The sequence below is a fragment of the Chenopodium quinoa genome, unplaced genomic scaffold, assembly GCF_001683475.1.
Source record: "Chenopodium quinoa cultivar QQ74 unplaced genomic scaffold, ASM168347v1, whole genome shotgun sequence".
In the NCBI taxonomy this organism is placed as follows: domain Eukaryota; kingdom Viridiplantae; phylum Streptophyta; class Magnoliopsida; order Caryophyllales; family Amaranthaceae; genus Chenopodium; species Chenopodium quinoa.
Genome location: NW_018744239.1, coordinates 8944147 through 9088325, shown reverse-complemented (window position 1 = coordinate 9088325; position 144179 = coordinate 8944147). Strand labels below are relative to the sequence as shown.

At 39.1% G+C, this 144179-nt stretch overlaps 6 protein-coding genes, 3 long non-coding RNA genes, 11 other non-coding genes and 2 pseudogenes across 22 annotated transcripts; 10 read left to right on the top strand and 12 right to left on the bottom strand.

The window, feature by feature from the left end:
* Positions 1-8460: 8460 nt before the first annotated feature.
* Positions 8461-18599, top strand: LOC110694463 (ATP phosphoribosyltransferase 1, chloroplastic-like). Its single transcript, XM_021871636.1, has 11 exons — positions 8461-8883; positions 8982-9041; positions 12869-12982; positions 13902-13967; positions 14049-14156; positions 14397-14480; positions 15758-15859; positions 15946-16059; positions 16135-16215; positions 16518-16637; positions 18128-18599. The coding sequence occupies exons 1-11, from the start codon at positions 8596-8598 to the stop codon at positions 18221-18223; spliced, it is 1233 nt and encodes a 410-aa protein (XP_021727328.1). The 5' UTR covers positions 8461-8595; the 3' UTR covers positions 18224-18599.
* A 736-nt stretch (positions 18600-19335) lies between these two features.
* Positions 19336-20991, bottom strand: LOC110694465. The gene is made up of 2 exons (XR_002505871.1): positions 20573-20991; positions 19336-19600 (listed from the first exon to the last, which is right to left on the bottom strand). It is a non-coding gene; the product is annotated as an uncharacterized LOC110694465 (long non-coding RNA).
* A 16314-nt stretch (positions 20992-37305) lies between these two features.
* Positions 37306-38179, top strand: LOC110694366. The gene is made up of 2 exons (XM_021871538.1): positions 37306-37795; positions 37857-38179. The coding sequence occupies exons 1-2, from the start codon at positions 37306-37308 to the stop codon at positions 38177-38179; spliced, it is 813 nt and encodes a 270-aa protein (XP_021727230.1).
* Positions 38180-52446: 14267 nt separating this feature from the next.
* LOC110694365 lies at positions 52447-54009 on the bottom strand (annotated as a pseudogene).
* A 12645-nt stretch (positions 54010-66654) lies between these two features.
* On the top strand, positions 66655-67527 carry LOC110694364. Its single transcript, XM_021871537.1, has 2 exons — positions 66655-66924; positions 67078-67527. Exons 1-2 carry the CDS (start codon positions 66655-66657, stop codon positions 67525-67527), a joined length of 720 nt encoding a protein of 239 aa, XP_021727229.1.
* A 3977-nt stretch (positions 67528-71504) lies between these two features.
* Positions 71505-73344, bottom strand: LOC110694363 (annotated as a pseudogene).
* A 6773-nt stretch (positions 73345-80117) lies between these two features.
* On the top strand, positions 80118-80891 carry LOC110694362. The gene has a single exon (XM_021871535.1). It carries the CDS (start codon positions 80118-80120, stop codon positions 80889-80891), a length of 774 nt encoding a protein of 257 aa, XP_021727227.1.
* A 13323-nt stretch (positions 80892-94214) lies between these two features.
* LOC110694462 lies at positions 94215-98383 on the top strand. 3 transcript variants are annotated; one of them, XR_002505869.1, is made up of 4 exons: positions 94215-94566; positions 96887-97046; positions 97155-97242; positions 97383-97828. It is a non-coding gene; the product is annotated as an uncharacterized LOC110694462 (long non-coding RNA). The 3 variants fall into 3 exon arrangements; XR_002505870.1 differs by lacking the exon at positions 97383-97828 and adding an exon at positions 98106-98383 and having other exon boundaries at positions 94217-94566; positions 96913-97046; XR_002505868.1 differs by having other exon boundaries at positions 94218-94566; positions 96913-97046.
* A 6651-nt stretch (positions 98384-105034) lies between these two features.
* On the bottom strand, positions 105035-105108 carry TRNAD-GUC. Its single transcript has one exon. It is a non-coding gene; the product is annotated as a tRNA-Asp (tRNA).
* Positions 105109-105558: 450 nt separating this feature from the next.
* Positions 105559-105642, bottom strand: TRNAY-GUA. Its single transcript has one exon. It is a non-coding gene; the product is annotated as a tRNA-Tyr (tRNA).
* A 630-nt stretch (positions 105643-106272) lies between these two features.
* Positions 106273-106344, top strand: TRNAT-GGU. Its single transcript has one exon. It is a non-coding gene; the product is annotated as a tRNA-Thr (tRNA).
* Positions 106345-107276: 932 nt separating this feature from the next.
* LOC110694360 lies at positions 107277-107978 on the top strand. The gene is made up of 2 exons (XM_021871534.1): positions 107277-107426; positions 107514-107978. Exons 1-2 carry the CDS (start codon positions 107277-107279, stop codon positions 107976-107978), a joined length of 615 nt encoding a protein of 204 aa, XP_021727226.1.
* A 2685-nt stretch (positions 107979-110663) lies between these two features.
* Positions 110664-110737, bottom strand: TRNAD-GUC. Its single transcript has one exon. It is a non-coding gene; the product is annotated as a tRNA-Asp (tRNA).
* Positions 110738-111186: 449 nt separating this feature from the next.
* On the bottom strand, positions 111187-111270 carry TRNAY-GUA. The gene has a single exon. It is a non-coding gene; the product is annotated as a tRNA-Tyr (tRNA).
* A 630-nt stretch (positions 111271-111900) lies between these two features.
* TRNAT-GGU lies at positions 111901-111972 on the top strand. Its single transcript has one exon. It is a non-coding gene; the product is annotated as a tRNA-Thr (tRNA).
* Positions 111973-116285: 4313 nt separating this feature from the next.
* On the bottom strand, positions 116286-116359 carry TRNAD-GUC. Its single transcript has one exon. It is a non-coding gene; the product is annotated as a tRNA-Asp (tRNA).
* A 450-nt stretch (positions 116360-116809) lies between these two features.
* Positions 116810-116893, bottom strand: TRNAY-GUA. Its single transcript has one exon. It is a non-coding gene; the product is annotated as a tRNA-Tyr (tRNA).
* A 630-nt stretch (positions 116894-117523) lies between these two features.
* Positions 117524-117595, top strand: TRNAT-GGU. The gene has a single exon. It is a non-coding gene; the product is annotated as a tRNA-Thr (tRNA).
* A 3525-nt stretch (positions 117596-121120) lies between these two features.
* TRNAF-GAA lies at positions 121121-121193 on the bottom strand. The gene has a single exon. It is a non-coding gene; the product is annotated as a tRNA-Phe (tRNA).
* Positions 121194-122974: 1781 nt separating this feature from the next.
* On the top strand, positions 122975-123047 carry TRNAT-UGU. Its single transcript has one exon. It is a non-coding gene; the product is annotated as a tRNA-Thr (tRNA).
* A 6118-nt stretch (positions 123048-129165) lies between these two features.
* Positions 129166-132785, bottom strand: LOC110694359 (protein BCCIP homolog). Its single transcript, XM_021871532.1, has 7 exons — positions 132771-132785; positions 132133-132158; positions 130877-131043; positions 130697-130758; positions 130366-130527; positions 130102-130210; positions 129166-129233 (listed from the first exon to the last, which is right to left on the bottom strand). Exons 1-7 carry the CDS (start codon positions 132783-132785, stop codon positions 129166-129168), a joined length of 609 nt encoding a protein of 202 aa, XP_021727224.1.
* A 1586-nt stretch (positions 132786-134371) lies between these two features.
* LOC110694461 lies at positions 134372-135544 on the bottom strand. Its single transcript, XR_002505867.1, has 3 exons — positions 135148-135544; positions 134976-135036; positions 134372-134791 (listed from the first exon to the last, which is right to left on the bottom strand). It is a non-coding gene; the product is annotated as an uncharacterized LOC110694461 (long non-coding RNA).
* Between the last annotated feature and the right edge of the window lie 8635 nt (positions 135545-144179).

Below are 144179 nucleotides of genomic sequence, written 5' to 3'. Positions count from 1 at the left end.
ACAATACTTTTCCTTGTTCCGGTTTTTGGCCGGACCTTTCATCGTCGAGGGCTTTTTAAGCACCACCCGGTCTTTGATTTCCATGAGGATGGTGTAGCAGTCTTTGTTAAACTTGTACTTGGGAATGTACAGTTTAAAATCTTTCTTTTTCTTCTTTGGACAGTTGATCAGAGTCATCAACCGCCCAAACTTCTTTTCTCTTTTTGCTCTCTTTAGCTTTTTAGCCGGCTGATCTTATCGACTCCCTTTTTTGTTTGTCAGACTTCTTTGAGTTCGACTGCTTACTAGGGAGCAGAGCTCAGTCGCCTAGACATAAGCGTCTGCCTCCATCAGCGCTTCTTGAAGAATAAAGATTCTCTTCCGGACGAGATCAAACTTAAAAGTCGACCCGTCTTTCAGACCCTTGAAGAAGTATGTGAAAGCAACATCGTCAGACAACTCTTGGATCTGGATTCTCATCAGATTGAACCGACTGACGTATAAGCGGAGCCCCTCCCTGTCTCCTTGTTGTACCGGGCTCAAGTCGATGCTTGTCTTCTTGGCGGGTAGGTTTATGGAGAAGTTAGAGGCAAACAGGAACGCAAGCGTTCTAAAATTGTTTTTGCACCCAGACGACAATATACCGAACCACTGTTGGGTAATGCCCTTCAGTGTAGCTTGGAAGCATCTACACCAGGTAGCATCATCCAGCCCTTGTTAGTACATGAGGTTGGTGTAGGCCATCTGGTGGTCTTCTGGGCTGGTGGTGCCATCATAGCTATTTGGCATTGTCAGCTTTGAAGCCGTGTTAGACAGTTGGTTGTTCCTCCTGTGCTCGATGAGATGTCAAGCATCAGTGTAAGTCTTTTAGCTACCATCCGGCTATATATGCCGGATGGGCTTTCTCTGGTTCGGTCCTAAGAGACGGAACTTAGTTTAGTCAATTAAGGGTCGGTCCCCCTCCTTCTGCTTGGGATGCAGAGTGGGCTGCCTGTCCTTAACCGGCTTTGTCTTCCTAGAGTGAGAAGGTTTCTTGGACGACTGTCCTTACTTGGACCAGCCGCCTAGGTCTTGATGAAATCTCTCTTCTCACCTTTGAAGTTCGTCATAAATTTGACAAACTCATCACAAGTGATGTAAGCAGTCTGTCCCGTAGCTTGAGGCTAGCCGACTGTATTGCTCGGACCGGCTTGGTTTTCACCCCGTTCTCTATTATCCTTGGAACTGATGCGTCTAGAAATGAGGGATCAATCTTTGGTTGTATGAATTTTGACCTTTGGATCAAACTCTGTATCTTGGTCCAAATGCACCTCTGCTGAGGGGCGTTTCTCCTCAGGAGGCAGTATAGTTTCTAGAGAAACCATCTTAGAGGTATTCTCCCCACAGACGGCACCAAATGTTTTGGGGTTTTTTGCGAGATATCCTACGGGATAGTTACTTCACCAAGACTGATTCCTCTTCGGTTGTACCTACAGTCAAAAAGCTCCGGGGATTCGGAGTTCCGCTTCCGACGATCTAGTTAGTAAAGTGTCAAAGTAGAGTAAAAGTGCGGAAAGTAAAGTAGATCTTCTCAGATCCCGAGATCAGGTGATTTCTCTGTTGTAAGAGAATTTTAAATAATGTAATCAATGAACGTGCCCCCAAAATAGGGTAAATGTCTCTATTTATAGGGCATTGGGAATTAACGTTCCTTTTCCAGGTTATCGACCTAGGTTAATGGGTTGCGCCGTTTTTACGGCGCCTCTAGATTTGGGCCTTTGAAGGCCGCTATTTTCCCTAATGATAGGGGATTCCACGTGTCATCTGATGATTAGTCCTCTTAGGACCTCTCTAGGGTGACACGTGTCACCTTCTGCTTGGGCCATGTGGCCTGGGTATTTTTACCCAAATCAATACTTATATTAATTTTTACCTGTCAGTGTTAACAATTTTTACTCTTACAACATCACCCACTCTTAATACATCCCTGACATCTTGAACATAATCCCATGAAACTTCCGAAACATGTACTAAGCCAGTAAGATGGTATTTGCTTGCATAAAATAAGTTGTATACATCAGGATGCCAAAAAATACCATAAAAAAGACAATCACAGTAACAAAAAGGTTCAAGCATATATATACCATCAGGGAAGCGCAGATTGAGTAAGGCTCCATAGTCCTCAACTACACCAACTCTTGCCTCGGAGATATCCCCTTCTTTGATTTTCTCATAGTACCAAATTGTGTCTTAATACTATAGTTGATAGAAATGCAAACCTTGACATGGATTTTGTTGAAATATGGAAGTGCAAGAGTATTGACTTCCTTAAAATAAGGTATATTAATGATAATACCTAACACAATTCTAACTTCAAAATAGTGTATATGGCTGAATATCAATATCCAAATGGAATAACCAAAGCAACACATTGCTATTAGAAGCTAAAAGAGATGCCTGAAGCCTAAGTGCATTTTACTCTAGATTATCCTTAGCCCTACAGTATCTTTTATTGCATTCAATCCAAGACGACAAATATTGCATTCAAAAAGCTATCCTGAGTTTATATTGTGCTTCATTGTCAGGAAAGTTTGGTCCCCTTTTGTCCTTCCATTATGTGTCTATTTTACACTCAGTTCTCTTTTACCCTCCATCTTTCCATAATATGAGCATTTATTTCCTTGCATATGATCATTTCAACTAGCAAGAAAAAAAAAAGTCAAAAAAAAAAAAAATCATTGTTGAACTAAGCACAAGGTATACCAATGATTTGAGGAGACCTTTGTAGTATAGACATACTATTTATCTTAACCTTTCAAACACATATCATCTTTTTTCTAAGCCACTTTGAGACTCGTCTAATGATTGGCGTTTCATTTTTTCAACCCACATTTACCTAACCTTGGATGGTAAGTGTTTAGGGTAAAAATACCCAGGGCCACATGGCCCAATGAGATGGAGACACGTGTCACCTCAGGAGAGGTTCACAGAGAACCAATCCCCCGCTGACACGTGGCATCTCCAGTCATTGGAAAAACGGTGGCCTTCATGGCCCAATTCCCGAGATAGCCCACCATTCCTAGGTTTTCGTAACCTAGGATAGCAGCACGTATTTCGAGACCCTATAAATAGGGAGATGTTCCCATCATGGGACACATTCAGAAATATTCACAAAAAACAGAGCAATCATTAACTGCAGATATTCTCTCGAAATCTGAGAAGATACTTTACTTTTTGCACTTTTTACAGACTCCATACACGTTCTAACTTGATCGTTGGAGGCGGAACTCCACCCAACCGGAGTCTCCGTTGTTTTGCAAGTACAGGTGTCCAGAATCCAGTCTTGGTGTTGTAACTCTCCTGAGGGAAATAGAAAACCCCAAAACAGGAAGGTTTGCAATCAGTGTAATATACAAAAAAAACAAGTAAGAAAAACAATGTAAAAGGGCAAGTGTTCCAATGTCTTTGATATGAACACATCTCGAATTGTGTCTCTCATCGAGTGCTTGGTACCGTGCTTGAGAAACATAAATTCTAAGTGAGTGATGGATCGCATGATTCGGGATTTTTTGCATTGATAAAAAAGAGTTGTGCAAAAGAAATTTCAAAGCAAACTAAACAAAAGCAAAGTTCAAAAAATTGATAATAAAGCTTGCAAAGTTCAAAATTCAAAAATACAATTACACATCTTCGGGGGATTATCTCGGGTCTTAAGCCTTTTATCCCTTCTTCTTTAACCTTAAGCCTAAACTCGTAACAACCCTCAAAAGACCTCTTTGAGGTGTACATACACTTGTGCGAGGTTCTATTAGAGCTACGTTCGACCTGATTCCTATAGGATACGTAGGCAACCTCACATCGAGGTACGACCATAATCATAATCAATATCATATTCATATTCATTACATTCATGATCATATTCAACGATTTTCCCATGCTCATCCCTATTCATTTAGATCTAGACTTGGGGGCTTGAACCCACATTATTAGCTTACCTAGCCTAAAAAGTCATCATCTTGTGACTTTTCTCAAGTCATTTATTCCATAGCCATAGCCCTTGTAGTCTAACCTTAGTATCAATCTCACACACATCACACATACATATATAGCTAAATCATCCTTCCTTTAGGAACCTTTTTTTTAATGAAATCTTGATTCAATACTAGGCATGCCTCATCATCTTTCGAGTCACACATCAGCAAAGTCTTCGTCCTCACATGATGAGAAACATGTACAATTCGATTCAACTCACTCAGCTCACTCATGCTCGGCTCATGTCTCTTTCATTTTCTTTTCTCTTAAAAAATATAAAACTTTTCTTTCATTTTCATTTTCATTTTCTTTTCTTTTTGGGGAAGCTTAAAAACTTTTCCTCTTCATTCATTTTCTTTTTTGGGAAGTCAAAAACTTTTCCCGATTTTTTATCATCTTTTCTTTTTAGAAAATCCAAAAGTTTTTCTAATACTTTTTCTGTTTTCACATCTTTCTTTTGCGGAAGAGAGTCGGTACCCTTTACTTGTTACAAAAATGACGGGAAATTTTTTGCATTTTTGTTTGTTTTTTGTTCTTGCTTGCGCACACACACATACACTTTCACATATCACAAGTCATACACAGTCTAAACACGCTACACACACAGTCATACACAAGTTAGTCGTAAGTCAGTCATGTCAAGTACATCCAGGTCGAGTTGGTCAGTTGAGTCTTGAGTCAACCATAATCCATATGAGTCCCTCAACAAAACTCTCCTTTTTTAGGTCTCGAGTACATCAATCATTGTCTATACAGTCAGACACGCTTGACTTCAAGGCATTGTCATTGTCATCACTTTCATCATCATTATTATCTTAATCGTCACTTTCCTCATCATCTTTATCTTTATCATCACTTTCATCATCATCACCAATGCCTATACAGTCAAACGCACATGACTTGAAGATATCGAGCAACACCTATACAGTCAGATACATATGACTTGAAGGTGTCACCACCAATATCATCATCATTTCAATATATGTACAGAAGATGCACATGACTTGAAGGTATCGAGCAATGCCTATACACTTATACAGTCAGACACATATGACTTGAAGGTTCCATCATCATCACCCACAACTTCTGTTCAGAGACAATCAAACACTCTAGTAATTAATGTCCTGCGGGCGTAGTGAATTACTCCCTCCGTTTTTTTTATTTGCATCACTTTTCTTTTATGGATGTTTTTTTTTAAATGCATCACTTCTATATTTAGTAACTTTATACTATATTTTATCATTTTTTCTCCCCTTACTTTAAACCCCACTCAAATTATTTTATCATTTCTCTCTTTTCCATGATCCCCACATAAATAATAAAAATATATATATCCTCTCTCACATACTTTCTCTTTCATGGTTCCCATCTTACTTTTACTATAATAATTTATTCACCCACTCACAATATTATATTATTTTCCTAAAACTTTGTGCATTCCCAAGTGATGCAAATAAAAAAAATAATTTGAGGGAGTACTACTCATCTCCTAGTAATGTCCTATAGGCGTAGTGAATTGTCAGTCGTCATTTTAGGCGATGTCCTACAGGCGTAGTGAATCGTCTTTGTTGCGAGCTTCTCAAGGCACAAAGGTTCGTGATTTATCTCTTCGACAATGTCTTACAGGCGTATGAATTGTCAATCATCCGACATGTCCTACGGGCGTAGCGAGTCGTCAATCTGTTTTTGCGACAACGTCTGATGGGTGTAATGAGTTTCCATTCTTCGGGTGATGTCCTGCGGGTGTAGTGAATCGTTCATCATCTTTCCCGATAATGTCCTACGGGCGTAGTGAATTGTCATCCATTCATCCGGGGGCGTCCTACGAGCGTAGTGAGTCGTCAACCATTTTTTCGGTAACATTTTATGGGTGCAACGAGTTGCCAATCATTTATGCATCCGACAACGTCCTGCAGGCGCAACGAATTGTCAACAATTTTTCGACAATATCCTACTCAATCATTCATCCGACGATGTCCTATAGGCGTAGCGAATCGTCACTCTTCATCATTCATTTATCCATATTTAGTGAGTTGCTCGGGGCGTAGGAGCTCACGACAGATTTCTCGAGGCGTAGAAAACTACCAACGTATTTGGTGCCGACGCACTGGTGTCAAATACGCATTTATATCCCTTTACTCTTTTATCCGTGGAACTAACTCTGTTCAGCAGGTATCGGTGTATATAGAGTGTTTAAAATCGCAAAAAATTTTAAATCATTCTCCATCCCTATCGACTACTTTGACTTTCGTTTTCAAGACTTATGTCTCTACAAACTCAGTCAAAGTGGGGGCTTCTGTAGAAATCTAAATATATCTCCCCGACCGAAACCCAATGATGAGTAAAACCTTTTATCACTATTTGGTTCGAGTAGAGTATTGAAGAAAGGAATATTTTATTCTTGCTTAAAAATAAAATGTTCCCTCATTTTGACACATCATATTCTCTTTCTTCCACATCATTTCCCACTATCTCCTTCATCTTCCTCTTCCTATTTCTTATATTTTTTCACATATCAAAGAGGATTTTGTCTCCCTTCCTGTCTCCTTCTTTCCATACATGAGGATCCTTTTCCATTCTCTCTCCTACTTACATGTACCCCACATTTGTTTTCTCTCCTATTAATATATTTAATTATTAATTAAGTATTTAGAAGATGTTGATTAAGTTATTATTATTTTAACTAATAAAAAAAGTAATTAACATTTATAAAAAAACGTGAACAATTTTTAAGCACATTAGTACGTTAATAATAATTTTAAATACTAATACATCACTTAACATAAGTAACTAAGATCAAATACATGTATTAAAATACATGAATTAAAAACATGAAATACACAAAATAAAATAAGCAACACAAAGTAAAATACATAATTAAAAAAAAAGTGAAATACTAATCCGCAACTGAGTTCTTAGACCTTGCCCATAAATGGTCCACCAAGTCGTTCTTCAATTCTACATGGACTTGTCTATCACGAACCTCCCCTCTTGAAGTTATCAATCTATCTCCCATAATTTTTTGGATCATAATGACCCGAAGAAATGGTGAATGTTGAATCATTTCTGGTGGATGACGACCCCGTAAAAATTAATAGCCTTACTTACCAATTCCGCTTAGTGGGAATAAATTCAATGATGAATGATCATGCTTTTGAATAAGCTTTCTAAAAAAACTCAATTAATTCTTTTCATTAAATAATTTGGCAACCCAGGTTATGCGTTTAAAGCACATGTCGACATGTCGTGCATCTGAAGCACGATCACATATATATTTGACACCCGATGTCGTGTGTGTGATAGTTTTGCTTTGGTTTTGCCCCAAGGATTTCAGAAAGAAAGGGTTCCAGAAGGTTTTGTGAAGATATTTTGGTGTTTGGAGGTTTACGGAAAGGTGAGGGAGGTTTGGGGTTTGACTTTTAGGGGTTGTAGATGTGACTTCGACTTTAAATTTAAGTAGTATTTTGGATTTTTCAAGGCTAGGCAGAGGGTTTTGACGGTCGAAAAAATGCATTGAACTTAGCAACATTGTGATTCACCTTTTGAGTCGACCCAATTGTGTATAGAATTGTTTCGTCATCCGGTGCCAAAATGGAGGATACACTTTTTTTTGGTGTCTACACATTGCAAATCTTTAATCTCAAGAAGTGGGTAAATCATCACTTTATCTCATTGTGATTGTGAAGCAAATAAGATCACAGCTTGGCTAGTAAATTGTTGTGTACAACAATTGTCAATAATGGAGGTTACTAAAAGTGCAACTGGTATTCAAGAAGAAGGGAGGTTGAATTGAGTACAGTAACGAGTGGTGAACTTATAAATTTTTTCTCTAATCAAAAGAGATTTAGTAGAACCTGGTTCCTGCACATCGGAACAATAGAATAATAAAAGTGATAAGAACATTGAGATTTACCAAGCTTTGGTTCAACTTAGAGCATATGTCCTCCCTACCCTAATTATTCTTAATAATTACATTTGAAAACACAAAAGCAATTATAAAGGATCATTTACCTACTTGAGCTAAACAATCCCCACACCTAGCACTAGGTGTCAAAACGTACTTGATCTAATCAAGAAGGCTAACATTTTTCAAGAATCCAAATTAGTTGTTACCGCACATTAAAAACAGTTGACAAACCAAAACAAGCAGCAACCACATAACATGTTTGTCATCACTTCAAAGCCTAAGAAACCCAACAACTACACAACATCCTAGGATTGACAATTGTCACTTCTTGTCGAACTTTAATTTTTGTTATCAATCTTATTGTATCGAGTCTTTGCCCCTCTTTTCCCCTATAAAAAAAACCTTACAATTATGAATATTTTTATTACTAACTTTTAATTATATTATTTAATCGGAATCCGAAGACTTACCTCCATTACCAACTTTAATTAATTATTAATAATTATTAAAGTATTCATAGAAAGACAAAAGCATATTCCATAGTAATTGTCCCTTGGTAAACATAATAAGCCACACCATACACCCACACACACAACAAAATCTCACATCTCCATCCTCTCTTCTTCACATCTCTCACCCACCCTTTTCTATCTCCCTGTTTTAGCAACAGTCACAGCAGCAACACCAGCACTTCAACAATGGCGGCCGCAACGACAAATGCAACGATGCTTCAACAATCATTCCTTCAACAATGTCCGTCTCTCTCCGCATTTCCTCATTCTCCGCCATCAATTTCCTTACCTCCTCCTTCTTCCTCTTCTCGCTTTTGTGTGAAATTCTCTGTAAACGCTTGCTGTCAAACATCTCCTTCGCCGCTGAATGTCGTTAATGGAAACGCTGATTTACGGCCTACTGCGCGTGCCGAAATTCGGCTTGGTCTTCCTAGTAAAGGTCGTATGGCCTCTGACACTCTTGAACTTCTTAAGGTTTGTGTTAATTTTTCTGTGATTTTTGTAAAATTTGTTGTGAAAATTATTTATTTCTGATTGTTTATTTGTTTGTTGATTGGAAATTTGGAATTCAGGATTGTCAGTTGTCTGTGAGGCAAGTGAATCCACGGCAATATGTTGCTCAAATTCCTCAGGTTTGTATGTTTCTTATAATTTCCTTTTTTTCGTTTATTCTGTTTGTCATTACTAAAGGCGTGCCGTGGTTCGAGTTAATTACTTATTTGATTTCATTAGTTCATGTTTTGCTGGACAATTTTTGAGCTTCGGTTCAAGATATACTATTTACTGTGTTTTATTTGATTACATTAGTTCATGTTATGCTGGAAAAATTTTGAGCTTCGGTTCAAGATATATACTGTTGTCTCGATTTTTCGAGGAAATGACATTGAATGTTAGATTGTAGCTATTGATGGCTTTGAGTTTGAGATACTAGGTGCATTGTGTTTTGGGTTTGAACTTTTGGTTTTAATTTTTTATATATTAGGTGCTGGAATACACTTTTTTTTGGTTTGTTTTTCTTTTGCTATGTGAATTTGAATCTACCTCTATTCATTAACTAACTTTGACCTCATTTTCATCAAGATATAAGAACAAATATTATTGTGTAAATCATTGTTGGAATCGTCTCAATGTATACTTTCACAATATCAACTTTTTATAATTTATTGTAAATAGATTAATAGAGATGTTAATAGTCAATGTTGTGGATTGACAACTAACAAGTGTACAACTCCATTGCTGTAATCACTTCATATTCAAGAATAGTGGATATCTTTTTGTTGGGTTTTTTGGTTGCTAATGCTTGTACAATGTTGGTGTTGGACTTGTTTTTGGCTTTTGATATGGTTATCCTTGCTTCCAAGTCAACAAGGGTGACATTATGCTATGCCATTATGCTCTTTTGATCACATGACTGCTTAAGTAAATGATGATAAGTTTGATTTCCTTGGGTTTTTCTAAAGGTGACTCAAACATTATGGGCATCCTATAACTTTCCAATTTACTAACAATTATATGTACCGTCGCTTGTCAACATCAGAAATGCCTTGTTCTATATAAGTATACAAGGAAAAATTAAAACATTTTACTTAATTTTTAAGTGGCCCTGCTGATATATTGCTTTCAATGGATGATAAGTGTGGTAGAATTAGCAGATAACTGGAAGGTCTGAATACCTATTGGAGTTTTTAGGATCTTAATGCATACACCCGAAACCTTATTGATTGAGAAAGCAAATTCTTGGGACTGATTTTTAGTCTTGAATTACGATATGGAAGAAGAAGTAACTTTCTTGGTTAAGTAAATAACACCTGTTTCTTAATTGCTTATAATAGGCATATGTTGGGTTTCTATGATACTTTATATGAAATCTGAACAATTTTTCCTACAAGTTTATAAATCTGTAGGCTGGGTAGATAGAGTGTAGAACAAACTTGATTTATTTCCAGAGTAATTCATAGTTGTAGATCTTGTGTTTGTGTTGCACAAGATTATTTGTTTCATCACTATTTGTTGTGTTTAGAAATTAGAACTACAATGAGGCTTGTGATGTGCAGATGAAAGGACAAGATTGTGTGCATAAGTATTTAAGTGCGCTATTGGAACATTAAATGAAGGCTTATATATTGAAGTCTTGATGAAAGGTCTGTTGAGTTCAAAGTGATGAAAGTGGGGCTCACTGCCGGTTATGAGTAAGATAAAGACAAGGTGTTTTAGCTTGAAGCTTACCTAAAAGTCAAAGGCATTAGAACGTTTAAGTGTTAAAGGGTGGTATTGGTCAATTTTTCCCTTTTGAAAAATATAAGAATGCAACAACATTTTAAGTATTTCGAAACTGCAATTTTGATGGATGAGGACCGTAAATGAAGCCTTTTCTTAGTTTTTGTCTCCACGTCGAGTTAGCTGCACCTGGACTAAATAAATCATTGAGTTAATGATTAATGACACAAGCAGGCCATCAAAGCAAATCCACAAAGGAGTTTTAGAGAAAAGAGTGTTGTGAAGTTCATAGTGAGATTCCATATTAAGCATAGAAAAAGCCAGTGAGGGTTTAGAACTACTTTACTATATGTAATGAAGTTATAACATAAGCCTTAAATTCAGAATGCATGATCTAATGCCTATGACCTTGAAAAGGAAAGATAAATGTTGAAGACTGTATTTGAGGAGAAATCATAGACCTCGCAAGAATGGACTAAAACCACCTATAGGGCAATGAAGCCAAAATAGTGTAGGCAATATACACCATAGCTGTGACCATGATCAAAACTGTCTATGATTAAGTTCAAAACTTTGTTCAGCTAGAATTCATGCTGGTGCAATTGTTTTCTTTTAACATTGTGGTGGTCTTAATTATGGGTACATCTTAATAATGGTTCTAATTTTCACATCCTCCTTTGATGCAATATGATTAAGATGAAAATATTGAAGGCCAAACCATATGTGGAATTGTGGATTAGCCTTTACTTCTCCAATTTAACTTTTGAGTCTTGATTTCGTCTTGAAAGTCGCATAACAGAAGACAAACTCTTTTTGAGTGACTTATTCCTCCATACAAGATTCGAGGTGGTCAACTCCAAAGATGTACCTTTTGAGCCCTTATTCAACCCTAAGAAATTGTCGCACATGAGTAACTAAAGCTTAAATATATTCACCAAATTTAGGATAAACAACTACTTCTTTCATTCAATTTTAGTTGCAACACTTTGACTTTCACGCTTACCAATGCCTAATTTTTATCTTCCGTATCTTTAATTGTGAGTTTGTGATGAGTGAAAAATATAAAAATTAGATATTGTGAAAATATAAATTGAAAAGAATCTAACAAGATTCCGCATATATTTTGCCTAACATATAAATCAATAAAGTAGGTCAATTTTAAGGATTTGAATAGTGTTAATTTTCAACTGTTGGAATTAAAAGTGAACGGAGGAAGTATGTCCGTGTATAAGTGTATCCTATCAAGATGGAGTTTCAAGAGGTATGTACTTAACTTTATCCTTAAAAGCCAAAACTATTATAGATTGGTTTCGAAAGAAAAAAATCAGAAATTAAACTTGAGGATATATGCGTTAGAGACAGAATATTTTTGCATGAAACTCCTATTTATGAAAATGAATTGATTAAAATTTCTATAAGAATGATTAAAAGTTGCAAAAATGATACGGAAGTTCCACCGTTTATTGAAACCAAATCAATCTTTTTAAAGCTATCACACCAAGTTTAACCCTTTCAAAGGCATTAACTCATAAGGATGAATTCTATAAGGTTTTTGGCGTAAGATATGTAATTAGAGTCATTAGACTGAAATTCACAGTATAATCAAGAAAATTATATCTTTATGCTCAAAGCTTAATGCTCAATCGATAAATTGAGTATTTATGACATAATATTCATTACATATGTAGACATGCTATTAAGAAGCCTTCATTTGAGTAGTTTTTTTGTGCATAGCTCCCTCTTTAGGCTTTGAGTGTTGCCAATTGTCATTATAATGGTCGTTTTGGTTAGCTCGAAAAAGCCAATTTTGAGCAGTTTCTAAGATTACCAATCAAGTATTCATGTGTATCATTTTAATTTGATGCACCCTTTAATTGAACTTTATAAAACTTTAGAACCTTGAAATATAAGTTTTAACTTATGGTATTCTAGAGTAAACAATCAAGAATTGGATTTAACACGAGAGACAGTTCAATATAAATTAGATAGGAGATAAAGTTTGAGGCTCAATAAGAAACCTCACTAATTACTTATATTAACGCGCAAAGTGCTCACACCCCTCTCTCAACAACAAGCTCATAGAAAAAAATGGGGGGAATTTGAAAGTCAGTAACTTTTGTTTTCTTTTGTTACCTATTATTCTTTTTATAAATTTGTCTTCTCTTACTTTATTTTTTTGTTATTCTTCTGAAATATAATGGAACCAAGTTAACTATGCTCATGATATTATCTGCCTTTTTAGATTTCAGATTTGGAAGTGTGGTTTCAGCGGCCTAAAGACATTGTGAGGAAGTTGCTATCTGGAGATCTGGATCTTGGTATTGTAGGATTTGATACACTTAGTGAGTATGGACAGGTGATTTTCACTACTTTGAAACGGAATCAGATTTGATGCTTCTACCAGATTGATTCTACGTTGCGTTTTGGACATGCGTTTAAATTTTTTGTCAGGCTAGAATTGTTTATGAATTGTTACAATTGGATTCTGTGGAGTAAATTATAAAACATATCAAGTTCATACTAATATCTTTCTGGTGATAAGCTCTGTTGTATGACTCGTGGCTAAGTTCCCTAAATCCCATGCCAATTATCACATGTCGTGCAGAAGATCTACTGGAAGTATGTGCATCAAAATTGTACGAAGTATGATTTAAAGATGAAATATAATCAAGCATAACAAAAATTCCATTATTATCTGGATGGTTTGCCAAAATTCTTTTATGGGATTCCAATGTGGATAATCTTAATGTCAAATTATGAACTTCAAAAGGTAAACTCATGAAAGTGCTAAGGTGGTTGCTTTAGAATAACCACAATGTCCATGTGTAGATGCTAGATGTTACTAGTAAAATTGCTCTATAGTATGAAGTAAATTACAGTCACTGTTGCATTTGCAATTTGCATCATTGAGCACTTAGGTTTTCTGATGCAAATGAAGAGCAATCCCCAACAAAAGAAATTTAAATTTTAAACAACTAATGCACCAAGCCACATATATATATCTGCCAATCAGGAGGTGGACAGAACGGCTAGCTCTATTTCTTTCTGATGTTCAGCATTTAATTTCAGATTCATGGAGTGGACTGCAAAAACAACAAACCATTTGTTGTTGTACATTCTTGAAGGACTTATTTGTATTAGTTTGCTGTTCAAAACAAGGTCTTTATATCTATATATATGTGTACATCTTATGTGCTTCTCTGTTGTTGTACCTTTTATCGCCATAGTTTCTTGAAGGACTTAGTATAATTCTTTTGTTCAAAACAATGCTGCAGGACAGTGAAGATCTTGTTATTGTTCACAATGCTCTGGATTATGGGCAATGCCACTTATCAATTGCAGTAGGTTTCATTGGTTTAATTTTCTAATTCTGATTACATGAGGAATTAGATGATCTTAATTTGATACTGTCTTTGTTCCAGATTCCTAAATACGGCATATTTGAAAACATAAATTCCTTGAAGGAGCTTGCAGAAATGCCTCAATGGACAGCTGACAAACCTCTGCGAGTCGCCACTGGTTTTACTTATGTAAGAAAATTGTTGTTGTTGGTTATAAATTTCATTGGTTTTTTGTGATCCTGTTGGAATAAGTAGATACACCTGTCATGTTGACATAGGACAAAAATAAAGGGGGGGGGGGGGAGGGGGGATGGCTTCAGGATGTGTCTTGGGACTATCATATAATTTGTGTTGCAACTATATGGTTTTAGTTAGAGTGAATTTGATATTTATGTCACTGAAAATTTCCTTGTTATGTTCAATATACAGCTTGGTCCAAAGTTCATGAAGGAAAATGGGTTGGAGCATGTTACTTTTTCAACTGCAGATGGAGCACTTGAGGCAGCCCCTGCTGTAAGATTGTTATTTGATATGCGAATGGTTTTCTTTGTAATGTTATTTTTTACTCTAATGGCACGTTTGGTATGCAGGTATAAATTGTGAGAATGGTAATGTATTTGTATGTAATTTTGCTAGGAAATCCTATGGTCATTACCATGTCAATGAAACTCTACCTACAAATATGTGTATTTGTACACAAAATTTCATTACCACATAATACCACCTCTAAATTGATAATGGATGGGAATGGAAATTTGTGCAGAAAATGTGGTATTTGAAGAGGGGCTAGAATTACCAATGGGCATTGGCATGGAATCTTCATTACAAAATTTACTTATAAAATCATTACCATGGTGACCGTTTATTACCAACAACCAAATGGGCCGAAGTAATGGATCTGGGAAGTGGGAACAATAGATCTTTACATGTTAATATGGACAAGTTCAAACCCTTATTTTCTATTGATGGACTATGTAATGTGTACAAATATTATGACTGCTGTTGTGATGTGCTCTAAATCTCTGTGTTCTCTGGAGCTGGAAAAGATCTAATACTGTTAACATATGGTAGCTTTGACATGTATACATGATTATGGGTCTTCTGTTGAAGTAATAATCCAGCATTTATAGAATGCGGTGCCATATGGCTTCTGGGTATCCAGCACTTTTATTTTAATATAATTTTCCTTTCTATACAAATTTTGAGCATTCCAGCTATCTTCAGGATCCCCATCATTTTCTAGGTCATAGTAGTATACTAGTATTAACATTTTGTACATCATAAAAAAATATGCTCACATGCCTTTGGCAGTTATTTACTTGTGATATCTGTCATCTCTTTAAAAAAAATTATGATATGCTTGATGTCAAACTCATTTAACAGTCTCCCTGTAACTGTAGGACTAAGGCTCTATTAGCCTATTATGACAGAACTAATCGAGTAGCTTTTTGAACTGTAAATGTATTTTGAGATACATGAAAGCTATATCAGCTATTACATTTTGGATCGAGACTCAATTTGAAACAAGCAATCTGTTTCAGGGGTAAAGCTGTTTAGCCAGCCTCTTTATAGACATTAGAATTATGTCATATTGACGTGTAACATGTAAAGTGGCAATTTACAAATTGTACCAAAAGAATTTACTAAAGTCCCAAAAGAATTTACTAAAGTCAATACACAATGCATACTTGTTATGAGCTTTATACTACTCATATGTATATTTTAAGTTCCCTAAAGCTGCTTGACTTTTGTGATTTGCTCAAGGCATAACATCCTTCCTTGACTATCAGATGGGGATAGCTGACGCAATATTGGACCTTGTAAGTAGTGGGACAACCTTAAAAGAGAATAATTTGAAAGAAATTGAAGGTGGGGTTGTGTTGCAGAGCCAGGTACTGTCTTGTATTTGTGAAGATATTCACTGTTTTATATATATTTCCTTGCTTCCAAAGATCTCACATTGACACACAAAATTCAGGCTGTGCTTGTTGCAAGCAGGAAATCCTTGGTTAATCGTAAAGGTGTTCTTGACACAACTCATGAGATATTAGAGAGGTTTGAGGCACACCTAAGGGCAGAAGGTCAATTTACGGTGTGCATGCTGTCCCTCTATTCCTGTCTCACAATTATTTTTTCTTTTCTTTTTATTGCTAATACTTTTTAACAGGTTGTTGCAAACATGAGGGGCAGTAGTGCACAGGAAGTAGCTGAGAGAATACTTAGCCAATCATCTTTATCTGGACTGCAGGTGATGTTTTTATTCTTGACTATGGGCCAGTTTCTATAAACAGAGAAACTGAGAATATGTCTCCCTCTTTAAATTGTCATCACATAGTTCTCCATCACCCATTTTATATAATTAAGAATATGATTTTCGTACAATAATTTGACCATCTTTATAGATTCTCCATCACCCATTTTATATAGTGACTTTTTGTGAAGTCCAATCATTTATCATTTATTTCCTGAAAGATGTGGCAATCAAATTTTAGCACCGGTGAAATAGCTTGTAATACCATACTTCTCAGTACTGTTTATACTTTCATGCAGGGGCCCACTATTAGTCCTGTTTTTTGCAAAAAGGATGGGAAGGTGTCAGCAGATTATTATGCTATATGTATCTGTGTACCAAAAAAGGACCTCTATACATCTGTTAAGCAACTTAGAACTGTAAGTATTTTTCTTTCACCCTTTGATATTGATGCTATGATTCATATTGCTTGCCAAACTCTGATTCTTCCCAAATGGATGTATAGTTGTGATATGTGTAAATGATTCTGGCAAGAACCATATTGATATCTCCTACTTGGTGATATGTGAGATTAATAAAGATGACAATGAACGAGAATAAGACCCAATGATATGTAGGAGGAAGAGAACGAATCTACTATTGTAATGGAGAACACTAATGAAAGAATTGTGATCACTTTCCACACTTACAAGGACTTGAATACTGCTCCCAGTAGAGTAACTCTTTTAAATTTAACTCATTTAAGGCTTATTGGAAACATTCAAACCCAACCGAGACATCTTTTTAATGAGCGTTGAATCTGTATTTATGGGGTTGCAAACACCAAACTGTACTGTAGATTAACTAAAATTAGTGAACTGAACAACTTTCCTAGATTCAACTAGATACACCTTTCCTTTCAAAATTTTCTAAATACAAACAATTAATATGTAGGAAATAATTAGAAGGCCTAGAATTAGGAATCTCATTACAATAAGGCTTTAAAAGAATAACTTCAAGATCTTTAGCAGATTTCTCTTATCCTTTGATTCGTACATCATCTTAATCATCTTTGCAACACGGATCATTTGGGGACCACTTTCGATTCTAAATCAACTATGTAAATTTGTGAGCCGGAATAACTATTTGAGACACGATCTTATCAAACTCTGCCTTGGCTCGATTCATGGTTGGAGTTGAAATTTTTGTGTCTACACTGTGTTTGTTGATATTTGACTGACATTTTGGATAACTTTGCCCTCATATTTCTTCTATCTTTCGGACATTTGGATTAAATGTTGATGGAAGTTTATTACTCCATATTATATTTTGAGGCTTACTTAGAGTGGATCGAGTTACTTAATATATTACTGTTCTATGCACTTCTTAAATTATGCTATTCTTAGTAATCTTTTTTTTTTTTTTTTTTTTTTTTTTTTTTTTTTTTTTTTGAAAGATGCTATTCTTAGTAATCTAGTTCCAGTCTATTTAGTTATTAAAATCTGTGAGCTGTGGTACTAGACTCTGTTCCTCTATACTTTTTTTTTTTCTTTTTCTTTTTTCCTAAATTAGGGATATATGCATCTCACATGCTGTCCAAGATAACTGTTTTCTTTAATAATTGATTAGATAACATGTGTTTGAACACCTTGCCTGTATTACAATTTCATATAGCCCACACTTCTCCATTTTGTTTTAGGATTAAATTGCTCAATGAGTTGGAAAAGCATCAGGGTGCAATTATACCGCAAAATCCTTTGATTGCTTTTGGATTTTATTGAATTTGAATCAAATCAAACAATCACTTATAACTGTAAATTTTAGTTCATTTTGAACTTCAATGCCAAATTACCTCAGGCTGCCATTGTTATCTTTCTTCAATTGATATCCTCACAACTATTGTTTAATACTCAACAATTGTCTGATGTAGATTGGTGGCAGTGGAGTCCTCGTCTCACCTCTCACCTATATATTTGACGAAGAAACTCCAAGATGGTGTGAGTTGCTCACCAAACTTGGCCTCTGAAGATTGTCGAATATCTTAGTCGTTTCTTGTATGCTCTTCACTCTTCAGACGACACATGGAGTAACTTACATATACAGTTTCGACAGAAGTATCTGAAAGCATTCAGTAAATTTTGTATGTCATGTTTATTAGAAATTATGTATCCACTATTGTCTTGTCCAACCTTCAACAGAGTAGATGAAAGGAAAGTGCTAATTACTTTGTTGTAGTGAGTGTCTCTTCTCAATTAATGTTGGATAGAATAAGAGATACTTGCATAGATGGTACCAGGGATTATGCATGTATTTTTTTTTTTTTTGGGAACAAATGCTCAATGTACTATATAACTATGTAAGTACTTTCTTTTTTATTGGTTACAAGCTTTACTTGTACTGAATTATTTCATCGTTCTTTGTACTTTATCAGTGTGTTTGGAATGAGTTGTGGATGGGTATTTGGATAAATATGATTTTTGTAAGAACGAGAAGCAGTTTAAGCTCGGTTTACTAGCAATTTCCATTTCCTGGTAAGCTGATGACATAGTTGCAGGAATCAGAGAGCAGCTTTGTTATGAGAGCAATCATATTATCAGCAACTTGCTACTAAAGTGTAAGAGTGTACATTAGAACTACTTCGTCACACTGGCCCTATTGATAGATTTGTTCTTTATATCCCTTCTTGGTTTCCATTGAAAGCAGAACATTAGACACTGGTACATTTTTCATTGCTTGGTTTGTGAAGAAGGGTAAAAAAAAGCATTTTCCTTTCGAAAATAAGGAATGCCGCATTATATTCTCTACCCTATTATCCCTATATTCTCCTCCCATCCATGATCAATCTTCTCCTCATAGTCCCATTTTCATGTTCCTCTAATTTATCTTCTAAGAAAAATAGAAACAAACAAAAGAAAACTATGTCTACAAATGTGTTTTCCCTTGAAAATTGTTTAAATGGAGCCGAAAGATTTAGCACTTTGGAGATATTTGTAGCCTGTTGATCCAAACCCAAGATTAGACCTGTTCAACGGGTCGGGCAAGCCAAGCATAATACAAAATGGGCCGAACTTGTCCATGGGCCATTAAGCCCAGCCCGGCCCGATCTATTTAAAATGTAAAAACAAACTACAACAACCATGAAATAAACACAATATAAGAGAATTATAAAGAACCTTAGCCAACAAACAAGATGAAGGCTGCAAGAAGTTCAAAACATTCTCAAAAGTGCAAGTCTGCAATTTACATCATTTGCACTAACTTTCCTAGGCATTACAGAACTAATCCTCATATACAAATTTCTTTTCAACTGTTTCAACACCACATCAGGGAGTTGAATTTGCTGTTGCAATACATATCATCCACCACCATTCTTCTTGCCTTTTAATGGCCTCTCGTACAGAAACTGAAATGCAAAGCAGACATCCAATGACTATCATTAGTCCTTTTCAAACTTCTACTGAGATCATGAAATTACCCGTTTTAACGTTGTTTTAACTGTTGAACCAAAATCAGATATACAACATATTTTCTGAATATACGACACTGAAAACTTAAAGGCAACATTTTGGAACACTGATGTTTTAACCCATTCTGATGTTATTGAAAGACGCACTAACCAATAAGGATCAGAATATCCCCTGATGTATAGTACTTATAATATCTAATTGTTGTATCTTCATTTACTACAGGTCATATCAGTAGTAAAGACAATAACCAAAACCAAAGAAAATAGAAGTAGATCAAATAATATAACCAAATCAACAATTTGAACTACATCTGAACAACAACAATAAATGTGAACCAAGCTTATCTATCATACATTCTCATATCCGAAAGCAAAGCCTCCATAGCTTCAAATTTCCCATGTGAACCAAGCTTATGTATCATACATTTATATGTCAGCAAATTATGCTTGAACCCCTCCTCTTTTTTAACTGATTTAAACGTTTCGAGCGCCTTCAAAGGATCTTTCTGATGTTTTATAACAGCTGCTACATGTTTTGCTAGTAAGGGTCTACTCATTACAAAGAAAATCACCCAAATCCCAAATCCCAAATTCTCAAGCTATACCCTTTTTAACCATTCAAAACCAATACCATGAAACTGGGCAAAACAGAACCACTGTCATTTCATCGAACAGGTGGTGGTCATAATTCCAAATAAGAAAAAAAGCAACAGAAGTCTAAATTAGCAATACCCATAAGTTATTTCTTCTTGATTAGACATTAAATTGAACGTATATAAATTGATTTTCGTAAAATATGGAGTTTTCGAGTTTAAAAATGATAAACAGGCAGGTGAAAATTCCAAATTGAATCAGAAATTTAGAATGTACCAAATTCGTGTAAGCAAACTGAATTAAGAACAAACTTACCGATGATGGAGTGAGAATTCTCACCAATCGACAAAATTGAAGGCGAAAGTGTCTCTTGACTTGTGAGATTTTGCAGTTGCGAGCAAGAAGAAGGGTGATAAATTGAAGATTGAGAGGAGCAGCAACAATATTGACGTGAGTAGATTTTTTTTAGGATTTAGAATTTGGAAATTTTTTTTTCTAGGGTTCACAATTTGAGGGAAATTGAGAATTTTTATTTTAAGGAATCATAATTTGATGTTAGGAATTTTTACAAATAGAAAAATTAGGATAAAAAAAGGCCTTATGAGTTATCCAATTTCAGTCCTTTTTAACTTAGACTCAACCTTTAGAAGCCCATTATTTAACCCATTAAAAGCCCGCCCTATTTTAGTATTGGAGGGATAAAATCCTTTTATAAAAGGGCTGAGTCAGGACTTTAAATGGGCCCCTAAACCATTGAACAGGTCTACCCAAGATATACAACCCATTTACCATCTGTTCGGGTTTTGTATCCTTCCATTACAATCAGGATTTGTACCTTTACAGCATTTCTGGTCTCATTAGTCAGGACAGTTTCTACCGCTATCAGCATATACACCATATAAGGAAATGGGACAGTACATAAATATCTGGTCTCATTAGAGTTGTTGCAAGCCAGCCTTAAGCGCATAATTATGTACATTACAAAGTACTATAATTTTTCAGAGATGTCCAAATGTGACAGTAAAAATTATCTATTGAAGACCTTACTTAATCTTAATTATTATCTCAGTGAGGCTCGACGATAACACATTGCTTTCATTGCAAATTTGAATATTTCTTCAGCTCCTCCCATACATGCACTAAGCTCAATAATCATTTCTAAATAGGCTAGAATATATTTTAATAGCTGTAACTTGCTGCTCGACCCTGAGATACCAAGGAGTTGACCATATCTAAGGTATTTTCTTTAGCCTAAAGATGATACAGAGGCAAATCAGATAAGTCGTCGAAGAATAAAATAATCAATCATAACAATGAAATTGATAACAGAGTGAACAGATCATATGAGTAGAAAATTCCTTAAACTTACTTTAATGGGTAGTCTCTCCAACTGTGGGGAGCTTCCAAACAAGTGTAGAACAAAAGAAATGTTGTAATGATTATATAGTTCCGTATCTATCAAATTCAAAATACGCAATGAAAGGAATAGTGTCCTTCGAACAAGTGTATTATTCCGGTAGAAGGTTCGAAATTAATTAGAAAGCTAATTATTCAGTGAGGTCAAGTGATCGGAATGCCTTCCGATTAGTAATATTAATGAATGATTCATATTACATCTTAATCTTTACTGAACCCTTCGGGTCACACATGTAACCGAACTGAAGAGACGAATTAATCCGAAAGATTAAATGACTCGATAGAGATTTTAAGAACTAAGACGTCGGATTCCGAGCTTAGAGCGTCAAAACCGAGCGTCGTAAGTCGAGTCGAATTCAAAAATAGACGAGACAGAAAAATCATCCAAACGACAAGTCAACGCTAAGCCGTAGCCTTGCATTGGCCTAGCCATGCGAGGGCTAGACTACCAATAGCCAATTGCCGCAAGGCATGGCTAGGCTAGCAGGCCTTGCCGCAAGCCAGCCCTTGGCTGATAGCGCGCAAGGGCCAGCAAGGCCAAGCATGCATGGCGCGACAGCAAGGCCATTAAGCAATGCATGCGTGGTGTGCCAGCAAGGCTAGCAGCCAGCCGAGGCTTGCTAGGCTTCGCTGAAGGATAGCAGCGCCCACCACATAGCGCAGCAGCCCGCATTGCGTGCGAGGCTTGCTGGCTGGGCTGTGCGTGTGTGTAGGCTAGCTGGCAGGCCTAGCCGAGCACTAGGCAGCCAGCAAGACGCGCCTTGGTGCCCAAGGCTGGGCGCCAGCTGGCGACACATGGCTATGTGAGGCGGTTTGCCTTGGGGAGCAAGGGAAGGTGGTCCTTCCTTGTGGTCCTCACCGAACCCCTTGCTCTCCTTGCGCCAATTGTCGTTTGGTGATTGTTTTGGCATTTTAATTTAATTTGGAATTAAATTAAAATTTATTTTTGCTTTTTACCAACTTCCCATATTGAAAGATGATGGGAATTCTTGGGGAGACTTCCCTATAAATACCCATCATGGGGTATTGGGATTTTCATTTGAGTTGGTGAACTTTAAGAGATCTCCATAAGAGAGAAAACCTTTGTTTGTAAACTCTAAGTTGTTTTGATCTAGCTTCGACTAAGCTTCGCGGTAGGGACCGGTTACGGTTCGGTAGCAAGGGTGTGGGCCGTTGGAGGTTCTCGCACTTGCGGAACTTGAAGCTTTCAAGTTCGAGCTCAACGGTTGAGCGAAGCACGCTACGAGGGTGAGCATTCTTTTTCTCTCTTCTTTCTCTTCTCTTATGTTTATGTTTATTTTGCATGCTTTTATTTATGTTGTAATTATTATGCATGCGATCCGGTTATTAGGTTTTGTTTCCGCGCGGTGTTGGACACCGTAAAACCCAACAGCAGTATAAGAGCCTCTTGCATTTAATTTTTACAACTAAAAATTAATTTAAGTGATTTAAAATGGATTTAATTTTCTGGTTTTTCTTCGTAATTAGATTAGGAGCTCGTTTATAATTAGATTAAAATCATTTTTTTGCTATTTTTGGCTTACGAACTCTGATTTTGACTTAAAACTAGTGAATTTTGGGTGGAATCTGTTGGGTTTCGTAGCGTCCAACGCTACGCGGAAGAGAAACCCGCCCAAGACCTGCCCACTAATTAAAGCAACTAAACATGCAATCACATAATTAATAACATAAGAGAGAGAAAGAGAAAAGACATTCTTACCCTTGACGCGTGCTTCGCTTGATTCACGAGATCTTACTTCAAAGCTCGAGCCACGCAAGTGCGTAGGCCTCCGACGGCTTGCACCCTCGACCCGACCCGAACGGTCTTAATCCCGAAGGTTAGTCGGGACTTGACCAAATAAAACTAGAGTATTACGAACTTAAAGGTTTTCTCACTAATGATGAGATGCTTTATTGAGTTCAACTCAAGTGATTTTTCCCAAACCCAAAACTTGGGTATTTATAGGGAATGGAGACTTGATCTCCCTTCTCCCATCAATGTGGGAGATTTGCATTTTCCTTTATTTTAATTTAATCAAAAACAAAATAAAAATGCAAGATCAATTAACAAGCTCCAAGTGTCACATGGAGGGAGAGAGTAGGTGAGGACCATTCAAGGGGGGGGGGACCAAATCCCCTTGCTCACCAAGCAAGCCCTTGAAATCGGTCCCCACACAAAACCGCACACCACCTCGCCACTTGGCTGGATGGCAGCCTGCCTTGGCTGCCAGCTGGCGCCTAGCACCAAGGTTCTGCAGCCCAGCCAGCCAGCACGCATCACATGCGCAACCAGCCAGCATGTAGCCAGCCAGCACACGCATGCGTTGTTGTTGTTGCTGTTGCTTGGTGCGTGCTACTGTGCGAGTGGCGGGGTTCTTGGTTCTGCTCTCTAGCAAGCACACACAACTACACTCATGCACACACAGCACCCTGCTGCGATGCGTGTGCTGTGCGAGTACGCTGCTTGGTGCGAGGCTGCGAAGAGCTGGGCGCTAGGCCCTAGCATGCTGGCAAGCACGCATAGCATGCATACGCAAGGCACCATGCTTGCGATGCTTGCATGCTAAGTGCAGCCTAGCTGCGACTATGCGTGTGGCTGGGTGCGAGGCCCACCACGCTAGCATGCATGCGGTTGGTGCCCTCGCCTAGTGATGCGCATGGCATCTTAAGCTAGCCTAGCTCTCGCATTGCTAGGCAAATGCGAGGCTATGGCTTAACTTTAACTTGTCGCTTGCTTGATATCTCGTCTCGTCGAATTCCAAACTCGACTCGACTTGCGACACTCGGTTTCGACGGTTCAAGCTCGACATCAGACGTCTTTGCCTGTAATACTCTAATGACTCATCTAATCCTTCGGATTGATTCGTCGTCTCGGATCGGTTATTCGATTGGGTTTCGACCCAAAGGGTTCAGTCAAGATTAAGCCGTAATATTAATTATACATTAATATTACTGATCAGAAGCGGCCTCCACCTAGGCATTCCGATCACTTGACCTCACTGAAGAATTAGCTTTCTAATAATTTCGAACCCTCTATCGGAATAATACACTTGTTGGAAGCACACCATTCCTTTCAGAATCGACGTTCTAAATCATTCTTTATCTACAACTTGTTTAAAATGGCCTTCCAGAAACCAAAATCCACCCAGAAGGTGGTTTTTCATTTTTGACGAAATTTTTTAAATCTTTAAACCTTGATTAATTATGGCATGCAATTGTTGGATTATGTGTTTGATTATACCATTAATATTCTGCAATTTTATTTCTCATTAAGCATGTTTATGAAGTCATAATTGATGCTTAATTTGGTTAGCTCTTATTTTCACATAAACTTGCAATTTCACATTTTTGCAAATTAATTGCTTGGAGTGTGAATGTTTATGGTGAAAATGTATTTTTGAAGCCCCTAAAATGTTAAAGATTCAATCTTTAATTGTTTATTTGGTTGGATCTTAACTTTCTAAAATCCACAATGAACAAATTTTTGGTCTTAATCATTTTTGAGTTAATTAGAATCTTAAAATGTTCATACTTGTGCTTGAAAAATTATTGTTCTTCATATTGAAAGATTACAATATTCAAATATGCACAAGTTAGTGTTGGATAAAATTTTTCATTAGATGAATGATTATTTATTCAACTATTTTTGTCAAATCTCATTATTAATTTATGTTGGTTAAATTAATTGTGAGAATAGCCCTCAGTTTTTGTAGCATCAAGTTAAGCCAAAAATAATTTTAAGAATGGTTCTTGAATTAATTTTGGTTTGTGCACTAAAAATTGAATTTAATTAAGTTGGACTTATTTTATTTTCAATATTGCTTAAATTAGTTCTAAAATAAATTTTGAATTAATTTTAAAGTCATACATAGAAAAAGGGGAATAAAATTTCGAGGCATAAGCACGTGAAATGAGACACCAAGCCTCGAGCACCACCCTTGGCTAGCCTGCATGTTGCTACCGAGGGAGTGCATTGTGCAGGTGTGTGTGTGTGTGCGCTATGTATGTGAGTAGCTGGTACGGTGATGCGGTTAGATGTGCGTGGGTGTGGCAGCCAGCCCGCAAGAGCTGTTGGCAGCGAACCTTGCAAGCACTAGCAGGCCAACCACGCACTGCCAGCGCTAGCAGCATGCGAGCATGCGTAACATGTCGCGAGGCTGCTGGTGCCAGCAGGCGCACCATGCGCTGCCAGCTAAGCATGTCAGCACCCACACGCAGCCTTGATCTTGGTGCCTAGCCCGCCTAGCCCTATGGCTTGGATGCTAGGCACTCGACCATTGAAAGGCTATTAATTTTGCATTTTTGCGGTTTTTGTTTTAATTAAAACGAGGCTAAGCCTCGATTTTTTCCTGGCATTTGCAAAATATTTTGGCAAATTTTTGGGTTAACCGGCTTAATTTATTTTAATTGGATTAATTTTAATTAAGTAGGATGTGGAACTTAGTGGGAGCTTCATTAATCGTTTTGAGCAATTATTATCGCGTTAATTCACATAATTGGAAAACAACTTTGACTAGTTTTAATTAGGCGCGTTAATTGGATTAACCACCTAAGTTAGTAACTAGTTTTGCGCTCGTTTTGAATTGTTGCTTGAATTATTTGTAAAATGCATGGGCCATTCATGTTAGTGAATGGATGAATGGAATAGATATTCTAATGCAGGTTTTACAAAATGGCAACTTGTGGGGCCCGACTAGGATAGTAAATACGGACTGCGTTCCATTTTGTATTTTTGTAAATCTGAATACGGACTGCGTGCCGTTAAGTATTTTTGTACTTAAATTATTTAGATTAGTCCTAGCTTTTCTAGTAGTTGTATTATTAGTGGTGATGTCTCGAAGATGGCGTTTCTAAGAAGACGAAGCCAAGAAGATGCAACGAAGGCCCTTGAAGGTTTGAAGACTCAAGTTTCAAGGGGTCATGCTAGTTGCCAAAGTACATCTTTATTTATGCCCTATATATATATTGCTTATATATATAATTGCGATGTTAGATGTAAGGTTTAGGATTTTGAATGTTGAATGATTAGTTTGGTTCACTTAAATCAACCAACATAGAAACCCTAAGTCCCAAAGAATATTAAGCTAAATCTGCCATTCCAAAACGACACTTACGAAATTAATGAGAATAGTAAGGGACTATGCCAAAGCAAGGCATTATTACTTTCCTAGGGAAGTAAGGTATGTTGGTGCGCTTGCCAAAGCAAGGCATCATATACACATTAGTTTTGGTTAAACTCAACGATATCAATAAAGAGTCCTTAGATGTCTTGGCAATGGAGATAAACGTCAAGAAAGCATTAGATGCGACGTTTCATCGAACCAAGAGTAGCTTAGAGCTATTAGCAATTGGATTGCTTACCTTAAAATATTAAGTATTAAGACAAGCCAAAGCATGCTTAATCACTTTTTGATTTTTGGGGTCCTGTAATCGTTTTATTCTCGCCTAAAGGGACAATTTTAAATGTGTGGATAAAACACTTAATAAGATTGAAAATATGCATGTATGCTTTAAATTTCAAACTTATTGGTTTTATGAATGGTTTTTCATTGCAAATTCTTTCAATTGTAGAAACATGTCTGCAACTAACACCACCAACAGCCAGTTTTCACTCCGTTCTATTCTTGATAAAGAGAAGTTGAATGGGACAAACTTCCTTGATTAGCAAAGGAACTTGCGTATAGTTCTCATGAAAGAGCAAAAGGAATACGTCCTTGAGAGGAAATGCCCGACGCTCCTAATGAGGAGGTCACTCAAGCTGTCCTAAATCGATGGCACGCTGCCAATCGGGATGTCAAATGCATCATGTTGGTCACAATGTCTCCGAATCTCCAAAAGACCTTCTTTGGAAAGGAGACGACTTTAGAGATCATTTTTGAACTTCAGAACATGTTCCAAGAGCAGGCCCGAACTGAGTGGTTTGAGACCCATAGGTAGATCCTTAAGAGCAAGCTCAAGAAAGGAGAGTCGGTCAGCCCACATGTACTTAAAATGATTGGATTATTTGAGAACATGGAAAGGTTCGACGCTGGGTATTCAACCGAGATGTCAATTGACATTATTCTCCACTCGCTACACAAAGGCTATGATCATTTTAAGATGAACTATAATATGCATAGCATGGATAAAACTCTCACTGAGCTTCATGGAATGTTGAAGCAAGCCGAGCAAACGCTAAGGATGAGGGGAAGTATGATATGCTTATGGTCAAGAAGGGCGAACCATCAAGTGCTTGGGCAAGAAGAAAGGCTTTAAGGGGAAGGGTAAGAAGACTTTTCTGCCTAAGTCAAAAGCTACCAAGGGCAACAAGGAAAAGAAGGTAGCCTCTTCTTAATCCGATTCCAAATGTTTCTACTATAAGAAGAAGGGACATTGGAAACGGGATTGCCTCAATTTTAAGGAGGATAAGAAGAATGGCATTGTTGCTTCTGGATCAGGAATATATGTTATATACCTTAACTTTACTAGCAAAGATTCATGGGTATTTGATACCGAATGTGGCTCACACCTTTGTTCCAATGCTCAGGGACTAAGGAAAAGTAGAAGGCTAGTGAAGGGAGAAGTGAAACTCCGGGTTGGAAATGGAGCAAGGATTGCGACCGTATCTGTTGGGACACTTAGTTTGTCTTTTCCCTCTAGGCTTGTTTTAGAACTTGAAGATTGTTATCATGTTCCAAACATTACCAAAAACATTATTTCAATTTCGGCGTTGGACGCCCAGGGTTTTTAATTTTGGATAAAAGACAAAGTTGTTCATTTTATCTTGATAATGTTTTATATGGTACGACACATTCAGAAAATGGTCTTTATGTGCTTTGACTAGACAAACAGGTTTATAATGTTAATGATACCACCAAAAGAGCTAAGACCATTGAGTCGAATAAAACCTACTTGTGACATTGTCGGCTTGGCCATATTAACATCAAACGCATCAAGAAACTTCTTCATGAAGGGATTCTTTATTCATTCGACTTAGAGTGGTTTGAAAACTGCGAAGGATGCTTACTAGGCAAGATGATAAAGCAACCATTCTCCAAGTTGGGAGAAAGGGCTAGCGACTTATTGGATCTTGTACACACGAATGCATGTGGACCAATGAGCACAACCGTAAGAAATGGTTATCGCTATTTTATCACTTTCACGGACGACTTTAGTAGATATGGCTATGTCTATTTATGTCGCACAAATCTGAATCTTTTGAGAAATTCAAAGAATTTCAGAGTGAAGTGGAAAATCACCTTGGCAAGAAAATCAAGGCTCTTCGATCGGATCGAGGTGGCCAGTATTTGAGTTACGAATTCGACGATCATCTGAAAGAACATGGAATTCTCTCAGAACTGACACTTGTCAGAACTCCACAATGGATTGGAGTGTCCGAGAGGAGAAATCGAACACTGTTAGACATGGTTCGATCAATGATAGGTCTCAGCGATCTTCCTATCTCTTTCTAGGGATACGCACTTCTAACCGCGACACTTACATTGAACCGCGCTCTGTAAAAAAGACTCCATATGAATTATGGATGCCTTTTCTTAAGATTTGGAGTTGCGAAGCATATGTCAAAAGACTCATATCTGACAAGCTTGCACCAAAATCTAATAAGTGTTTCTTTGTGGGATATCCAAAAGAAACAAAGAGGTATTACTTCTACAACCTATCTGAGAACAAAATATTTGTTGCTCGAGATGGTGTCTTTTTGGAAAAGGAGTATCTTTCCAAAATGACAAGTGGGAGGAAAATCGAACTTGATGAAGTTCGAGAAGGTGAGCAACAAAGTCAAACTGACAATCAAAATGCTTTGGAAGCAACTGTTGAAAATGGTCAAAGTCATGATGACAAAGAAAATGCTCAACCTATTACCTTGCGTAAGTTGCAAAGGCCAAGATCTCAACCAGATAGATACCTCGGTGTTGTCTTAACCGAGAATCAAGACATCCTAGTTATGGATGAAGATGAGCCAGCGACATACATAAAGCCTATGACGAGCCTCGACTCTGAAAATTGGCAAGAAGCCAAGAAATCCGAGATGAACTCCATGTTTGAAAAACAAGTTTGGGACTTGGTTGATTTACCCGAAGGTTACACACCTATCGGTTGAAAATTGATTTTTAAGTTGAAATCCGACAAATATGGAAATGTATATGTATACAAAGCTAGATTGGTAGCCAAAGGTTACAGGAAAATTCACGGCATTGATTATGATGAAACCTTTTCTCCAGTCGCCATGCTTAAGTCCGTCTGGATTATCCTAGCAATTGTCGTATATTATGATTATGAGATATGGAAAATGGACGTTAAAACCGCCTTCCTTAATGAGATTTTGGAAGAAACTGTGTACATGACACAGCCGGAAGGTTTTGTAAATCCAAACAATGCTGGGAAGGTATGCAAGCTTAAGAAGTCCATTTATGGACTAAAGCAGGTAAGCAGAAGTTGGAATCTGCGATTCAATGAAGCCATTAGTGAGTTCGGTTTTATCAAGGATCCAGATGAGTCTTGTGTTTACAAGAAGGTCAGTGGGAGTGACATCACATTCCTTGTCTTAAATGTCGATGCCATATTGCTCATTGGAAACATCATTCCAATGTTGGAGTCTGTAAAGGCTTGGCTTGGAAAGTATTTTTCAATGAAGGACTTGGGAGAGACACAGAACATATTGGGCATCAAGATCTATAGGGATAGATCTAAAAGGATGATTGGATTGAGCCAAAGTACTTATATCGATAAGGTATTGGCACGATTCAATATGGAGGAAGCCAAAAGAGGCCACCTACCCTTGTCACATGGCATAAATCCAAGACACCTAATGAGCGAGAGAGGATGAGTCAGATTCCATATGCTTCGTTTATTGGATCGATCATGTATGCCATGTGAAAGGAATGGTGTCCTTCCAACAAGTGTATTATTCCGGTAGAGGGTTCAGAATTATTAGAAAGCTAATTCTTCAGTAAGGTCAAGTGATCGGTATGCCTAGGTGGAGGCCGCTTCCGATCAGTAATATTAATGTACAATTAATATTACAGCTTAATCTTGACTGAACCCTTCGGGTCAAACCCAATCGAACAACCAATCCGAGACGACGAATCAATCCGAAGGATTTGATGAGTCGTTAGAGTTTTACGAACAAAGACGTCGGATATCGAGCTTAGAGCGTCGAGACCGAGCGTTGCAAGTCGAGTCGAATTTAGAATTCGACGAGACGTGAAATCAATCAAGTTACAAATTCGAGCCTAGCCGTAGCCTCGCATTGGCCTAGCCATGTGAGTTCTAGGCTAAGCAAGGTCCCTCGCAATGCTAGCTGCAAGCCTAGCATGCTAGGCGTGCTAGGGCCATTTGTGCTAGCTAGCCATCGCAACCACGCACCAAGCTTGAGTGTCGTATAGCGCAACACACAGCATCGGAAGCAATGCGTGTGTGGAAGGTTGTGCGTGCTAGCTGGCCAAGCAAGCATCGCAAGGCTAGGCCTTGCTAGCATGCTAGGCGCTGGCGCATTGCTAGCAACAGCATCGCATAGCACCACGCACCAGCTAGCAGCGTGCTAGGCATGCTTGGCTGTGCGTGTGCTTCACATAGCAGCGCCCAGCATTGACGCACCAAGTAGAAGCCTAGCTAGCAGCGCATAGGCATCAGCCTAGCATGCGTGGCTCGCTAGCAGCACGGATGCACTAGCTGGCTGCGCATGCATTGTGGCTGGCTGTGCGTGTGTGCTGGCTGGCTGGCCAGGCTGCGTAGCCTTGGTGCTAGGCGCCAGCTGGCAGCATTGGCAGCCAAGGCAGGCTGCCAGCCAGCCACTTGGCTTGGTGGTCCGGTTTTGCTAGTGGGGACCAAAGCTTGGTCTTTGCCTTGGGGAGCAAGGTGGGTTGGTCCCCTCCCTTGGTGGTCCTCACCTTCTCCCTCTCCTCCTATTGCCACTTGTAACTTGGTGATTGAATTGCAATTTTATTTTGTTTTGATTAAAATAAAATGGGGAAAATTGCAAATCTCCCACATTGATTGAGAATGGGAAATCAAGGTTCATTTCCCTATAAATACCCAAGTTTTGGGATTTGGAAAGAACACTTGAGTGGAACTAAAAAGGCATCTCCTTAAAAAAGTGAGAAAACCTTAAGTTTGTAAAACTCTAGTTTTTATTAGTTTAGTCCTAACTAACCTTCGGGACTAGGACCGTTCCGGTCGGGTTCGTGGGTATGAGCCGTTGGAGACCTTCGCATTTGCGGGGTTCAAGTTTTGAAGTAAGAGCTCGGGATCGAGCGAAGCACGCGCCAAGGGTATGAACGTCTTTTACTTCTCTATCTCTTAATTGTTGTTTAATTGTGATGGCATGCTTAGTTGCCTTAATTAGTGGGCGGGTCTTGGGCGGGTTTCTCTTCCGCGTAGAGTCGGACTCTACGAAACCGAACACCATGATATGTACTAAGCCAGTTGTATCGTATGCCTTGAGTGCTACAAGCCGATACCAATCTGACCTAGGAGAGGCGCATTGGACTGCGACCAAGAATATCCTAAAGTACCTGAAAAAGAACAAGGACAAATTTCTGGTCTATGGTCGGAGTAAGGATTTGGTTGTTGAAGGTTACACCAACGCAAGCTTCCAGACTAACAAAGATGACTTCAAATCACAATCAGGATACGTGTTCTGTCTTAATGGAGGAGCGTTCAGTTGGAAGAGTGCTAAGTAAAGCACGATTGCAAATTCTACAACTGAAGCCGAATACTTGGAAGCTTCAGAAGCAGCTAAGGAGGTAATTTGGATTCGTAAGTTTGTTGGTGAACTTGGTGTTGTCCCTTAATAAAGGGACCAATAGAACTCTACTGTGATAATATTGGGGCTATTGCTTAGGCCAGAGAGCCAAGGGAGCAACAAAAAGTCAAACATGTCATGAAGAGATTTCACATGATAAGGGAATGGAAGTCCGAGGGTGAAATCAGAATTTGCAAGATTGGAATGGACGACAATGTAGCTGATCCACTCACTAAACCTTTGGCTTAAGTAAAACACAACAAGCATGTTGAGGAAATGGGAATCAGGCATATTGGAGTTTGGCTTTGATTTCCCTATTTGTGTGTTTTAATTAAGTTGTGGAGATCTTGATTTAAAACACTATGTTAAACCATTCATTTATGGAGTAATTTAATTTTTCTGTAAATTATTATTCCATTTCTATTTAATTGTGGTTTAGAATTAAATAATGAGTCCATTCAAAAGGGTATCAAGACCATGTCTTGGATAACGAAACACCGATTAAGTGAACGTTGAATATCATATCGAAATTAACCCTAATCGAGGTCATTTGAAAGTTGGACAACTAATGACTGCATGAGATTAGTGTGTAGTATGATTTATAGCACCGTTTCTTGTGCTATAAGGACAAATTGTCATAAATCATTTGCATATGTATCAGTTTGGAACTATACTGGATCGACCTATGAGAATACTTTAAAAGATTTAACAATCATCATAAGTATATTACTCATTATGGCTATCGAAAACTCGTTCCTCGACCATGTGTATTGTTAGTTATCTTGTTTGAGTACTAGTCCGCTTTGATGTTGTCAAATGTCTGCCGTATAAGGGCCTCTTAGTAAGGGAAGCTTACAATGCAAGACTGGGAATGTCCCCCAATTAACAGTAGGGAACATGTCTTTGTTGTTTAAAAGGCCTCTCGAAGAGCGAGACTGTGAAAATGCATGGTCGTGCTCAGATGGATTTTAGAAATCATCTGCTTCTTGACAGTCGAACTCGAAAATCGAGAAACACTTTTGGACGTAATAATGATGATGAAAAATCTTACCTTATAGTTCACGAAGAGATAACAATTGATAGGAAACAGGCTATACACATACGGAAAACTTGTCCTTCGAGATTAAAAGGAATAGTGTCCTTCGAACAAGTGTATTATTCCAATAGAGGGTTCATAATTAATTAGAAATCTAATTATTCAGTGAGGTCAAGTGATCAGAATGCCTAGCTGGAGGCAACTTCCGATCAGTAATATTAATGAATAATTAATATTACAGCTTAATTTTGATTGAACCCTTCGGGTCACACCCAATCGTGTAACCGAACCAAGGAGACGAATTAATCCAAAGGATTAAATGAGTTGATAGAGATTTTACCAACTAAGACGTCGGATTTTGAGCTTAGAGCATCGACACCAAGCGTCGAATTTAGTAATAGACGAGACAGAAAAATCATCCAAACGACAAGTGAACTTTAAGCCGTAGCCTCGCATTGGCTTAGCCATGCAAGGGCTAGGCTAGTAATAGCCACCTGCCGTAAGGCATGGCTTGGCTAGCAGGCCTTGCCGCAAGCCAGCCCTTGGCTGCTAGCGTGCAACGACCATCAAGGCCAAGCATGCATGGCGCGGCAGCAAGGCCATCTAGCAATGCATGCGTGGTGCGCCAGTAATGCTAGCAGCCAGCCGAGGCTTGCTGGGCCTTGCTGAAGGATAGCAGTGCCCAACAAAAAGTGCAGAAGCCCGCATTGCGTGCGAGGCTTGCTAGCTGGGCTGTGCATGTGTGTGGGCTGGCTAGCAGGCCTAGCCGAGCACCAGGAAGCCAGTAAGGTGTGCCTTGGTGCCTAAGGCTGGGCGCCAGCTGGCGACACATGGCTATGTGAGGTGGTTTGTCTTAGGGAGCAAGGAAAGGTGGTCTTTCCTTGTGGTCCTCACCTAACCCCTTGTTCTCCTTGCGCCAATTGTCGTTTGGTGATTGTTTTAGCATTTTAATTTAATTTGGAATTAAATTTAAACTTATTTTTTCTTTTTACCAACTATCTTATATTGAAAGATGGTGGGAATTCTTGGGGAGACTTCCCTATAAATACCCATCATGGGGTATTGGGATTTTCGCTTGAGTTAGTGAACTTTAAGGGATCTCCATACGAGAGAAAACCTTTGTTTGTTAACTCTAAGTTGTTTTGGTTTAGCCTCGACTAAGCTTCGAGGTAGGGATCGGTTATGGTTCGGTAGCGAGGGTGTGAGCCGTTAGAGGTTCTCGCACTTGTGGATCTTGAAGCTTTTAAGTCCGAGCTCAACGGTTGAGAGAAGCACACTACGAGGGTGAGCATTCTTTCTCTCCCTTCTCTTATGTTTATGTTTATTTTGCATGCTTTTATTTATGTTGTAATTATGATGTATGCGATCTGGTTATCGGGTTTTGTTTTTGCGCGGTGTCAGACACCGCAAAACCTAACACGCAACTATCCCAATTCTTTAGAACTATTTCAGTAGACTCATGTTCAATTAATGTTTGCAAATCCAATAGTAATGAGTGAAGAAATCAGAAATGCTTAGCTGCTAGCCTGCTAGATGTTGAAATTTTAAATTCAGTTTACTTACTCACCTAAACGAGTCCTTTAGAACGAGACTCTTAATGTTGCTAAAGCAACTGAGTGTTTATTTAAGCCATAACCTAAGTAAACATCCAGGGCTAGTGTTTTGATGACCGTCGTACCTTCCAAGCATAGACTACAAAGGTAGCCTGTCAGAAACAAGCTCTTAAGTTTTGGAGTGTAAACTGTCAAATATTTCGCTTCAAAAACCATTAGATGGAGGCTCTCTAGTTTTGGACATCTTGAAATAAGATTTGATCCAACTTTTGTGTCTATATTACAGTAATAAGTTTCAAACTTAAGATAAATAAAGTATGGAAAGCCTGTAAAAGATACAGGAAGAGAGACAAGTTTGCATCGAATTAGAGTCAAATGTGTCAAGCTCAAACAAGCAAACAAACATGTAGGAAAATTCTTTTCGAGGAAGATAAACTCCAGAGTGAACTCTTTGACATCATTAGCATAAACATTCTGTATCCACTTGTATGTTTCTCCTGGGAACTAAGAGGGAACATAAAACATAAACTTAGATATCGGTCCAATGCGACTAAGATGTATATTGTTGACAGCATCTAAGTAAGTCGATGAAATGACTGCAGGATCATTTCTTCCCTTTTGAATACTATAAAAGAATGGCACACTAAGTATAAGATGTGGAATGGAGGCCAATTTAAACCTCCAATGTTGCGACAACACGCTTTTCTTAGCGGCTTCTTGCAGTGGTAAACATTGTAAGATCTTATGTGTTAAATCTAGTGGCAAGTTACTGATTCGATCAGCTTCCATTCCACAGCTTTGTTCCTTTATAGAAGCTTAAATGGCAGAGAAACTATGAATTGATTTAGGAAGTGATGAAGAATGAGTAGTAGTGATTTGGAGAAAAATACCCAATCCGTGTGGCCTAATCAGAAGAGGACACGTGTCACCCTAAGAGAGGTCCAAAAAGGACCAATCACATGCTGACACGTGGCACTCCCAATCATCAGGGAAAAGGCGGCTTTCCTATCGAGCACCTTGATAGATTCCTTGAGCTTTGTGCCATGATCCAAACCAATCAAGTTTCTCAAGAATACATCTGTATGCACTTATTTCGACAATCTATTTCGGGTAGGGCAAAGAAGTGGCTTAAAGAAGTCAAGCCAAACTCTCTTACAACATGGAGAGAGATAGTCAAGGCATTCTTAAAGAGGTTCATTTCCGAAGAAAAGACCGCCAAAATGAGAAGGAAGATTGCATCATTTGAACAAGAAGCGGATGAGAGTCTTAGTGAAGCTTGGGAGAGATTCAAAGAGTTGGTGCAAGCATGTCCTCACCATGATTACAATCAAAGCTTGCTCATGCGACTCTTCTATGATGGATTGGAACCTATGTCTAGAGCTAACTTGGATGCGGGGGCGAGTGGCCAATTGATTAAGGTCCCCCAAAATCAAGTTGAATCAACAATTGAAGAGCTAGTGAAGAACTACTCTTGGGGTGGTAGAAGGAGGAATGCACCAAAAAAGGGTGGAAAGTATGAATTGGAGAAGGTTGATCAATTGCAGCATCAAATTAAGCTTTTGTCAAAAGGGATTGCAAAGTTGAATACGAGTGTCAATAGTGGGCAAGGTCCTCTCAAGTCAAATCTTTCTCTTGTCAAAATTGTGGTGGAACAAACCACGATACATCTTTTTGTGGAGGTTTAAACCCCGAGCATGTGGCGGCATATAACAGAAGGCAAGATGGATATAAGGGAAGTGGCGGTGGAGTAGCTTAGAGGCAACCACCACCCGGATTTGCAAATCAACCTCAACAATGGAACCAACAAGCTAAACAATCATACAACTCCAACCCTCCATACCAAAACCCACCTCCATTTCAAAATCAAAACCCAAGAGGAAACTACCCAAGAAACAACCAACACAATAATCAAAACCAATACAACAATCAAAATCAAGCGTCTCAAAGGAGCCAAGAGCAAGCATCTCAACCCAATTCGACACAAACCCAGATTCTTCAACAACTTCAAGCCATGAATCAACAAATGCAAGAGGTCAAGGCTCATAACAAGATGGTTGATTCACAATTAGCTCAATTGGCCGAGAGAGTCCCTTTCAACTCACCTTCTACTCTACCCGGACAATCACAAACTAACCCTTCCAACATCATGAAACCCGACTCTTGCAAGGCAATCACATTGAGATTGAGCACATCCTATGAGGGTCCTTGGAAGGGGGATAGTGAGGAAAAGAAGGAAGGAGAAGAGAGTGTGGGTGAAGACAAGGAAGTTGAGGAAGAGAAGGTTGTTGAGAAATAAAAAATTATGGAGAAGAAGAAGCTTAGAGGTGAGAAAATAACTTCAACTCCTAGTGAGGCTAGGAATCTTGATGGGCCGGTTCCATTTCCCTGTCGACTTGCGGAGAGGAAATTGAATGACAAGTTTGCAAAGTTCCTTAGTGTGATGAAGAATTTTCACATCAACCTACCTTTCATCGAAGTTGTCACACAAATGCCTTCATACTCCAAGTTCCTCAAGGATATTCTCACCAACAAGAGGAAGCTCAATAATGAGCTCATCAATCTCCCCCATCAAGTGAGTGCACTTGTTCAACATAAGATGCCTAAGAAGCAAAAGGATCCGGGAAGTTTCACTTTGCCGGTAAAGATTGGGAACATGGAAGTTAGGGGCGCCTTAGCCAATCTTGGAGCAAGTGTTAGTTTGATTCCTGTATCCATTGCCCAAAATCTTGTTGAAATGATACCTACAAGGAAGACTATCCAATTGGCCGACCGTTCGGTGAAGTTACCTTGTGGTGAGCTTGAAGACGTTCTCATTCAAGTTGGGCATATTTATGTACCCTTGCGATTTTGTAGTGATGGATATGGAAGAAGATGTCGATACTCCTTTGATTTTGGGTCGTGAAGCTCTTAAGACTTTGGGGGCGGTGATCAATTGCAAGAACAACACCATTACATGTGAGGTTGCTGATGAAAAGATTGTGTTTGAGTTCTCTAAGTTGCTCAAGACCCCCATGGTTGAAAAATGCTATAGGGCTGATGTTGTGAATGAGGAGTTAAATTGCTTGGGAAGGGTTATGATGAAGCCTCAAGATCCAATGGTTGAAGCTCTTACATGCAAGGAAGTATCACTCTCAAGAAGCAAAGGATTTTGTCATCGCCATGGAAGAAGACTATGAACAACAAGAAGATAAAGAAGAGCTTGAACTAGAGGTGGAAATGGAGGAGAGTTCCAAGCCTCCTCCCAAGGTAGAACTCAAACCCCTTCCCCCCTCTTTGAAATATGCTTATCTTGGATATGAAGGGGAATACCCTATTATCGTTAATGCTACCCTTAATGGTCTTGATGTGGAAAAATTGCTTGTTGTGTTGAGAAAATATAGAAATGTGATAGGGTATAGCATTGATGATATCAAGGGTATTATCCCTTCTTTGTGCATGGATCGTATTCATCTAGAGGATGATCAATCCACCTCGATTGAACCTAAAAGGAGGTTGAACCCCAACCTCCAAGAGCTTGTCAAGAAGGAAATCTTGAATTGCGTGAAGCGGGCATAATATATGCTATCTCCGATAGTAAGTGGGTTAGCCCGTTTCACATGGTTCCAAAGAAAGGTGGAATGACCATTGTCAAGGGAGAAGGAGGAAAGGAAATCTCCATTTGGATGGTGACCAGGTGGAGAATGTGTATTGATTATAGGAAGTTAGACAAAAACACAAAGAAAGGCCATTTTCCTCTCCCCTTCATGGACCAAGTGTTGGAGAGACTTTCTCACCATGCTTTCTTTTGTTTCTTGGATGGATATTCTGGATTTTTACAAATCCCTATCCACTTAAATGACCAAGAGAAAACTACTTTCACATGTCCATATGGAACATTTGCGTACCGAAGAATGCCATTTGGGTTATGCAATGCTCCTTCAACATTCTAACGATGCATGACTTCCATTTTTTCGGAAATGCTTGAAAATGAGATTGAAGTTTTTATGGACGATTTTAGTGTTGGTGGCTCGTCTTTTCACACTTGTCTTTATAATCTTGAAAAAGTTTTGGAAAAGTGTCAAGAGACGATTTAGTTTTAAATTAGGAGAAATTTCACTTTATGGTTGAGGAGGGAATTTTCCTAGGCCATAAAGTGTCAAAGAAAGGCATTGAGGTTGACTCGGCCAAAGTTTCGGTGATTGCAAAGTTGCCCACTCCTACTTCTGTTACGGGAGTAAGATCTTTTCTAGGGCATGCCATTTTTTACCGGAGGTTTATCAAAAAAATTTCATCAATCGCCAAACCATTGACCGAATTACTCAAGAAAGATGTTGTGTTTAGCTTTGATGAGGCTTCTCTTGAGGCATTTCAAAAACTCCGGATTGGAGCTTGCCTTTTGCGCTAATGTGCGATCCGAGTGATTTTGCAGTAGGTGGGGTGCTTGGGCAAAAGAAAGAAGGAAGATCTCATGTCATCTACTATGCAAGTAGAACACTTGATGAAGCTCAAAAAATTACACAACGACGGAGAAGGAAATGCTTTTGGTTGTGTTTGCCATAAACAAATTAGGTCCTATCTTACTTGCTCCAAGGTTATTGTGTACACGGATCACATAGCGGTTCACTATCTTATGACCAAAAAGGAAGCAAAGCCACGCCTCATCCGTTAGGTTCTTTCGCTTCAAGATTTAGACATGGAGATGAGAGATAAAAAGGGAACGGAGAACTATGTGGCGGATCATTTGTCTAGGCTTCCTTTTGAGAACAAGGAGGATGTACCAATCAATGAAGAAGTAGGATTTGAAACTCTCATGGCTTTGGCTTCAACATCTAGCCCATGGTATGCGAATATAGCTAATTATCTTGCTTGCGGGGTCATTCCCCTGGAGTTTTCTTCTCAACAAAAGAAGAGGTTTTTCAAGGAGGTACTTTTGGAATGACCTCTACTTTTTTAAACAGTGTGGAGATGGCCTTTACCGAAAATGTGTTCCGAACCATGAAATCGAAGGAGTTCTTGAGCATTGCCACTCGTTGCCATGTGGAGGACATGGGGGAGTTGATAAGACGGTGGCAAAGATTTCTCAATCTCTCCTATGGTGGCCGACGATGCATAAGGATGCCCAAAGGTTTGTTTCAAGATGCGACAAGTGCCAAAAAAGTGGTGGCATAACCAAAAGAGATGAAATGCCTCAACAAAACATTTTGGAAGTTGAGCCTTTTGATGTTCGGGGCGTCGACTTTATGGGGCCTTCTGTCTCTGTATTTGGGAATTTATACATCTTGGTAGCTTTGTTGTAGAGATTCTTATGAATCATATCATCAGAAATTCAGAAGTCATAACTCAAAAGTCATACCCATACCAATCCAAGAAAGCCAATTGAAAGTGGCGGTATATTCTATTTCTATTAAATAAACTCACATGAAACAATTAACTTTGTATATTCTCGATACAAAATACTCATTTAATCTCACAATTTACACAATCACACCATATATATTTTTTTCATGGTATTTAAAACATGTTTTAACCATTGATTTATTTAATCACGTTTTAACCAAATGAATTATTTTCAATGAAAAATGATTTTTCTTTGTTCGACTCTTTATAAGAAAAGTGATAGAGAGAACGAATAGAAGAAGCGGTAATGGAGGACAATAGGAATAGAGGAGAGAAAAAGGAAGATAAGGAGTCTGGAGGAGAGAACGGCTTCTGATTAGGGGATTTTTCCCCACCAATCACCATCTGACAAGTGGACCAACCAGGTTCCGCCATGTGCCCTCCACATGGGCCAATAGGAGCCTGCCACGTGTCAAGCAATGATCTGTCCACCATGGGCCAATTACGACACGACACGTGTCCACCCCATGACACATGGGACAACCGGCCACCAAGGCCCAATCCTTGGGGAAAGCCCAGTCAGCCTTAGGTTTAACCTAAACCTAGGTATTGGCACGCTTCCCAAGGTTATAAATACCTTCATTAATCCTCATTTAACGGGGATTACACACATTAAACACTATCACTTAGAGAGACTCATTTACGCTTTTCCGCATTAATTACTCCTTAAACAAGTACTAACTTGACCGTTGGAGGCGAAACTCCAATCACTCGGAGTCTCCGTTTGTTTTGCAGGTACAGGCGTCCGGTTCCAGTCTCAGAATTGTAACTCTCCCGCAGGACATCAAAAACCCCGAAACATTTTGGCGCCGTCTGTGGGGAGAGTACTTTTGAAATGGCATCTACGTCTGTACCGACTCCAGAAGAGAGGCGTCCCCTGGACGACCCTCAAGTTCATTCAGATCATGATACCGAAAATGAGGTTGAAGTTGAAGCACGCATAGCCTCAGACGGGACCTTAAGGGCCCGACGTACCCGTCACACCGAACGGAGAGAACGGGTAGATCATCAAACTGGACTCAGTGATCTAGTCGGCACACCGCCTGATCAGCAACAGGCGGCTGAAGGATCTGCTCCCATTACAGGAAACAAACTCATGACCTTCATGAGGGGCTTCAAGGGGGAGATCCAGGAACTGATCAACAAGAAGATGCCTGCTCTGTCTAAGGAGCAGTCGGCTAAAAAGCCTTCCCATTTAGGAAGAAGGAAACCTGTTCAAGGACGAGAGGCGACCCCGCATCCCAACTCTAGGAAGTGGGAGCCGCCTGTGCTTGACTTCACGAAGTACCGTTTTCCTACACCAGGGAAGAGGAAGCCCGTTCATCATATACAGGCGGACGGGTCAAAGAAAACATACTCAGACGCTCTGCTACTGCTAGAGCAGAAGAAGAACGACCGACTGTCAGAGTCAGCCTCCACTTCAGATTTCCAAGATAGTTTGCACAATACCTCTATGAGGTATACTCAGTTAAATCATGAGATTCAGACAGATGGCACCTCCCGTCGGTCAGGATTTCATAACGACCAAGTGGTACCAAACTTACCATTTGTACCGCAACAACAATATTTTCTGCAGCCACCTCTATTTGGAGGACATGCGGCAAAAAATGTCCAGCCTTTGGACTGGCAACTACGGTTGCTGAGACTTGGAGGACAGCCGTCGGCTTTCTCCAAGGAGATTACTGAAGCCGCTCAGCCAGCCAAAGTTAAAAATGTGTTAGTAGGCGCCTATAACGGCACCACTAACCCTGAAGACCATCTGATGGCGTTCACCAACCTAATGTATCTCCAAGGGTTGGATGATCCCACTTGGTGCAAGTGTTTCCCAGCGACTCTCAAAGGAATCGCGCAGCAATGGTTCAGCAACCTACCGACTGGTTGTGTGAACAACTTCAGGACGCTTGCTTACTTATTCACCTCTAACTTCGCCATGAACATTCCTGCAAAGAAGACGACTCTTGATTTAGGGACGATTCAGCAGGGCGAGAAGGAGGGGCTCCGTTCATACATCAGGCGGTTCAACCTGATGAGGATACAGATTCAAGGGCTACCGGATGAGGTGGCCTATACTGACTTTTTCAGAGGTCTCAAGGTCGGGTCGACCTTCAAGTTTGACTTGGTTCGAAAGAGGGTTGCGACTCTTCAAGAAGCCTTAATTGAAGCAGAAGCCTATATACAGGCGACTGATCTCTGTAGTACTGGAAAGCAGTTGGACGGAAGGAGGTCCGACAAAAAAGAAGGCCGACCAAAGCAGTCGGCCAATAAAGATGATAAAAAGAGAAAGAGGTCTCGGCGGTCGATTCCTCTAAACAGCCGGCCCAGAAGAAGAAGAAAGAGTTCAAACCATACTCTCCAAAGTATGCGTTCAGCAAGGATAGTCAAGCTATCCTCAAAGAAATCAAGGGTCGGATCTTAATCGAGAAGCCGGCCCCCATGAAGGGTTCTGCGAGCAATCGGAACCAAGATAAATTCTGCCATTATCATGAAGACGTTGGTCATGAAACCAACGAATGCATAAGTCTCATGCGATATCTAGACCGCCTGGCTGAACAAGGCGACCTTGAATCTTATGTCAAGAAGTCTAAGGGGAATACTTCCTTAAAAAATAAGCAGTCGGCCAAAAAGAATCAACAAGCCGATAGTTCCGATACAGATGATGCAGTCGTCTACACAATTTCAGGCGGCTTCTCAGGAGGCGACCCTACTATCAGGGGCAATAAAGACAATATCAGGCGGCTTTATGTCAATTCCGTTCACCAAGAACGACCCTCCAAAAATTCATTCCCTGAAATTGTCATCATAGAAGAAGATTTAGGAGGGGTTAAGGGGCCGCATGATGACCCCATTGTTATTGAATGCAAAGTGGCCAACCAAAGAGTTGGCCGAATCCTCATAGATACCGGCAGTTCCTCCGACCTTATCAGTAGCACGTGTCTGTCAAAGCTCAAATACAAGACTGATTTCATACATCTGGTATCCCACCCTCTAGTAGGGTTTGGAGGAGGAGTCGTCCACCCTGTAGGGCGAGTGGATTTACCCATCCGCCTGGGTGAAAAGGGGGAGGGTCGTCACATGGTGGTCTGGTTCCTGGTAGTTGAGGAACTCTCGGCCTACAACATGATTCTGGGACGACCAACCCTAAATAATTCAAAAGCTGTTATTATTCCATCTCTTATGTTGCTCAAATTTGAGAAGGATGATGGAACAGTCGGCTCCCTAAGGGGAGATCAGAAGATGGCCCGAGAGTGCTATCTCTCGGATATCAAACCCACTGTCATGGCCTCTGGGTCAAATGGTGAAAAATCGGATCTTGACGTTGTCAAGGAGGATGCGCCTGCTCAAGAAGCAGGCGGCAAGAAAAGAAAAGCTGCCCAGTTGGGGGCCACACGAAAAGAAAAAAGATAGCAATCACTGGCAGAGGAGCGCTCAGACGAATTCCGCCCTCAGCGGCTGGTGAGCATACGGACCTGGTCCTGGGCGACTCGCGCCCTGACCGAACAATCAAGGTTGGGACGACTGCTCTTAGAGTTCTGGGTGAAGGTTTTCACCAACTTTTGAAAGAATACAAAGACATCTTTGCATTCAAAGTCCATGAAATTCCAGGCATCAGTCCTGACCTGGCGGTACATAAACTGGCCACGGATCTAAAAAAGAAGCCGGTAAGGCAGAAGAAGCGGAACCATGGTGAATAGAAGAGTCAGGCGGCAGCCGCCGAAGTTAAGAAGCTACTTGACGCGGGGTTCATTCGGCAATGTTACTTCCCAGACTGGGTTGCAAATGTTGTGCTTGTTAAAAAGCCGAATGGTACCTGGCGAATGTGTGTAGACTACACGGACCTAAACAAGGCGTGCCCCAGGGACAGTTATCCTCTGCCCAAAATTGACAATCTGGTCGACTCAACAGCCGACCATGCTTTGATGAGTTTCATGGATGCCTACTCTGGCTTCCATCAGATTCCTTTGTGGAAAAAAGATCAGGAGAAGACGGCCTTCGTCACAGATCAAGGTCTATATTGCTACACGGTCATGCCGTTTGGTCTGAAAAATGCCCCGGCCACCTTCCAAAGAATGATAAATACCATCTTCTTTGACTAGATTAGGAGGAACGTCGAGGCATACATTGATGATATGATTGTTAAGTCTAAGCTTCAAAAGATCATCTGTCGGACCTCCGAGAAACTTTCGCCACACTCAGGCGGCACCATGTCATGCTCAATCCCAAGAAATGTGTATTTGGGGTTGAGTCTAGGAAATTTCTCGGATTCCTCATCAATCAGAGAGGAATAGAGGCGAACCCTGAGAAAGTGCAGGCGGTCATCGACATGCAGTCGCCTCGCACCGTCCGAGAGGTTCAGAAGTTAACAGGTTATCTGGCGGCTTTGGGAAGATTTCTAAGCCGATCAGGCGACAAGTGCCTTTACTTTTTCCAAGCTATAAAGAAGAAGACAAGGTTTGAATGGGGGCCGAATGCTGAGGCAGCCTTCCAAAAATTAAAAGTTCACTTACATTCCTTGCCGAGGTTGGTCAGTCCTTTGCCCAAAGAAGTGCTTTACATATACCTGGTTGTCTCTGATCATGCTCTAAGCGCTATCCTTCTTGCTGAAAGAGATGGCTACCAGCTCCCGGTCTACTTTGTCAGTCATGTACTGAAAAATGCTGAGTTAAGATATCCTTTAGTGGAAAAATTCGGTCTTGCTCTCTTCATGGCTGTCAAAAAATTGAAGCCCTATTTCTTGGCACGTGCGGTTGTTGTGTATACAGATTAACCAATCAAGCGGCCACTGACAACCATGGAATCGTCAGGCCGGATGATCAAATGGGCAATAGAAATTCAGAGCCTCAAAGTCACATTCGAGCCTAGGAAAGCAGTGAAGGGGCAAGCCTTTGCTGATTTTATTGTAGAGATGATTCGTCCCCCTGATTCTCAAGTTCCAGACCAAGTCTGGAAGGTATATGTGGACGGGAGCTCCACCTCAAATGGTTGCGGAGCAGGTGTCATATGTCAGTCGCCAGAGGGCGATAGGTATGAGTATGCTCTATGCTTCAATTTTCTGGCCTCGAACAACGAGGCAGAATATGAAGCTTTAATAGCCGGAATCTGCATGTGAAAAGAGGCTGGGGCAAGAAAGATAGACGCCTGTTCTGATTCACAATTGATAGTGAGTCAGTACAATGGTGAATACGAAGCGACCCATCCGGCAATGATCAAGTATTTACAGGCGGTACGACAAGCAGTTGGATCCCTTGAAGATTTTCATCTGACTCAAGTACCAAGATCTGAAAATAACCAGGCGGATGCTCTTTCAAAGTTAGCATCCTCGGCCTCCTGTGATACTCCTCGAACTATTTTTTGGGAGGTTATGGAAAGAAGAAGCATTGAGGAAGATCCTATTGGAATTTTAGATAGAAGTTCAACCTGGATGGATCAAACAGGGCATATCTGACAGACGACACCTTGCCGGATGACCATCACCAGGCGGCCACATTGAAAAAACGAGCGTCCAATTTTGAAATTATAAGGGGAGAGCTTCACAAGAGAGGGTACCTCCAACCCTTCTTGAAGTGTTATACTCCAGAAAAAGGACGAGAGATCCTAGAAGATCTTCACTTTGGTTACTGCGCTTCCCATGTAGGCGGCAGGTCGCTTGCCCAACAGACAAGGCGGCAGGGTTACTTTTGGCCTACTTTAGAAGCAGATGCAATGGAGATGGTGAAAAAATGTGACAAGTGTCAAAAGTTTGGCAAGCTAATTCACCGTCCGGCTACTGATCTCACTGCTATCCATAGCCCACTGCCGTTTGCTAAGTGGGGCATGGATATTCTGGGTCCCTATAAGCCTGCTACAGGCGGCAGGAGGTACATACTTGTGGCAGTCGATTACTTTACTAAGTGGGTAGAGGCAGAGGCTGTCAAGGGAATCAAGACGAAAGATGTGATTTCATTCATCTGGAAAAATATCATCACTCGGTTTGGGGTTCCCATGTCTATAGTTTTTGACAATGGTCCCCAATTTGAGACGCCTGTTCTCAAAAGCTGGTTGGGAGACCAAGGTATTTCACATTACTTTGCATCAGTCGGCCGTCCTCAAGCAAACGGCCAAGTAGAAGCTTTCAATAAGATCATCTCAGAAGGTCTCAAAAAGAAAATTGAACGAGAAGGCGGCCTATGGGCAGATGAACTACCACATGTTCTCTGGGCCATTAGGACGACTGAAAAAGGGTCAACGGGAGAGACTCCATTTCTCCTAACCTATGGTGCGGAAGCTGTTCTCCCAATTGAACACTACGAGCCGACTCTTCGAGTAATGTTATACGACGAAGAGGCGAACTGGGAGTCCATGCGCCTGGACCTGGACTCACTCCCAAAAAGGAGGGGCAATGCAGTCTTGCGCCATGAAATTTACCGCCTGAGAATGACCAGATCATATAACAAAAAAGTACACAGGCGTCAACTCAAAGTGGGGGACTTTGTACTAAGAAAGATGGAAGCAGTCGGTAGGGCAAATGAGTCCGGCAAATTAACACCCAACTGGGAAGGGCCCTACCGAATCTATGAAGAAGTCCGGGACGGCACCTATCGTCTGGAAACACCAGACGGGCAGCCCTTGCCTCGAATCTGGAATGTAGATAATCTCAAAAAGTATTATTTTTTAATAATGTAAATAGCCGAGAGCTACCTAATTAAATTCCACTTGTTCACTTTATTTGTTTTTTACAAAGAGGGGCATGCCTACTGGTAAAACAGTCGGCTACTCTCCAAGTTTTTTATTTACGAGTTTAATTAAGAGGGGCATGCCGCTTGTTCTATACAACCGGCTACTCTCCCATACATAGTTCACCAAGAACTATCTAAGGCCTATGGCCGAAATGATCAGAACAGGCGCCAGGCCAACTGATCCAACTTTTAAATTAATTCGCCCTGTCTCAACCTCATAGCAGGCGTCCGGTGGCATCCATCCGGATGAAATTCGTCGCAGAGAGCAGCTCCCTTTTGGGTGGAACATTGTTCTATTAATTAATTACACGACACCTATACTACTCTAAGACAAGGATAACTCTCACTGGTCCAACAAGTGTTTGCAGTTAGCATCCGTGTCAGATAACCGATTGTACTACTTGGGATAAGTACAGCCGGTACCTTTTGAGTTAATAGCCAACAAACATTGGCGAATATAGGGGAAGAATCGTCTCCCGCCGCTTGATACCTCTACTACTCAAACAATAGTGGCGGCGACTAAGCAACGTTCATGTTACTTATAGTCACTCCTTAAAACTTAGTTTGAAACTAAGAAAGGTGTTCATATATCGCCTGTTCTTACTAAGTTATCACACCTTGAGTAAAAACCCAACAAAATTTGGTAAGGGGACCAGTCGGCCTATGCCGCTTAGTGCCTCTATTACTTAAACAATAACCATGGCAAGTGGGTAATCACTCTCCTACTTAGCAAATTTCAAAAAATATGACGGAACCGCCTGCCTAAAGGGGAACCCGTCACCATGATACGTTAGAGACCGGTTGGATAAATGTCCGACTGATCGCCTAGCTTGGAAATAGACAATCAGTCGTCCAGGGGCATAGGCAGTCCCTACAATCAGTTGGCCACACAAACCAGTCGGTATGGCATGCAAGTGGATATCAGATTTTCGACACTTAGCAAAAATAAGAGCACAATTCGAAATTTGAAAGCTAAGGCGACCTAAAAAGATGGTCGTCGAAATTCTATTAACAGCCGGCCATAAATACCGGAACACATATTCAAGATCCCGGCCCCTTGTCCGGGTAAAGGTACAAAAATAAGCTGGCCATAAAAGACCGGCAAAATATTCAGACCCCGACCCCTTGGTCGGGTAAAATAGAAACAGACGGCACGCAGGCCGAAGAAAAAAGAAGACATAAGCTTAAGATGGGGGCAGATCTTCAACAACAACTGCCGCCTAATCAGCAAGAGACGCCTGCTTCAGAGAAGCATTCTTGCTGGTCTCGGCATCAGCTGCACCCTTTTTCGGCACCAGGGCCACTACCGGCTCCTTCTCCTCCTCCAGCGCATCATTCTCAGCAGCCGCCAGCAGGACTTCTTGGTTATACATTTCAGAGCATCGGCGAAATTGTTTTTTCCAAGAAGCAAAGTCGGCGTTTGGAAAGAGGCCAGTCCAGGTCATGCGCTGGATTTGGGCCGAGTCCTCCATCATGTCTCGAACCAAATCCTTCTTCTCTTGATCAGCCTTGGCCGAGAGCTCTTCAGTGAGGCTCTTCTCTTGGTTTACCAGGCGTTCCTTGACACGCTCCAAGGATTTCTCCAAGGTGTCGTAGTGGAGCATCTTTTGCCTAAGAGGCTTCAGCTCGGCTTTAAGGTTCTGGATGGTCGCCTCCAACTCATTGTTTCTCTTCTTGGCCGCCTCCAACTCATTGTTTCTCTTCTTGGCCGCCTCCAACTCAGTCTTAATAGCAGAAGTGGCCCGCGCCTGATAATAAAGAATATCAGTTGTCAAAATTTCATTTTGGGCAATTTGAAACATTGCCTTATCACATTCAGAGGCGGCCATGGCTTTAGCAGCCTTTACCTCTTTGTTCTTCGCACTAATGGGTTTGCGAAGGCCGTTTACTCGGAGCAGGGACTGAATAAAAGAAAACAGGCGTCAGATTTCAAACAAAAAACAGGCGTCCTGGAATTAAACAACAAAAATACGCTAAGTATACCTCAGCAAGGAGTCCTGCAATTCCATCTAGGTCCAGGGTGCCGACACCCCGAACCGCGTCTCTCTCTGCTGGAGGGACGACTTTGATCATGGACTTGGCCACTTCGACCAGGTCCGGTTCTTGAGGGTCGGCTGCATCAAGAGAGAACAAGAATTTTAGACAAGGCGAAAGAAAAGTAGGTCAAAGTCTAGAAGAGCATTTTCATACTTCTAGGCGGCCTGCTGGGAGTTTGAGAAGGAGTGGCTGGATGTTTGTCAGCGGCCGCTTGTTTCCTGGCAGAACCAGGCGAACTCGCCACAGTCATCTTCCGGGCTTTGGAGTCCGGTTGTTGGGAGGAGGAAATTCTTGGTGTGCCCGCCTGCACAAAAAAAAAAAAAAAAAAAAAAAAAAAAAAAAAAAAAAAAAAAAAAACTACAAATTGTTAGTATGTGTACAAACACAACTTTTAACAAAAAAGGGAAAGGCGAAAGCTGGGAACTTACTAAGGGCGTCTCCTTGTCGGGAGAGTCAGCTGGAGAATGTTGCTGCATGATGGAGGCTCGCAACATAGCAGCCGCTGTTTTGGAGGCGGTAATTTTTCTCATGGCTTCCGCTGCATAATTGAAGGCTAAAGTTAGGGAAGTTCACAAAATAATTTCCACAAAAGCATGTATTCGACAGGCCGGCTACCTCTTGAGCACCGACTGCTGAGGCCACAAGTGGCCAGGAAGTACTCGTCATAGAGCCATTTGTAGCTCGGGACACGGTGCAGGGGTACTTGCTCTCGTACCCCTGTAGTAGAGTCTACCCTGGTCTCTACTTTAAAGAGTCCACGGTCCAGGATCTCTTTTTTAGCTTTGAGGGGAACAGGCGGCATGCTACGACCGCCTGCAAGAAGAGGCGGGTCTCGGTTCCACCTATTAAAGCGTTGGTTCAGCCCCTTGTCTGAACTCTCAATGATGAGGAAGGTGATTCTCCAATCCTTCCATTTGTTTTCTTTACCTCTTGTCATGAGGTAGCCTCTGTGGCTCGTCAATTGGTACCAGTCGGTACCGCCTGCCTTAGGGGTCCGGCTGAGATAGTTCATATGGGCGAATGCCTCGAAATTTGGCTCCACCCCATACATTTCACACCCGGCTACATAGCTAAAAACACTGAACCAGGAATTTGGGGCTAACAGCCATAACCCCAACTCATACCCGTCAAGGATTCGTTGAACAACCGGATGTAAAGGAAAACGCAGCCCAGCCCTAATGGCCGCCGCATCGCAGCCAAAGCAGGCGCTATCATAACTGGTCCCAGCCGGCCAGACGGCTGTGTCTTCCGGATCTGGCATAAAAACCAAAAAGTCAGGGCCCATTACATGGTCTGCTACAAAGCTGCCCACTTTCTCTTGCATGGCCTTGATTCGACCTTTTAGAACGGTGCAGTAGTAAGGGGTGTTTTGCTTTCTTTGAGTGGCGGATGGCTCCGCCCAATTGTCCCCCTTCTCTACTGAATGGGAAAGTCTCGCCTCTTGTAGGCGGTTGTGCCCCTCCTCTAAGTCGAGAGAAAGGTGACCAGAAGAGCTGGAGTCGGACTCGTCTTCCGAAGAGTTCGACTCCTCCCCTCTCCCCGAGGGGCCCGCCTCCTCTCCTTCAGCAGGATCCAGAGAATATGTGGACATGTCTACTGTAAAATGGGAAAGGACCACCTTGATCCCTCCCTCAGAGCTGTCGGTAGTCGAGCCGCCTTGGTTCACTTCAACATCTTGCGTTTGATCAGATGTTTCACTAATCGGCACCTGGAAGGAGGAGCCGTCCGAATTTGTGATCCTAGCAGTTCTTTTTGTTCAGGCTATTATGTTCTGCATAGACACAGAGACAGTCGGACTTTGTATAAAGGGAAAAGATTGGTTCGAAAAGGGGCAGGCGGCACTCCTAGTCCTAGACTCAGCCGTCCCCGGTGACCGGCTGATCACTAACCTAGGTCGTGCCGTGTGCTTCTGTGGTGCCATTTCAAAAAGAAAAAATAAAGAAAAGTAAAAGAATGAGAGAACAGACGGTTACCTGAATGAGTGAGAAGTTGACGAAGTTCAGGAAAGTCTGAGTATCAGCCGACTTGTCAGAGCAGGGGGTAGGCTGGAAATGTCCGAAATGTCAGAACAGGTTCAGAGGTCCGAGTGTTCTTTTATAAAAGTTCTCAAGTGTGAAAATATCTGAAGTCAACATGCCCTTATATAGCCAAATGAGAAGACGAAGAGTCACTTCCCAAATTCAAAATTTGAGCGAGAAAAAACCCTCGGCCTTTCACCAGATGACACCTGTAGCAAGCCGTCGCCTGTTACAAGCCGACACCTGTCACAGGTGACATGCGACCAGTCACGTGCCACCTGTGAGGGGAAAATGATTAGGGGATTTTTCCCCACCAATCACCATCTGACAAGTGGACTAACCAGGTTCCGCCATGTGCCCTCCACATGGGCCAATAGGAGCCTGCCACGTGTCAAGCAATGATTTGTCCACCATGGGCCAATTACGACACGACACGTGTCCACCCCATGACACATGGGACAACCGGCCACCAAGGCCCAATCCTTGGGGAAAGCCCAATCAGCCTTAGGTTTAACCTAAACCTAGGTATTGGCACGCTTCCCAAGGTTATAAATACCTTCATTAATCCTCATTAAATGGGGATTACGCACATTAAACACTCTCACCTAGAGAGAATCATTTACGCTTTTCCGCATTAATTACTCCTTAAACAAGTACTAACTTGACCATTGGAGGCGGAACTCCAATCACTCGGAGTCTCCGTTTGTTTTGCAGGTACAGACGTCCGGTTCCAGTCTCAGAATTGTAACTCTCCCGCAGGACATCAAAAACCCCGAAACAGCTTCCATTTCTTACAAAAGAAAAATGTTCTCCACTAGATTAAACAGTTTTTTTATTTATTATTTTTTTTTTCTTTTATTGTGTTCTCATTTCCATATAGAAAAATCGTTCATCCATTCTTACAAATCTTACCAATAAACCATATAAGTTCTCTCACTACAAGCTACGATCACAAAATAGATGTGTATTTTGGTGAAAGGTTATCAAAAATTTTCAACTGAAGGATACTACAAGAAAAGAGACTGGAGGGAAAGAAATCAAGAGTCTTCAATTAGTGATTGCAATTTTTCTTGAGAAAACACCTTCCAAGACTAATAATTGACAATGATATAACTTCTAGTAGGCTAAATAACTAAAAGCATGCACGGGTGAATAAGAAAAAGAAGGAATGTATCACGATATCCCTATATAACTATAGTATCTAGATCAACTAAGGCATACAAGAATAAGTAGGAAAATGAAGAATATAAAGGTGAATGCCAAGACAGAAAGGAAGTTCCAAACTAACCTCTTGGCTTGCTAGAGGCTGAATGATATGTGCAAGGGGAAAGTAAACGACCACGAACAAAGTTGAAATCCCATACTGAAATCATCAATATCAAGTGGAGAGATTTGATATATTTTAATTAAAACAAAGACTTGGGAGAGAAAAAAACCTCGAAGAAAAGTTCATCTTCTGGTTTTACATATATAAAATCCTCATCATTGCTGCTAGAAGGTCCCTTCCTCTTTTGTCCTATCTTCTGCTACAGGCAGAACACCAGGAGAATGCAAAAGATAAATGTACATGAAAGCCGTACATTAAAATTGTTTGCTGAGAAGTTACCAAGAGGACAAAGAAGAAAACAGAATTGAATTACCTCATATATTTTAGTGACCAGTAGATAATGTTGGAAGCGAAATGATTCACGGAGATCTTTTGTTGGCTTCAGCAAATGCAAAACAAAATGATCAGTTTATTTAGATCACTACCAGTTAAATCACGTAGAAACACAAGCTTCTATGGATAAGATTAACTTCATCTAACCTCATCTTCAGTAGCCCACAAAATATCATCAAAAAGGGCATTGTAAAGATGTGGCAAAAGCTGGGGAGGAAGATTCATAACACGCTGGGAAACCACTAGACCAACATGGTCAGCTTGGTCTTCTGGAAGTCTTATTAGCTCACTAACTACATTCTTTTCCTCGCATACTTTAAGCAAGTAGTCTCTTATTTTAGTGATACACTTATTATCCTGGCATCACAAGAACCCAGAATCATTAACTTAATTGATTGATCGAGTATAATCAATATAGAGCAATTTGACAGATCAAGCAATTTAAAGGGTCCTTAATGAAATTCTAAAGGGACAAGCCACACTGGCAATTGAAAATGAGACATCTATTGTACCTTATATATTCCTATGTTCAAAGCTGTAAGAAGTGCAAACAATCCCTCATCTTCATCATCTTCTATCTTGACCATTGAGCCCGCTGTTGTTTGTGCTAATATTAAGTTTACAAAACCACTCAAGTCCCACACCTTATCATCAAGATAGCTCTGTAGCAACATCTTTACTCCATGAAAGTCATCAGGCTTGGGGTCAAAAAGGCAAAATCTGCCTGAATTAATTCCTTTAAGAAGAAATCAAAACGGAGAAAATAATTAGGGCAAATAAAGACAACTGGAATGGAAACATTCAGCTAGAATGGACATTCACAACAACCAACAACAATTAAATGCTTACTTCATGCGCTTCTTCTTCAAAAGATTCAGATTCTGAACTTTTCTCCTTCAAATTGTGCTTCCTACTAGATCTATTGGCTGAAAATATAACAGAAAAGATTTCCAAAAGTCATGTTAGATCAGCACATGAATTGCTAATCATAAATAGAGAACACAGGGCACCTATATAGCACAATGTTTATAATAGAAAAAAACACCTATTAGTTTTGAGGAAGATGTTCTGTCAGATTTTGAATTAGAAACTTTGTGCTTTGATGAGCAAGCTGTGGCAGCTCTAGTTACTGAACGAGCAAATGGTGAAAACGCAAAAGGTCGTGGCACTAGCTGGCCACTTCTTCGTGGTGTTCGAGGCATCCCTTTATATCTGCACATAAGCAAATTTTTGTATAAATCCATCTTAAAACATCATACTTTTTTCACCCTTCTTTTCTCTTTCTGAAATCCAAATGAAAGAGGAGAAAAGAATCAGGTAAAGAGCATCAAAGCACTCCAGCAGTAATAATTTCAGCTAATTAATAAGTTTAATTGGTACAAAGAGAAAGTAGTATGTAACAAACACAACTGATAGGCGTGTCGCGTACCTAACAAAAATATCCTAACAATTCCTCCTAACTATGTAGTCGGGTAAGTAAAGGTCGAATCCCAAGAGACTAAGGTCTACCTAATTAAATAGACTCGAGAAATCACTAAGCAAGTAACCAAATCAAGAATGAAGAACACTAATAACTGAAATACTAAAGAACACAATTAATTAAGAATGAGATAATCCACTAGGCGAAAAAACGAATTCCCCACCGGTTCAAACCCCCCCTTTCCCACCGGTTTTGAACCGGGTTGTATTTTGGGGGTGCTAAAACCCCATAGATTTCGCACCGGTTCAAAACCGGTGGGAAAAAGGACTTTTTGCACCGTTTTGTCTTAGAACCGGTGCCAAAAGTCTCCAAAATATTTTAAATTTTTTTTTGCACCGGTTCTTTACCAAAACCGGTGCCAAAAGTGCATTGTACTTGGTGAATGAACCGGATGCAGTATCAAATGCCATTTCCCCACCCAAGGTGGTGTCCTTATTGCCGATGGCAGCATTGATGTCCATTGTAGGGGAAGGATTCAAGCTAACTCTAGAGTTAACTGTAGCATGATAATTCCGAAAGTGCACATCTAACTGTATCAATACAAATAAACATCAGGCATAAATCAAAAGAATCTAAAAATTCTCTATTTTTATAAGTTGATCCATTAGCTACCAAATCTTGTAAATATCTGAAACTCATTTCTAACTCTTGTAGATACGGGCTGGTTTGTAACTTGTGAGTGCTCAATGTTAACTATTACAGGCCTCTAGACTCAACAATCCTGAATAATACCATACATTGATGCTAGTAGTATATAACGATTCAGGCAAGATACAGAAATTAGAACTGAAATGTGACCCTTAATAGGAACACCCATTAACACTAGAACTTAGCATACATGCCAGGCATGTTAACTATTAAAGGCCACTAGACTTCACAATCCTGAATAATCCCATACATTGATGCTATTAGTATATAACAATTCTAACAAGATACAGAAATTAGAGCTGACATGTTACCCTTAATGGGAGCAGCCATCAACACTAGAGCTGAGCATACATGCCAGACAGAATAGTGGTCACAGGATCCTACTACCTGTAATGCCAACAATTTAAAGCAAGAAAAGAGATCCTGGCACCTTAAGCTGGCTATAGAAAAAAAAAATACTTAAGTTGTGCATATTTGCTAATTTAGTCATAAAGAAATTCTACATAAGAAATAACCCCTTTACTGGACATCCTAGAATATTAAGCGACTATGACTGAGTAATTAACATACCTTTATATTGAATCCTGCTTTTGCACTGGTCTCCAGGAAAATTACCCCTGCATCACGAGCCTTATTAAGTCATTAGCATACAAAGCACTTACTAGAAACATCATAGACGATAACAGCAACTGAAGAATCTCTGATGTATCTAGCATGGGAATAAGACTCCGAAATCTTTCCTGTCCAGCAGTATCCCTGGAATTAGCAGTTAAAGGTTCAGAACATGGGACAGAATCATATAAATCAAGTCTACAAGACAACAAGTTATATTGGTAAATCATTAAATCGTCATGAGATGGAAAATCTAGAGATAAATTTTTCTGCTATTATAAGCAATGAGTTCAGGGCGCTTAAGAAATTTGTTTGTTACTGCTTTAACATGAATATACCAATTCAAGTTTGAGTTCAACTGCTCAAGTACTCAACTTGAGTAATGATCTCGTAATGTTAAAGCAAAGAAAATGAACCTTGAAGTAGTATAGCCATAGAATTACAATTATATATTGGACTTCTCACTAACTTTGTAAGACTTAATCTTATAATTACTCATATATCATGAAAACTCAGTTTATGTTGCTTTATGTATTATAAAGGAACTAGTTCAAAAGCTTCTCAAGCCAAACACAAGTAGCTCATTAACAGGCTCGCTAGGCTGACTATCATAGGTTGATTTTGGATTTGTAACTTCTTGTATCAACTAACATCTGGATATTTCTGCTAGCAAAATAAAATCTATTGTAACCCATATAAGACTAAAAACAGGGGAACAAAATTTTAATCTCTGAAACTACCCCACAGGATAATAAGAAGATTAATCAAATACGGAGTTTCATTTATATAACAAACTCAAAAGTGATTTTCCATATATTCATGTTAGATATCCTATAGAATCGGGAAAGTGTTCAGACTATTGTACCTTATTATGTTCTGTTTTCTTATTCATCTTCGCTGTCATACTAACAAAGCGATTGAAGTCCACTACAAGGGGAAATATCTTCCTTCTTCACAGGTTCTTTGTTGCCGTCTGAATTCTGAGCTGGTTTCCGGATCACCATGTATCTGAGTACTGACGCCAGAGGCCGCAAGTTAGGTTGCTTACCATGAATACCATCTGAAGTTTTGATTTTGCTCAAGTTTTCTTCATTTAATTACACATTGTCAACACATCTCTTGGTTCAGAAAGTTTCTGTTTCTTATAGGAACAGGATGGTGGACAAGATTTGGATGTTATATTCTTGTTAAAAGATCTGTAATAAAAACAATTGATTAAAGTGTGATTTTAACTTGTTATTTAAGCACACTCATCAAGTTAATACAAATTGGGAGTAGTTACTGTAATGCTTGTGTTCATTTAAGCATCGAAATATATACAATGTTCTTGGAAAATATAAGCTGTCTGAATTTGTAAATAAGATATATTTCTTGTTCAAACAGTTTATGCCGTGCACACATGATTCAACTAATTTGTTTATGAAATTGAAACTGACAAGGCGGTAATTAGGAGTCATTAAACACTTAGTTGTGCTCATGCTTGGGCAGCTCGACTTAGCTTGCACCAATTCACATTCGAGCTCATGCGTACCTCAGCTTGACAAATGAATTCCCACTGTTATGTGAGAACTAGCTTCTTGCAACACCTATCAACTAAGCTATAGTAATTCAGTAATATTTTTGAACTTTTCACCAACTTCAGTTTCTTATAAGTATTTTAGTAATCTAATATTAACTCATATGTCATGATAACTCAGCTTATACGAAGTATTTCTTAATGTATACGGAGTACTACATAGAACTTGCTCACGACTCGCAAGCTTTTCAAGCCGAACACAAGTAGCTTGATAACAGACTACTAGACTTCGCTGACTATCATATATGTTGGTATTGGATTTGTTATGTCTACCTAAGAATAGGAGAAAAAAATTTCAATCTCTGAATCTACCCCACATGACGATAAAGAAGAATAATCAAATACTTCTTCAATTATATACCAACAACAACAACAATCCAACAACACCTCAAAACCAATTCGAACAAGTAAACAACAGCCCAACACCAATTCAAATAACAACAAGTAAACAACATCCCCACCCGTACACCAATTCAAACAACAAGTAAACAACATCCGAACACCAATTCTAACAACAAGTAAACAATACCCCAACAATAACAACTCGAACATCAGCTCCCAAAACTGATTTCATCCTAATTTCATCGAATTATCACTAAAAAACTGATTTCATCCAATCTCAATTACATAAAATTACAAATAAATAAAATTTAAATTCAAACTAAAAATTAAATTGCTTACTCATTTGATTTGAATTCAAAAATCCCTAAAATCCAACAAATTAACTTCGATAATACAACAATGAAATCCCAAAATCTAAAAGAAATTCAATTATCTAATTAAAATTCACAAACCCTAAAATCAAATAAATTAATTAAATAATTCCCCACCCAGCTCGACAGCCACTCCCCAGCCTAGCCCAGCCCCGACAGCCACCCCCTCCCCCTACACCACCACCGAAACCACCCTCCTTCCAAAGCCACATGAGTGCAATAGAACCCCCGCCCCCGCCCCAGCCCCTGAAACCCCTACCCCTAAAACCATTCCCCTACCCCTAGAATTTGTGAATTGGTGTTTTTCCTATAAAATAAAATAAATAAACTATAATTCACAAATTAGCAACCAAAATTGACTCAATTATCAAACTAGACTCCAAAAATTACGTTAAATTTTTCGACTTTCTATAACCAATAGTTCAATTATCCAACTTCGAATAACCCTAAATTGAGTATATACTGACAATTAAATACACGATTAACACTAGATTGTCAAAATTAATATTAGATGATTAAAGAAAAATAAGTTGTAGGGTTTCGTAGTGACCCAACACTACGCGGAAAGAAACCCACCAAGACCCGCCCCTTAATTAAAACAATTAACAAGCATATTAAACTTAATTAAACAAGATTAAGAACAAGAATTATACCTTTGACGCATGCTTCGCTCCCAAAGAGCTCTTATTTCAAAATCCCGAAAAGACGAGATCTCCGACGGATCGTACCCTCGACCCGACCTGAGCGTCCTAAGTCTTGAAGGTTAGTCAAGACCCGGACAAAATAACTATGAGTTTTGCGAATCAAAGGTTTACTCTTATTTAGAGTTGTCTTTTTAATTCCACTCAAGGTTGTTCATTTCCCAATACCCAAGCATGGTATTTACAGGGAAATGAACCCTTGGTTTTTCATCCTCCACCAATGTGGGAGTGTTGAAAATCAATCATTTATTTAATTTCCAAATTAAATAAATAATCAAGTTAATCATATTGCGACAAGTGGCATGTTCTCATGCAAAGGAGTGGTGGCCAAGGTTAGGTGGGGGACCATATGCCTTGCTCCCCAAGGCCGTGGTTTGGTCCCCACAACCTTGCACAAAACTGGGTTAAGGGAGGGCTAGTTGGCTGCCAGCTAGCAGTGCCTTGCTGCCCAGCACCCAGCCAGCCAGTGCGTGCTGCTGTTGGGCTGGTGCTGGTGCTTGTGTGCTGGCGCTGGGCGCTGCTAGCACATAGTGATGGCACTGTCCCTAGCAGCCCACGCACACCTCCTTTGCGCGTCATTGCTAGCACAGCCAGCATACGTACTGCTAGCGAGCCACGCATGCTGGCCCTTCCCTCGCATCATCCTACGCACCACGCACCATGCACCACGCAACGCTCGCACACACATCAGCCAGTGCCTAGCACTGCTATGCTTGGTGCGAGGCACGCACACACATAGGTGCGCTGTGCTTGGTGCGTGGCCTGCGATGGTGCCCATGCACGCAAGGCCAGCGTTGCTTGCTAGCTCGTGTTGCTTGTACTGCCATGCGAAGGCACGCACACAAGCACACAGGTGCGTGCTGCTGGGCGATGGTGCACACGCACATGCACACACGCATGTGCCTAGCACTGCGATGGTGCCGTGCGTGGTGCTATGCTGCTGCGATAGCCTGCCATATGCACCCAGGCACCCAGGCTAGCACGCTGCTAGCTGCGATGGGCTGCCTGGTGCTTGTGGCGCTTGCGATGGCTTGCCATGCGCACCCAGGCACCCAGGCTAGCACGCTGCTAGCTGCGATGGGCTGCCTGGGGCTTGTGGTGCTCTGCGATAGGCTGTCATGCGCATGCCTAGGCTGCGATGATGCGCCTTGAGCTTGCGATGGTGCGCCTAGCCATGCTAGGTGCATGCTAGCTTGAACTAGCCTAACATCCACATGGTTAGACCATTGTGGTGCTACGGCTACACTCGTACTTGTCGCTTGTGATTTTGCGACGCTCGGTTTCGACGCCCTAGGCTCGATTTCCGACGTCTGTATTCGTAAAACTCTGCTTACTCATTAAATCCTTTTGGATTAATTCGTCGTCTTGGATCGGTGGTTCGATTGGGTTTGACCCGAAGGGTTCAGTTAAGATTAAGCTGTAACATCAATTGCACATTGATATTACTGATCGGAAGCGGCCTCCACCTAGGCATTCCGATCACTTGACCTTACTGAAGAATTAGCTCCGTAATAATTCTGAACCCTCTATTGGAAGAATACACTTGTTGGAAGGACACCATTCTTTTCACAAGCATCTAACCTTGGAAACTGCTTCAATGGAGGAGAGAAAGCTCAGAAGCCCCTTCAATGGAGAATTTTGAGTAATGCTTAAATCGAGGAGAGAGAGAGGAAGGAGTACAGCGAGAAAGATATAAAGGAGTACAAAGAGAGGAAGGAGTACAGCGTGATTCGTTTTAATGGAGGAGAGAGAGGAGAGCATATGAGGAGAGAGGAGAGAGAACGGAAATGAAAAAAGAACGGGAAAGAGAATGAAACAGGGAAAGAAGAAGAAGGGCAGGCCGATTTTTTTTTAAATTTCGCACCGGTTTGAACCGGTGCTAAATCACTATTTCGCACCGGTTTGGTCTGAACCGGTGCGAAATCCCTTTCTCCCTTTTTTATTTTTTATTTTTTTCTTTTTTAATTCGCATCGGTTCAAACCGGTGCGAAAAAGATGATTTTGCACCGGTTTCTTAGGAACCAATGCGAAAAGTCATTTTCTCAATCCCGCTCATTTCTTTTCCCACCGGTTTTCAAGAACCGGTGCGAAGAGTACGGTGCCTATTTCATTTTTTCTACTAGTGATCAATGAATTAAAGCATCCAAGATCAAGCATTACCACGAATATAATCAATGCATAAATAATTCTATCCCCAATAACAATTCAATCGACAAGAGGAAAAGCATTCCCTAATCAATACCAAAGGTCTCTCCCGAGTTATCAATGGCTTCCCAAATCAACTATCAAGCCTATTTCCATGGAATCAAGAAAATAAGGGACATTAAACACAATACTTAACTTCCTAATCATTCAATCATCTACTTCCGTGATGACCTTCAAACCTTAATTGAAATACCCAAATCCTGTTAATATTCAACTTCCGTTGCAATAAAAACAAAGGGATGATAACAATACCAATTATTCCTAATCTAGTATTGGCATAAACACAATCAATCAAGCATGTCAATTGGAAATATTATTGGAGAATTTAAAGATTAAATCTAAGCATTAATCATATCCGGGCTTTGCAAGATCCCGGATTATGAATTTACTCACACATAATAGCAAAACAAATAACAAGATTTAACGGAGAAGACATAATCAATAAGCAATACTAATTGAAAGAGAAGTGAGATAGGTGAATACCAAAATTTCTTCAATGGAAAGAACTCAAATTGTTGATGAACAATAATCAACTAAGAGAAGAATTAAAATGCTAAAAGAAAAGTAAAACTAGGGTTCTTAGAGAAAACTAATACTAGAGGATATAATGAAGTGTATTCTAATTGTGATTACAAAGGGTATTTATACCTCCAAAAAGATAGCATTGTGAAAATAAGCAAATCGTCTTCCGCGAAACAGTGCCCGGTCCAACCAGGCAAGGGATGCCTGATCGGGCGGCTGGAATACGACTTCTTTAGTTCTTCGTTATTCTTCTTCCTCCCTGCGCCCGGTCCCACCGGGAAGGCCACGCCCGATTGGGCGCATAAGGCGGCCTCCAAATTAATTGCTACCTTCTTGTTTTATTGCTTGACTTCTAACTCTTCAGTGCTCGGTCCCACTAGGCAAGCCATGCCCAACCGGGCATGCAGGGGTTGCAGTGTATACTCTGTATCTAGCTCATCCTTCTTTGCCCTGTCTGACCGGGCAAGCCATGGTCAACAAGGCATGGGAGAAATATCCATCTTCGCATACTAACCTCTTTTATAACTATCCAAAACACATCCGATTCATCCACGAAGCTCTGTATTCCTATGAAACTCACAAAAATAGATTGAACACACTAGAGAAGAGATTTTTAGCAAGAAATGGCTCCAAAGAGCCCAAAACCATGCAAATATACATTGTAAAACCGGGATAAAACATGGTATAAAACTCATACATCAACGACTCAAAATTTAATCTCATACGCATATCTACACATCGGAGAAACTCAAACATCCATAAGACACAAACAATTACCTAAAGCTCATCATACCATTTTACAATATTTAACAATGACGTTTTTTAATGATTTTTTATTTTTTATTTTTTATAGTTAGAACTATTACTGTGAAAGGACCTAAAGCTCATCATACCATGAAACCGAAACTCATAACACCAAAGGATGTAAAACCAACTACACCTCCATACACCAAACTGCTAAAATTAGCAACACCTGTAAAAAAAAAATCAATAATCTACTAGCTACAGTCATTGAATTGGAAACTCCAATCTCAAATAATTAGGCTCATCCATGAATTATTTTTATTGCTCAAGAAAAATTCATTAATAAGACAAAAGTAATCATTTCCTTCCAAACAACCCAACACCATAAGAACGAACATCGAATTCAAACACCCCCATCAAACCAACTCCTCTAAACCGTGCCTCTTGATCCCCTCAAATCAATATACGTAGTAATTTGTAATGCACTTATGCAAACTAAACAAACCCACATAGAACTATCACTGAACAGTTATTTTACCATATTACTCTAAAGCAACAATACCAATTTAACCAATACGAGCAGCCCTGCCCCCGAGCCAGGGCAAGAGGGGCGGCTGCATTTAGCCCAAGGAGAAAAAGTCCATTTTTATAGTTCCCTCCTAACATTAAAGGGTTATAAACAGATTCCTGCAACATAGTAAAAACCAAATTTGACTCAATTATCAAATTACTCCCAAAAAACCACACAAAATACTTCTCTTTTAAGCATATTAAACGTAAACAACACACAGTAAAACTAGAGTAATTTTAATCAATATAGTTCAATAATAAACCTTAGAAGAATCCTAAATTGACTAATGACAATTAAAATATTGATAGTGTGAAACTAAACCCTTGATTTGGAAATTAATATACAATGAATCGATAATTAATGATAATGAAATAAAAGGAAAAATCAGCTTACCTTAGAAGCCAGCTTCAATGGAGGAGAGAAATCTCAGAAGCCGCTTCAATGGAGAACACAGAGTATGGTTCAATGGAAGAGGAAGGGGTGTACAGCGCCCGAGGACATTATAATTAATTTTCATCTTAGGTTTTTTCCTTTTTTTTAAAAGGAAATTTTCATTTTAGTTTTGTTATCGTCTCTCTACTCTAAGATATTTTTTTTTATCACTCAGGCGCTGTTCACTTCACATTAAAAAAAATAATATTCAGTAAAAACAATTTCAGTTAAGTAAAAATAATTTCTGTTCAGTAAAATTAAGTTCAGTTCAGTAAAAATAATTTTAATTCAGTTAAAATCAGTAACTTTAAAGAAGAAATATAATATAGAACCAGTAAAGATAATTTCAATTCAAAAAAATAATTTCATTTCAGTAAAATTAATTTCAATTCAGTAAAAATAATTTAAGTCCGGCAAAAATAATTTCAGTTCAGTAAAAATAATTTCAGTTCAACGAAAATAAGGTGAAGTGAACGGGGCCTTAATTATAAAAAAATCAAATTGTTTTTTACCACCTAAACAAAGATAAAATTTTATTTTACCACATTAAAAAAAAATTTAACATGGATTATAAAACTTATGCAATTTTTATTGTGTTTAAATAGTAAAGTTTCCAAAAGTTTAATTTTGATTGTTCGACAACATTAAAGATTTTTATCACCTAATTTATTGTTACTAGATGAACCCTGTGTGATGCATGTTTGTTTGTATTTTTTCAAATAAAATATTAATAAATGTATATTTATCTAATAAACTTTGTGATATTCTCTTGCTTACTACTTGAATTTTCAATTATAAAATGAATTATTAACTTTACCATGTGGTCGGGATTACTTAGTTAAGAGTTACTTGGTTGATTAAGGGTTACTCAATCGATCAAGGGTTATTCGGACGGTCAGGGGTTACCAGGTTAGTGTTTAGGTTTGTCTCAGTCGGTCACATGATATGGCCAGCCACACAAAAGAACGCGCTAATTTTATTTTTATAATTAGTTAAAATTATTGTTCTAAAATAAATTCCAATTCTTTTTTTTCATTGGCTAAAATATAACTATGTGACGCTCTAAAACTAATCTTACGTGGCATAATTCTATTGTAGTGTTTTAAAATTATTAATCCTACGTAGCTTTTTTTTATGGAAAAATTGTCATAAATAATACGACCTTTCAGCGGTCCGCCAAAAATAAGTCAACCTTTTAACTTTTTCTGAATAATACGACCTTTCGGGTTGTCCGATTTAAACAAGTTATTTAACCTGCAACCTGAATGACAGGTTAAGTTTCTTTTTTCTTTTTAATAACTTCGTTTAATAATGTAATTAACTATTAATAACAACTTTAATGATTGTTAATTACAATTTTTAAAAATTTAAATTAAATTTTTTTTCCCTTTCTTCTTCTTCCCTTCAAACCTCCATGAATGCACCATGAATAATTCAATAGCTCCACAATCGACCTCCACCACCACCCCTCCCCTCTAAAATCCGACCACCAGTCACTACCACCCCATCCTCTCCAAAATCCGACCACCCACACCCTATTCCCTCAAAAATCCGACCACCCTAACGGCCTAACCCCCTCCCCTCTAAAATCCGACCACCACTGGAAATTCACATTCTTTCATCCAGCAAACCAATTTCACTACTCCAACCATCAATAATAAAACAAATTTACAATCCCAATTTTTCTAATATCTCAACTCCGATCCCTAAACAAGCTATCGAACCCAACTTTCTAATTTCTATACTCCCCAAACCCCAAACCCTTCCCCTTGAAACCGTTCCCATATGCTCGCGACACCGCTGATTTCGTCAACGCTCGAATTGACTGGAAGGAGATATCTGGAGTGCATGTGCTTAAGGAGGATCTTCCAGGAGTGAAGAAGGAGGAGGTCAAGGTTGAGGTTGGCTATGGTGGACTGTTGGTTACGGGCTTGCGGCGGATGAAAGAGAATTTGACGGAGGTGTGGATCTAGGAATGACGGTTGGGGTATGGTGGAACGAGGATGAGGTTTGCTATGGTGGCCTGGTGGTTGCCAGGAAGAGGTGCTGGCAGCCTAGGCAGGGAGGGGAAGGGGTGGTTGGTGGGGGAGGGGTTTTTTTTTTTTCTACAAAAATAATAATATAATAATTAATATTATACCTACTAAAAATTAAAATATTAAATAGAAAAACAAATTAAATTTTTTTAACCCAATCAAACATTAACACGTGTCCCATATACCTATTTATCAAGTCAACAACAGGTCATGACTTGTTTAAAGCGGACAACCCCCAATGGTCGTATTATTAAGAAATAATCAAAAGGTTGACTTATTTTTGGCGCACCATCATTGTCGACCTCTGTTGAAACTCAAGCTTTTCAATGTTTAATTCAATAATTTGTAAGAGTTATATGTAATTTGTTATAAGTGTATTTCGTATGGGGTTACTATATCGTAGGGGTTGAATACCCTTATATTTTACGATTCTTTGTTGAAATTCAAGCTTCTGCCATTTTATGTTTTGAATTTCTCTCTCCTCCATTGTATGTTTCTATAATTCTCTCTCCTCTAAATTCTTGTTCTTCGTTTATTCAAAAAAAAAAAATCTTATTCTTTGTTGCACTATGACTAAATATAAGGATTACTTGTTAACAAAAATGGGGTTACTTGTTAGTAGAGCTGGTTATTGGGTAGGGTAGCCCAATGATAATGGGTTTAGGGTCAACCTTAAAGGGCGTTTAATGGACAGGGCCTTTAACGGATAGGGCCCTTATTAGGTCCCTTAAAATCAAGTTGAATCAACAATTGAAGAGGTAGTAAAAAACTACTCTTGGGGTAGTAGAAGGAGGAATGCACCAAAAAAGGGTGGAAAGTATGAATTGGAGAAAGTTGATCAATTGCAACATCAAATTGAGCTTTTTTCAAAAGGGATTGCAAAGTTGAATACGAGTGTCAATAGTGGGCAAGGTCCTCTCAAGTCAATTCTTTCTCTTGTCAAAATTATGGTGGAACAAACCACGATACATCTTATTGTGGAGGTTTGAACCCCGAGCATGTGGCGGCATACAACAGAAGGCAAGATGGATATAAGGGAAGTGGCGGTGGAGTAGCTTGGAGGCAACCACCACCCGGATTTGCACATCAACCTCAACAATGGAACCAACAAGCTCAACAATCATACAACTCCAACCCTCCATACCAAAACCCACCTCCATTTCAAAATCAAAACCCAAGAGGAAACTACCCAAGAAACAACCAACACAATAATCAAAACCAATACAACAATCAAAATCAAGCGTCTCAAAGGAGCCAAGAGCAAGCATCTCAACCCGATTCGACACAAACCCAGATTCTTCAACAACTTCAAGACATGAATAAAAAAATGCAAGAGGTCAAGGCTCATAACAAGATGGTTGCTTCACAACTAGCTCAATTGGCCGAGAAAGTCCCTTTCAACTCACCTTCTACTCTACCCGGACAATCACAAACTAACCTTTCCAACATCATGAAACCCGACTCTTGCAAGGAAATCACATTGAGATCGGGCACATCCTATGAGGGTCCTAAGAAGGGGGATAGTGAGGAAAAGAAGGAAGGATAAGAGAGTATAGGTGAAGACAAGGAAGTTGAGGAAGAGGAAGGTTACTGAGAAAGAAAAAAGTATGGAGAAGAAGAATCTTAGAGATGAGAAAACAACATCAACTCCTAGTGAGGCTAGGAATCTTGATGGGCCAGTTCCATTTCCCAATCAACTTGCGGAGAGGAAATTGAATGACAAGTTTTCAAAGTTCCTTAGTGTGATGAAGAATTTTCACATCAACCTCCCTTTCATCGAAGTTGTCACACAAATGCCTTCATACTCCAAGTTCCTCAAGGATATTCTCACCAACAAAAGGAAGCTCAATAATGAGCTCATCACTCTTCCCCATCAAGTGAGTGCACCTGTTCAACATAAGATGTCTACGAAGCAAACGGATCCGGGAAGTTTCATTTTACCGGTAAAGATTGGGAACATGGAAGCTAGGGGCGCCTTAGCCGATCTTGGAGCAAGTGTTAGTTTGATTCCTGTATCCATTTCCCAAAAGCTTGTTGAAATGATCCCTACAAGGAAGACTATCCAATTGGCCGACCGTTCAGTGAAGTTACCTTGTGGTGAGCTTGAAGACGTTCCCATTCAAGTTGGGCATATTTATGTACCTTGCATATTTGTAGTGATGGATATAGAAGAAGATGGCGATACTCCTTTGATTTTGGGTCATGAAGCTCTTAAGACTTTGGGGGCGGTGATCAATTACAAGAACAACACCATTACATGTGAGGTTGCTGATGAAAAGATTGTGTTTGAGTTCTCTAAGTTGCTCAAGACCCCCATGGTTGAAAAATGCTATAGGGCTGATGTTGTGAATGAGGAGTTAGATTGCTTGGGAAGGGTTATGATGAAGCCTCAAGATCCAATGGTTGAAGCTCTTACATGCAAGGAAGTATCACTCTCAAGAAGAAAGGGAATTTGTCATGGCCATGGTAGAAGACCATGAACAACAAGAAGATAAAGAAGAGCTTGAACTAGAGGAGGAAATGGAGGAGAGTTCCAAGCCTCCTCCCAAGGTAGAACTCAAACCCCTTCCCCCCTCTTTGAAATATTCTTATCTTGGATATGAAGGGGAATACCCTATTATCGTCAATGCTACCCATAATGGTTTTGATTTGGAAAAATTGCTTGTTGTGTTGAGAAAATATAGAAATGTGATAGGGTATAGCATTGATGATATCAAGGGTATTAGCCCTTCTTTGCGCATGGATCGTATTCATCTTGAGGATGATCAATCCACCTCAATTGAACCTCAAAGGAGGTTAAACCCCAACCTCCAAGAGCTTGTCAAGAAGGAAATCTTGAAATTGCGTGAAGCGGGCATAATTTATGCTATCTCCGATAGCAAGTGGGTTAGCCCGGTTCACGTGGTTTCAAAGAAAGGTGGAATGACCATTTTCAAGGGAGAAGGAGGAGAGGAAATCTCCACCTGGACGGTGACTTGGTGGAGAATGTGTATTGATTATAGGAAGTTAAATAAAAATGCAAAGAAAAGCCATTTTCCTCTCCCCTTCATGGACCAAATGTTGGAAAGACTTTCTCACCATGCTTTCTTTTGTTTCTTGGATGGATATTCTAGATTTTTCCAAATCCTTATCCACCCAAATGACCAAGAGAAAACTACTTTCACATGTCCATATGGAACATTTGCGTACCGCAGAATGCCATTCGAGTTATGTAATGCTCCTTCAACATTCTAATGATGCATGACTTCCATTTTTTTCGGAAATTCTTGAAAATGAGATTGAAGTTTTTATGGACGATTTTAGTGTTGGTGGCTCGTCTTTTCACACTTATCTTTATAATCTTGAAAAAGTTTTGAAAAGGTGTCAAGAGACAAGTTTTGTTTTAAATTGGGAGAAATGTCACTTTATGGTTGAGGAGGGAATTGTCCTAGGCCATAAAGTGTCAAAGAAAGGCATTGAGGTTGACTCGGCCAAAGTTTCGGTGATTGCAAAGTTGCCCCCTCTTACTTTCTTTACAGGAGTGAGAGCTTTTCTAGGGCATGCCGGTTTTCACCGGAGGTTTATCAAAAAAAATTTCATCAATCGCCAAACCTTTGACCGAATTACTCAAGAAAGATGTTGTGTTTAGCTTTGACGAGTCTTGTCTTGAGGCATTTCAAAAACTCAAGGAAGCTCTCATTTCCTCTCTTGTTGTGCATGCTCCGGATTGGAGCTTGCCTTTTGAGCTAATGTGCGATGCGAGTGATTTTGCAGTAGATGCGGTGCTTGGGCAAAAGAAAGAAGGAAGATCTCATGTCATCTACTATGCAAGTAGAACACTTGATGAAGCTCAAAAAAAATTACACAACGACGGAGAAGGAAATGTTTGTGTTTGTGTTTGTCATAGACAAGTTTAGGTCCTATCTTATTTTCTCCAAGGTGATTGTGTACACGGATCACATAGAGGTTTGCTATCTTATGACCAAAAAGGAAGCAAAGCCACGCCTCATCCGTTGGGTTCTTTCGCTTCAAGATTTTGACATGGAGATAAGAGATAAAAAGGGAGTGGAGAACTATGTGGCGGATCATTTGTCTAGGCTTCCTTTTGAGAACAAGGAGGATGTACCAATCAATTAAGAAGTAGGATTTGAAACTCTCATGGCTATGGCTTCAACATCTAGCCCATGGTATGCAGATATAGCCAATTATCTTGCTTGCGGGGTCATTCCCCTGGAGTTTTCTTCTCAGCAAAAGAAGAGGTTTTTCAAGGAGGTGAGGAGGTACTTTTGGAATGACCCCTACTTGTTGAAACAATGTGGAGATGGCCTTTACCTCAAATGTGTTCCGGACCATGAAATCGAAGGAGTTCTTGAGCATTGACACTCGTTGCCATGTGGAGGACATGGGGGAGTTGATAAGACGGTGGCAGAGATTTCTCAATCTCTTCTATGGTGGTCGACGATGGATAAGGATGCCTAAAGGCTTGTTTCAAGATGCGACAAGTGCCAAAGAAGTGGTGGCATAACCAAAAGAGATGAAATGCCTCAACAAAACATTTTGGAAGTTGAGCCTTTTGATGTTTGGGGCGTCGAATTTATGGGGCCTTTTGTCTCTTCATGTGGGAATTTATACATCTTGGTAGCGGTGGACCATAAGACTAAGTGGATTGAAGTTATACCCTCCCCTACCAATGATCATAAGGTTGTGCTTAAACTTCTCAAGAAAATCATATTTCCGCGATTTGGGGTCCCTATTGTGCTAATTAGTGATGGAGGTTCTCATTTCGCCAAGAAGCAATTCAAGGCACTTCTCAAGAGGTACGGATTTCATCAAAAGGTTGGTCTACCTTCTCATCCTCAAACTCAAGGACAAGTGGAGGTGTCAAATAGTAAATCAAGAACCTTCTTGAAAGGATGGTGAACATGTCTAGGAAGGATTGGTCCCTCAAGCTTGACGACACACTTTGGGCCTTGCAGACGGCGTACAAGACTCCAATTGGTACAACCCCCTATCGATTGGTCTATAGGAAGGCTTGTCATTTGCCGGTTGAGTTAGAGCATAAAGCTTGGTGGGCAATCAAGGAGCTTAACATGGATATGTCGTTGGCTGGTGAGAAGAGATTGCTCAAGCTCAATGAACTTGAAGAGCTTTGATATGATGCCTACGAGAACTCAAGGTTATACAAGGAAAAAACCAAGAAATGGCACGACCAACATATAAGGAACAAGAGCTTTAAGGTTGGAGACAAAGTGTTATTTTTCAACTCTAGACTTCGTTTGTTTCCCGGAAAGCTCAAATCCAAATGGTCGGGGCCTTTCGTGATTTCAAGGAATACTCGTTATGGATCTTTTGAGTTAGAGGCGTGTGACAACAGGTTCATGGTTAATGGTCATCGTCTGAAGCAGTACTACTTTTGCAAGGATGAAGTTGGTTTGGTTGAATGTATGAGGCTTGATCCGATGGATCTTGAGCCACCCTCTAGATGACAATTTCTCACGGTCAAGCTAGTAACCTCGTAAAGAAGCGCTTCTCGGGAGGCAACCCGAGTTCTCAACTCTTTTGTTCTTTATTTCCATCATTTAGTCGATTTTAATTGATCTCTTTTAAGTGTTTTTGTCTTATGGTCTTTGGTAGTTATTTTGTAGGTACTTGAATTCTTGGGAAATGCTTTTGTGGATTAAGTTTGAGGGTGTTTCCACCTCAAGGGAGTCCATTTAAAACTCTAAAATTATTGGTTTGCTCAAAAGAAATGGATAAGATATACTAAGCCAGTATGAGTATAAAATATCTTATTGTGTAGCTTTGTTGTCTGGACATTGATGCAATTGAGAGATTCTTATGAATCATATCATCATAAATTCATAAGTCATAACTTAGAAGTCACACCCATACCAGTCCAAGAAAGCCAATTGAAGGTGGCGGTATATTCTATTTCTATTAAATAAACTCACATGAAACAAGTTACTTTGTATATTCTCGATAAAAAATACTCATTTAATTTCATAATTTACATAATCACACCATATATATTTCTTTCATGGTATTTAAAACATGTTTTAACCATTAATTTATTTAATTGCGTTTTAACCAAATAAATTATTTTCAATGGAAAAACGATTTTTCTTTGTTCGACTCTTTATAAGCAAAGTGATAGAGAGAACGAATTGAAGAAGCAGTAATGGAGGGCAATAGGAATAGAGGAGAGAAAAAGGAAGATAAGGAGTCTGGAGGAGAAAACGACTTCCATTTCTTACAAAAGAAAAATGTTCTCCACCAGATTAAATAGTATTTTTTTTTTGTTGTGTTCTCATTTCCATATAGAAAAATCGTTCATCCATTCTTACAAATCTTACCAATAAATCATATAAGCTCTCTCACTACAAGCTACGATCACAAAATTGATGTGTATTTTGGTGAAAGGTTATCAAAAATTTTCAACTGAAGGATATTACAAGAAAAGAGATTGCAGGGAAAGAAATCAAGAGTCTTCAATTAGTGATTGCAATTTTTCTCTAAATGCTGGTGCTTTGTCTGCCTCAACAGCCATCGCTAGTTCCATAAGTCGATAATTTTTTAACTGCATTCAAAATTATCAATAAACAAGCTATCGTCAGCATTGCTGCCAAATTATTCTTGAGAAAACACCTTCCAAGGCTAGTAATTGACAATGATATAACTTCTAGTAGGCTAAATAACTAAAAGCATGCACGGGTGAATAAGAAAAAGAAGGAAAGTATCACAATATCCCTATATAACTATAGTAACTAGATCAACTGAGGCATACAAGAATAAGTAGGAAAATTAAGAAAATAAACGACCACGAACAAAGCTGAAAATCCCAAACATAAATCATCAATATCAAGTGGAGAGATTTGATATATATTAATTAAAACAAAGACCTGGGATAGACAAAAACCTCGAAGAAAATTTCATCTTCTGGTTTTACATAAATAAAATCCTCATCATTGCTGCTAGAAGATTCCTTCCTCTTTTGTCCTATCTTCTGCTACAGGCAGAACACTAGGAGAATGCAAAAGATAAATGTACATGAGAGATGTACATTTAAATTGTTTGTTGAGAAGTTACCAAGAGGACAAAGATGAAAACAAAATTGAATTACCTTATATATTCTAGTGACCAGTAGACAATGTTTGAAGCGAAAAGATTCATGGAGATCTTTTGTTAGCTTCAGCAAATGCAAAACAAAATGATCAGTTTATTTAGATCACTACCATTCAAAACACATAGAAACACAAGCTTCTATAGATAAGATAAACTTCATCTAACCTCATCTTCAGTAGCCCACGAAATTTCATCAAAAAGGGCATTGTAAAGATGTGGCAGAAGCTGGGGAGGAAGATTCATAACACGCTGGGAAACCACTAGACCAACATGGTCAGCTTGGTCTTCTAGAAGTCTTTTAAGCTAACCAACTACATCCTTTTCCTCACATACTTTAAGCAAGTAGTCTCTTATTTCAGTGATACACTTATTATCTTGGCATCACAAGAACCCAGAATCATTAACTTAGTTGATTGATCGAATATAATCAATATAGAGCAATTTGACAAATCATGCAATTTAGAGGGTCCTTAATGAAATTCAAAAGGGACAAGCCACACTGACAATTGAAAATGAGACACTTGTTGTACCTTATATCTTCCTAAGTTTAAATCTATAAGAAGTATAAACAATCCCTCATCTTCGTCATCTTCTATCTTGACCACAGAGTCCACTATTGTTTGTGCTAATATTAAGTCTACAAAACCACTCAAGTCCCACACCTTATCATCAAGATAGCTATATAGCAACATCTTTACTCCATGAAAGTCATCAGGCTTGGGGTCAAAAAAGGCAAAATCTGCCTGAATTAATTCCTTTAAGAAGAAATCAAAACGGAGAAAATAATTAGGGCAAATAAAGACAACTGGAATGGAAGCATTCAGCTAGAATGGACATTCACAACAACCAACAACAATTAAATGCTTACTTCAGGCGCTTCTTCTTCGGAAGATTTAGATTCTGAACTGCTCTCCTTCTAATTGTGAAACCTACTAGATCTATTGGCTGAAAATATAATAAAAAAGATTTCCAAAAGTCAAGTTAGATCAGCACATGAATTGCTAATCTATATAGGACAATGTTTATAATAGAAAAACACCTATTAGTTTTGAGGAAGATGTTCTGTTAGATTTTGAATTAGAAACTTTGTGCTTTGATGAGCAAGCTGCGGCAGCTCTAGTTACTGAACGAGCAAATAGTGAAAATGCAAAAGGTCAAGGAACCAGGTGGCCACTTCTTCGTGGTTTTCGAGGCATCCCTTTATGGTACATAAGCAAAATTTTGTTAAAATCCATCTTAAATCGTCACACTTTTTTCACCCTTCTTTTCTCTTTCTGAATCCAAATGAAAGGGGAGAAAAGAATCAGGAAAAGAGCATCAAAGCACTCCAGCAGTAAGAATTTCAGCTAAGTAATAAGTTTAATTGGTACAAAGACAAAGTTAATCTCATACGCATATCTACACATCAGAGAAACTCAAACATCCATAAGACACAAGCAATTGCCTAAAGCTCATCATACCATTTTACAATATTTAACAATGACCTTTTTCAATGATTTTTTATTTTCATTTTTTTATAGTTAGAACCTATTACTGTGAAAGGACCTAAAGCTCATCATACCATGAAACCGAAACTCATAACACCAACGAATGTAAAACTAACTACACCTCCATACACCCAAACCGCTAAAATTAGCAACACCCATCTAGTAAAAACTCAATAATCTACTAGCTACAGTCATTGAATTGGAAACTCCAATCTCCAATAATTAGGCTCATTCAAAAATTATTTTTATTGCTTAAGAGAATGCATTAATAAGACAAAAGTAATCATTGTCTTCCAAACAACTCAACACCATAAGAACGAACATCGAATTCAAACACCCCCATCAAACCAACTCCTCAAAACCTTACCTCTTGATCCCCTCAAATCAATATACGTAGTAATTTGTAATGCACTTATGCAAGCAAAACAAACCCACATAGAACTATCACATAACAGCTAGTCTACCATATTACTCTAAAACAACAATCCCAATTTAACCAATACGACCAGCCCCGCCCTCGAGCTAGGGCAAGAGGGGCGGCTGCATTTAGCCCCAAGAGGAAAGGTCCAATTTTATAGTTCCCTCCTAACATTAAAGGGTTATAAACAGATGCCTACAACAAAGTAACAACAAAATTTGACTCAATTATCAAATTACTCCTAAAAAACCACACAAAATTCTTCTCTTTTAAGCATATCAAACGTAAATAGCACACAGTAAAACTAGAGTAATTTTAATCAATAGTTCAATAATACACTTTAGAAGAACCCTAAATTGACTAATGACAATTAAATTACTGATAGTCTAAAACTAAACCCTTGATTGGGAAATTAATATATGATGAATCGATAATTAATGATAATGAAATAAAAGGAAAAATCACCTCAACAACAATAAGGTGAGGTGAACGGGGCTTTAATTATGAAAAAATCAAATTGTTTTTAACCACCTAAAAAAAATGTATTTTACCACATTAAAAAAAAATTAATATGGATTATAAAACTTATGCAATTTTTAATTGTGTTTAAATAGTAAAGTTTCCAAAAGTTTAATTTTGATTGTTCGACAACATTAAAGATTTTTATCTCCTAATTTATTGTTACTAATGAACCCCGTGCGATTTATGTTTGTTTGTATTTTTTTCAAATAAAATATTAATAAATATATATTTATCTAATAAACTTTTTGATATTCGCTTGCTTACTACTTGAATTTTTAATTATAAAGTGAATTATTAACTTTACCATGTGGTCGGGATTACTTAGTCAGGAGTTACTTGGTTGATTAAGGGTTACTCAATCGATCAAGGGTTATTCGGACGGCCAGGGGTTACTGGGTTAGTGTTTGGGTTTGTCTCACTCGGTCACACGATATGGCCAGCCACACAAAAAAACGCGCTAATTTTATTTTTACAATTAGTTAAAATTATTGATCTAAAATAAATTCCAATTATTTTTTTTTCATTGACTAATATATAACTATGTGACGCTCTAAAATTAATCTTACGTGGAATAATCTTATTGTAGCGTTTTAAAATTATTAATCCTACATAACATTTTTTTATGGAAAAATTGTCATAAATAATATGACCTTTCAGCAGTCCATCAAAAATAAGTCAACCTTTTAATTATTTCTGAATAATACGACCTTTGGGGTTGTCCGCTTTAAACAAGTTATTTAACCTGCAACCTGAATGACCGGTTAAATTTCGTTTTTCTTTTTAATAACTTCGTTTAATAATGTAATTAACTATTAATAACAACTTAATGATTGTTAATTACAATTAAAAAAAAATTTAAATTAAATTTTTTTTCCCTTTCTTCTTCTTCCCTTCAAACCTCCATGAATGCACCATGAATAATGCAACAGCTCCACAACCGACCTCCACCACCACCCCTCGCCTCTAAAATTCGACCACCAGTCACTACCACCCAGTCCCCTCCAAAATCCGACAACCCCCACCCTATCCCCTCCAATATCCGACCACCCTAACGGCATAACCTCCTCCCCTCAAAAATCCGACCACCACTGAAAATTCACATTCTTTCATCCAGAAAACCAATTTCACTACTCAAATCATCAATAATAAAACAAATTTACAATCCCAATTTTTCTAATATCTCAACTCCCTAAACAAACTATCGAACCTAACTTTCTAATTTCTCAACTCCCCAAACCCCAAACACTTTTTAATATCTGTGCTCGCAACACCGCTGCTTTCTTCAACCTCAAATTGACTGGAAGAAGATATCTGGAGTGCACGTGCTTAAGGCGGATCTTCCAAAAGTGAAGAAGGAAGAGGTCAAGGTTGAGGTTGGCGATGGTGGGCTATTGGTTACGGGCTTGCAGCGGATGAGAGAGAATTTGACGGTGGTGCGGATCTAGGAATGACGGTTGGGGTATGGTGGAACGAGGATGAGGTTTGCTATGGTGGCCTAGTGGTTGCCAGGAAGAGGTGCTGGCAGCCTTGGCAGGGTGGGGAAGGGGTGGCTGGTGAGGGAGGGGTTTTTTTTTTTACAAAAATAATAATAATAATTACTATTATTACCTACGAAAAATTAAAATATTAAATAAGAAAACAAATTAAATTTTTTTAACCCAATCAAACATTAACACGTGTCCCATATACCTATTAATCAAGTCAACAACAGGTCATGACTTATTTAAAGCGGACAACCCCCAAAGGTTGTATTATTCATAAATAATCAAAAGGTTGACTTATTTTTGGCAGACCGCTGAAAGGTCATATTATTTATGACAATTTTTCCTTTTTTAATCATAATCCTATATAGCGCTTTACAAAAAATAATCTTACGTGGCATAATCTGATTGTAGCGTTTTAAAAATATTAATCCTAAGTGGCGCTCTAATAATTTTTTAAAAAATAGAATCCTTCGTGGTGTTTTAATAACTCAGGAAAAAACTCCCCTTTATATATGTATATATTAGATTAGATTTTTAGGCAAAACTAACAAGCGTCCCTAGGACCAGGACAACCTAAAAGTGTTCAACACAATTTTTTATATAGCCACAGTATATAAGACCCAAGCATGAAGCATGCAATCCAATTTGTTATAACGGACTCCATTAAAGAGCAGTGAGAGCACCGTTATAACTCTTGTTTTTTATATATAGATTTTTTAACTCCTGACTTCCTCTTGTGTATTAACAAAGTGAGTAAGTGACATTTCTTCTTTCTTGTTTCTTAACTTGTTAGTAAAGCTGGTTATTGGGTAGGGTAGCCCAATGATAATGGGGTCAGGGTCAAGCTTAAAAGGCTTGTAATGGACAGGGCCTTTAACGGATAGGGCCCTTATTAGGTAGGGTCAATATCAGGCCAAAATGTTACTTAGTATTTATGAGGTTACTTGATCGGTAATAGTAGGGTTACCTAGTAATAGTGGGGTTACTTAATTGGTCAGTAAATTAGGGATTACTTGAATTGTGGGTTGCTTGAATTTAGGGGTTACCTATAATATGGGTTACTTGAAATTAGGGGTTACTACTTGAAATTAGGGGTTACTACTTGAAATTATGGGTTATTAGAAATTAGGGGTTACTGATGAGTGGCGTTTACGCCAGCATTTAACCCTTTTTAACTAGTGAATTCCCCTTATTTATCACTTGTTTGTACCTCTTCTTACCGTTTTTACCTTTGTTTTAGTTACTTCGTTCTTTCTCGTGTTTTGCCTTTTCTTTTATCTTTTCTTTTGCGTTTTCCCTTCTATTTGTTCGCTTTGATAGCTCCTAGAACTCGTGGTCGAAATTGGAATTGCTAAGCAAAGTCGAAGTTGCTAGAGTAGCTTGTTCCAAGGAAAGGAGATGCAAAAGGGAGAGGGTACACTACAACAGCAAGTCGCGGGCGCGAGCTCTATTGCCGCGGGCGCGGACAGGAGTGTTATGCCGCGGGCGCGGGTGCCGTTGCCACGGGCGCGAACAGAGATCCTGAGCTAAACACCTAGTTTTTGGAGATGGCAAGAGAGGGCGCGGCATCTAAAGGCCACGGGCGCGACATAGGTGGCCGCAGGCGCGGAGTTCAATGACGCGGGCGCGACGTTCAATGCCTCGGGTGCAGCGTTCAATGTCGCGGGCGCAGCGAGCTGGGTTTTTCCAACTACATACCCACAAATGAGAGGGAGCGGCAGCCTTGCTGGAGAGGCCTCTCCCTCATCCATTTTCTTTGTTTTATCAAGAAACTTTATATAGTCTTTAGCTTGAATTTCATGACATGGGGGAACTATTATTCACTATTCCATTGCAATACTTTGTAGAGAGAGAATTTCAACATTCTAGAGAATCAAAGTAGCTTAACCTTCAAGTTTCCATTGTGGTAATCAAGACCTTTTCAAGCTTCCTTCAAGTTTTCATCTTTTCAATACAACTAGTCAATATTTTCTTAATCCTTCAATTTTAATAGTAGTAATCTTTTTATCCCTTATCTTTTAATTGGTTTTATTGCTCTTAATATTGTTTATTTCCATAAAGTTCCCTGCTTTTACTTATTTCATTGCTTTTCCTTTGATTTTGAATCATGTTTAGTTTTTTTGGGATTGAATACATGTTTAGTTTAGTTGATATGGGTATCTTCCTTTCTCTAGCTTAGATTTCTAGCTAGGGAAGGGGGTGAAAATCATGATTGATTAATTGAGTTTATATTGATGATTGACAGGGTTTTTCCAAGAGTTGATGATTTAGTGCTTATTATGTTTGGAGCTATTGTTGTGCACCTCTAGCCCTAATATTCTAGTTTTATTCCTTATTTTGCTTGTTTTAATTTCTTCTTAGTAATTAGTTTAACCTTAGATACTCTAAAAAACAGACCAATATACCCCTTGATACTTGCAATAGATTCTTTATTTCACCTTGATTGTGCAATACCCCGTTTCCTTGTGGTTCGACCCTAGCTTGCCACTATTTAGTGTAAACTTGATAGAGTTAGGTTAGAAATATAAATTATTGATTTGACCTAGGATATTAGACACGGCCTATTGTCCCACGATCAAATTTTTAGCGTCGTTGCCGGGGAAACGGCTTGTTTTGCACTCTCATTGTGTTATTATTGGATTTGTTGCTTTTTATTTTGTTCCTTTACTCTCTTGATAGTCATTGCTAATTGTTTTCTTAGATTTGGTGGATGCAAAGGAGATCTCAAGGACCACCTACACATTACATTGACCACGAAATCGACCGCACTTTGAGACAAGTCCGTAGACTTTATCAAGAAGAGGGGCGAGGTCTCGGTGCTATTGTTGATAGTAAGAGTGATTCTTGGTCTTCAAATTCTCAAAGCGAGGAAATGGGGGGACAAGAAAATGATGTTTTGTTTCGTGAGTTTGGGAATCCCGAGGATTATGAGCTCACGGGAGGGATTTTGCTACCCGTCACGGAAACCAACTTTACCATTCATCCTCAATACACTAGAATGGTACAAGCGGAACAATTTTCGGGTTCTCCAAGTAAAGATCCTATCGAGCACCTTGATAGATTCCTTGACCTTTGTGCCATGATCCAAACCAATCAAGTTTCTCAAGAATACATCTGTATGCACTTATTTCGACAATCTCTTTCGGGTAGGCAAAGAAGTGGCTCAAACAAGTCAAGCCAAACTCTCTTACAACATGGAGAGAGATAGTCAAGGCATTCTTAAAGAGGTTCATTTCCGAAGAAAAGACCACCGAAATGAGAAGGAAGATTTCATCATTTGAACAAGAAGCGGATGAGAGTCTTAGTGAAGCTTGGGAGAGATTCAAAGAGTTGGTACAAGCATGTCCTCACCATGATTACAATCAAAGCTTGCTCATGCGGTTCTTCTATGATGGATTGGAACCTATGTCTAGAGCTAACTTGGATGCGGAGGCGGGTGGCCAATTGATTAAGGTCCCCCAAAATCAAGTAGAATCAAAAATTGAAGAGGTAGTAAAGAACTACTCTTGGGGTGGTAGAAGGAGGAATGCACCAAAAAAGGGTGGAAAGTATGAATTGGAGAAAGTTGATCAATTGCAACATCAAATTGAGCTTTTTTCAAAAGGGATTGCAAAGTTGAATACGAGTGTCAATAGTGGGCAAGGTCCTCTCAAGTCAATTCTTTCTCTTGTCAAAATTGTGGTGGAACAAACCACGATACATCTTATTGTGGAGGTTTGAACCCCGAGCATGTGGCGGCATACAATAGAAGGCAAGATGGATATAAGGGAAGTGGCGGTGGAGTAGCTTGGAGGCAACCTCCACCCGGATTTGCACATCAACCTCAACAATGGAACCAACAAGCTCAACAATCATACAACTCCAACCCTCCATACCAAAACCCACCTCCATTTCAAAATCAAAACCCAAGAGGAAACTACCCAAGAAACAACCAACACAATAATCAAAACCAATACAACAATCAAAATCAAGCGTCTCAAAGGAGCCAAGAGCAAGCATCTCAACCCGATTCGACACAAACCCAGATTCTTCAACAACTTCAAGCCATAAGTAAAAAAATGCAAGAGGTCAAGGCTCATAACAAGATGGTTGCTTCACAACTAGCTCAATTGGCTGAGAGAGTCCCTTTCAACTCACCTTCTACTCTACCCGGACAATCACAAACTAACCTTTCCAACATCATGAAACCCGACTCTTGCAAGGATATCACATTGAGATCGGGCACATCCTATGAGGGTCCTAAGAAGGGGGATAGTGAGGAAAAGAAGGAAGGAGAAGAGAGTATAAGTGAAGACAAGGAAGTTGAGGAAGAGAAGGTTGTTGAGAAAGAAAAAAGTATGGAGAATAAGAAGATTAGAAATGAGAAAACAACTTCAACTCCTAATGAGGCTAGGAATCTTGATGGGCCAGTTCCATTTCCCGATCGACTTGTGGAGAGGAAATTGAATGACAAGTTTGCAAAGTTCCTTAGTGTGATGAAGAATTTTCACATCAACCTCCCTTTCAACAAAGTTTTCACACAAATGCCTTCATACTCCAATTTCCTCAAGGATATTCTCACCAACAAGAGGAAGCTCAATAATGAGCTCATCACTCTTCCCCATCAAGTGAGTGCACTTGTTCAACATAAGATGCCTAAGAAGCAAAAGGATCCGGGAAGTTTCACTTTGCCGGTAAAGATTGGGAACATGGAAGCTAGGGGCGCCTTAGCCGATCTTGGAGATGGTGTTAGTTTGATTCTTGTATCCATTGCCCAAAAGCTTGTTCAAAATGATCCCTACAAGGAAGACTATCCAATTGGCCGACCATTCGGTGAAGTTACCTTGTGGTGAGCTTGAAGACGTTCCCATTCAAGTTGGCCATATTTATGTACCTTGCGATTTTATAGAGATGGATATGGAAGAAGATGTCGATACTCGTTTGATTTTGGGTCGTGAAGCTCTTAAGACTTTGGGAGTGGTGATCAATTGCAGGAACAACACCATTACATGTGAGGTTGCCGATGAAAAGATTGTGTTTGAGTTCTCTAAGTTGCTCAAGATCCCCATGGTTGAAAAATGCTATAGGGCTGATGTTGTGAATGAGAAGTTAGATTGCTTAGGAAGGTTATGATGAAGCCTCAAGATCTAATGGTTTAAGCTCTTACACGCAAGGAAGTATCACTCTCAAGAAGCAAAGGAGTTTGTCATGGCCATGGAAGAAGACCATGAACAACAAGAAGATAAAGAAGAGCTTGAACTAGAAGAGGAAATGGACGAGAGTTCCCAGCCTCCTCCCAAGGTAGAACTCAAACCCCTTCCCCCCTCTTTGAAACATGCTTATATTGGATATGAAGGGGAATACCCTATTATCGTCAATGCTACCCTTAATGGTTTTGATTTGGAAAAATTGCTTATTGTGTTGAGAAAATATAGAAATGTGATAGGGTATAGCATTGATGATATCAAGGGTATTAGCCCTTCTTTGCGCATGGATCGTATTCATCTTGAGGATGATCAATCCACCTCAATTGAACCTCAAAGGAGGTTAAACCCCAACCTCCAAGAGCTTGTCAAGAAGGAAATCTTGAAATTGCGTGAAGCGGGCATAATTTATGCTATCTCCGATAGCAAGTGGGTTAGCCCGGTTCACGTGGTTTCAAAGAAAGGTGGAATGACCATTTTCAAGGGAGAAGGAGGAGAGGAAATCTCCACCTGGACGGTGACTTGGTGGAGAATGTGTATTGATTATAGGAAGTTAAATAAAAATGCAAAGAAAAGCAATTTTCCTCTCCCCTTCATGGACCAAATGTTGGAGAGACTTTCTCACCATGCTTTCTTTTGTTTCTTGGATGGATATTCTGGATTTTTCCAAATCCCTATCCACCTAAATGACCAAGAGAAAACTACTTTCACATGTCCATATGGAACATTTACGTACCGAAGAATGTCATTCGGGTTATGCAATGCTCCTTCAACATTCTAACATGCATGACTTCCATTTTTTCGGAAATGCTTGAAAATGAGATTGAAGTTTTTATGGACGATTTTAGTGTTGGTGGCTCGTCTTTTCACACTTGTCTTTATAATCTTGAAAAAGTTTTGAAAAGGTGTTAAGAGACGAGTTTGGTTTTGAATTGGGAGAAATGTCACTTTATGATTGAGGAGGGAATTGTCCAAGGCCATAAAGTGTCAAAGAAAGGCATTGAGGTTGACTCGGCCAAAGTTTCGGTGATTGCAAAGTTGCCTCCTCTTACTTCCGTTACGAGATTGAGAGCTTTTCTAGGGCATGCCGGTTTTTATCGGAGGTTTATCAAAAAAAAATTCATCAATCGCCAAACCTTTGACCGAATTACTCAAGAAAGATGTTGTGTTTAGCTTTGATGAGGCTTGTCTTAAGGCATTTCAAAAACTCAAGGAAGCTCTCATTTCCTCTCCTGTTGTGCATGCTCCGGATTGGAGCTTGCCTTTTGAGCTAATGTGCAATGCGAGTGATTTTGCAGTAGGTGCGGTGCTTGGGCAAAATAAAGAAGGAAGATCTCATTTCATCTACTATGAAAGTAGAACACTTGATGAAGCTCAAAGAAATTACACAACGACGGAGAAGGAAATGTTTGTGGTTGTGTTTTCCATAGACAAGTTTAGGTCCTATCTTATTTGCTCCAAGGTGATTGTGTACACAGATCACATAGCGGTTCACTATCTTATGACCAAAAAGGAAGCAAATCCACGCCTCATCCGTTGGGTTCTTTCGCTTCAAGATTTTGACATGGAGATGAAAGATAAAAGGGGAGTGGAGAACTGTGTGGTAGATCATTTGTCTAGGCTTCCTTTTGAGAACAAGGAGGATGTACTGATCGGGGGACAATAAGTCGTTGGTCTACTATCCTAGATCAAAATTACAATTTATATCTCCTAAGGTAGTGGCAAGGTAGGGTCGATTCCCAAGGAAACGGGGGTTGAGCACAATTAACACGTATCTAGGATAAATTGCTAGTGACAAAAAGGGGTTATTATGGTTTGATGTTGAAGATTTCTATGATCAATCTAATTACCAAAAAGAGACCGAGTTAAACTAAAGAAGAAGGGATTGAACTAGGCACTCTAAATGAAAACAAAGGACAAGATGATAGCGATATCAATTGCAAAAAGCACTGGGGAGAGGGGGTTCCAATCATGACCAACAAGACACTAATGAAAATCAATAAGGAAATACACCAAGGAGTTCAAACTCTACTCAAAGCAATTCATTCTCATGAAACTACTCAAAGCAAGTTGATAAAATCAATCAACCCTAAACTAGATCATTCTCATGCATCTAATCTAGGACTAAAACATTGGGGTTATAGGTGCACACAATAACTCCAAGCATATTTAAGCACAAATCATCAACTCAAGGTAGAATCCAATCAATAATCAATAGGAACTCAAATAAACATGATTTTCACCCCCTTCCCTAGCTAAAAATCTAAGCTAGAGAAAGGAAAATAGCCATGACAACCAAGCTAAACAAGTATTCAATCCTAATGCAACCTAGCATTATTCTAAGTCAAAGAGAAATCAAAGAAACTAATAAAGCATGGATATATATGAGGAAAACATGAATTAATAAAAACAATAAAACTAAGTATTAGAGAAATAAGAGAAAAGATTACTATTATAAAAGTTGAAGGATTACCCAATCATCAAAGTTGTTGCAACAATCTAGAGGAAAGCTTTAATATTTGATTACAAAGATTGAATCTTGAAGACTTATGTTTTCTCTCTTTAAAAGACATGGATTTTCTCTCTCTACAAGTGTTTTTGATGCCAATGGAATAGTGAATAATTGAAAACTCAAGCTAAAGACTATTTATAGTCTTCTACCATAATGAGGAAAATGGGCAAGGGAGAGGACTCTCCGAACAGGCTACTGCGCCCTCTCCAAGCTGGGTAATAAGTTCGCCAGACATAGATTGCCGCGCCCGCGGCTCGCCATCTCCCAGCCATCTCCACAAACTCTCGTTGGCTCAGGACCTCCCTGTCCGTGCCCGCGGCTAAGAAGCCCGCGCCCGCGGCCTTGCGTATCAGCACGCTCTCTCCCTTTTGGCATCTCTACTTCCTTGGCAAGCTTCCTTAGCATCTCCACTCGATCTAGCAATCCATAATTCGCCCACGAGTGCTAGGAGCTACCAAAACACACAAAAAGGAGGTGAAAACTAAAAGAAAAGACAAAGGGGAAGGGAAAACACGAGAGGGAGCTAAAGTGACTAAAATAGAGGTAAAAGAGGTGAGAAAAGGTATAAGCAAGTGACAAATCCGGGGGAAATCTCTAGTGAAATAGGGTGAAATGGTGGCATAAATGCCACTCATCAAAATCCCCCACACTTGCCTCTTGCTTGTCCTCAAGCAAAAACCAAGAAGAGAAAGACAAAACAAATACTACAATGACAAACATACAATGGCAGGGCTTAGAAAAGCAACATCAAATTTCTAGGTGGACAAATGCTTCATTCGGATTTAACCATGATAAACAAACGTCAAAGAATACTAGCCCTTTTTAATTACATGATGCATGCACGCTTCGAGATGCTAATGGTTGTAAGAGTCAAGCCTAAGTTAAGCATAGAGAACTAGTGAGTCATTCTCCTCCCTAGCCCCCTCTAAAACGGTCCGCGTTCTCCCCACTAGCTTCAAATCGTCCCCCTAGATGGCTCCTCATGATTCCACGAAGGAACTGGAAAAAGATTCATTTTGAGGAGGTAAAAGATCATCCCGACATCTCAACTATGCACGCTCTCTCCATAGGGTCGAAACCATCTCCCTCCACCGGTTATTGACCACGCACTCCTAAAGTCTAAGGGTCTTCACAAGGGTTGTAATGACTCGGCTCAAGGTAGAGGTAGGGAGAACATTTGAAATAGTGGTGGCAAGTCCTAAGTGAAGCAAGAGAACGCCCAACTCTAATAGACAAAACTTAAGAAACAACCACAACTCAAACGAACATCCGTCATTTCGATTTCATTGCATTACCAACCTAATTCAAGTGTATACAAAATAAATAATTCTCTCATTTCATTTTTTTTTTTTTTTTTTGCATGCCCATATGTAGGCTTACTTTTCAAATCTTTGTTTCCAAACCAATTCCATAAATGATTCATGCTCATATTCATGACGCTCTTCACACTAGTCTCACAAGCCAAATGCTTCACTAACTAAAAGGGTTGGTAAACATAGGTCGTTAGGCTTGTAATGAGGTTGAGAAAAGAATGGGAAACATTAGGCTCAAATTGGTTGGCAAGAAAGTTGATGCAAAAAGGAAAATCAAATTTGTAACTAAATAAAAGAAAATATAAACAAAAATGAGAAATAGTGCCCGTTTCCCCCCCTAAGAGTCCTAGGTCACGATCTCGGGAGCTAGTAATCAACAGAAGAATTCAAACATGCATAGTCGAGGATCCTAAAATGCCGCTCAACAAATTGATGAAGGCTTGAACAAAATGAACCTTACAAGGGACGAGAAAAGTAAGCAAATACCAACTAGAGGGCTTCAAATCCACTACAGGGAGCAACTCCATCTTACCACATCCCATGAACTAGGGGTTCAAACGCCCTCACAAGTTCTTACCCTCGCTACCTTAGCCAAGGCTCCTCTAATTCAACCAAAAGCAATCTCAAAATGTGCATCTCATCACAAAGTTAAGAAAAGACGAGCATTCTAGGGCGCATCATCATGGAGATAGAGTCCAAAAATAGCAAGCAAGTTCCAAAACACAACCATATCATCATGCCATAATTATGCTTGTCAAGCGAAAGAAAATGGAATAAGAGAAGGAAGAAATCAAGAAGGTTCACATATGAGGCATAAAGATCCAAATAAATCCCAATCGACATACAAGTGATCGTTCGGTAACAAAACCAACGATCCCAGGTTCCTTGGAACCGCATGCAAACATCCTCGAACCATTCAACTCCTTCATAGGCTACATCCTAAACTAAATACAACACAAGAAAGAAAAGAGAGAGTAAGGGAAAGATCTCACCCATGTCTCTTGAAGAAAAGGATAAAGCAACCATGTCGTTTACGATTTCACCATATGTTGCTTCAAAGTTCCTTCTGAGCTACAAGTGAGAGAAGAGAAAAACAAAACAAACACTAAAGACAGAAAAATGTTAGTACGAGAGAGAAAAATCCATGAACTCAAATATTTGGGCATGACCTACTACCCAAACACACCATCATCATCATATCATCATCATCATAATCATCATAAAACAATCATCATAGACAACCAACAACAACGCTACCTAAAGATAACCAACAACACCTAAACCCAAATCCTCTAAATGTTCCCTTGAGTCCTAGGTGCCTTCCCCCACACTTACCCAAAGCATTCCCTAACACTCCCTTTTGACTCAATCACCCCCCCTCCTCACACTAGATTGAAGCATCGTCCCCGATGCTTCACATGGATATGGAAATAAAAGGGAGGGATAACAAAGGGAGGGAACAAACAGAACGAGAGGGAGACTAGTGGCCACTAGGGCCGGCACCATTTTCATCCACACTCCAACTGTCATAGGATAAACCCGAGGGGGAGCATTGGGGTCCCAACCTCCGGTGTAGCCGGGGGGCCACCCATAATGACCTTTGAAAAGGTCATGTTGGGATGCGGATAACTGGTCATATGGCTTAGGTTGGACCAGAGGTGAGGGGTGAGAGGGATTAACGTAGGGGTAGTTGGGGTCACCCCTATAATCACTCCCACCCGAAACCCGGTAGTCATAGTGACCGGACTCATCGGGGAACTCATGATGTGGCACATTGGGGTCCGAGGGACCTTGCCAATAGGGGTACGTAGGTTGGTTGTCACCCCCCCCCCCCAAGATGGCATGGGCCCTTGTTGGGCCGGGGCATAGGAGTAGTTAACCGGGGAGTGACATCCCCTCTACGTACACTTGCATCGTAAAAGGCATTAGTTTGGAAAGAAATGTGTTGATGGGAGGCGAACATACCTTGCGTGCCAAGTTGTATGCTTTCCATGTGGGCCCGCATCGCCTCCTTTTTTCGTAGGTAGTCTGGTTGATGTTGATGATGTTGTTGTTGCCTTCTTCCTTGTTGATGTTGGGAATGTTGTTGTTGTTGCTGTTGCTGACTTAAAGGGATGGCCCTCATCACGTTCTCATCCTCCACATGCTCAAAACCTTCACCGGATCCCTCACCCATCTCCATTCTTGCACTAGGGAGGATACCCGAATCCTTCTTTACCCACCAAGGGTAATTTACCCCTTCCCTCGTGAAGGAAGTGAACTCCGGCTTGGGGAGGAAGCAATGGTGCTCGTGGGAGACTAGCAAACTCCAAATCCTCCCTCGATCCTCCGTATCCACAATGAATTTCACCGTTTTCAATTGATCGAGGTCGAGCCAAATGTCACTCCCATCGCTCTTCCCCATGCATGGGGGTGCAAGAATCCAACTTATCCATATAACCCAACTTCTCGGCTATCCGAGTGATCATCCCGCCAAAATGGATCTCCCCTTTCCTTGTACCCGAGAGGACGCCTTCAATGCATTTAGTAAATAGAAACCCGAAGTTCAATCTGTGCCATAGCTTTGGATGCGTAGCTAGCCATAATATCCGAATTTCCTCAGTTGTAATCTTCCCCAAGTCTTGCTTATTAAAGACCATGTACCCGAGAATTCGATGTAAAAGTCTGATGGCTGGGTGCATGATTTGGCTGGCCAAGGAATACTTGGAGTTGAAAGCGTCCATCCTTGAGATGACCTTCCACCAATGAAGGAGCTCATAAGCATGGAGGCCTTCATGCTCGGGGAAGAACATATCATCATCCGGGTTTAGGTCCAGTAATTAGTTAAACTAGCGGAGGGTGAGGGTTTCTTTTTTGTTAAAGAGTTGGAAGGAGATGGTGAGGTCCTTATCCCCTACGGCATGACATTCGAATGAGGCAAGAAACTCAAGGGTCGGATCTTTCTAAGTTTGATAGGCATTTGTCACAAAAGAGCCTAGCCTGAGGTTGTTGAACAAGAACCAACAATCCTCGTCGATGCCAAGCTTGGTGGTGGTGGGTTGGTGGTAGTGCACCACAACAATTCTCCAAAACTAAACAACCACCACAAAGAGCACACCTCCTAGAATCACCAAACACAACTCACAACCAAGCAAATATATGTCAAGAAACAACTACCACAAACAACAACTAAACAATTAGTAATTACTAAGATGATGAATGAGTACAAAATAGGCATGCAACCATCGAGAATTCCAACATGAAAAATCACAAGCACAAAATTTTCTCAATAAAAAACATGCTTCAAATTCAAAGGAAAATTAGAGTATGGGAGAAATTTATACCAATAATGAGTACCAACAATTACTCCTACTAGCCTTTGAAGAAGAAATCAAGCCCACCTCCAAGAACCCTTCAATGGTGAAAACAAATCCCCCTGAAAGAGGAACACCGAAATTAGGGGTTTTTAAGGGTGGAATTTCATATTTTTGTTGAGAAAATTTAAAGTAAAGTGATGGAATTTGATGGAGTTTGATGATTTGGAGTGAGAAATTGAGGTAGAAGGAGTTAGGGTTTGAGGAGGAGTGAAGTTTAGAGAGAGAAAAGGGTGAAAATTTTAGATTTGGGGGTTTTTTTTTGGTTTTCGGTTTTGCTGAGAAGAAGGGGTGAAAATACGCAGACCTATAGGGCCGCGCCCGCGAGTAGGATAGTCGCGCCCGCGGGTTTTCCTGCCTGCGTCCGCGGCCATGAGTGTCTCGCCCGCGGTTGGTATCTCCAGCTTTCTGAAATTTTTGATGAGCGCCTCGACGCGACCACAGGCTTAAACACCGCACCTGCGGCGTCGCCTGTCCACGCCCACGACCTTGAGTGTCGCGCCCGCGGGTGTTGATAGAGTGCCCTCTCCTAGGCATCTCCTGGGCGTCTCCACTTTCATTTATTCCTTTCTCCTTAACTTCTCCAAACTCAAATTAGTAGACCAAATCCCCAAAAATTCAAGTACCTATTAGAAGAGCAAACAAACACAATAAGATTTTAAAGAAAAATCATCCAAGATTGGTTAAACAAAATAAACACAAAGCCAAAAGAGTTGAGAACTCGGGTTGCCTCTTGAGAAGCTCTTCTTTATGAGGTCATTAGCTTGACCATAACACATCATCATCAAGAAAGTGGCTTAGGATCTGATGGATCGAGCCTCATGCACTTGATTATGCCAACTTGATCATTACAATGGTAGATCTTCAAACGATGGCCGTTGACCATGAACTTGTTCCCTTCCGCCTCCAACTCAAAAGACCCATAAGGAGTGGTCCTCGAAATTGTGAAAGGCCCGACCACTTGAACTTTAGCTTTCCGGGAAATAATCTAACCCTAGAGTTGAATAACAACACCTTGTCTCCAACCTTGAAGCTCTTGTTCCTTATATGTTGGTCGTGCCATCTCTTAGTCCTCTCTTTGTAGAGCCTTGAGTTCTCATAGGCGTCATATCGGAGCTCTTCAAGTTCATTAAGCTTAAGCAACCACTTCTCACCCGCCAAGGTCATATCCATGTTAAGCTCCTTGATCGCCCACCAAGCCTTGTATTCCAACTCAACCGGCAAATGACAAGCCTTCCCATAAACCAACCGGTAGGGGGTTGTACCAATGGGGGTCTTGTATGCCGTCCTTAAGGCCCAGAGCGTGTCATCGAGCTTGAGAGACCAATCTTTTCTAGACTTGTTTACCATCCTCTCAAGAAGGTTCTTGATCTCTCTATTTGACACCTCCACTTGCCCTTGAGTTTGTGGGTGGTAAGGTAGGTCGACCTTGTGATGAACCCCATATCGTTTGAGGAGAGCTTCGAGTTGTTTCTTGGCGAAATGAGAACCACCATTGTTGATTAGCACTCTAGGAACCCCAAATTGTGGAAATATGACTTTTTTTAGAAGCTTGAGTACAACTTTGTGGTCGTTGGTGGGGGAGGGTATAGCTTCAATCCATTTTGTCACATAGTCCACCACCACCAAGATGTATAGATTCCCACGAGAAGAGACAAATGGCCCCATGAAATCGACACCCCAAACATCGAATGGCTCGACCTCCAAAATGTTTTGTTGAGGTATTTCATCCCTTTTGGTTATGCCACCACTTCTTTGGCATTTGTCGCATCTTGAAACGAACTTGTGGGCATCCTTGTGCATTGTTGGCCACCAAAGAAGATATTGAGATATCTTTTCCACGGTCTTTTTGACTCCTCCGTGACCTCCACACAGCAATGAGTGGCAATGCTCAAGAACTCCTTCGATCTCATGATCCGGGACACATTTCCGGAAAAGGCCATCTCCACATTGCTTGAACAAGTAAGGGTCATTCCAAAAATACCTCCTCACTTCTTTGAAAAACCTCTTCTTTTGTTGAGAAGAGAGCTCCGGAGGAACAACTCCACAAGCTAGATAATTAGCTATGTCCGCGTACCAAGGGCTAGGTGTTGAAGCCATGGCCATGAGGGTTTCAAATCCCACCTCCTCATTGATCAGCACATCCTCCTTATTCTCAAAAGGAAGCCTAGACAAATGATCCGCTACATAATTCTCCGCTCCCTTTTTATCCCTCATTTCCATGTCCAAATCTTGGAGCGAAAGAACCCAACGGATGAGACGCGGTTTTGCTTCCTTTTTGGTCATAAGGTAGCGGACCGCTATGTGGTCCGTGTATACAATCACCTTTGAACATATGAGGTAAGACCGGAACTTATCCATGGCAAACATGACTGCTAGCATTTCCTTCTCCGTTGTAGTGTAGTTCTTTTGAGCTTCATCGAGCATTCTACTCGCGTAGTAGATGACATGGGATCTTCCATCTTTCTTTTGACCAAGCATCGCACCTACTGCAAAATCACTTGCATCGCACATTAGCTCAAAAGGCAAGCTCCAATCCGGAGCTTGCAAAACAGGAGAGGAGATGAGGGCTTCCTTGAGCTTTTGGAATGCTTCAAGGCAAGCCTCATTAAAGCTAAACACAACATCCTTTTTAAGTAACTCGGTTAAGGGTTTGGCGATTGATGAAATTTTTTTGATAAACCTCTGGTAAAAACTGGCATGCCCTAAAAAAGCTCTCACTCCCGTAACGGAAGTAGGAGGGGCAACTTAGCAATCACCAAAACCTTAGCCAAGTCAACTTCAATGCCCTTTTTGATACTTTATGGCCTAGGACAATACCTTCCTCGACTATAAAATGGCATTTCTCCCAATTCAATACCAAACTCGTCTCTTGACACCTTTTCAAAACTTATTCAAGATTATAAAGACATGTGTCAAAAGACGAGCCACCAACACTAAAATCATCCATAAAAAATTCAATCTCATTCTCAAGCATTTCAGAAAAAATGGAAGTCATGCATCGTTGGAAAGTTGAGGGAGCATTGCATAACCTGAATGACATTCTTCGGTATGAAAATGTCCCATATGGACATGTAAAAGTAGTTTTCTCTTGATCACTTGGATGGATAGGAATTTGGAAAAATCCGGAATATCCATCCAAGAAGCAAAAGAAAGCATGATGGGAGAGTCTCTCCAACATTTGGTCCATGAAGGGGAGAGGAAAATGATCTTTCTTAGTGTTTTTGTTCAACTTCCTATAATCAATGCACATCCTCCACCCGGTCACCGTCCGGGTGGAGATTTCCTCTCCTCCTTCTCCCTTGACAATGGTCATTCCACCTTTCTTTGGAACCACGTGAACCAGGCTAACCCACTTGCTATCGAAGATAACATAGATTATACCCGCTTCACGTAATTTCAAAATTTCTTTCTTGACAACCTCTTAGAGGTTTGGGTTCAACCTCCTTTGAGGCTCAATTGAGGTGGATTTATCATCCTCAAGGTGAATACGATGCATGCACAAAGAAGGGCTAATACCCTTGATATCATCAATGCTATACCCTATTACATTTTTATATATTCTCAAAACAACAAGCAATTTTTCCAAATCTAGCCCATTAAGTGTAGCATTGACAATAATAGGATATTCCCCTTTATTTCCAAGATAAGCATATTTCAAATATGGGGGAAGGGATTTGAGTTCTACCTTGGGAGGAGGCTTGGAACTCTCCTCTAATTTTTCCTCCGCTAGTTCGAGCTCTTCATCCCTAGGATCATCCTCTTCCTCCATTTTGGCCTCTTCAAGGGCCATGACAAACTCCTTTGCCTCTTGAAAGTGGTACTCTTCTTCGCATGTAAGAGCTTCAACCATTGGATCTTGAGGGCTCATCATAACCCTTCCCAAACGATCCAATTCTTCATTCGCAACATCAACCCTATAGCACTTCTCAACCATGGGGGTTTTGAGTAACTTAGAGAATTCAAAAACAATTTTCTCATCGGCTACCTCACATGTAATGGTGTTGTTCTTGCAATTGATTACCGCCCCCAAGGTCTTAAGAGCTTCACGGCCCAAAATCAAGGGAGTATCCACATCTTCCTCCATATCCATCACTACAAAATCACAAGGCACATAGATATGCCCAACTTGAATAGGGACATCTTCAAGCTCACCACAAGGTAGCTTCACCGAACGGTCGGCCAATTGAATGGTTTTCCTTGTGGGGATCATCTCAATATTAAGCTTTTGAGAAATGGATAGAGGGATCAAACTAACACTTGCTCCAAGATCGGCTAAGGCACCCCTAGCTTCCATGTTCCCAATCTTAACCGGCAAGGTGAAACTTCCCGGATCCTTTTGCTTCTTGGGCATCTTATGTTGAACAAGTGCACTCACTTGATGGGGGAGAGTGATAAGCTCATCATTGAGGTTTCTCTTGTTGGTGAGAATGTCTTTCAAGAACTTGGAGTATGAAGGCATTTGTGTGACAACTTCGATAAAAGGGAGGCTTATGTGCAAGTTCTTCATCACGCTTAGGAACTTTGCAAATTTGTCATTCAATTTTCTCTCCGCAAGCCGACCGGGAAAGGGAACCGGTCCATCGAGATTTCTAGCCTCAATAGGAGTTGACGATGTCACCACCTCCTTAGACTTATTTTTCTCCATACTTCTCTCTTTCTCATCAACCTTCTCTTCTTCAACTTCTTTATCTTCAATCACACTCTCTTCTCCTACCTTCTTTTCCTTATCATCCCCCTCCTTGGGACCTCATAGGATGTGTCCGATCTCAATGTGATTGCCTTGCAAGATTCAGGTTTCATAATGTTGGAAGGGTTGGTTTGTGATTGCCCGAGTAGAGTAGAAGATGAGTTGAAAGCAACCCTCTCGGCCAATTGAGCTAGTTGTGAATCAACCATCTTGTTATGAGCCTTGACCTCTTGCATTTGTTGATTCATGGCTTGAAGTTGTTGAAGAATTTGGGTTTGAGTAGAATCGGGTTGAGATGCTTGCTCTTGACTCCTTTGAGTCGCTTGATTTTGATTTTGGTATAGGTGTTGATTATTTGTTAGTGGTTCCTTGGGTAGTTTCCCCTTGGGTTTTGGTTTTGGTATGGAGGAGGGTTTTGGTATTGTGAGTTGGAATTGTATGGTTGTTGAGCTTGTTGGTTCCATTGTTGGGGTTGGTTTGCAAATCCGGGTGGTGGTTGTCTCCAAGCTACTCCACCGCCATTTCCCCTATATCCATCTTGCCTTGTATTGTTTGCCGCTACATGCTCCGGGCTCAAACCTCCACAATAAGATGTATCATGGTTTGTACCTCCGCAATTTTGACAAGAGAAAGAGTTGACTTGGGATGAGCTTGCACCACTATTGACATTGGTGTTTAACTTTGCAAGGCCTTTTGTTAAAAGCTCAATTTGATGTTGCAATTGATCGACCTTTTCCAACTCATACTTTCCACCCTTCTTCGGTGGATTCCTCCTTCTACCGCCCCAAGAGTATTTCTTCACTACCTCTTCGATTGTTGCTTCAACTTGGTTTTGAGGGATTTTGATCAATTGTCCACCCGCCCCCGCATCCAAGTTAGCTCTAGACATACGTTCCAAACCATCCGCTACTACAAATTTGGCCTAAAGTATCACTAATAAGAAACCCCTTTTAGTAAATAGGGGGTTTTTTAATAAAAGAAACCTATGATCTAAGAAAAGGAGTTTCTTTGAATGAGATATAAGAGACCCCTCATTAAAAAATGAGGTTCCTTATTTAGTCTTAAAATTTAACCAAACTTAAGGAACCTTTTATTCCCAAAACTGGTTTCTTATTTTTTATTTATTAAATTAAAAAAAAATGAAAATTTAGAATTGGTAATTTAATTAAGTGCAAAACTCTGTAATAACTCTTTCATTTACTTCATTGATATTCACGTACGCTAATTTACCGCCACTACTACAATCACCCTCCCATCTTCCTCCAGTACCTTCAATTACATACGATTAAGCTTCCCTCCACCGCCATCGCAACCGCAAAAGCCCTTGCCCATCACAAAAGCCATTGCAATTTCGCTTATCTGCCACCATAGCCACTTTAATTTGTTCTGGTTTTTGTGTCGTTTGAACTACTGCCGGCACCGCCACTGAAGCCACCGAAACCACCAACGCCACTGGGTAATTCTAATTTTTTGACTTTTTAATTTAATTAATTTGATGATAAAAATACCCTAATTTTTGTTCTGTTGTTAATTTGGTACTTTTTTTTTCGATTTCATGTGATTGGGTATGCATGTATGACTAAATTAAAATCGAGATTATAGGACCATTGAAATTATAGGTTTAAATTATATGACTTGTTGTATACTGTTTGGCGATGGGTTTAAGAGAACCAATTGTTGAGAATTGGGTATGCATGTATGGCTAAATTAGAATTGAGATTAAGTTTGTCTCTTCTAAATTAAAGTGACGCTTATTGCTGTATATATGTGATTCAGAGAGAGGCCATTATTAGTCAATTCTTTCTGTTTGGTATGAAAAATTCTGTGAATGTGTTTTTTTTTTTTTTTTTTTTTTTTTTTTTTTTTTTTTATTCTGGGGCAATTTAGATCATGTGGATTACTGAAATATGGACGGGAGGATTGATATCAATGATGAGTGTAGACTAGCATTTGAGTGTTATTTTAAACAGTGCTACTATTAGATTAGCTCCTAATTGGACTCGTTCCTATTAATGAGTGAAATTTTTTTATGAAGAAAGATTCGATAAATGGAAAGGAACTGCACATTGAGAACCACACGTATTTTCACATAATTCAAGTATTGACAATTACTTTAGAAATGGCCTGGTTGGAATTCAATCAAGAGAAGCTGTTGTGGAATATTTTAAGACCTTCCAACTTGCTAAGGAATTGTACCGTTGGATATTGGTGATAATGTGATATTGTCAATCAATAAGAAAAATATCATATTGATGCTTTCTTCAGCTTGAGTTTTTACTCTTTGTGTGTATGGCTATATGTTTATCAGTTTATGTACAAAGGAGTATCGAACCAACATTTAAATTTAATGAAGTACGGTGTATGTTTTTTTTTTTAAAAAAAAAAAAAAAGACAATTACAATCTCTCTAGCTACCTTTTGTCATTTACTATTATACATGAACCAGATACATGAACCTATTTAAAACAGCTCAAAAGGCAGAAAGTTTGTAGAACAGTTCTTACTGCTTTGAAATATTAAAAGCTTTTTGATAGAATTAAAATCCCTTGTTCTTGAAAACCTTGAATTTTAGCCATTTTTTTTTTATTTCTGTGTTCTTTTACTTTCTTTACTTGTTCTGCGCTTCTTGATAGTTGTTGTGTCTATTATTGTTATCTATTCAATTTTTTAAATTCAATTTATGGTACCTATGCTTCTATGTATTTTGGTTTGGATCTGTTTTATGGCTTTGGTTAAACGATGTTTTGCTCGGTTAATGGAGTTGCTATGGCAGCATCTCTCAAACTCTTTGTGGTTTATTAAGTTTTAATGTATTCCCTTTTCCTTAAACATACAAAATAACACGATCAATAAACAAATGAATATAGTTGTATCCCTGTTGATTGCTCTTAAATTCCTGACCCACACTCAATGTATCAGTCTCCAAACACACTTTAGTATAGCCAAGACATTGTGCAAGCTCCATCCCAAACAAAGAGCAGCAGCCTTGGCAACACTTGGATCCCAGTTTTCGTCTTGCAGCAGTAGCAATAAGAGCACCATTCGAGTCATTAACCACCACTCCCAAGCCAACTTATTTCTCATTTAAGATCGCAGCATCAGTATTAATCTTCACTACACCAGCAGGGGGACAGTTCTAGGTTGTAGCATGCCTTGGCACACCCCTAGCCACTCTCCCAAACACTCTAGCAGAATACACCTTATAATTAGCCACATACCTCAGAAAACCTGCTGCAAGCATTCTTGGATCATGGTCTGAAGTGTTATTGATGGTCTTGTTATCACAAGTTAATAAAACAAACTCAAAAGTCTCAAAAGTTAATATAATTTCACTAACATCTAGGCAATTCTCCATGCTATCACAAGTTAACAGAATATATCTTGTTAATAACAAATAATGTCAGAGTATTAAAAAATTATTACTTGTATTAAACATGTGTGAATGTATACCTATCCAATACAAAACTAATTTCTCTTTTAAAAGCCTCCCTCCATTAGTCTTGTTTAATTAATTGTTGTCAATAAATTGTTACAATCAAGGGCTTATTTATAATAGAAATTCCCTCCATATGTTTGTCTGATTGTATATCGTGTGTGAATGTTTTTGTATTATATGCATTCATGGCTATATACTGATGTCACTCAAAGTATATAGGATAAGCTTAAATTATTAGATGGTAGACCATATTTTGTATGTTAGAGAGTCATTTGTTTTTGTATTTTGGCCGGGTTGAGTGGTCAAGATTCAGTGAGTATTAAAAGGTCCTAACTTTCCAGTGCTTTCATAAACGTGCATGCTTTAGTCTCTAACTCGGTTGATCAAGTGGTGATGCCAGCAGCTCTTATGCCATGTCCAACCTCAGAGTTCACGTATGTGTCTCAAGCTAAGGGTAGTTTTGCTCCCTGGCCAAGTCACTTGATTTTTCCAATGATGAAGGTAAAATTTATAATATTACAAAATTATGTCCCAAAGTGGTTATTTAAGTCTCGTGTTTGTATGTTATTTTAATCAATTTTCTTTTTGATTTGTGCTTTTACTTTAAAGGAGGATGAACAAACAGCAAAACTACTTGATCAACCCCTGACTACTCCATCCCTGAAACACCATCATCACAAGCATCCACTACTCATAAGTATGTCATCAGAAATTCTGTTTTCATTTTTTTTATTCTGTTTTCAATTTTTTATTCTGCTTTCATTTTATTCTGTTTTCATTTATATTACTTGTTTTTATCTATATTATTCTGTTTTTGTATTCTGTATTATGTTTCAGGGGGAAACATACTCCATGTTTCTGGGGCAAGTTAACAGATTTTGTAGCCAACTTTGAAGGCTACTTTAGGATTATCAGCCTGTTAGAAATGCATTATTTATTTGCCCTGGAAATGGGCTGGAAGTTTGATTGAGTCTGAACCACTGCATTATATGGATGTGAGAATGATCATATCAATAATTTTGGTCAAACTAACTTCCGGAAGTTGTACACATAACTAACATTAGTTATCTTAAGGCCTTTATGATTGTTCATTAAGAAGTTGGTCATACATTCTATAATAGCAGTTAAGAACCCAGAAGCTTTTAATTGCTCAACTTTGTTTGTGTTGGCTATATTCTGATTGTACTATAATGGGTATCCGGCATATGACGACATGAATAAGTAAAAGATGCAGGCACATAAATATTGTGGTTTTGAAAATTCAGTCATTACAACTTTAGTCACATGAACTAAACTGGTTCAGTTATGGTCAATTTGTCGATCATGTATCAGCTAGGGTCAAGTAATGCGTTATTATGGTGTGTTTTCTTTGTGGTGGGCTTCAATGCTTTTTTACACTATAGAAAATTTTCCATTCCGATGAAATAATGCATGCTTGATTTTAAACAGAAATAAGGCATGTAAAGTTAGTTCACATTGTCTTTTTCATGTTCTTCATAATGTACTTTAACTCAATGTATTTGTAGTTATTAACGCATGTTGTTAATGCTTTATATGTAGTACTTTACTTCAGTATCTTCTTCTTATTCTCAAAAAAAAAGATTGACGAGCTAAAAGACTTATGGGTTAATTATGTGAACGAGCATAAGCAAGTCAGTGAAGAATATGACGATGGTGTGGATTATGATGAGTAAATTTATATGCATCACGCTACCATTACAATTTTAGTATTTTATATTGTCTTTTTTCTTTTGGTACTACGTACAACATAAATACTCTAAATTTGTACTCGTAGTAAAATATTTATTTTTAATGAAAGTATGCAATATTTTATCTTGTATAGTAGCTTATTTTCATATTTTTGTTTATAATTATATATATATACAGGTTTGTCACCTGTTGGGTACTCGTTACATTATGTTGCTTTAAAAAAAATTAAAAAAATAAATAAAAAACCGGTTGTCTAACAAATCTTGCCGGCAATTCATTCATATTATTATTATTATTATTATTATTATTATTATTATTATTATTATTATTATTATTATTATTATTATTATTATTATTATTATTATTTTGAGCCTAGATAAGAGACCTCTTTTCCAGTTAGGGGGGTTTTTTAAAATGTGATATATGAGACCCCTTCTCGCTCTTATGTGGTTCCATATATAGCTTTTATGTAAAATTTAAAGGGTTGGATAAATAGCCACCTAAGAAAGAAAAGGGGTTTCTTATTGTCTTTAAGAAACCACCTCCAAAAAGGGGTTTCTTTACCTAAGAGGTCGCTGACCTTAAGACCCCCTCTTATGTGGTCTCAAAGGGAGGTTTTAGGGGGTTTCTTATGGGTTTTTTTTGTAGTAGTGATCATAGAAGAACCTCATGAGCAAGCTTTGATTGTATTCATGATGGGGACATACTTGCACCAACTCTTTAAACCTTTCCCAAGCTTCACTAAGGCTTTCATCCGCCTCTTGTTCAAATGATGCAATCTTCCTCCTCATCTCGACGGTCTTCTCTTCGGAAATGAACCTTTTCAAGAATAATGCTTAGACAATCTCCCTCCATGCTGTGAGAGAATTAGGCTTGACTTGCGTGAGCCACTTCTTTGCTCTTCCCGTAAGAGATTGTCGGAATAGATGCATTCGGATGTATTCTTGGGAAACTTGATTGGTTTTTATCATGGCACAAAGCTCGAGGAACCTATCAAAGTGCTCAATAGGATCTTCACTTGGGGAACCCGAAAATTGCTCCGCTTGGACCATTCTTGTGTATTGTGGATGGATGGTAAAGTTGGTCTCCGTGACGGGTAGCAATATCCCACCGGTGAGCTCATAATCCTTCGGATTACCAAACTCACGAAATAAAACATCCACTTGTTGTCCCGCCATTTCCTCGCTTTGGGAGTGTGAGGACCAAGAATCACTCTAACTATCAAAAATAGCACCAAGACCTCGCCCCTCTTCTTGATAAAGTCTATGGACTTGTCTCTAGGTGCAGTCAATTTCGTGATCAATGCTGTGAGTAGGAGGTCCTTGAGATCTTCATTGCATCCACCAAAGCTAAGCAAACTATTAGCAATGACTAGCAAGTGGAAAAAGAACAAAGTAAAGAGCAACAAATCCAATAATAGCGCAAATTAAGAGTGCAAAACAAGCCGTGTCCCCGGCAACGACGCCAAAATTTTGATCAGGGGACAATAAGTCGTTGGTCTACTATCCTAAATAAAAATTACAATTTATATCTCCTAACCTAACTCTATTACTTTAGATAGTGGCAAGGTAGGGTCGATTCCCAAGGAAACGGGGGTTGAGCACAATTAACACGTATCTAGGATAAATTGCTAGTGACAAAAAGGGGTTATTATGGTTTGATGTTGAAGATTTCTATGATCAATCTAATTACCAAAAAGAGACCGAGTTAAACTAAAGAAGAAGGGATTGAACTAGGCACTCTAAATGAAAACAAAGGACAGGATGATAGCGATATCAATTGCAAAAAGCACTGGGGAGAGGGGGTTCCAATCATGACCAACAAGACACTAATGAAAATCAATAAGGAAATACACCAAGGAGTTCAAACTCTACTCAAAGCAATTCATTCTCATGAAACTACTCAAAGCAAGTTGATGAAATCAATCAACCCTAAACTAGATCATTCTCATGCATCTAATCTAGGACTAAAACATTGGGGTTATAGGTGCACACAATAACTCCAAGCATATTTAAGCACAAATCATCAACTCAAGGTAGAATCCAATCAATAATCAATAGGAACTCAAATAAACATGATTTTCACCCCCTTCCCTAGCTAAAAATCTAAGCTAGAGAAAGGAAAATAGCCATGACAACCAAGCTAAACAAGTATTCAATCCTAATGCAACCTAGCATTATTCTAAGTCAAAGAGAAATCAAAGAAACTAATAAAGCATGGATATTTATGAGGAAAACATGAATTAATAAAAACAATAAAACTAAGTATTAGAGAAATAAGAGAAAAGATTACTATTATAAAAGTTGAAGGATTACCCTATCATCAAAGTTGTTGCAACAATCTAGAGGAAACCTTTAATATTTTATTACAAAGATTGAATCTTGAAGACTAATGTTTTCTCTCTCTAAAAGACATGGATTTTCTTTCTCTACAAGTGTTTTTGATGCCAATGGAATAGTGAATAATTGAAAACTCAAGCTAAAGACTATTTATAGTCTTCTACCATAACGAGGAAAATGGGCAAGGGAAAGGGCTCTCCGAACAGGCTGCCGTGCCCTCTCTAAGCTGGGTAATAAGTTCGCTAGACCCAGATTGCCGCGCCCGCGTATCTTCTCTGCCGCGCCCGCAGGCCTCTGCGCCTCGCCCGCGGCTCGCCATCTCCAGAAACTCTCGTTGGCTTAGGACCTTTTGATGTTTTAAATAGGTTCATGTAAAAGAGGTGAGAAATGGTATAAGCAAGTGACAAATCTGGGGGAAATTTCTAGTGAAAGAGGGTGAAATGGTGGCATAAATGCCACTCATCATGTACCAATCAATGAAGAAGTAGGATTTGAAACTCTCATGGCTATGGCTTCAACATCTAGCCCATGGTATGCGAATATAGTCATTCCCCCGGAGTTTTCTTCTCAGCAAAAGAAGAGGTTTTTCAACAAGGTGAGGAGGTACTTTTGGAATGACCCCTACTTGTTTAAACAGTGTGGAGATGGCCTTTACCGGAAATGTGTTCCGGACCATGAAATCGAAGGAGTTCTTGAGCATTGCCACTCGTTGCCATGTGGAGGACATGAGGGAGTTGATAAGCGCTGGCAAAGATTTCTCAATCTCTCCTATGGTGGCCGACGATGCATAAGGATGCCCAAAGGTTTGTTTCAAGATGCGACAAGTGCCAAAGAAGTGGTGGCATAACCAAAAGAGATGAAATGCCTCAACAAAACATTTTGGAAGTTGAGCCTTTTGATGTTTGGGGCGTCGACTTTATGGGGCCTTTTGTCTCTTCATGTGGGAATTTATACATCTTAGTAGCGGTGGACCATGTGACTAAGTGGATTGAAGTTATACCCTCCCCTACCAATGATCATAAGGTTGTGCTTAAATTTCTCAAGAAAATCATATTTCCGCGGTTTGGGTCCCTATTGTGCTAATTAGTGATGGAGGTTCTCATTTCGCCAAGAAGCAATTTGAGGCTCTTCTCAAGAGGTACAGAGTTCATCAAAAGGTTGGTCTACCTTCTCATCCTCAAACTCAAGGAAGGACAAGTGGAGGTGTCAAATAGAGAAATCAAGAACCTTCTTGAAAGGATGGTGAACATGTCTAGGAAGGATTGGTCCCCTAAGCTTGACGACAGACTTTAGGCCTTGCGGACGGCGTACAAGACTCCAATTGGTACAACCCCCTATCGGTTGGTCTATAGGAAGGCTTGTCATTTTCCGGTTGAGTTAGAGTATAAAGCTTGGTTGGCAATCAAGGAGCTTAAAATGGACATGTCGTAGGCCGGTGAGAAGAGGTTGCTCAAGCTCAATGAACTTTAAGAGCTTCGATATGATGCCTACGAGAACTCAAGGTTATACAAGGAGAAAACCAAGAAATGGCACGACCAACATATAACGAACAAGAGCTTCAAGGTTGGAGACAAAGTGTTATTGTTCAACTCTAGGCTTCGTTTGTTTCCTGGAAAGCTCAAATCCAAATGGTCGGGGCCTTCCGTGATTTCAAGGACTACTCCTTATGGGTCTTTTGAGTTAGAGGCGGGTGACAATAGGTTCATGGTTAATGGTCATCGTTTGAAGTAGTACTACTTTTGCAAGGATGAAGTTGGTTTGGTTGAATGTATGAGGCTTGATCCGATGGATCTTGAGCCACCCTCTTGATGACAATTTCTCATGGTCAAGCTAGTGACCTTGTAAAGAAGCGCTTCTCGAGAGGCAACCCGAGTTCTCAACTCTTTTGTTCTTTATTTCCTTCATTTATTCGATTTTAATTGATCTCTTTTAAGTGTTTTTGACTTATGGTCTTTGGTTGTTATTTTGTAGGTACTTGAATTTTTGGGCAATGCTTTTGTGGATTAAGGTTTGAGGGTGTTTTCACCTCAATGGAGTCCTTTTGAAACTCTAAAATTATCGATTTGCTCAAAAGAAATGGATAAGATATACTGAGCCAGTATGAGTATAAAATATCTTATTGTGTAGCTTTGTTGTCTGGACATTGATGCAATTGAGAGATTCTTATGAATCATATCATCATAAATTCAGAAGTCAGAACTCATAAGTCATACCCATACCAGTCCAAGAAAGCCAATTGAAAGTGGCGGTATATTCTATTTCTATTAAATAAACTCACATGAAACAAGTTACTTTGTATTTTCTCGATAAAAAATACTCATTTAATTTCATAATTTACACAATCACACCATATATATTTCTTTCATGGTATTTAAAACATGTTTTAACCATTGATTTATTTAATCGCGTTTTAACCAAATAAATTATTTTCAATGAAAAACGATTTTTCTTTGTTCGACTCTTTATAAGCAAAGTGATAGAGAGAACGAATTGAAGAAGCGGTAATGGAGGACAATAGGAATAGAGGAGAGAAAAATGAAGATAAGGAGTCTAGAGGAGAAAACGGCTTCCATTTCTTACAAAAGAAAAATGTTCTCCACCAGATTAAATAGGTTTTTTTTTTTTTTTTTTTTGGTTGTATTCTCATTTCCATATAGAAAAATCGTTCATCCATTCTTACAAATCTTACCAATAAACCATATAAGCTTTCTCACTACAAGCTACGATCACAAAATAGATGTGTATTTTGGTGAAAGGTTATCAAAAATTTTCAACTGAAGGATACTACAAGAAAAGAGACTGCAGGGAAAGAAATCAAGAGTCTTCAATTAGTGATTGCAATTTTTCTCGGAATGCTGGTGCTTTGTCTGCCTCAACAGCCATCGCTAGTCCCATTAGTCGATAATTTTTTAACTGCATTCAAAATTATCAATAAACAAGCTATAGTCAGCATTGCTGCCAAATTATTCTTGAGAAAACACCTTCCAAGACTAGTAATTGACAATGATATAACTTCTAATAGGCTAAATAACTGAAAGCATGCACGGGTGAATAAGAAAAAGAAGGAATGTATCACAATATCCCTATATAACTATAGTAACTAGATCAACTGAGGCATACAAGAATAAGTAGGAAAATGAAGAAAATAAACGACCACGAACAAAGCTGAAAATCCCATACATAAATCATCAATATCAAGTGGAGAGATTTGATATATTTTAATTAAAACAAAGACCTAGGATAGACAAAAACCTCGAAGAAAAGTCCATCTTCTGGTTTTACATAAATAAGATCCTCATCATTGCTGCTAGAAGATCCCTTCCTCTTTTGTCCTATCGTCTGCTACAGGCAGAACACCAGGAGAATACAAAAGATAAATGTACATGAGAGGTGTACATTCGGATGGCAAGGGGTTACTCGGTTAGTGTTTGGGTTTGTCTCTACCATACTATCAGCTCTCATCGAATATTGCTAATTCGCTCCTGCTCGTTTCAGTTAAGAAACGCAATTGGAATCCGTCAAAGAACTACGAAATCAATTTTCATTCAAATTAATCATTCTGGCTAACCGTTTTTACATAGATAATAAGTAAAAAAGCAGTAGGAACTAGAATGAATAGTGCAGTAACAATAAATGCGAGAATATTTACTTCCATAATCTTATCGTTTTTTTACGTACCATTAACTCGGGATTTAATTCCATAGAGATGATCCAAATTTTATCTGTTGATGATATTGAATCAGATTAATATCAGGAATAACAATATATGAGCTATCATATCAATTCGCCGTCGCGAATTGAATAGTATACCATAGGAAGATCTTTTATCCATACTGAATCCAAAAAAAGAAAAATGGAATTTGTTATCTAATCAAGAATTCCCTTAAGTTATCTTTCTTTTTTACTCTTTTTTCCAGAACCTGACGTCTTTCTTCTACAATCAATCATCTAATGAAGTTTCACTTTTTCGTTTCCACTTCCACTGGTTACAAAAATCCAAAAACAAAAAATAGAAGGAAACGGGATCAATCTGAAAAGTATTTTGTCAAGGTAATTTTAATAAAAAATTAAGTGTTGTACAAGAAACAAATTCGATTTATACATGTACTCCCGAGAAACATCTGGAATTCGATTCCATTAGATAGACGCGAGAAATTGAAAAACCAGACCTACTATGTTATCTTTTGAAATCCTAAATAGAATCTTACCAATAAAAAAATTTTCTAGTACTAAGCCACATATCTGTTTTAGGAATTAGTTCTAGTTCAAGTAATGGAAATTTTTCTATTTGTTTGAAAATGAGAAGAAAATAAACTCAAAAAGAAAAAAAAAGACCTAAGAATCATCTGAAGACTTCCTATTGAAAGTGAAATTCTATTGTTGTTCTTTTCCAAAAAAGTGGAAAGATCCATTGATATATTTATGGATTATTGGATCCGTCGGGACTGACGGGGCTCGAATCCGCAACTTCCGCCTTGACAGGGCGGTGCTCTAACCAATTGAACTACAATCCCAGGGAACTAAAGTATACAGTATCTATACTTTACTTTCTTATATGATTTGACTCAAAGCATTTCTAGGTAGAATTTTTGTGTTGTAACAGAGACGCGAGTGATATATTTATCTTCATTTCACATGAATATGGACTTTCTTTAGTGAGAACGACACGAATTGCTAGTAAATTTTTCTTATTTCAAAATCTATTGATAAAATAAAGAAAAAGAGTTTTCTTTTTTTCTTTCTATTTTTTTTCTATTTATACTTTAACAATTTTAACTTAAAGACCATACCATAATATGAATCTAGATCATTATTCTGATCAAAATTTCAATTTCCCGAAACAAATAAATAAAGCAAACAAATAGAAAAAAGAAAGTATAACAAAAATTTGGATTATTTTTTTACGTGTATCAGCCGTTTCGGGAAGACAAAAACCTTCGTCTCATAATGGATGAGCGGATTATTGGGCCGAGCTGGATTTGAACCAGCGTAGACATAGTGCCAACGAATTTACAGTCCGTCCCCATTAACCGCTCGGGCATCGACCCAGGAAGAATCAATTCAATTTGAAGCTTATTGCTAATCTATGATCAACTTCCTTTTGCAGTACCCTACCCCCAGGGGAAGTCGAATCCCCGTTGTCTCCTTGAAAGAGAGATGTCCTGAACCGCTAGACGGTGGGGGCATACGGGCTAAACTTCCATCATACTATGAACATAATATGAGCAGTTTTTTGAAATTGTCAATATAATCGAATAATCAGATTCAAAAGATCTTTCCGTCTTACAAAATTCCATAGAATTGTTTTGTCATTTCCATTTCATTTATGAATCATTCATTCGCTAGAAAATCAAAAATTATTAAATATTTATATAGACTAATTTATTCATTAAAAATGAATCGAATATTAATAATTAATCGAATACTAATATTAATCTAATTATCTAATACTAATATAGAACGCGAGATAATATGAAATTAAAGAATACTTTCCGTTGTCAAATAGAAAGAAAAAAGGGAGTTTAAACAAACCCCATTAACGCATGTCGAAACGAGTCCCTAGCTGCTATCCGGTTACTTAATGTATAGTATATAATAACTTATTGTATGTAATATATGTACATAGATATATTTTTGGTGGATATACATAATGACTAAGCCAAGAATTGGCTAAAAGGGCCCTTTTAACTCAGTGGTAGAGTAACGCCATGGTAAGGCGTAAGTCATCGGTTCAAGTCCGATAAGGGGCTTTTTAGGTTTTTCATAAAACTACAGTCTATTTGAGAAATTGTGGGCAAGGTCCTCTCAAGTCAATTCTTTCTCTTGTCAAAATTGTGGTGGAACAAACCACGATACATCTTATTGTGGAGGTTTGAACCCCGAGCATGTAGCGGCATAAACCAGAAGGCAAGATGGATATAAGGGAAGTAGCGGTGGAGTAGCTTGGAGGCAACCATCACCCGGATTTGGACATCAACCTAAACAATGGAACCAACACGCTCAAAAATCATACAACTCCAACCCTCCATACCAAAACCCACCTCCATTTCAAAATCAAAACCCAAGAGGAAACTATCCAAGAAACAACCAACACAATAGTCAAAACCAATACAACAATCAAAATCAAGCGTCTCAAAGGAACCAAGAGGAAGCATCTCAACCTGATTCAACACAAACCCAAATTCTTCAACAACTTCAAGCCATGAATCAACAAATGCAAGAGGTCAAGGTTCATAAGAAGATGGTTGATTCACAACTAGCTCAATTGGCCGAGAGGGTCCCTTTCAACTCACCTTCTATTCTACCCGGACAATCACAAACTAACCCTTCCAACATTATGAAACCCGACTCTTGCAAGGCAATCACATTGAGATCGGGCACATCCTATGAGGGTCCTAAGAAGGGGGATAGTGAGGAAAAGAAGGAAGGAGAAGAGAGTGTGGGTGAAGACAAGGAAGTTGAGGAAGAGAAGGTTGTTGAGAAAGAAAAAATTATGGAGAAGAAGAAGCTTAGAGATGAGAAAAAAAAAACTTCAACTCCTAGTGAGTCTAGGAATCTTGATGGGCCGGTTCCATTTCTCGGTCGACATGCGGAGAGGAAATTGAATGACAAATTTGCAAAGTTCCTTAGTGTGATGAAGAATTTTCACATCAACCTCCCTTTCATCGAAGTTGTCACACAAATGTCTTCATACTCCAAGTTCCTCAAGGATATTCTCACCAATAAGAGGAAGCTCAATAATGAGCTCATCACTCTTCCCCATCAAGTGAGTGCACTTGTTCAACATAAGATGCCTAAGAAGCAAAAGGATCCGGGAAGTTTCACTTTGCTGGTAAAGATTGGGAACATGGAAGCTAGGGGCGCCTTAGCCGATCTTGGAGCAAGTGTTAGTTTGATTCTTGTATCCATTGCCCAAAAGCTTGTTGAGATTATCCCTACAAGGAAGACTATCCAATTTGCCGACTGTTCGGTGAAGTTACCTTGTGGTGAGCTTGAAGACGTTCCCATTCAAGTTGGGCATATTTATGTACCTTGCGATTTTGTAGTGATGGATATGGAAGAAGATGTCGATACTCCTTTGATTTTGGGTCGTGAAGCTCTTAAGACTTTGGGGGCGGTGATCAATTGCAAGAACAACACCATTACATGTGAGGTTGCCGATGAAAAGATTGTGTTTGAGTTCTCTAAGTTGCTCAAGACCCCCATGGTTGAAAAATGCTATAGGGCTGATGTTGTGAATGAGGAGTTAGATTGCTTGGGAAGGGTTATGATGAAGCCTCAAGATCCAATGGTTGAAGCTCTTACATGCAAGGAAGTATCACTATCAAGAAGCAAAGGAGTTTGTCATGGCCATGGAAGAAATCCAAATGGAAGAAGACCATGAACAACAAGAAGATAAAGAAGAGCTTGAACTAGAGGAGAAAATGGAGGAGAGTTCCAAGCCTCCTCCAAGGTAAAACTCAAACCCCTTCCCCCTCTTTGAAATATTCTTATCTTGGATATGAAGGGGAATACCCTATTATCGTCAATGCTACCCTTGATGGTCTTGATTTGGAAAATTGCTTGTTGTGTTGAGAAAATATAGAAATGTGATAGGGTATAGCATTGATGATATCAAGGGTATTAGCCCTTCTTTGTGCATGGATCGTATTCATCTTGAGGATGATCAATCCACCTCGATTGAACCTCAAAGGAGGTTGAACCCCAACCTCCAAGAGCTTGTCAAGAAGGAAATCTTGAAATTGCGTGAAGCGGGCATAATTTATGCTATCTCCGATAGCAAGTGGGTTAGCCCGGTTCACGTGGTTCCAAAGAAAGGTGGAATGACCATTGTCAAGGGAGAAGGAGGAGAGAAAATCTCCACCTGGACGGTGACCGGGTGGGAGAATGCGTATTAATTATAGGAAGTTAAACAAAAATACAAAGAAAAGCCATTTTCCTCTCCCCTTCATGGACCAAATGTTGGAGAGACTTTCTCACCATGATTTCTTTTATTTCTTGGATGGATATTCCGGATTTTTCCAAATCCCTATCCACCCAAATGACCAAGAGAAAACTAGAAAGTTCTGAAAATTTTTGTGTCTAGGATTCAAGAAAAGATTTGACTTTTAGTAAGTAGTAGAAGGACTATCGAAAACTCTCCATTCCCTTCCAGCCCTATTGACGTGATTACTGACTGGGCCTTGAAGTCGGCGGGAGGGAATATCTAACCAATTTCCAATTGTGGATAAAGAAAAGCGTAATATAGTTTGTATACAAACTCAAAAGAGTCTCTGAGCTGAGTATTCAGGTATTGGATTAGTTCATTAAAGGAATAATCCCAAAAAATTTTGACTCTGTACCAGGGATTTCACTATTATTATGAAACAATAATGGAAAAATTCCTTCATATTCATAGAAATAGGGGACATAATTCACATGGATATTGTAAGTCTCGCTTGGGCTGCTTTAATGGTAGTCTTTACATTTTCTCTTTCGCTTGTAGTATGGGGAAGAAGTGGACTCTAGAAATACTAATTGAGTTTCGTTGAGGAATAAAACTGTATCATTATAATTTGTTTTATCGATCCCTTCGCAAAGTGTATTTAAAGATAATAATGTCAATAAAAAAGATATTTCAATAATTCCCACGTTTATATTTCGAACGGAGATATAGATGATAGGAAATTTATCTAATTGAATTTTTCTGAAATTTCCACGAATGGACTCTTATAAAAATTCAATTAGATAAGTTTTGTTATAATGGAGAACATCGGATCTCTTTTGTTTCAATATTTGATTGCAAAATTCAAAGAAGTTTTCATACCATCGAACTCTTTCGAGCATCTATCCACCAGCCAATCAATTCAATTACTTTCCTTCTTGGGTTGGCAATGATAAAAAAAAGATTACTAATTTGGTTTTTTTCTTAATATATACCAAACTTTACTTTTTATTCGTTGATTCTTTCGGCAGGTACTGGGATTAAGTTTGTATCTTTATAATAAATTATAGTTTATAGTACAGCGTCTTACACGAAAAAAGATTAATCTAATTGATAGTATGGTAGAAAGATTCATATGAATCTTTCTACCATACTATCAGCTCTCATCGAATATTGCTGATTCGCTCCTGCTCGTTTCAGTTAAGAAACGCAATTGGAATCCGTCAAAGAACTACGAAATCAAGTTTCATTCAAATTAATCATTCTGGCTAACCGTTTTAACATAGATAATAAGTAAAAAAGCAGTAGGAACTAGATTGAATAGTGCAGTAGCAATAAATGCGAGAATATTTACTTCCATAATCTTATCGTTTTTTACGTACCATTAACTCGGGATTTAATTCCATAGTGATGATCCAAATTTTATCTGTTGATGATATTGAATCAGATTAATATCAGGAATAACAATATATGAGCTATCATATCAATTCGCCGTCGCGAATTGAATAGTATACCATAGGAAGATCTTTTATCCATACTGAATCCAAAAAAAGAAAAATGGAATTTGTTATCTAATCAAGAATTCCCTTAAGTTATCTTTCTTTTTTACTCTTTTTTCCAGAACCTGACGTCTTTCTTCTACAATCAATCATCTAATGAAGTTTCACTTTTTCGTTTCCACTTCCACTGGTTACAAAAATCCAAAAATAAAAAATAGAAGGAAACGGGATCAATCTGAAAAGTATTTTGTCAAGGTAATTTTAATAAAAAAATTGGGTGTTGTACAAGAAACAAATTCGATTTATACATGTACTCCCGAGAAACATCTGGAATTCGATTCCATTAGATAGACGCGAGAAATTGAAAAACCAGACCTACTATGTTATCTTTTGAAATCCTAAATAGAATCTTACCAATCAAAAAATTTTCTAGTACTAAGCCACATATCTGTTTTAGGAATTAGTTCTAGTTCAAGTAATGGAAATTTTTCTATTTGTTTGAAAATGAGAAGAAAATAAACTCAAAAAGAAAAAAAAAGACCTAAGAATCATCTGAAGACTTCCTATTGAAAGTGAAATTCTATTGTTGTTCTTTTCCAAAAAAGTGGAAAGATCCATTGATATATTTATGGATTATTGGATCCGTCGGGACTGACGGGGCTCGAATCCGCAACTTCCGCCTTGACAGGGCGGTGCTCTAACCAATTGAACTACAATCCCAGGGAACTAAAGTATACAGTATCTATACTTTACTTTCTTATATGATTTGACTCAAAGCATTTCTAGGTAGAATTTTTGTGTTGTAACAGAGACGCGAGTGATATATTTATCTTCATTTCACATGAATATGGACTTTCTTTAGTGAGAACGACACGAATTGCTAGTAAATTTTTCTTATTTCAAAATCTATTGATAAAATAAAGAAAAAGAGTTTTCTTTTTTTCTTTCTATTTTTTTCTATTTATACTTTAACAATTTTAACTTAAAGACCATACCATAATATGAATCTAGATCATTATTCTGATCAAAATTTCAATTTCCCGAAACAAATAAATAAAGCAAACAAATAGAAAAAAGAAAGTATAACAAAAATTTGGATTATTTTTTTACGTGTATCAGCCGTTTCGGGAAGACAAAAACCTTCGTCTCATAATGGATGAGCGGATTATTGGGCCGAGCTGGATTTGAACCAGCGTAGACATAGTGCCAACGAATTTACAGTCCGTCCCCATTAACCGCTCGGGCATCGACCCAGGAAGAATCAATTCAATTTGAAGCTTATTGCTAATCTATGATCAACTTCCTTTTGCAGTACCCTACCCCCAGGGGAAGTCGAATCCCCGTTGTCTCCTTGAAAGAGAGATGTCCTGAACCGCTAGACGGTGGGGGCATACGGGCTAAACTTCCATCATACTATGAACATAATATGAGCAGTTTTTTGAAATTGTCAATATAATCGAATAATCAGATTCAAAAGATCTTTCCGTCTTACAAAATTCCATAGAATTGTTTTATCATTTCAATTTCATTTATGAATCATTCATTCGCTAGAAAATCAAAAATTATTAAATATTTATATAGACTAATTTATTCATTAAAAATGAATCGAATATTAATAATTAATCGAATACTAATATTAATCTAATTATCTAATACTAATATAGAACGCGAGATAATATGAAATTACAGAATACTTTCCGTTGTCGAATAGAAAGAAAAAAGGGAGTTTAAACAAACCCCATTAACGCATGTCGAAACGAGTCCCTAGCTGCTATCCGGTTACTTAATGTATAGTATATAATAACTTATTGTATGTAATATATGTACATAGATATATTTTTGGTGGATATACATAATGACTAAGCCAAGAATTGGCTAAAAGGGCCCTTTTAACTCAGTGGTAGAGTAACGCCATGGTAAGGCGTAAGTCATCGGTTCAAATCCGATAAGGGGCTTTTTAGGTTTTTCATAAAACTACAGTCTATTTGAGAAATTGTGGGCAAGGTCCTCTCAAGTCAATTCTTTCTCTTGTCAAAATTGTGGTGGAACAAACCACGATACATCTTATTGTGGAGGTTTGAACCCCGAGCATGTAGCGGCATAAACCAGAAGGCAAGATGGATATAAGGGAAGTAGCGGTGGAGTAGCTTGGAGGCAACCATCACTCGGATTTGGACATCAACCTAAACAATGGAACCAACACGCTCAAAAATCATACAACTCCAACCCTCTATACCAAAACCCACCTCCATTTCAAAATCAAAACCCAAGAGGAAACTACCCAAGAAACAACCAACACAATAGTCAAAACCAATACAACAATCAAAATCAAGCGTCTCAAAGGAGCCAAGAGGAAGCATCTCAACCTGATTCAACACAAACCCAAATTCTTCAACAACTTCAAGCCATGAATCAACAAATGCAAGAGGTCAAGGTTCATAAGAAGATGGTTGATTCACAACTAGCTCAATTGGCCGAGAGAGTCCCTTTCAACTCACCTTCTATTCTACCCGGACAATCACAAACTAACCCTTCCAACATTATGAAACCCGACTCTTGCAAGGCAATCACATTGAGATCGGGCACATCCTATGAGGGTCCTAAGAAGGGGGATAGTGAGGAAAAGAAGGAAGGAGAAGAGAGTGTGGGTGAAGACAAGGAAGTTGAGGAAGAGAAGGTTGTTGAGAAAGAAAAAATTATGGAGAAGAAGAAGCTTAGAGATGAGAAAAAAAAACTTCAACTCCTAGTGAGTCTAGGAATCTTGATGGGCCGGTTCCATTTCTCGGTCGACATGCGGAGAGGAAATTGAATGACAAGTTTGCAAAGTTCCTTAGTGCGATGAAGAATTTTCACATCAACCTCCCTTTCATCGAAGTTGTCACACAAATGTCTTCATACTCCAAGTTCCTCAAGGATATTCTCACCAATAAGAGGAAGCTCAATAATGAGCTCATCACTCTTCCCCATCAAGTGAGTGCACTTGTTCAACATAAGATGCCTAAGAAGCAAAAGGATCCGGGAAGTTTCACTTTGCTGGTAAAGATTGGGAACATGGAAGCTAGGGGCGCCTTAGCCGATCTTGGAGCAAGTGTTAGTTTGATTCTTGTATCCATTGCCCAAAAGCTTGTTGAGATTATCCCTACAAGGAAGACTATCCAACTTGCCGACTGTTCGGTGAAGTTACCTTGTGGTGAGCTTGAAGACGTTCCCATTCAAGTTGGGCATATTTATGTACCTTGCGATTTTGTAGTGATGGATATGGAGAAGATGTCGATACTCCTTTGATTTTGGGTCGTGAAGCTCTTAAGACTTTGGGGGCGGTGATCAATTGCAAGAACAACACCATTACATGTGAGGTTGCCGATGAAAAGATTGTGTTTGAGTTCTCTAAGTTGCTCAAGACCCCCATGGTTGAAAAATGCTATAGGGCTGATGTTGTGAATGAGGAGTTAGATTGCTTGGGAAGGGTTATGATGAAGCCTCAAGATCCAATGGTTGAAGCTCTTACATGCAAGGAAGTATCACTATCAAGAAGCAAAGGAGTTTGTCATGGCCATGGAAGAAATCCAAATGGAAGAAGACCATGAACAACAAGAAGATAAAGAAGAGCTTGAACTAGAGGAGAAAATGGAGGAGAGTTCCAAGCCTCCTCCAAGGTAAAACTCAAACCCCTTCCCCCTCTTTGAAATATTCTTATCTTGGATATGAAGGGGAATACCCTATTATCGTCAATGCTACCCTTGATGGTCTTGATTTGGAAAATTGCTTGTTGTGTTGAGAAAATATAGAAATGTGATAGGGTATAGCATTGATGATATCAAGGGTATTAGCCCTTCTTTGTGCATGGATCGTATTCATCTTGAGGATGATCAATCCACCTCGATTGAACCTCAAAGGAGGTTGAACCCCAACCTCCAAGAGCTTGTCAAGAAGGAAATCTTGAAATTGCGTGAAGCGGGCATAATTTATGCTATCTCCGATAGCAAGTGGGTTAGCCCGGTTCACGTGGTTCCAAAGAAAGGTGGAATGACCATTGTCAAGGGAGAAGGAGGAGAGAAAATCTCCACCTGGACGGTGACCGGGTGGGAGAATGCGTATTAATTATAGGAAGTTAAACAAAAATACAAAGAAAAGCCATTTTCCTCTCCCCTTCATGGACCAAATGTTGGAGAGACTTTCTCACCATGATTTCTTTTATTTCTTGGATGGATATTCCGGATTTTTCCAAATCCCTATCCACCCAAATGACCAAGAGAAAACTAGAAAGTTCTGAAAATTTTTGTGTCTAGGATTCAAGAAAAGATTTGACTTTTAGTAAGTAGTAGAAGGACTATCGAAAACTCTCCATTCCCTTCCAGCCCTATTGACGTGATTACTGACTGGGCCTTGAAGTCGGCGGGAGGGAATATCTAACCAATTTCCAATTGTGGATAAAGAAAAGCGTAATATAGTTTGTATACAAACTCAAAAGAGTCTCTGAGCTGAGTATTCAGGTATTGGATTAGTTCATTAAAGGAATAATCCCAAAAAATTTTGACTCTGTACCAGGGATTTCACTATTATTATGAAACAATAATGGAAAAATTCCTTCATATTCATAGAAATAGGGGACATAATTCACATGGATATTGAGTCTCGCTTGGGCTGCTTTAATGGTAGTCTTTACATTTTCTCTTTCGCTTGTAGTATGGGGAAGAAGTGGACTCTAGAAATACTAATTGAGTTTCGTTGAGGAATAAAACTGTATCATTATCATTTGTTTTATCGATCCCTTCGCAAAGTGTATTTAAAGATAATAATGTCAATAAAAAAGATATTTCAATAATTCCCACGTTTATATTTCGAACGGAGATATAGATGATAGGAAATTTATCTAATTGAATTTTTCTGAAATTTCCACGAATGGACTCTTATCAAAATTCAATTAGATAAGTTTTGTTATAATGGAGAACATCGGATCTCTTTTGTTTCAATATTTGATTGCAAAATTCAAAGAAGTTTTCATACCATCGAACTCTTTCGAGCATCTATCCACCAGCCAATCAATTCAATTACTTTCCTTCTTGGGTTGGCAATGATAAAAAAAAGATTACTAATTTGGTTTTTTCTTAATATATACCAAACTTTACTTTTTATTCGTTGATTCTTTCGGCAGGTACTGGGATTAAGTTTGTATCTTTATAATAAATTATAGTTTATAGTACAGCGTCTTACACGAAAAAAGATTAATCTAATTGATAGTATGGTAGAAAGATTCATATGAATCTTTCTACCATACTATCAGCTCTCATCGAATATTGCTGATTCGCTCCTGCTCGTTTCAGTTAAGAAACGCAATTGGAATCCGTCAAAGAACTACGAAATCAAGTTTCATTCAAATTAATCATTCTGGCTAACCGTTTTTACATAGATAATAAGTAAAAAAGCAGTAGGAACTAGAATGAATAGTGCAGTAGCAATAAATGCGAGAATATTTACTTCCATAACCTTATCGTTTTTTACGTACCATTAACTCGGGATTTAATTCCATAGAGATGATCCAAATTTTATCTGTTGATGATATTGAATCAGATTAATATCAGGAATAACAATATATGAGCTATCATATCAATTCGCCGTCGCGAATTGAATAGTATACCATAGGAAGATCTTTTATCCATACTGAATCCAAAAAAAGAAAAATGGAATTTGTTATCTAATCAAGAATTCCCTTAAGTTATCTTTCTTTTTTACTCTTTTTTCCAGAACCTGACGTCTTTCTTCTACAATCAATCATCTAATGAAGTTTCACTTTTTCGTTTCCACTTCCACTGGTTACAAAAATCCAAAAACAAAAAATAGAAGGAAACGGGATCAATCTGAAAAGTATTTTGTCAAGGTAATTTTAATAAAAAATTGGGTGTTGTACAAGAAACAAATTCGATTTATACATGTACTCCCAAGAAACATCTGGAATTCGATTCCATTAGATAGACGCGAGAAATTGAAAAACCAGACCTACTATGTTATCTTTTGAAATCCTAAATAGAATCTTACCAATCAAAAAATTTTCTAGTACTAAGCCACATATCTATTTTAGGAATTAGTTCTAGTTCAAGTAATGGAAATTTTTCTATTTGTTTGAAAATGAGAAGAAAATAAACTCAAAAAGAAAAAAAAAGACCTAAGAATCATCTAAAGACTCCCTATTGAAAGTGAAATTCTATTGTTGTTCTTTTCCAAAAAAGTGGAAAGATCCATTGATATATTTATGGATTATTGGATCCGTCGGGACTGACGGGGCTCGAACCCGCAACTTCCGCCTTGACAGGGCGGTGCTCTAACCAATTGAACTACAATCCCAGGGAACTAAAGTATACAGTATCTATACTTTACTTTCTTATATGATTTGACTCAAAGCATTTCTAGGTAGAATTTTTGTGTTGTAACAGAGACGCGAGTGATATATTTATCTTCATTTCACATGAATATGGACTTTCTTTAGTGAGAACGACACGAATTGCTAGTAAATTTTTCTTATTTCAAAATCTATTGATAAAATAAAGAAAAAGAGTTTTCTTTTTTTCTTTCTATTTTTTTTCTATTTATACTTTAACAATTTTAACTTAAAGACCATACCATAATATGAATCTAGATCATTATTCTGATCAAAATTTCAATTTCCCGAAACAAATAAATAAAGCAAACAAATAGAAAAAAGAAAGTATAACAAAAAATTGGATTATTTTTTTACGTGTATCAGCCGTTTCGGGAAGACAAAAACCTTCGTCTCATAATGGATGAGCGGATTATTGGGCCGAGCTGGATTTGAACCAGCGTAGACATAGTGCCAACGAATTTACAGTCCGTCCCCATTAACCGCTCGGGCATCGACCCAGGAAGAATCAATTCAATTTGAAGCTTATTGCTAATCTATGATCAACTTCCTTTTGTAGTACCCTACCCCCAGGGGAAGTCGAATCCCCGTTGTCTCCTTGAAAGAGAGATGTCCTGAACCGCTAGACGATGGGGGCATACGGGCTAAACTTCCATCATACTATGAACATAATATGAGCAGTTTTTTGAAATTGTCAATATAATCGAATAATCAGATTTAAAAGATCTTTCCGTCTTACAAAATTCCATAGAATTGTTTTGTCATTTCAATTTCATTTATGAATCATTCATTCGCTAGAAAATCAAAAATTATTAAATATTTATATAGACTAATTTATTCATTAAAAATGAATCGAATATTAATAATTAATCGAATACTAATATTAATCTAATTATCTAATACTAATATAGAACGCGAGATAATATGAAATTACAGAATACTTTCCGTTGTCGAATAGAAAGAAAAAAGGGAGTTTAAACAAACCCCATTAACGCATGTCGAAACGAGTCCCTAGCTGCTATCCGGTTACTTAATGTATAGTATATAATAACTTATTGTATGTAATATATGTACATAGATATATTTTTGGTGGATATACATAATGACTAAGCCAAGAATTGGCTAAAAGGGCCCTTTTAACTCAGTGGTAGAGTAACGCCATGGTAAGGCGTAAGTCATCGGTTCAAGTCCGATAAGGGGCTTTTTAGGTTTTTCATAAAACTACAGTCTATTTGAGCGGGGAATAGAAATATTGTTTGTTGATATTTTGAAAGTACAAAAGAAGCAACTTTCTAAGTATAATAAGTTATACTTATTAGTAGTAGTTATAAAGTTGAACTACTATTCATTATATTATAATGATAAGCGGTTTCTCGAATCAGCAACTATTCCTATTTTTGATTATTTGAATCAAATTTCTTGGAATGGAAAAGTTCGAAATCAACAAATGAAAAGTAAGTGGACCTGGCCTATTGAATCATGAATATACCCGCTATTCTGATATTCAAATTTGATAGAGATTAAATTGGAATAGTTGACCTTTTTTTTCTTTAAACTCGGCTTGAATTTGTCGATATTTCCAATTTAATCTTTGTATTCCTAGTTATTCCATAGGAATAAATTGGCGAGTCTCTTCCGGCTAGAGAAAACTTTGTGGTTATTTCAAATCACAACCTAAAAAAGCCATCTTCCATATCTTTGTTTTCTTTGATTCCAAAACGGAATGCATTTCGATCTTATCTATCAAATAAGATTGCGATGATAGTGTGGTTTCCTGTACCAACTATTTCTATATCCATGCAACCCATATTTTTGTTCCGACAATGGGATAGAGAATGCATGCGTGAAAGAAGCTCTCATTTTAAGTTTCCTAGTATTTTATTGTGAATATCATATGGAATTCAAATTAAGTAAAAAATCGAAAATTCTCTGTATCTTTCTTCGATCCGTGAAAATGAAACGATATATTCTGACATTTCTGATTGATCGGAAGGAAAAAACTAACTATAAATAGACAAAAACGAACATATATTTATTAGAGAATAATCTCGAAAGATATTTATTTCTTTTGCTCCGTTTTATGAACAAGATGCAACAATAAGCTTAATTGAATTCGTTGATAGAAAGAAAAGGTCGATTTGAGGATCAGTCGGTAACGAGCAAGTAGATTGGTTGTTCCTTGACGAGATCTTTCAAAAGATTAATAGTTGAGTCTAATAAGTTCAAATTAAGGAATAATTGAATTTCGGAATTTATTTTAATTATAATTTTTTTTCGAAACCTTATAGCTAATATTATACGAGAAATCAAATCATCCATAAATTAAATGATCGAATTCTCGGATTCCAAAAAATGCTATGGGGTGCTCGGAAATGGTTGAAGTAGTTGAATAGGAGGATCACTATGACTATAGTCGTTGGTCAATTTACTAAAGACGAAAAAGATTTATTTGATAGTATGGATGACTGGTTACGGAGGGACCGTTTCGTTTTTGTAGGTTGGTCTGGGCTTAGTTGGTTCAAACAAAATGAATTGTTGTTTTGACTAACGAGTTATGGATAACTTGACAATTCTAATTCGAATCAACTAATTCGACATATTTTCCGCAATCATAAGGAGTCCGTCTATGTTTCTACTTTATGAATATGATATTTTCTGGGCATTTTTAATAATATCAAGTGTTATTCCTATTTTAGCATTTCTATTTTCCGGAATTTTAGCTCCGATTAACAAAGGACCCGAGAAACTTTCTACTTACGAGTCGGGTATAGAACCTATGGGGGATGCTTGGTTACAGTTTCGAATCCGTTATTATATGTTTGCTCTAGTTTTTGTTGTTTTTGATGTTGAAATAGTTTTTCTTTATCCATGGGCAATGAGTTTCGATATATTGGGTGTATCCGTATTTATAGAAGCTTTAATTTTCGTGCTTATCCTAATTGTTGGTTTAGTTTATGCATGGCGAAAAGGAGCATTGGAATGGTCTTAATTCCCGAATATTCCGACAAGAAAAAGAAAAAAAAATAAGATTGAAACAGTTATGAATTCCATTGAGTTTCCACTACTTGATCGAATAGCCAAAAATTCTGTTATTTCAACTACGTCAAATGATCTTTCAAATTGGTCAAGACTCTCAATTTTATGGCTGCTTCTCTACGGTACCAGTTGTTGTTTCATTGAATTTGCTTCATTAATAGGCTCGCGATTCGACTTTGATCGTTATGGACTCGTACCAAGATCGAGCCCTAGACAAGCGGACCTAATTTTAACAGCCGGTACCGTAACAATGAAAATGGCACCCTCTTTAGTGAGATTATATGAGCAAATGCCTGAACCAAAATATGTTATTGCTATGGGGGCATGTACAATTACAGGGGGTATGTTCAGTACCGATTCTTATAGTACTGTTCGAGGAATCGATAAACTAATTCTCGTGGATGTCTATTTGCCGGGCTGCCCACCTAAACCCGAAGCAGTTATAGATGTTATAACAAAACTTCGTAAGAAAATATCTCGGGAACTCTATGAAGAGAGAATGAAGTCTCAAACGAAGAATCGGTGTTTTACTATCAATCACAATTTTCGTGTTGGGCGTAGTATTCATACCGGAAATTATGATCAAGGATTACTGTATAAATTTCCATCTACTTCCGAGATTCCTCCTGAAACATTTTTCAAATACAAAAGCTCCGCATCTTCACCCAAATTAGTGAATTAAACAGGATTCTTTTTTTGAAATTGTAAGCAACAGGTCAATTTTAAGAAATTTCAGCATATCGTAAAGTAAATGGCAATAAAATATTTATACAAACAAATAAACAAATGAGGGAGATAGAAACAAAATGCAGGGTCGTTTGTCCGCTTGGCTAGTCAAATACGGGCTAGTTCATAGATCGTTGGGCTTTGATTACCAAGGAATAGAAACTTTACAAATAAAGCCCGAAGATTGGCATTCCATTGCTGTTATTTTATATGTATATGGTTACAATTATTTACGTTCTCAGTGTGCTTATGATGTCGCACCGGGCGGGCTGTTAGCTAGTGTGTATCATCTTACAAGAATCGAGTACGGTGTGGATCAACCGGAAGAGGTATGCATAAAAGTATTTGCTCCAAGGCAAAATCCTAGAATTCCGTCCGTCTTCTGGGTTTGGAAAAGTTCGGATTTTCAAGAACGGGAATCTTATGATATGCTGGGAATCTCGTATGATAATCATCCACGCCTAAAACGTATTTTAATGCCCGAAAGTTGGATAGGATGGCCCTTACGTAAGGATTATATTGTCCCAAATTTTTATGAAATACAAGATGTTTATTAAATGATAAGAAATTTATTTTCACTTCTACAACATCAGATATATAAAGATTCTTTATATGTTCTGCTCTAGATGAAACAGAAGAATTGATGGCCCATCGGTATTCTATTATGGATAAAGAAAAAAAGAAAAGACAAATGAAATTAAGTTAGGAATTCATTAAGATTCTAAAAAGGTGTCTTTTGGATGAGCTAAGAGCCGATAGAATGAACTAAAAAGTTCTGTATCATTATAAACAAATAAGAAAAATTGAAAACATAACAAAATTCTTTATTTTAATTTTCTCTACCCATCTATCTATAAAATAGATGGGGTATATCGCAGGATAACCAGCGAAATACCTTATGTATGTGCCATGATCTCAGCTAGGAATGAATATGTATATCAATCCATCAAAAAAAGCATGTGATGTGCCAGGAACCAGATTTGAACTGGTGACACGAGGATTTTCAGTCCTCTGCTCTACCAGCTGAGCTATCCCGACGGTTCATTCACCGTTTTGGCGCACCATTTTCTAATTTCATTTTACTCGATAACTCGGGTTTATGTCAATTAAACGCACAAAAAGGATTACAAAGTCTTATATGCGTACCAGAATTCCTTGGGTTTTGCAAATTTTTCTATAATTAAGTTGATTTAAGTTTTAGTACGAGTAATAATATGAATTGTGAATCACTAAACTGAGTACCCCTTGCTCAAAAATATTTATTTCTAATCATATATATATCACAAGACTTGTGATAAGAGAAAAACATTTCCGTTCATATCCATTTTGAAAAGAAAAAGAGGTATAACCGCCTTCAACCCTTTAATGAAAAAGAGAACCACTTAGGGAGTAAAAAAATCTTTTGGGGATAGAGGGACTTGAACCCTCACGATTTTTAAAGTCGACGGATTTTCCTCTTACTATAAATTTCATTGTTGTCAGTATTGACATGTAGAACGGGACTCTATCTTTATTCTCGTCCGATTAATTAGTTCTTCCAAAGATCTATCAGACTATGGAGTGAATGATTTGATGAATGAATATTTGATTCTTTTTTGAACTTGAAATCGATTCAAAAAAAATTCTTCCATTTTTCCGTTTCATATTCTAAATTTTTTTTAGAGAGAATATGAAACTCTCTCCTCTATCTAGAATAGAGAAATAATTCAAAAAAAAATATAGAATAGATTCGGGGTCTTAGTAATCATTTGATAAAGTATATTCTTCAACCTTTTTGGAGTGGGGGTTCGATGGAAGAATTCTTAGAACAACACAGCACAGTCAACCCCATTTGTTAGAACAACTTCCTTTGAGTCTCTGCACCTATCCTTTTTTTATTGTTGCTTTCTGAATCTTTATTTTTTGCTTTTGACAAAAGGAGTTGGCTCAGGATTACCCATTTTTATTAATTCCAGGGTTTCTCTGAATTTGAAAGTTTTCACTTAGTAGGTCTCCATACTAATGCTCAAGCCAATTAAGTCCGTAGCGTCTACCGATTTCGCCATATCCCCCCCCCTTTCTTTTTAAGATTAGGATCTCCATGTGATGTCCTTCCCTTTTATTCTTTCATTTCTGACGGAACCGTCGAATTCATTAGATTTAATATGGATTACTATACCGAAAAATGCTTTCGCCATTTTCCTTTTTTTCTATCTTCCTTCATCTCTATCGGAAGTCTCCATTTGACTTTGATTTTGTCTAGTCAGACATGGTTCTATCCTTTCTGTAGCTACAATTCAATATCGAGGGATATATCCCATCTATATCCTTCGCCTCGTTCATTTTTGTATGCAATTTTGAATACTCAAAGGGTCGATTCTTTTTTTGTCATCATAGTCTACGGCTGCACACAGAAGAATATCTTATTATGTTAATATAATCCAGAGTTCTTCTTTATCGATTCTCATTTTTTTATTCTTGTTTATTTTAGGTTTTCTTAAGGCAGACTCTTATAACTCTAATAGTTATCCATTTCTTAGAATTATAGATATAATGAAAATTGTCATAATGAATTTTTGTTTTAATTTCGATTTGAAATGGATTTGAAAAATAAAATTTCATAGAATTTATAAATCTAATTGAAATAGAATCGAATCGTTCTAGAAGAAAAATAGAATCTATATAGAAAGAAAAAAACTAAAGTAAATATTTCTATTTATTTGATATTTGATTTGAACTATTTCTTTCAAAAACAAATTTATATCATAAAATAATAAAAATGAATAAGCTTACACTAAAATGTAGTTTATTGAATGCCAGTGCATGTATAATTTCCGGGAGCCCGCTTAGCTCAGAGGTTAGAGTATCGCATTTGTAATGCGATGGTCATCGGTTCGAGTTCGATAGCCGGCTTTTTCGATTTTTATTTGGATTTGTGCTTTTAATATATTTTTTTCTTTGAAATCGAAGAACAAAGAAAAAAATAATGATCGATTATGTTGTAGAAACTTCCACCTAGGAATAAAAAGAAAAGGGTTCAAGCTCGACAGACCAAATCAAATCGGGAAAACTCTTTCTTTTCCTTTTTCTTTTTACTTAGATATTTTAATACAAAATATAGAATATTCTATATATTTTGTATATGATGTATATACAACCCATTTCATTATTCATTGGAATCCAACACTTCAGTGGATTTCATTTCATTTATCATTTAGTTCAGTTTGAATTTCGGTTTTTTTGTAAAATCGAATATATATATATATATATATATATATATATATATATATATATATATATATATATATATATATATATATATATATATATATATATATATATAGAAATAAAGAAAGGAGACTTAAAGGTATCCCTTATGCCGATGCAACGAGTGAACTATAAAGAGAGTCAGAGACAAACCCTTGTATTGTAAATAGGTTGTTGTTGTTTCTCCGATACCCGCAGTCTTTGAATAAGTAGTTGTTGTTGGGATTCTCCCAGAAGAAATAAGTAAACCAAGAGCGGGAAATCCTTATGTGAAGGTAGCTGTAGCATTATCAGTTTCAGGAAAGGAAGTTGAACTGGTACCTGTGGATAAGGCGGTTGAAGCGGAAGCTTAACCGAAAGCATATTCTCTGTTCTCTTTCTTTATTCTCAGTCTCAGTTAGCTGATTCTGTTTCAGTCCTGATAGAATCCCTAGTTTCTTCTACTATTCTCCTTATAGAATGAAAAGTAGGAACTAAGATAGGTATCCGGAAGGAATAAGGGAATCAAGTTAAGCCTGTACCTTTTCTATTTTATATTCTAGTTTGTTTTCCTTATATATAGTATAGATAGAGGAGTAGTAGTAGCATCCCTCTGTTAAGTTCTGTTGAAAGGCAGTATGAGAACAAGGTTGGGATATATGGAGCAAGGTAAGGTAGTATACTTGCTTACTTGGATACAAGTATGGCTTGAATCCCTTCTCTTTTAGACTAGCCTTAGGACTGACGAAAGTCATTTAACTTAACTGCAGATAGACAGAAGTTATGACAACCCTCACACGAGAGCCAAAAGAGGTCTTTCATTAAGATAATTAGCCCATATTTAAGATAGACTCTCTTACCAGACTCGAAAGAAAGGTAAGAAAAGAAGAAGGCAATGTATCCAGCTCTTATATACGTAAACGGTTGGTTACGGCGGAGGCCTATATTCGAGGTTCGTAGGTGAGTTCGGGATGAAGTGGTGGCGGATGCTCCTGAATATAAAGATGTCTTAACACCCAAGGAAAAAGAAATTATCTCGGTGTTTGGTCATCATACAATTGAGGCTTTACTGATTCACATTATGAGCCGCGTTTTTTGGAGTGAGAATAGCATTTCAGTAGCTACTTTAGTCGAGCATATTGAATACGTCGTTCGAAGTCATGCTGAAATGATATTTGCTTCTCAAGGAGATAAAAAGAAATTAGCCAAAACTGCGGGTAAAGGGTTACGACACCCTTTCGGTACAGCCTTAGTTGAATCTTTAGTGGAAAGGAAAATGATAAAAATTGTAAACAAAGAGGGTGATTCATCTAAAACAGCCAAAAAGAAGAATAAATCTTTTTATTTGGTAAAATCGCTTCACGCCGAATGCTTATTCAATCCTGCCATTCTTCCTGTACAGATGAACCTTCCTATGGTTCATCCCCCTATGGATTGGAGCTATGACCCCTGTGATAAGACTTGGCTAAACATAAGCGATCTATATGGTGGTTACTTTCTAGCTTTTTCCAATGAAGTATATGAGCGGTGTCGATTACTAAGTTCTTGGAACGTCAATCAATTATATATTTACTTCGGTAAGAAAATGGATAAGAAGACTTTTGAAAAAGCCGATAAAGTGTGTTCAGTAATGAACAAACTTCAGCGTCAGGCTTTTAAGATCAACAAAGCTTTTCTCCATAATCTTACTATGGCGGAACCGCTGTATGCTATTAAAGGTATTATCAAGCCTCGTTTTGTTAACTATATAGATATGAATGATGCGCGGTTGAATAACTTGCTTAGAGAATTTTATGTTAATAACAAGGACGTACAGGAAATATGTACTTATAAGAAATTATTAGAGGTTTTATCAAAAAATATCCAGCGCGCTCGTTATGAGCAAAGAATATTATAAATGGCCGAAGCCTACCAGGGCTATAAATTTTATTTACCAGTGTTTCTTGACTTCTGAGGAAGAGCCTACCGCTGTGGTAGCTTGAATTTTAATGAATGCGATCTTGTTCGAAGCCTGATATTATTTGATAGCGGCGATGAGATGGGTGATTTGCTTAATACCTATACTGTTACACTCCATTACATATCTGCGGCCTTTCATTATAACTCATCATTCAATACATATGCTAAAGCATATAACTGGATGTTAGAAAATATTGAGATATTAGGAAAGGATATGCCTGTTCAGCCTGATGGTGGGATAGATGAAGTTGAATTAATCACTCGTTTAACCGAACGGGGTATAGAAGCTAAAAATCCTATTCAGTTCATATCAAAAGTACATAATCTTTTTCACTATAAATATGAAGAAAATAATAGAGAGGCTGCAAATACTTTATATAATTTTCCTATTACCCAGGATGCTTCCGCAAGTACATATCAACTTATGAGTTATTTCATGTTGGACGACATAATGGCTATGAGAACCAACCTCATTAATGAGGGCGGTGGTGGGATACAAGATATCTATTCATGCTTATTGGAGGAGTTGAAGTCCTTCCTTAAGGAAGAACTAGATGAATCTGTTTATACAACGATAACGGAAATCTTTACTAATTGATTTTATTGGTCCACCCGAGCCAACCATAAATTTTATTAATTGATAATATTAATTTGAATCCTCCGAAAACTAAAAATAGATCTAATTCCATTTCACGCTCCAAATTTTGGATGATTCAATCAATCTTTCTTGGGTGAAAGGGAGGATATCTCAATCGGGAGAGAGAACGAGGAAATCCCATATGACCCAAGATACCTGACAAGCCGCACTATACGTCAACCCAAGCTGCATCTTCCTCTCCAGGACTTCGAAAGGGAACTTTTGGAACACCAATAGGCATTAAATGAAAGAAAAAAATTAAGTACTCTATTTCACTTTAATGTGGAAACGTAATAATTTAGGGTTATTGTCTTTATAATATCAATCTTTATTAGATTTTCTGCATAGACTAGAAAGGTTTAGTTTAAGAAGACGGAATAAATAAAGGAAAAATCTTACCAATATAGCCTTCCAATACTAAAGAAGTATGAAAGATCACATGTCCATATAGAACATTTGCGTACCGAAAAAATGTCATTCGGGTTATGCAATGCTCCTTCAACATTCTAACGATGCAAGACTTCCATTTTTTCGGAAATTCTTGAAAATGAGATTGAAGTTTTTATGGACGATTTTAGTGTTGGTGGCTCGTCTTTTCACACTTGTCTTTATAATCTTGAAAAAGTTTTGAAAATGTGTCAAGAGACGAGTTTGGTTTTGAATTGGGAGAAATGTCACTTTATGGTTGAGGAGGGAATTGTCCTAGACCATAAAATGTCAAAGAAAGGCATTGAGGTTGACTCGGCCAAAGTTTCGATGATTGCAAAGTTGCCCCCTCTTACTTCCGTTACGGGAGTGAGAGCTTTTCTAGGGCATGCCGGTTTTTACCGGAGGTTTATCAAAAAAATTTCATCAATCGCCAAACCTTTGACCGAATTACTCAAGAAAGATGTTGTGTTTAGCTTTGATGAGGCTTGTCTTGAGGCATTTCAAAAACTCAAGGAAGCTCTCATTTCCTCTCCTGTTGTGCATACTCCGGATTGGAGCTTGCCTTTTGAACTAATGTGTGATGCTAGTGATTTTGCAGTAGGTGCGGTGCTTGGGCAAAAGAAAGAAGGAAGATCTCATGACTGCAGCTTTCCCGAGTGGAAGAGGTTCAATTCAGTTGTTCCGACTCTGACTTTGAAGCCCGGCCGGGTGAAGAAGCCTCATCCCGAGCAAGGTTAAGGAAAGGCTGGCTTCATCTACTATGCAAGTAGAACACTTGATGAAGCTCAAAGAAATTACACAACGACGGAGAAGGAAATGCTTGCGGTTGTGTTTTCCATGGCAAGTTTAGGTCCTATCTTATTTGCTCCAAGGTGATTGTGTACACGGATCACATAGCGGTCACTATCTTATGACCAAAAAGGAAGCAAAGCCACGCCTCATTTGTTTGGTTCTTTTGCTTCAAAATTTTTACATGGAGATGAGAGATAAAAAGGGAGCGGAGAACTATGTGGCGGATCATTTGTCTAGGCTTCCTTTTGAGAACAAGGAGGATGTGCCAATCAATGAAGAAGTAGGATTTGAAACTCTCATGGCTATGGCTTCAACATCTAGCCCATGGTATGCGGATATAGCCAATTATCTTGCTTGCGGGGTCATTCCCCCGGAGTTTTCTTCTCAACAAAAGAAGAGGTTTTTCAAGGAGGTGAGCATGTACTTTTGGAATGATCCCTACTAGTTTAAACAGTGTGGAGATGGCCTTTACCAGAAATGTGTTCCGGACCATGAAATCGAAGGAGTTCTTAAGCATTGCCAATCGTTGCCATGTGGAGGACATGGGGGAGTTAATAAGACGGTGGCAAAGATTTCTCAATCTCTCCTATGGTGGCCGACGATGCATAAGGATGCCCAAAGGTTTGTTTCAAGATGCGACAAGTGCTAAAGAAGTGGTGGCATAACTAAAAGAGATGAAATGCCTCAACAAAACATTTTTGAAGTTGAGCCTTTTGATGTTTGGGGCGTCGACTTTATGGGGCCTTTTGTCTCATCATGTGGGAATTTATACATCTTGGTAGCGGTGGACTATGTGACTAAGTGGATTAAAGTTATACCCTCCCCTACCAATGATCATGAGGTTGTGCTTAAACTTCTCAAGAAAATCATATTTCCGCGGTTTGGGGTCCCTAGGGTGCTAATTAGTGATGGAGGTTCTCATTTCGCCAAGAAGCAATTCGAGGCTCTTCTCAAGAGGTACGGAGTTCATCACAAGGTTGGTCTACCTTATCATCCTCAAACTCAAGGACAAGTGGAGGTGTCAGATAGAGAGATCAAGAACCTTCTTGAAAGTATGGTGAACAAGTCTAGGAAGGAGTGGTCCCTCAAGCTTGACGACACACTTTGGGTCTTGCGGACGGCGTACAAGACTCCAATTGGTACAACCCCCAATCGGTTGGTCTATGGGAAGGCTTGTCATTTGCCGGTTGAGTTAGAGTATAAAGTTTGGTGGGCAATCAAGGAGCTTAACATGGATTTGTCGTTGGCCGGTGAGAAGAGATTGCTCAAGCTCAATGAACTTGAGGAGCTTCGATATGATGCCTACGAAAACTCTAGGTTATACAAGGAGAAAACCAAGAAATGGCACGACTAACATATAAGGAACAAGAGCTTCAAGGTTGGAGACAAAGTGTTGTTGTTCAACTCTAGGCTTCGTTTGTTTCGCGGAAAGCTCAAATCCGAATGGTCGGGGCCTTTCGTGACTTTAAGGACTACTCCTTATGGGTCTTTTGAGTTGGAGGCGGGTGACAACAGGTTCATGGTTAATGGTCATCGTTTGAAGCACTACTTTTGCAAGGATGAAGTTGGTTTGGTTGAATGTATGAGGCTTGATCCGATGGATCTTGAGCCACCCTTTGGATGAAAATTTCTCATGGTCAAGCTTCTCGGGAGGCAATCCGAGTTCTCAACTCTTTTGTTCTTTATTTTCTTCATTTAGTCGATTTAAGTGTTTTTGTTTTATGGTCTTTGGTTGTTATTTTGTAGGTACTTGAATTTTTGGGCAATGCTTTTGTGGATTAAGGTTTGAGGGTGTTTTCACCTCAAGGGAGTCCTTTTAAAACTCTAAAATTATTGATTTGCTCAAAAGAAATGGATAAGATATACTAAGCCAGTATGAGTATAAAATATCTTATTGCATAGCTTTGTTGTTTGGACATTGATGTAATTTAGAGATTCTTATGAATCATATCATCAGAAATTCAGAATTCAGAACTTAGAATTCATACCCATACCAATCCAAGAAAGCCAATTGAAAGTGGCGGTATATTCTATTTCTATTAAATAAACTCACATGAAACAATTTACTTTGTATATTCTCGAGAAAAAATACTCATTTAATTTCACAATTTACACAATCACACCATATATATTTTTTTCAAGGTATTTAAAACATGTTTTAACCAAATAAATTATTTTCAACGAAAAACGATTTTTCTTTGTTTGACTCTTTATAAGAAAAGTGATAGAGAGAACGAATAGAAGAAGCGGTGATGGAGGACAATAGGAATAGAGGAGAGAAAAAGGAAGATAAGGAGTCTAGAGGTAGAGCTGTCAAAAGCTGACCTGACCTGAACCCGATTATTAACCGACCCGTCTAAACCCGAAAAATGATGACCCGAACCCGATATGACCCGACATGAAACCAACCCTAGACCCGAGTTAACCAGAGTATTTGAGACCCGAACCCGAACATGAACCAACCTGGAGATGACCCGACACGAATATAACCCGTAAAATATTAACTTGAATCGAACCCGAGAATGACCCTAACCCGTTTTTACCCGTGAAAACCTGAATTAAACCCGACCCATCATTCACCCGACCCGAATGTAAACCGACCTGTCATTAACCTGACCTAAACCCAACCCAAACCCGATAAGATGTATGACACGACGTTACCCGACTCAAGCATGACCCAACCCAAACCCGACCCGTATAGGTTACGACATTAACCCGAAATGACCCGACCCGAGTTGACCCGACCCACACTTACCCGACCCAAACCCAATCGGTTTACCCGAATTGACTGCTCTATCTGGAGGAGAAAACGGCTTCCATTTCTTACAAAAGAAAAATGTTCACCACCAGATTAAAAAGTTTTTTTTTTTTTTTTTTTTTTGGTTATGCTGGAAACCACCAGACCAACATGATCAGCTTGGTCTTCTAGAAGTCTTTTTAGCTCACCAACTACATTCTTTTCCTCGCATACTTTAAGCAAGTAGTCTCTTATTTCAGTGATACACTTATTATCCTGGCATCACAAGAACCCAGAATCATTAACTTAGTTGATTGATCGAGTATAATCAATATAGAGCAATTTGACAGATCAAACAATTTAAAGGGTCCTTAATAAAATTCTAAAGGGACAAGCCACACTGACAATTGAAAATGAGACACCTGTTGTACCTTATATCTTCCTAAGTTCAAAGCTGTAAGAAGTGCAAACAATCCCTCATCTTCATCATCTTCTATCTTGACCACAGAGCCCACTGTTGTTTGTGCTAATATTAAGTCTACAAAACCACTCAAGTCCCACACCTTATCATCAAGATAGCTTTGTAGCAACATCTTTACTCCATGAAAGTCATGGGGTCAAAAAAGGCAAAATCTGCCTGAATTAATTCCTTTGAGAAGAAATCAAAACGGAGAAAATAATTAGAGCAAATAAAGACAACTGGAATAGAATCATTCACCTAGAATGGACATTCACAACGACCAACAACAATTAAATGCTTACTTCATGCGCTTCTTCTTCAGAACTGTTCTCCTTCAAGTTGTGCTTCCTACTAGATCTATTGGCTGAAAATATAATAGAAAAGATTTCCAAAAGTCATGTTAGATCAGCACATGAATTGCTAATCATAAATAGAAAACACAGGGCACCTATATAGGACAATGTTTATAATAGAGAAAACACCTATTAGTTTTGAGAAAGATGTTCTGTCAGATTTTGAATTAGAAACTTTGTGCTTTGATGAGCAAGCTGTGGCAGTTCTAGTTACTGAAAGAGCAAATTGTGAAAACGCAAAAGGTCGAGGCACCAGCTGGCCACTTCTTCGTGGTTTTCGAGGCATCCCCTTGTATCTGCACATAAGCAAAATTTTGTTAAAATCCATCTTAAAACATCACACTTTTTTCACCCTTCTTTTCTCTTTCTGAATCCAAATGAAACGGGAGAAAAGAATCAGGCAAAGAGCATCAAAGCACTCCAGCAGTAAGAATTTCAGCTAAGTAATAAGTTTAATTGGTACAAAGAGAAAGTACTATGTAACAAACACAACTCAAAAGTTAATCTCATACGCATATCTACACATCAGAGAAACTCTAACATCCATAAGACACAAACAATTGCCTAAAGCTCATCATACCATTTTACAATATTTAACAATGACCTTATTCAATGATTTTTTATTTTCATTTTTTTATAGTTAGAACCTATTACTGTGAAAGGACCTAAAGCTCATCATAACATGAAACCGAAACTCATAACACCAAAGGATGTAAAACCAACTACACCTCCATACACCCAAACCGCTAAAATTAGCAACACCCATCTAGTAAAAAAATCAATAATCTACTAGCTACAGTCATTGAATTGTCAATCAATTCACACAAATATAACCAAGAGGCTTCTATTCTCACTTCGAACCCAATAAGTCTACAATAGCCATCATCCAAGAAAAAAACGTGAAATCTGTTAGGAACAACCAAGATAGACATAAACATCAATAACCCGACTCATATAAAAAAAATATTAAAAAAGGAACGCTTAAAAAAACTGTAATATCAGAAAATGTTCCCCTTTTTTTTTAGCTTAGAAAACCCCATGAGCAGTAGCAAGCATAGGAAGCAACAACAGCTAAGCAGAGGAAGCAGCAGCAGCGTCAAGCATAGGCGGTGGCAGCAGCATGTAACAACGTTAAGCATAGGCAGCAACAGCTTCCAGCAGTATCAATAGCAGCAAGATTTAACAATATCAATAGTAGCAATGATTTGTTTTACTATAAGGGATTGGTGAACAAAGTAGTCAGAATTGTTTGGAAGTTCATGATGTATAACCTTTCAGCAAAACCAAACAAACATATTGAAAATCCATTGGGGAAATCTATAAAGACATCATAGTCAATACATGTTATCTTAAATTACACAGCTCAGAGAAGATAAAGTACAAACCTTGCTGTCCATACGCAAGGGACAAACTGCACAAGGAAATCACTAATTAGAAACAGGTCAACATTACCAAAGTGATCATAAGAGGCTATATAAATCATTTTTAACAAGAATTTATCTTTATCAAAAGATCTAAAACGCAGTTCATCTAGTCACCAAACTAAAATTTATAGTCTAAACAGTAACACTGACCTTTTGACCACAACTCTTGGTCAACATAACGCAAATAAGTTAATAATTAATAGCATGTAATCCACATGAATATTACTTGGCTCATATCCTAATTAGCTTCCAACTGCTCAACAAGACATTAATTTCAGTTTGCAAGTACCTAATATACAATCATATGTCTCTATAGTAACATAGGGAACACCAGAAGAGCTAAATCAAAGACGGTCTTTGTTTGCTACTCTAAATTGGCACATGAAAATAAATTAAACTAATTCAAAATGTTGTTAGTTCTATGGATTCATACCATTTCAATTAACAGAATGCATAATTCAGTAAATTCAGTAACTCTTGATTCATACCATTTCTATATGTTATAAAGTAAGGGAAAATCTTCTTGATTGAATGACTATATACACAAAATTCAGTAACTCGCATTTTTGATGGAAATCATCCAAAAGTTTTTTACTTACCAATTCCTCTGCCATAGTAATCACATACAAGGGAGAAATGAACGCACAAGAAAATAGTAGCAGCAAGAAACACAGGGGAATAAAAAGTGCAATAATATTTTCAAACACCCTCAATATACCCTAAATCACACAGGAAATCCCTAGAGAAAATTACAGAACAACTCTATTAAAATCCCACCCAAACAGCAAGAATAAACCAATTCGAACCAAAACAGACCAGTCCGAATAAAACAGCCCAGTTTAATAGCAAATAAACTCCAAAAATTCTGAAATTTTAAAGGCAGAAAGTAGACAGAAAAACACCCAAATTCAAAAAAAGAATCACCTAAAAAGCTTCTCTAACGAAGGAGAACGAGCCAAACGAAGTCAGCACTCACAGCAGCTCCTACGAAAATCAATGCGAAGTGTGATGGAATTGTGAGACGAAAAACAATGCGATCATGCTCATTCAAAAACATGAAATAAAAGGCCAATTTTCTGAATTGAATTAAACCAGAAGCACAAAATGAAACATAACAAAACCCTAAAATCTCAATTACTCATGAAGCTAACCCATATCTAAACATAATCTGTGAGATTATTGAAAAATATAACATTAAAAAAACAAATTTAGTCTGTACCTTAATATTATCGATCGGCACTCAGAGGGACGACATAGATTACAATTTTGGATCAAGATCTATAAATTGATTCAAAGAGAGACGAAGATCTGAATTTTAAATTGATTTACCTAAATTTGAAATTGAATCCACGAAGGACAAAGATCTGAAATTGAAATTGATGTACCTCAATTCGAAGAATCTGGTTCACAAAATGATATTCCTCACATTGAAATTACTCCGAGAAAAACAAAGATCTGAGTTTGGAAACAATGATTCCATAAGTGTCTTTGTAGAATTCGGATTGAAAGAGAGAAGAGTAGTTTGGTTGATGAGTAACTAGAGGTTTTTGTTTTTGTGTGTTCTTGTTCGGTGGTTTCATTTACCCTAAATTCTACAATTGAGGGTTTTTTGCAGTCACGTGTGGGGCACGTGTTATGTTCTCGACGCTTTTTAACGCCGAAAATTAATTTCGACCTACAAAAGCTTTGAGATAATACGCATAGTATAATTAATAGTTGACGCTGCTAGCCCAGCGTCGAAGGTCCAGCGTCTAGAAAATGCTCTTTTTGTAGTAGTGTAAATATAAGAATTACTTGTTAATGAAAATGGGGTTACTTGTTAGTAAAGCTGGTTATTGGGTAAGCCCAATGATAATGGAGTCAGAGTCAAGCTTAAGGGGCTTTAATGGACAGGGCCTTTACCAGTGGCGGAGCCAGGATTTACAAATTGGGGGGACGGATTATGGATATAATATAATTAGACAAAAATCTTAACCAAAAAAAAAAAAAACAGGAACATTAATCTCATTCCAACTACTTGATCATCTACCTATCATCTTAGCATAAATGTGAATTAAACTAAAGTAAACTCAATACACAAATTCAGATTAACAACCTATACATTCGAATTTTACTACAAGTCATTTTGCAAACAATCAAAAATACCTAAAATTTCTATAAATTTAAACAAAAAATTAAAAATCAAAGCATCCCTCAAAAATACGATAAACCCATATCAAATTAACAAACACCCAAAAAAAATTAGGTTATTAGGGTTTATAGAAAACAAACTTTTAGAAGATCTGAGGGTTTTGAGAACAGCCTTGTAACCAAGAGTGTGCTTTCCACTCTTCATAACAAGAGCCAATATGTTGTTGATGCTCTCATGAGTCTTCTTTTGCGATTCAACCCAACATTCAAGTTTCAATTCTTAAGAGAAATACTAGGCAATGCAGATTTAAAATGTTGCTCTAGACATGATAATATATTAAAACCCGGGTACAAAACTCAATATTGATGAAAAAATTATTAAAAACTATGCAGTATATATAATGACAAACATGCAGTAAATATACCTACATAAACCTCTTATTTCTCGATCTCTTTCTTTATGATGGGAAATTCTTCAAATGATGCTTAACTGATGAAATTCACAAAAATAACAAATCAGTCTTTTCTTTTAGAGAACCCCATATTAATCTACAAAAATGTTATAATTTTAATTTTTTGGGTACATTTACCGATTTTCAGTAAATTAGATGGGTTCGTTGACAAATTAAAAGGGCAAATTCAGCGAAACACGAATTTTGAGCAGAGAACTTTACCTAATTGCGAGGATGAAAGCTTCGGCACATTATATGGTTCACTGATTGAAATTCGACATACCTATTTCACCAAATTGGAACGAATTTGTAGTTTAGGGTTTTTCAAGCAAAATTTCGACATTGATATTGACAGAACTATTTCACCAAAATTTCGAAATTAATATTGATATACCTGTTTCACCTGAGAAGCTGATTCATTGCAGAATGGAAGGCTCAGAAGCCGCTTCAATGGAGAATTTAAAGTACGGCTTCAATGAATAATTCAAGGTACGACTTTATGGAGAGGAGGGAGGAGCGAGGTTGAAGAAGAGAAATGAACGAGCGTCGAGCGGCTTGCAGAAGAGAAATGAACGGGCCACCTTTTTTTTTTTTTTTTCTTTTTTTCTTTTTTTCTTTTCTTTTTTATTTAATTTTTTTTTTTAAATTGGGGGGACAACTGTCACCCCATGTCCCTTAATTGGCTCCGTCACTGCCTTTAACGGATAGGGCCCTTATTAGGTAGGGTCAATATCGGGCCAAAATGTTACTTAGTGTTTCGGGGTTTTCTGATGTCCTGCGGGAGAGTTACAATTCCGGGACTAGATCCGTGCGCCTGTACCTGCAAAACAACGGAGACTCCGGGTGGTGGGAGCTCCGCCTCCGACGGTCAAGTTAGTACTTGTTTTAGGAAGTAAGTGCGGAAAAGTAAAGGTGGGAGATCTGGTCCCTCGAGGTGAGGAGTGATCAATGTGTTTTGGCTTCTCTCGGTGAGAGTAATTAATTGCTAAATCCCCTTTAATGAGGATTAATTAATGTATTTATAGCCTTGGGAAGCGTGCCTAATTCTAGGGTTTTTGGTAAACCCTAGATCTGACTGGGCTTCTCCCGGAAAGTGGGCTTAGGTGGCCTCCTTCCAAGCTAGCAATCAATAGGCCACATGGCGTGGCTTGACTGGTCCATGGTGGACAAATGGTTGTGTGCCATGTGGCAGGCCCTGAGGGGTCCAAATAGAGGACACTTGGCAAGACATGATTGGCCCACGTGTCGTACAGTGATTGGGCGGGGAAAACCCCCTAAACATTTGCCCCTCACAGGTGGCACGTGACTGGTCACATGTCACCTGTGACAGGTGTCGGCCTGTAACAGGCGGCGGCCTGCTACAGGTGTCGTCCTGCGATTGGCCAAACGTTTTTCTCGCTTAATCTTTTGAATTTGGAAGTGACCCTTCGTATTCTCATTTTGCCCTATATAAGGGTATGTTGACCAGGTCTTTTGTTCCCATTTGCGAACTTTGCAAGAGAACTCTCGGACCCCTGAACTTGAGCTATGATTTCTTGGACAACTGACTTCACCAACCGCCTGCTTTTTAAACGCTTGTTCAATCAAGCACCCTTTCAGAACTTAAGTTTCAGGTAATGGTTTGTTCCTTTATCCTTTTCTGCTTCGATTTTGCACTTTTTTCTTTCTTTTTGAAAATGAGGCCTCAAAAGCATCCGGCACGGCCTAGGTTAGCAATCAGCCGGTCACCGGGGACGGCTGAGTCTAGGACTAGGGGTGCCGACTGCCCTGCGGTACTTCAAACTTTGCGCAAGTCCCAGAATCCAACTGTCTTTGTATCTATGCATGACAGTATGGCAAGAACAAAAAGAACAAAGAGGATTGAAAGATCTGATGGCTCTTCATTCCGGGTTCAAATTAGTGAGCTGTCGGACTAGACGCCTGACACCGCAAGGACCCGAGGCAGCTCTGCTGCCGAGAGCTCTGAGGAGGGGGCCAAGGTGGTCCCTTCCCATTTACATTTGACTTAGCTGGTCAGCAATCGGCTCCTTCTGAAGAAGAGGGGTCGGCCCCCTCAGGGAGAGGGGAGTCGGACTCCTCTGATAGTGAGTCCGAGGCCAGTTCTTCAAGTCGCCTTTCTCTAAGTTCGGAAGAGAGGCATTCTCGCTTAGATGAGGCGAGACTATCTCACTCAGTCGAAAAAGGGGTTGACTGGTCAGAGCCATCTTCCTCCCATAGGGAGTTGAATACCCCTTATTACTGTCACGTCCAAAAGGGCCGAATCAAGGCCATGAAAGAAAGAATAGAGACTTTTCTGTTGGACCATGTGATGGGTCCGGATTTTCAATTATTCGTGCCGGATGCTGAAGATGCAATCGTCTGGCCCGAGGGGTCCAATTACGGGGACGCCTACTTTGGCTGTTACGAGGCGGCCATTAAGGCCGGCCTTCGATTTCCCTTGCAGCCGGTCGTTCAACAAATCCTCGATGGGTACGAGATGGGGCTATGGCAGTTAGCCCCTAATTCCTAGTTTCACATCCTTGGCTATGTAGCCGGATGTGAAATGCATGGGGTGGAGCCGAATTTTGAGGTGTTCGCCCATATGAATTATTTAAGTCGAACCCCCAAGGCCAGTGGTACCGTCTGATACCAGCTAACGAGCCACAAAGGCTATCTGATGACTAGGGGAAGGAGAACAAGTGGAAGGATTGGAGAAACACTTTCCTCCTAGTCTCCAGCCCTGATAAACTCCTGAACAAGCGGTATAATAGGTGGAACAAGGATCCACTTCTTCTTGCAGGCGGCCGTAGTATGCCGCCTGTTCCTCACCGGGCCAAGGAAGAGATCCTTGATCGAGGACTCTTCAAAGTAGAGATTAGGGCAAACTCTACTACTGGGGTACGGGAGCAGGTGCCTTTAAACTATGTTCCCAGATTTCAGTGGCTATACGATGAGTACTTTTTGGCCGCCTGTGGCCTTAGCAGTCGGACCTCCAGAGGTAGTCGGCCTCTTGTGCCTCTACATGCATTACTTGATTTATTTGTTCAAGTTTAACTAACTCTTTGTCGCCTATTTTCAGTTGAGGCTATGGATCAAATCTCTGCATTAAAGAAGGCAGTTGCCCTTCTTCGAACCTCCATAATGAGCCTCAAGCGGACCTAATCTGATTCTCCTGCCAAGGAGACGCCCATAGTGAGTTTCTGATCTTTCCAGTTTCTCTTTGAACTCCTCTTTTTGCTAGTACTGACTTTTCTAAGCTTCTGCAGGCGGGCTCGTCCAAACCCTCTTCCTCCTAGCAGCCGGACTCAAAGGTTTGGAAACAGATAGTTGGGAGTACGCCTGGCTCTGTCAGAAAACAGTCGGCTGACAAACAGCCGATCACCCCACAAAGTGGGGGTAAACAAACACAAGTCCCTAGGGACAGCCGGCCTCTAAGAGGTATAACTGGCTCCTTCGACCCTTGTTAAATTTTTCTTCCTTTGAAATTCTCCTCTTGTTCTAACAATTTGTCTTTGAATTCAGGCGGTCCTCGAGAACCAAACTTGGTCCAAATGACAAGTCTATGGTTAAAGCCATCCCTCTAGAGGAGAGGGATGCGGTCAAGGGAGTCGGCACCCTTGACTTAGACGAAATCATGGGTCTCCTCTCTGAGGTATACTTAGTGTTTCTGGGTTTTCTGATGTCCTGCGGGAGAGTTACAATTCCGAGACTGGAACCGGACGCCTGTACCTGCAAAATAACGGAGACTCCTGAGAGCTCCGCCTCCAACGGTCAAGTTAGTACCTGATTAAGGAGTAATTAATACAGAAATTAGAGTAATAAGGTCTCTCTAGGTGAGAGTATTTAATGTAGGTAATCTGCTTTGCTAGCGAGATCAGCCGGTTATTAGTGTGTTCTGTCAATTATTCGGTCCCCCGATTAATGAGGATTAATCGAGTATTTATAGCCTTGGGAAGCGTGCAACTCTCTAGGTTTAAGGTAAACCTAGGGCCGAACGGGCTTCTAGACTGAAATGGGCCTTGATGGCCGGTTGTCCCATTTGGCATGGGTGGACACGTGGCGTGTCTTAAGTGGTCCGTGGAGGACGCGTGGCGGAACCTGGTTGGTCCACTTGTCAAACGGCGCTTGGTGGATAAAAATCCCCTAATCATTTGCCCCTCACAGGTGGCACGCGACTGGTCACGTGTCGCCTGTGACAGGTGTCGCACGGTGACAGGCGACGGCCCGTTACAGGTGTCACCTTGCAGACGGCCGGGAGACTCTCCCGCCCAAATTTGAATTCGGAGGCGACCCTTCGCCTTCTCATTTTGCCTATAAAAGGAAGTGCTGACTTCGGTCATTTTCACATTTGAGAATTTTTGCGAGAACATTCGGACCCCTGAACTTGCTCTGACATTTTCGGACTTTTTTTGCCTACCGCCTGTTCTGACAAGCCGACTGACCCGAACTTTCAGGACTTCATCAACTGTCATCCGTTCAGGTAACTCAGTTCTCTTACTCTTAATTTTCTTTTTATTTTTTGAAATGGCACCATGGAAGCACACGACACGCCCTAAGTTAGTGATCAGCCGGTCACCGGGGACGGCTGAATCTAGGACTAGGAGTGCCGCCTGCCCTTTTCTGGACCCATCTTTGCCCTTTATACAAAGTCCGACTGAATCTGTGTCTATGCAGAACGTGATGGCCAGAACAAAAAAGACTGCTAGAATATCAAACTCAGACGGCTCCTCCCAAAGGGTACTCCTTAGCGAAACATCTGACCAGGCGCCAGATGTGGAACGAGGCGACTGTCAAGCTGACAGTTCTGAGAGAGGGACCAAGGTGTTCCCTTCTCATTTAACCGTGGACATGTCTAATTTACCTTCTGCTCCTTCTAAGGGAGAGGAGGCGGGCCCCTCTAGGAGAGGGGAGGAGTCGTCCTCTTCGGACTCGTCAGGGGACGAGTCCGATTCCAGCTCTTCTGACCATAGTTCCTCTGACTCAGAAGAAAAACATAACCGCCTACAAGAGGCGAGAAGTTCCCATGCAGTGGAGAAGGGGGATAATTGGGCAGAGCCGTCCGCCTCTTACAGAGAGGAAAACACCCCCTACTACTGCAGGGTGCCCCGGGGCCGGATCGCAACCATGCGAGACAACGTGGCGAGCTTTATTGCTAACCACAAAATGAGCCCGGAGTATTTACTGTTTGTGCCGGATCCAGAAGATACTGTCGTCTGGCCGGCTGGTACCAGCTATGGTGACGGCTGTTTTGGCTGCTATGTGGCGGCCATCAAAGCTGGTCTGCGCTTCCCATTACATCCGGCTGTTCAGCGGATTTTAGATGGGTATGATCTGGGGTTATGGCAGTTAGCCCCCAACTCTTGGGTAAACGTACTCGGCTATGTGGCCGGGTGCGAACTGAACGGGGTGGAGCCAAGTTTTGAGGCTTTCGCCCACATGAACTATCTCAGCCGGACCCCTAAGTCGGGAGGTACCGGCTGGTATCAACTAACAAGCCACAGGGGTTACCTCATGACGAGAGGTAAGGCAAACAAATGGAAGGATTGGCGGAACACCTTCCTTATTATCGAGAGTTCAGACACGGAGCTGAACAAACGATTTAACAAGTGGAACAGGGATCCGCCTCTTCTTGCAGGCGGCCGCAGCATGCCGCCTGTTCCCCCAAAGGCTAAAAGAGAGATCCTAGACAAAGGACTCTTCAAAGTAGAGACTAGGGTGAACTCTACTTCAGGGGTACGAGAGCAAGTACCCCTACACTGCGTCCCGAGCTTCAAGTGGCTCTATGATGAGTACTTCTTGGCCGCCTGTGGCCTCGGCAGTCGGTGCTCTAGAGGTAGCCGGCCTGACGAATACTCTGTTTTTTCACGCCTTGTTTACTTGGGATTTTTACTAACTTTGCTGTTTATTTCTTTCAGCCGACGCCATGAGTAAAATAACAGCATCTAAGACTGCGGCGGCCATGCTGCGGGTCTCGCTAATGAAGCAGTCGTATGCCGACTCCCCCAGCAAGGAGGCACCCTTGGTAAGCTTTGAAAACTCTTCCCCTTTAAGTTGTATTATGCATATACTAACTCTTTTTGTTTTCAGTCTGGCACTCCAAGGGCTTCTTCCTCGCAACAGCCGGACCCCAAGGCCCGGAGGACGACTGTTGCAAGCTCTCCTGGGTCTTCCAGGAAAACAGTGGCGGCTGAGAAGCAGCCGGCCACTTCTTCAAAAACCCAAGCGGGGCCGCCTAGATGTATGGACCCTTGCTTGTAAAAACTCACTCTTGCTTCCTTCTTGATTAGGTCTAACTTGTTTTTCCTTCTGCTTAATGCAGCCGGCCCCCAGGGACTTGACTTGGTTGAGGTAGCCAAGTCAATGGTTAAAGTAGTTCCTCCCTCTGACAGGGAGGCGGTCAAGGGTGCCGGCACCCTTGACCTCGATGGAATTTCGGGGATCCTAGCTGAGGTATACCCTTTTGAAGTTCCAGGACGCCTGTTAACCCCTATGATTGGAAACTGACGCCTGTTTTTCTTTGTACTTAGGCCCTGCTCCGAGTCAACAGCCTTCGCAAGCCGATTGATCGAAAAAACAAAGAGGTAAAGGCCGCAAAGGCTATGGCCGCCTCCAGCTGTGATAAAGCAATGTTTCAAATTGCCCAAAATGAAGTACTGACCATTGATCTTCTTTATTATCAGGCGCAGGCGACCGCCGCTGTTCGGGCTCAGCTAGAGGCGGCCCAAAAGAAGGTTGACGAGCTGGAGGGGACCGTCACCAAACTTAAAGCCGAGCTGAAGCCCCTTCGTCAGAAAATGCACTCTTACGAAGCCATGGAGAAATCTTTGGCTAACGTAAAAGAACGCCTGGTGAACCAGGAGAAGAGTCTTACCCAAGAGCTCTCGGACAAGGCCGAGCAAGAAAAACAAGAGCTCGTCCGGGAGATGGTGGAAGACTCCGCCCAAATCCAACGCATGACCTGGGAACGACTGTTCCCCAGTGCCGACTTTGCCTCATGGGAAAGAACGTACCGCCAGTGTTCGGAAATATATAATCAACAGATCCTGGCGGCTGCTGAAGAAGAGGCGATGGACGTTGCGTTGGAGGAGGAAGAGCCGGTTGTGGCGCTTGTGCCACTTGGGGGAAAGGCATCAAAAGATGATGCAGCGAAGGCCGAGTCCAGCAAGAAGAGTGCTGACCAGGCGGCTGCTGCTGATACTGAACTGCCCCCTTCTTAAGCTTTAAGTATATTTTTTCTTTTCACGGCCTGCGTGCCGTTTGCTTTGTAATTACCCGGCCAGGGGGCCGGGGTTTTGAATATTCTGCTGGTCTTTATGGCCGGCTCATTTTAATCAAATTTTTTGTTTTTGTTCAAATTTGTCTAAGTATTTGAAATTTGCTCACTAGACAGACTGTTGTGTATGGCCGAACGTTAAGACAGGTACAAATAGTAAGTATGCCGCCTATGCCCCTGGACGACTGGTTGTCTGTTTCCAGGATAGATGATCAGTCGGCCATTTAATCAATCGGTATTCGAACTCTTTATTCAATTTGACCAAGTAAATAGAATTACCAAGTAGCCAAGGAATTTAAGTAGGAAAACAAGCGGCGGGTACCGGTTGTTTCCCTTTATTGCCAATGTTGGCCTCTAATTTGTTATTTGTTAACCTAGCAAGAGTATTGGTTGAGAGCCTTTGTTTATTAAAAACAAGTGGACGACTCGTACCTTTTAGGCTCAGTACTAAGTTTGAGTGACTATTAAGTTAACATAGGAGTTACTTAGTCTTCGTCACAATCTTGATTGAGTAGTAAAGGTATCAGGCGGCGTAGGCCGGCTAGACCCCTTGATTTACCAATGTTTGTTGGCTATTTACTCAATAGGTTATCCAGTAGGAATAGGGGTTCGAGTGCCCTTGTTTGTATAAAACAGGCGGACGTCTCAAACTTTTTAGGTTCCATACCAAATTTGAAGGAGTGACTATGAGTTAACTTTGGAGTTACTCAGTCGCCGTCACTTTTGTTTGAGAAGTAGAGGTACCAGGCGGCGTAGGCCGGCTAGACCCCTTGATTCGCCAATGTTTGTTGGCTATTAACTCAATAGGTACCCCCTGCATTTATCCCAAGTAATACAGGCGGTTATCTGACTCAGATGTCAACTGCTACCACTGGTTTGGTTAGTGATAGAGTTATCCTTGTCTCAAAACGGCTACGTGGTTGCCCTTTGGGACAGTCGTATAGGTGCCGTGTAATTAGTTTATAGAACAATGTTCCACCCAAAAGGGAGCTGCTCTCTGCGACGAATTTCATCCGAATGGATGCCGCCGGACGCCTGCTATAATGTTGGGACAGGTCGGATTAGTTTTTAAAAGTTAGATCAGTTGACTAGGCGCCTGGTCTGATCATTCGGCCAGTGGCCTTGGTATGTTCTTGGTGAACGTATGTGCTAAGTAAAAGAAGGGTAGCCGCCTGTTAGTTACAGGATCGGCCAGGCCCTAAACTTTTTAGCTAAGTATTGTGAGTAAAATACTCGAGGGAGAGTAGCCGACTGTAATGGAACAGACGGCATGCCCCTGTTTTCAGGAAGTGAATCTAATGCCAGGCGCATAGCTTCCCAGTTTGCCTCTTCGTCATATAGCATTACTCGAAGAGTCGGCTCGTAGTGTTCTATTGGAAGAACAGCTTCTGCACCATAAGTTAGGAGGAATGGAGTTTCTCCAGTCGCCCCTTTTTCAGTCGTCCTAATGGCCCAAAGAACATGTGGTAGTTCATCTGCCCATAGGCCGCCTGCTCGTTCAATTTTTTTCTTGAGACCGTCTGAGATGATTTTATTAAAGGCTTCTACCTGGCCGTTTGCTTGTGGACGGCCGACAGATGCAAAGTAATGTCCAATTCCTTGGTCTCCCAACCAGCTTTTGAGAACAGGCGTCTCAAATTGGGGACCATTATCAAAAACCATAGACATGGGAACCCCGAACCGAGTGATGACGTTTTTCCAAATGAATGAAATTACATCTTTCGTCTTGATTCCCTTTACAGCCTCCGCCTCTACCCATTTAGTGAAGTAGTCAACGGCAACAAGTATATACCTTCTGCCGCCTGTAGCAGGCGTATATGGACCCAGAATGTCCATGCCCCACTTAGCAAACGGTAGTGGGCTGTGAATGGTAGTGAGGTCAGTAGCCGGACGGTGAATTAATTTGCCAAACCTTTGGCACTTGTCACATTTTTTCACCATCTCCATTGCATCTGCTTCCAAAGTAGGCCAAAAGTAGCCCTGCCGCCTTGCCCTTTGAGCAAGCATCCTACCACCTATATGGGAAGCACAGAAACCAGAGTGAAGATCATCTAGTATCTCTCGTCCCTTTTCAGGAGTAACACACTTTAAGAAGGGTTGAAGGTGCCCCCTCTTGTGCAGTTCCCCCTGTATCATTTCAAAACAGGAGGCTCGTTTTTTCAGTGATGCCGCCT

Excerpts from the sequence above, each read along its gene's own strand:
- LOC110694364 (XM_021871537.1), top strand. The coding sequence starts at position 66,655 with ATGGAGAAGAAGAATCTTAGAGATGAGAAAACAACATCAACTCCTAGT. Across the intron at positions 66,925-67,077 it reads TCATCACTCTTCCCCATCAA|CTTGTTGAAATGATCCCTAC; the intron begins GTGAGTGCACCT and ends ATTTCCCAAAAG.
- LOC110694463 (XM_021871636.1), top strand. The coding sequence starts at position 8,596 with ATGGCGGCCGCAACGACAAATGCAACGATGCTTCAACAATCATTCCTT. Across the intron at positions 12,983-13,901 it reads CACTTAGTGAGTATGGACAG|GACAGTGAAGATCTTGTTAT; the intron begins GTGATTTTCACT and ends ACAATGCTGCAG. Across the intron at positions 15,860-15,945 it reads GGGTTGTGTTGCAGAGCCAG|GCTGTGCTTGTTGCAAGCAG; the intron begins GTACTGTCTTGT and ends CACAAAATTCAG.
- LOC110694359 (XM_021871532.1), bottom strand. Across the intron at positions 130,759-130,876 it reads ATCTTTCTCAAAACTAATAG|CCAATAGATCTAGTAGGAAG; the intron begins GTGTTTTCTCTA and ends TTATATTTTCAG. Across the intron at positions 130,211-130,365 it reads TGAACTTAGGAAGATATAAG|GATAATAAGTGTATCACTGA; the intron begins GTACAACAGGTG and ends TTGTGATGCCAG.
- LOC110694366 (XM_021871538.1), top strand. The coding sequence starts at position 37,306 with ATGGAGAAGAAGAAGCTTAGAGGTGAGAAAATAACTTCAACTCCTAGT. Across the intron at positions 37,796-37,856 it reads TTCGGTGAAGTTACCTTGTG|TGATGGATATGGAAGAAGAT; the intron begins GTGAGCTTGAAG and ends GCGATTTTGTAG.
- LOC110694360 (XM_021871534.1), top strand. The coding sequence starts at position 107,277 with ATGTCTTCATACTCCAAGTTCCTCAAGGATATTCTCACCAATAAGAGG. Across the intron at positions 107,427-107,513 it reads CGGGAAGTTTCACTTTGCTG|CTTGTTGAGATTATCCCTAC; the intron begins GTAAAGATTGGG and ends ATTGCCCAAAAG.
- LOC110694362 (XM_021871535.1), top strand. The coding sequence starts at position 80,118 with ATGCAAGAGGTCAAGGCTCATAACAAGATGGTTGCTTCACAACTAGCT.